At 35.0% G+C, this 141,891-nt stretch overlaps 5 protein-coding genes and 2 long non-coding RNA genes across 29 annotated transcripts; 4 read left to right on the top strand and 3 right to left on the bottom strand.

The window, feature by feature from the left end:
* Window positions 1-8,888: 8,888 nt before the first annotated feature.
* LOC18443176 (protein NARROW LEAF 1) lies at window positions 8,889-16,664 on the top strand. 10 transcript variants are annotated; one of them, XM_088857670.1, is made up of 6 exons: window positions 8,889-8,987; window positions 10,790-11,329; window positions 11,667-11,810; window positions 13,456-13,696; window positions 14,381-14,881; window positions 15,673-16,664. In XM_088857670.1, the coding sequence occupies exons 2-6, from the start codon at window positions 10,859-10,861 to the stop codon at window positions 16,203-16,205; spliced, it is 1,890 nt and encodes a 629-aa protein (XP_088713796.1). In that variant the 5' UTR covers window positions 8,889-8,987; window positions 10,790-10,858; the 3' UTR covers window positions 16,206-16,664. The 10 variants fall into 10 exon arrangements, with proteins under 10 accessions (XP_088713796.1, XP_088713803.1, XP_020528456.1 ...); XM_088857677.1 differs by having other exon boundaries at window positions 8,937-9,149; window positions 10,855-11,329; XM_020672797.2 differs by having other exon boundaries at window positions 8,938-9,149.
* A 408-nt stretch (window positions 16,665-17,072) lies between these two features.
* Window positions 17,073-23,018, bottom strand: LOC18443175 (putative protein phosphatase 2C 43). Of its 3 annotated transcripts, none has more exons than XM_020672730.2 (4): window positions 22,480-23,018; window positions 19,574-19,941; window positions 18,141-18,377; window positions 17,073-17,873 (listed from the first exon to the last, which is right to left on the bottom strand). In XM_020672730.2, the coding sequence occupies exons 1-4, from the start codon at window positions 22,751-22,753 to the stop codon at window positions 17,571-17,573; spliced, it is 1,182 nt and encodes a 393-aa protein (XP_020528389.1). In that variant the 5' UTR covers window positions 22,754-23,018; the 3' UTR covers window positions 17,073-17,570. The 3 variants fall into 3 exon arrangements, with proteins under 3 accessions (XP_020528389.1, XP_088713805.1, XP_088713804.1); XM_088857679.1 differs by lacking the exon at window positions 22,480-23,018 and adding an exon at window positions 18,866-19,039 and having other exon boundaries at window positions 19,574-19,673; XM_088857678.1 differs by lacking the exons at window positions 17,073-17,873; window positions 18,141-18,377 and adding an exon at window positions 18,919-19,039 and having other exon boundaries at window positions 22,480-22,919.
* A 14,257-nt stretch (window positions 23,019-37,275) lies between these two features.
* On the top strand, window positions 37,276-49,458 carry LOC148783064 (uncharacterized). Of its 4 annotated transcripts, none has more exons than XR_016049001.1 (3): window positions 37,276-37,572; window positions 38,121-38,267; window positions 48,812-49,458. It is a non-coding gene; the product is annotated as an uncharacterized LOC148783064 (long non-coding RNA). The 4 variants fall into 4 exon arrangements; XR_016048999.1 differs by lacking the exon at window positions 48,812-49,458 and adding an exon at window positions 47,003-48,158; XR_016049000.1 differs by lacking the exon at window positions 48,812-49,458 and adding an exon at window positions 41,700-42,067.
* A 6,602-nt stretch (window positions 49,459-56,060) lies between these two features.
* Window positions 56,061-57,586, top strand: EXL7 (EXORDIUM like 7). The gene has a single exon (XM_006853366.3). It carries the CDS (start codon window positions 56,344-56,346, stop codon window positions 57,349-57,351), a length of 1,008 nt encoding a protein of 335 aa, XP_006853428.1. The 5' UTR covers window positions 56,061-56,343; the 3' UTR covers window positions 57,352-57,586.
* Window positions 57,587-60,910: 3,324 nt separating this feature from the next.
* LOC18443172 (alpha 1,4-glycosyltransferase family protein) lies at window positions 60,911-71,762 on the bottom strand. 5 transcript variants are annotated; one of them, XR_016048997.1, is made up of 7 exons: window positions 69,521-71,762; window positions 66,157-67,380; window positions 64,781-64,930; window positions 62,960-63,097; window positions 61,825-62,007; window positions 61,410-61,444; window positions 60,911-61,248 (listed from the first exon to the last, which is right to left on the bottom strand). XR_016048997.1 is itself a non-coding variant. In XM_011628332.3 (6 exons), the coding sequence occupies exons 1-6, from the start codon at window positions 71,242-71,244 to the stop codon at window positions 61,139-61,141; spliced, it is 2,340 nt and encodes a 779-aa protein (XP_011626634.1). In that variant the 5' UTR covers window positions 71,245-71,762; the 3' UTR covers window positions 60,911-61,138. The 5 variants fall into 5 exon arrangements, 2 of the variants coding, with proteins under 2 accessions (XP_011626634.1, XP_006853427.1); XM_011628332.3 differs by lacking the exon at window positions 66,157-67,380; XR_016048996.1 differs by having other exon boundaries at window positions 61,246-61,444.
* Window positions 71,763-78,644: 6,882 nt separating this feature from the next.
* On the bottom strand, window positions 78,645-97,365 carry LOC18443171 (uncharacterized). Of its 2 annotated transcripts, none has more exons than XM_020672886.2 (4): window positions 96,396-97,365; window positions 82,033-82,338; window positions 81,542-81,652; window positions 78,645-81,431 (listed from the first exon to the last, which is right to left on the bottom strand). In XM_020672886.2, the coding sequence occupies exons 2-4, from the start codon at window positions 82,318-82,320 to the stop codon at window positions 79,398-79,400; spliced, it is 2,433 nt and encodes an 810-aa protein (XP_020528545.2). In that variant the 5' UTR covers window positions 82,321-82,338; window positions 96,396-97,365; the 3' UTR covers window positions 78,645-79,397. The 2 variants fall into 2 exon arrangements, with proteins under 2 accessions (XP_020528545.2, XP_020528544.2); XM_020672885.2 differs by having other exon boundaries at window positions 82,033-82,394; window positions 96,396-97,336.
* A 16,923-nt stretch (window positions 97,366-114,288) lies between these two features.
* On the top strand, window positions 114,289-120,256 carry LOC110008008 (uncharacterized). 4 transcript variants are annotated; one of them, XR_016048992.1, is made up of 3 exons: window positions 114,292-115,658; window positions 117,714-117,819; window positions 119,858-120,256. It is a non-coding gene; the product is annotated as an uncharacterized LOC110008008 (long non-coding RNA). The 4 variants fall into 4 exon arrangements; XR_016048993.1 differs by lacking the exon at window positions 119,858-120,256 and adding an exon at window positions 118,883-118,951 and having other exon boundaries at window positions 114,293-115,658; XR_016048994.1 differs by lacking the exon at window positions 119,858-120,256 and adding an exon at window positions 118,684-118,951 and having other exon boundaries at window positions 114,293-115,658.
* The last annotated feature ends 21,635 nt before the right edge of the window (window positions 120,257-141,891 follow it).

Here is a 141,891-nt window from a genome sequence, read left to right as displayed (position 1 = left end):
GGTCAGTGTGAGAAAGCATACGTGGTCTGTACTTCATAGTTGAAAGTGGAGTGCCCCAGTGTGCATTTATTCTTAGATCATATGGATCATTTTCCCATCAAAGTATTTCATTTTGTTTATTTTAATAATATATGATTTTTAGAATTGTTATTTAAGTTTTTCTAAATCTTTGGATATTTTTATCAAATTTGGATTTATAAAAATGGAGGTATTGATTTAAATATTCAAATAGTGATTTTATGATTTTCTAAAAATAATATAATTGCATAGGAGGCCCATTAGGACCTTTAGGCCCACCATAGAAAATTAAGTGGAGCCCATTATGTGTCACAAAGGGTGTCACGCCCCACTTAGGTAACTTGCCATTTTTTTTAAGAGCACAAGCTCTTGTATTGTGGGATAAGAAATAAGTGTTCGGAAAGCTTGAGCCTTGTAGAGATTCTGAATCGAATTTTTAGTATGTGTGGGAAGACTTGAGCAACAAATAAGAAAGAATGAATCTATATTAATTTCTTATTTAAATTAATTGATGGGAAAATGGTTTAGAAAGTGGGAGATAATAGTTCTAACACCTTCCATATGTTGTTGATGGCCCATCTATGAAAGTGATAGCTCATATCTCTCACCTTACAAGTCACCTAAGATCAATGTTGCATATTCAATCTCACATGAGAAGCAAGCTAAAAAAAACTCTAAAAAACCCTAATCTTGTTCAAGCACTATAAAAATGGACTAATCCTTACCCAAATCTCTACGTCTTATCTTTTACCATAACTTTTCATCTCTCTCTCATCCATCTAAGAGGGGCACACCCCACTCTAGGGAAAACTCTCTCGCTCTCTCTCAAGACAATTTCTCTCTCTCCCTCAAGAGACTAAAAGGGGCAAGCCCCACTCTCTAATCTTTGCTCTCTCATCTCATGGTGCTTCTCATCTTCTCTCATGATCTCTCATCTTTCTTTGGGGTTTTAAACTATATGGTTGTGGTAAAAAAGAGAAACATCTCTCTCAAATAAGGTTGCTGAGGGAATTTACTTAAAATTTGAGTTTGTGATCAAAATGGTTCATGTTCTATTAATGTGGTTTCTCCAAACTTATTTTCTTGGTTGAGATTGAAGGTTGACCATTAGATTCTTCATCTTCGGAAGGTAGTGACTCGGTGTGGGGTGTAAGTAGCCTGGTTGAGGTAATCTCTGGCACCCTCTTTTGTTTCTTCCATATTTATTTTTTATATTTTTTATTTCCAAGCATAGGTTGTGTCTTTTCTTTGTTAATAAAAAATGTGGTTTTGAATGGCTTCAAGTCCTTGAGATCTTATTGTATTCTTTTCTTTATTTTATTTGAAGTTGTTATATTGTAAAAGACTTCTTGTGAGTGATCTAGACTGTAAAGAACATAAAAAGAATTGAAAAAGAAAGAAAAAAAATTATTGTATAGTCTGGCTAAATCACACGGGTCCTTCTTTTATCGCCATCATGAGTGATGATTGGTGGGACAAAGTCAATGAGAAAAGTTATCTAAACTTTCTAGTTTATTACCATGTGGGAGCGTCTTCTTGTCCAACAGAGAGGTTAGGGGTAAGGAAACAGCTTTCCTGGCATGATAAATGAACCAGATAGTCGAGGAGGTGGGAAAAAAACATGTGGTCCAAATTATTACAAATAATACTAAGTCATGTGTTTATGTAGGGTTGAAGTTGATGGGCAATACGAAACATCTAGTATAGACACTATGTGGTGCCCACTACATTAATCTCATGTTGGAGGAGATTTGCGAGATCATGATTGTGAAGAAGAATATAAGTTGGCAAGGTCAGTACAAAATTCATATATAATCGCTCGAAAATCCTTCAATTGATGAGTTAACACTTTGAAAATAAGGAGCTAATTAGATCCACTATCTCTTGCATTGCGAAGCTCTATTATACAATCCCAAGTTGCATTGATGAAGTTGTTCACCTATAAAGAGTGGGCAAAACTGTCTCTCAAAGTCTCGTGAGGGACCAAAACTGGAGGGTATAATCACTAACAAGAAGTTCTAGTCCAGATGTGCCTGCATTGTGGAGGTTACTACTCCTTCAGTCACACTGTTAAAAATGGTAGCTAATGGCAAGAAAGCCACTGTAGGGCTCTTCTATGAAAGGATGGAAAGGGCGAAGGCAACAATTAAGGAGATGTACAATTTTGCCCCTAAAGTGGTGGAGATCATAGAGAGAAGGTAGAAATATCAATTGGACCGTCCAATTTACTATATAGGTAAATATTTATTTATATGCTTAGGAGGTTAAATATTAAAATATTTTATTAATATGAATTTTAATAATCTTTCTGTCTTTATAGTCTAGGTTTCTACTTCAACCCCAATTATTCCTATTTGTTGCTTATTATTTTCAATAAAGTAATAGAGGGGGTGAGATATATTATTAGAAGACTAGAGAGAGAGCATAAAAGCCAATTAGTAGCACTGAGGGAGGTGGGAGTTAACCTTTGGTACAAAATTTTTATTGACTTGGTGCATTTGTGATGCCTGATAAAGAGTACTATAATACAATGTCTTTCCTTGGATTTCTATATATAGGGATGAGAAAAACTCATTCACAACTAAACTTGTTAGGATTTCTCGCGGTTTTATGGATCTAAGTTATATTATTTAATTACATGTTCTTTCACATCATCATCTTATGAAATATTTTGGCTCGTTCTTACAACACCTTTTGTATTTCATTTCGGTTGAATGGTGAAAGTGTCATGTTTGTGACACGCCTCACTTAAAAAGGATATTAAGTAAGTTGTTCTCTCAAACATATTCAGTTATTCCGTATAAGTGCAATTGGAGTACCTTTTAGCATATGTATACTCCTAAGAGGGATCAACTGACCTCTGAGAAACTTTAGAAGCTTGTTTATATTTATTACACTTTCAAAGTCTCAAAGCAACAAATAAGGAAAAAGTTTAAGGACAATAACCTAATCGATCTAGATGCAATATTTGTTGTAAATACAGTTGAACAATGAGTGGTGGAGGAAGATGATACATTGTTACACAATAGATGATTCCTTTAGGCAATTTGTGAGGAAGATGAAGAAGAAGGTGTTGAGGAACTGTTATGAGGATGTGACCTGCTAATATATAAGCAATTCGTTAGAGATGTAAGTGGTGTTGGGGTGATAAAAGAAACGATGAAGATTTTAAGTGAGGATTAGGAGTGCAACAATTCACCAATCCTAAGGGGATTCAAATATAATCAGCAAGCTACTAATGAAGTTGACTCGTACATTAACCGGCTCAATAATTTGTTTCACCAATTCAACGAGTGGAAACAACATGATTAACAGGAATAACATCGGTTTTTGTTTTGATATTAAGCTATATTGTTATCATTGTATGCTTCATTTTGGACCATGTATTCATATCCACAATAATTGTAAACTTCTTTTTATGTGATGTGAATGCAATTGTCAATTGACATTAAAACAAGAAAATACATCTTAATATTTGCATAGTTTTTCAAATAATGACAATTCATAATACACTATCCCCCTGTTTTTTTCTTTGGGAAAAACCCAAAAACACTATTTATACCATTCTTCATAATGTTTTAATCTTTGAAGGCTGGATCTGGTTGATCAGGCCAATCCATTAATGCGGATCGTTGATTTGCCGATTCAAACCAAATTTGTGGACGACCAATCCACCCTGCCTATCTGGGTTGCCAAATATTGCCGTAATGAATTGAACAAGTGAAAGGATAATGTGGTCCCTTGGACTGTCATCGCCATGCAATCTATAGATGGACGGTCATTGTAAGAGGATCTTACCCACCCCGTCATGCTCTCGCAGCCTCTCTCCATCACCTTTCCTTACATTTTGTGGATGGTGATGCCTAACATAAATGGTATTTTCATGGGCGTGGTTTATATAAAGCGTCAACCATGACAATTCAAAGGAAGGGGCACCTCTAAACCATACTAGAAGATTTTGTTGCAGTGCTAGAAACCCTTACGATGAGTTGAAAACCAAATTTCACTCCCATTTATGAAATTTGAATTCCAAAAAGAATGCATATCGAATAGATCTATAAAAACTTGAAAACCTTAAAAATAAACAGTTTAGATAAAATGTTACAGAATACACTGTTTTTAGAACTAAAAATCCTTTTTTTTTTCCTATTCATATGTCTCGAGGTCAAATGGAGAGTTTTTCAGCATCAAAACAACAATTTCTGCTTCATTTTGAGGTGTGTGATGCCTATATAACATTTTCCTCTCTTCACACTTTGCAATAATATAATATACTACGGTGTATTATAGTACAATACAATATAATTCTCCCTCATGTAAACCAAAATTAGAGAAAGGAAGGCCTCTCTTATATGGTTTTTTACTAATTTCACTTAGGGTACATTTGTTTGGCATGAAAATATTTCTCAATAAATATTTTAATGTGAAAGAATTGCTTTATATGGTTGGGTGTAAGAATATTTTCATACAAATTGATCTCAATACATCTTTTCAGATCAATTGGAAGCTAATTGGTGTAAAAATATTTTACACCTAACCATATGAAGGAGTTTTTTCACGTAAAAGTATTATATTTTATACAAACCAAAAGTACCGTTAAATATAAAGAGTGACGGAAGCCATATATAGATAGACAAATAGATGGATATATTAATATATCAAAGAATTTAATGAGAAAATCGACCCATCATTGTATAAGGTGAGAATGGCAAGAACGGTTACAGCTATGAAGCAAGGAGCCCCTCCTCAATTTGAGTACTCATGGAGAGACATAGAGAGAGGGGGGTCCTCAACTGGGTTAATTATTGAGATGGATTAATTATTGAGAGAGAGAAAGTGAGAGAACCATAAGGGCTAACGATGGCACGCTCAGCGACAAGGGAAATGAAAAGTGAATTAATTGGTGAGCACAATAGTATGCTCCCTTGGGAGCATACTGCAAAACAACTCCCTCAGGCAAATAGCTATTTGGGAGTATTTTTTGATTCCAACTTCTAGAATTCATCCGAATATTACTAGATAATTATTTTAAAAAATGGATTTTGAGTTTTTGAGTATCTAGTTCTTTCTGCCCAAATATTCTTAATTTTTTTATTTTTTATTATGTATAGTGAAATTTTCTTTTTTTCCTTTGAGGCTAGTCGCTAGGCTCTAGAGACTACATTTCTAAAATTTGAGATCTAAAAAATATTCCTAACGTAAATTTTATAGGAGTATATAGGATAGTACATTCTTGCAGGGGTGTAACATCTTTTGGCATATTTGGTTATCCAAGATTTTTCTGCAACTTTAGGGGAACAAATCACAGGAGGCCACCATTTAGTGATTAAAGAAGGGACCCATAGGCAATCGTCTCATGTTTGATGATTGAAACCTGAAAGGTAAATAAACATGAAAAAAAACATAAAAAAAGGGAAAATATTATTTAAGGGTCTAAAATCCTTTATAGGATCATAAGATTACGTTTGGTTCACGTGAAAATATTTTCTTCATGCATTTAGGTATATGAATATTTTCACATCAATTAGCGATCGGTTGGTATGAAAAGATGCATTGGGATCAATTGGTGTGAAAATATTCATACATCTATTATGAAATTTCAAGCACAAAAATATGATATCGATCTTGTAGATCTATGAATATTGCAAAATGAACGGTCGAGGTAATATGTTACAATATATATTATTTTTAGGGCTTGAAATCATATTTTTTTTCATAACTAGAATGATTAAGGTGAAGATGATCTATTTGAACATTTTCGATACCATAACTATAATTTTTAATAACAAGAAGTTAGGGGAGGAAGAAGGAACTTCTCCTACAAGTTTCGTGTTTGATACACGGAACTTATACAGCAAAGAAGTTCTACCTAGAACTTCCTTATGCCCTAATGCTTATGAAAAAAAGTTCCAGCTAAAATGATGGAACTTAAAATAAGAACTTGATTCCTCAAGCCCCATTATGCGTCCCTCTTTATATTTATATTTATATTTATATTGTTAATTTATATTTACATTTGTATTATATTATATTATTTTATATGCATTATATAATACAAATAAATATTAATACGATAATTTATTATATTATATATAATGCAAATATATATTAATAAAATAAATATAAAATATACTATATTATATTATGTTATATATGATATATGTTTTGTATGATATATAATATATTTATTATGTAATAATAGATATTTATAATATTATATAAAACAAAATTATATATTAATAGAATAAATATAAATTACTATAGATAATATAATATATTATGTTATACATATATTACATTTATATTTAAATTATTGATATATTTATATTATGAGTAATGACACTATGAGACCCTCCCACACCCATGTGAGTAAGAACCTAAATGATCACTATTAAATTTTGACACATATCTCTAGAAAAGATATCAATAAACCCATTCACCCAAGTCACACACTTTTAAAGAGATCAATGTCAAAATTTAATGATGATCCTTAGGGACCTACTCACATGAGTGAGGGAGGGTCTCATAGTGTCATTACTCATACATTATATAGTGTATATATTTATGTAATATGATATATTTTATTATATATTTATATAATAAAATAAATATAAATACACTTTGTTATATATTATATTATGTTATATATATTATAATATATATATATATATATATATTTATGTATATGGTATACATTTATGTAATATATTATATATTATATATTATATATTTTATTATATATTATATATAATCGGTATTTAATATAACATATTATATTATAAAATATATATATTTTGTTGTATAATATATTTTATGTATGTAACAAATATTTACAATACAATATGTATTATATAATGTTTTATGTCAAATATAAAAATAGTATTTAACATGTAATATTTAAATAAACACGACGTTATATTTCAACAGGTTGTCAAACATAGCTATTTAGAACTTTTAACACTCCAGCAAGTTATCAAAACATATACACTCAGAACTTCTTTAAATAACATCTTTCTTCCAGCAAAGAAGAACTTTTAATTTTCAAAAAATATTTACCTTCCAGTTATCAAACATCCCTTAAGCTAAGTTTTATTTTTTTCATAATGCCTCAACCTTATTTTAACATTTTCCTTTAGGGGTCTACTTTGAAAACAAACGGTTTTAGCATTTTAACTCTCCCTAGTATTGCTTTTCATACCCATTTTTATTTTAAAAAGTTTACATGTGTATCTCCCAATTTACTATTATTCAATAGTTATGCTAAAGTTTTATGTTATTACCTTCATGTTTTTTTTGTAATTTTTAAAATGACTAGATTACCCATATTTTGGATCTTCAATATCCAAATTTTAGTTAGGTGGAAGTTTATAAAATTTTTGATCAAAATTTCGGATCTTTCTGAAACTTAAAAGTTTGAAATTTCCAAAATTTATTTTACCCAGAAGAAGTTCCAGGTTTTCAAAATCCAAATTTTCCATAGTTATAGAATTTGAGAATCCTAAATTTGATGTTTCAGATTTTTAAAATGTCAAATTTTCACCTGCTAATTTTCAAAATCTAGAATTTCTATAATTGCATATTTTGAAAACATGAAAATTTCAGGTTTTGAAAGTCTGAAATTCCCTTGTTCCCATAGCACACGTGTAATGGGTGCCCTAGGAGCTAGAAGAAATTTTTTATTTTCAAAATCTAAAATTTTTATAAAATTTTTGGATCTTGAAGATCCAGTATAGAGGCATTTTGGGCAAAAACAAAAATATATGAATAAAAAAAAAAGCATGAACACAAATTTAAAAATTCTAAAATTTCTTTTTAATAGGAAATGCATGTATAAATTCATTCTCTATTTTTCATGAAAAACTAAGTATAATAAGGAAGAGGGGTAGATTTTCATTTATGTGGTTAATCAAGCCCATGAGTTCCCCTTAAACTTGAAAAGGAAAAGTAGTTTATGGGTAAGGTTATTCATTTCCACATCTGCGTTCCCCCGAAGCATAAACCATCCATCTAAATATTATAATGTAAATGATGTCCCTTCAAGAAAAAGTCAAAATCGATGGCTCAATATTTCCTTTTAAAACATATTAATTGTAGCGGAAAAGTTTATATGGAGTCCAGGCTGAGCTCACCTCAAAATTTTCACTAGAAAATGTTAGTTCGATGTCTAAATATCTTCAAATTGATCATCTTGACATCAAGATGCATGGACATGAGAAAAAAAATGGGTTTCAAGTTTTGAAAATAGTGCATCTTGTAACACATTTTTTGACCATTAATTTTCAAGAATTTTTAAGTTTTTATAGATCTGCTCAATATATATTATTTTTTTAAGTTTTAAATTTTATAATTAAAAATAAAATTATATTTTAAGGCTATCACAAAGATTTTCAGTATTGAAACCATATTTATCGATACTATTTGGATGTAGGGTCTAATTTAATTGTTTAGAGCCTTGGCTCTATACAAATCGCACTCTTAACTTTAGTTTTAACTTTTTATTACAGCCTCGGAGGCCCTAACAATGAAATTAAAGCGCACATTGAAATAATGTTAAAAGAGATTTCAATAATGTAAATCTTTGCGATGGCTTAAATTTTTTTTATCTGTAATTATAAAATTTAAAGTTTTAAAAAAATATCGATTGAACAAATCTATAAACACTTGATAATCTTGAAAATTGACCGTCCAAAAAAATACATTGCAAGATGCACTATTTTTAATTTCATGTTCATACATGTTGAGATTGATTTGTGGATTTTTTAACATCAACACAACCTCTTCGAGTGTATTTTTGAGATATGCGTTAATTTGATTGTTTAGAGCCCCACGCTTATATAAATTCTTTTCGCATTGATAATCTCCGATTTATTTAGGGCAAAATTTGTTTTAAAAATAGATTACTAAGGGGGGCCTGCATTTGTACTGAGTCCGAAGACTCATAGAAACCATGTCCATTTGAAAATTCGTAGGTATAATTCTGAGAACGCCTCTCTCTCTCTCCCTCTCCCTCTTAACATGTTTCTCTCTCCGCAACATCGTTCCTGGTGTTAGCGTTAAAATACTCTTCTTTCTCTCTCCACTGAGGTGCTGGCGCTCCAGTGAATATACTGTACTGGTTTTGCCTTTTACTGGTGCGGCCTCTCCTCACTCTTTGTCTTGCTTCTATTGACTAGATTCTTCCTTTACTCACCACATGGAGCCATTCTTCAGTACCCACCTCCAAATCTTTGGTTCCTATCACTGCCACCACCCACTCCCTCTCTCTACACACCAAGTTTTTTGTGGTTGCTTTTGAGAGTATAGTAGAAAGATATTAACTATAGAAAGAGAAAGCCTCTCTCTCTCATAGGTGGTTTATCATTTTTGAGAATGCATTGAGGGAGGCAATACTACTAAGTTCTAACAGTAAGACAGAGAAAAATCCTCATTTCAAAGTTTTCATTGAGGCTTGTGTGTGTTGTGGGTTGCATTGTTTTTAAGTATTAACTGTGATGTAATCCAAGGAGCTTTTGATTTGGAAGGAAGGGAGTAAATATCGTTGCTTTTATTTTTGTGGGGCTTTGTAGAGAAGTTGCAGGTTTGTGTTACTGTGTTCCTTGTTTCTTTTGTAGAGTTTTATGAGACTTTATTTGTTAGGGGGACCGCTTTGTTTTGTTCAGTTTATTGTATTTTATTTGGATCGTTTTGAATATAATTCTTATTTTCTGGTGTCTTTCTAATAAATAACTTATAGCCATGAAAACTATGCCAGTGTTTTGTTTTAGGTCTTGTCTTTTCCCTTTCCCCCTTCCTTTTTTTTTTAATATTGGAGAAGCTCATATTGTGATGTTTTTTAGTATTTCCTGTAACTGCAGAGTTTTTTATTGGCTCTTTGCTGTGGAACCTTCACCAAGTCCTACTATTAGATTTCACCGAGTCTTATTTTATATTTCTTTAATTTCAATTGGAGAATATGTAACTAGCTTTATTTATTTATTTCCTTTTTTTTCACTAAAATGTGAGTTTTTCTTATTTGGGAAGATTTTCTGGATTTCAGGTTGGTTGTTTTCGACTTTAGAGAATTGCAATTATGGATCATATATTTTGGGTCTTGCACCAATTCCTTGATGTTGGTTAATCTGTATTTCTTATAAATTGGGCAGTCTTAACATTGCAACCCCATGCTTTCATGGTCTAAATTCTGTTAAAAGACTCACCTCTTTGAGAGTCTGTGTTTGGGTTTTCCCTGCGAAATTATTATATGGTTTTCCCTCTTCTCCAGGCCTATCCCTCTGAATTCCTGATTCATTATTGTCAATTCTATTAAGGAGTCTGCAAATAAACGGAGTTTATAATTATTATTATTTTATTGCAGTGAAGAAAGTATTCATAAATATTGGGGAAGCTCAAAAATATTATTCCCATAAACTAGATGAAAACAAGACAATCTCATGCTTTATCGTTCTAAATTCTATCAAAATGTACCTGTTTCATGCTGAGACTGTGAATTGTTTCGTTGTGAATATCAAAATCATGATATGAAATTTATTTGTTTCTGATGTTGGTTTGTAGATCTTAGATTATTGTTCAGATAATGTCCCAAATTTATAATGTAAGCTTGTTACTTATCTGATTTTGGATTGTAGTTTCTTTTAGATATTCTTCAGATACAATTTTAGATATTATGATGTGAAACTCATCTTTTGTAATAATGTGTTATTGCGTCTTTTCAGATATTGTATCAAGTTCATATTACGAAATTTGCATCTTTTCTGATCTCAAGTTTTTGTAGGCTCTTTTCAAAAAGATTAGGGATCATTTTTTTCTAAGTTTCGGAAAAGATTTGGATACCTATAGGTCAATGGAATTGGGGAGGCACCATTCGGGGTCAATGCAATCTGAAGAATCAGCACTCGATTTAGAACGCAACCTTTGCCATCATAATTCGAGGAGCCCAACACACCTCGAGGCCTTTGCTTCAGGGGGGCCTCACTCTGAGAGCAATGCAGCCTACTTCTTATGGCCTGCATCAACTCGGTTGAATGACTCAGCTGAGGATCGAGCAAATTATTTCATAAACCTTCGAAAGGATGCCTTCCATGAAACTGTTGACCACCTTCCAAGTGGACAACGAGCTACCACATTGCTTGAGTTGATGACAATTAGAGCTTTTCATAGCAAGATTTTGAGGCGTTACAGCCTTGGAACAGCAGTTGGGTTTCGCATCAGGAGGGGGTTATTGACTGATATACCAGCTATCATTGTCTTTGTTGCTCGAAAGGTGCATCACCAGTGGCTAAGCCATGTTCAATGCTTGCCTTTGGCTCTCGAGGTTACAAACAGAAGCGCCTTCCTTTTATTAAATTAGTTTCACTTCTTTTATTTGTTTTCTTTTTGCTCATTAACAAACTCAACCATTATGCAACACATGCAATGCATGTCGCCAATGCTACATACCAAGAGAGGTGCTGCAATATCGGAAAGACATATAGAGAAAGCGATTTGAATTTGTATGTCTTCCATGTTGCATCATTTCTATCTGTTTTCTCTTTTTTTGACTGTCTTTGTTATTGAGTAGAATCTCTAGATGTTCTGTTGATATCTTTTCTTCTTTAGTGTAGAGGCTTCATTGGAGAAGTTGTGATATTTTCTTGGCTTTCCATAAATAGGGACCAGGAGGTGTATGGTGTGATGTGGATGTTGTGGAGTTCTCCTATTACGGTGCACCCGCTGCACTACCCAAAGAGCAAATATACTCTGAGCTTGTGGATGGTTTGAGAGGAAGTGACCCTTGCATTGGTTCTGGTTCCCAGGTACAACCTATTTCCACTTCGCAACTCTCTTTCATGAAGTGGAAGTCCCTAGCTGGTAACTGATGAATTTCAAATGGTGAAATCCCAAGTTATGTCAAGGCTTGATCTAAAAAGCATAAATATAGCCTTAATATGATATGCAACTAGTTGACCTTTCTAATTAAAAGCCAAATGAACTCAGTTCAGTTTAGTCGCAAGGGAAACTGAGTTGACTTGTCCTTCTCTCTTTTTTTTTGCTTCAAAAGAATCTAAAAATGTCAAAAATATGGGGAAAAAGAGCTATATACATGTGTTTGCATGTGTTCATGTAAAATGTTGGTATCACATGTAATGCATGTGACATAGATAACTATATTACACACATGAATGGTGCACGGAGGATAATATAGAAAATTCATGGCTGTAGCCCGTGTTTGGCTGCTGGGAAGAATTCTGACAACCAAGCCAAGTTGTTGTTGTGAAAAGTGTAAGTGTTCGATCTGATGTGGCTGGTGATGGATTAAAAGGATGGCAGCTCTTAATATAGAAAGATTGTTTACTGTATGATTCTTTAAGACAGTCATTGTCCAAGGGATAACAGACACATTTGGCTGGCCACTGTCATAAAGTTAAAGGAAAAATAGCCAGATTTTTCTGACAAAGCTCATAAAGTCTGAGTGCAAGCTATATATATGTCATTTAGTCTGAAACATGTACCAAGTGTGTGGCTAGGGTTGTTCTTGGACGATAGACAAGGGGAATTGCTAGAGTTGTTCTTGGACACTAGACAAGGAGGAATGGCTGGAGTTGTTCTTGGACATTAGACAAGGGAGAATTGCTATAGTTGTTCTTGGACACTAGACAAGGGGGAAATGAAGGGATCCTCAGCTGATGATTTGTTTTTTGGAAAGAAGAAAACCAGCTATTATTGTCTCTTGCATGTAATTGATATTGCTCAGTTGAATGACATGTAAGACCGTGTGCTAGAATTTCTGGTTCACTGGCCTCTACTCAAAATTTTCATTTTGTTCATGCATTAATGATGGTAAATTCTATTTCAGTTAATGTTTAACACTGGCATTCATTGATTGTGGCCTCTAGAAGGTACTCTCTTTGCATGGGAACTTATAAATCAACCTTGAGGACTATAATATTGGAGAGATATAGAAATGCGCTTGTTGAGTTCAACAGTTCAAATAACAAATGGAAATCGAACAATTCAAATATTAATCAGTAGAATAATGTTGAAGTCCACAACTCCATATTGTATTTACTGGTGACTTCCATCTAGTTTGGCTTTCTGATATTTTGGTTTCTTATGATGTTGAAGCTCATAACAACTAATTTTGAAACTTGTTAAAAAAAAAATTATTTTGGAAACATCCTTTTTCATAGACTGACTTTTGGCTGCTTTCTCGAATGGTTCCCACTGATCCAGAGGTTTAGCAGGTCCTTGTCTGACCAGAATAACAAGAAAGAAAACGGTTTGAACACTAAAAAGACTAACCATTGACAAAGACATTCCAAACGAGGGGCACTGGTTATACATTTCTGTTTGCTTGTCAAATTCTCTTGCCCAATGTCATTCTTCTTCTGAAATGTTAATTATGACCATACTGATGTTGTCAGTTTCTCATGTAAAGACCATATACCCTTAACTTTGTAGGTCGCAAGTCAAGAGACATATGGTACTTTGGGTGCCATCGTCAAAAGCCGAACAGGAAGTCAACAAGTTGGTTTCCTCACAAATCGACACGTCGCAGTGGACTTAGACTATCCTAACCAGAAGATGTTTCACCCTTTACCACCCAACCTTGGGCCAGGGATTTATTTAGGTGCAGTGGAGAGGGCAACTTCATTCATCACAGATGATGTTTGGTATGATATCTTTGCAGGAACCAACCCAGGTAACCCAATTTCAACACCTTTTGAGATAAGCCTATACTTAAAATGGGGAAAGTATACTCTAATCCAATTGGTCTTGAATAAACCATATTCTGTTGGGTCATCACCATCCATTGAATCTATTGAGTGTGATGGAGAGTGGGATCCAACGGGGTTATCTACCCATATTTCCTCTGAATTTTAAGATTAATTTCTATTTCTACCCTTATTTCCTAAGAATTTAAAATTTAAATCTTTTGTTCTGGATGATCCTGGCCTCTTTGCATTACCACCCATTAATACAGTAGACAGTAATGACCAAATTGACTAGTATCTCGTCATTGTCCATTGGGTTATGCTATATTTTCCCTCGAAAAGTTCAGAGTACAAGAAGTTCAGTCAGGCGATACAATACTTGAAAATAGAGGCCTGATTCTTTTGTGGAATTTCACTAGTTTCTGCTCTCTCTTTTGTATCTCAATTATGTCTAAAACCATATCGACAATGCAGAATCCATTGAAATAGATTGTATGATTTTATTATTGTTTCCTATCTTGGATTCCCTTTTTCTTTTTATTACAAAAATGCTGACTTGATTTGCCAACTGCCTTCATATTTTTCACAAAGTCAGACCTCTGACTACAGTTTGATTTTTTAACATTTTTACTCTAAATGAACACACTACTTATTGCTCAATGCACTTGCAGAGACATTCGTTAGGGCCGACGGGGCATTCATTCCTTTTGCTGATAGTTTTGATATAACCAACGTGACCACTTCAGTGAAAGGCGTAGGAACCATTGGGGATGTAATGGTGGTGGACTTACAGGCTCATGTTGACACCCTTGTGGGGAAGCATGTGGTGAAGGTGGGGAGGAGCTCTGGTTTGACAACTGGTACAATAATGGCCTATGCCCTTGAATACAATGATGAGAGAGGAATTTGCTTCTTTACTGATTTTCTTGTTGTTGGAGAGAATAAACAAGCTTTTGATTTGGAAGGGGATAGTGGAAGTCTAATTCTCATGACCATGGATAACGACGAGAAGCCAAGACCCATAGGAATCATATGGGGTGGGACTGCTAATCGAGGGAGGTTAAAGCTGAAACATGGCTCGGATCCCGAGAATTGGACAAGTGGGGTTGACCTTGGGCGCCTTCTTGATCAACTAGAACTCGATCTAATAACAACCAGTGAAGGACTCCAAGGTTAGTTCTTTAAACTCCTTAGGCACATGTAGTCAGTAACATAATGGGTATTAAATGGAGTTCATTATTTTGAGACTTTGATCCCCGGATCCCTGGCCGGTGCATATCGAAATGGGTCTAATAAAAAACGTGTTGAGAGTTTCTTCATTTTATGGAGGGAGGCTTGGATTATATTCTCAAAGTTAAAGCCAAAGATTGAGTCCTTGCAGTCCATGTACCTCGCAAGATTATATACCAGCTCTGTTGCCTGGACATTCCTAAAAGGCAAAAACAGTACTTTAGCCCAATATTGAGGCTTACTAAATGACCTAACATATTTTCACGATCAGACTACCTTGGGTATTTGAGGAACCACCAAAATCTTAGCCCCTGCGCTCCCCCTCCAACATCCCACCCCCCTCCAACATCCCACCCCCCTTCTTTTTTCCTCTCTCTCTCTCTCTCTCTCTCTTCGACCATCATCATTCCTCATCATATTCTACTTCTAATTGGTTATGCACTTATATAACTCAATTAGTTAAAGCGCAATACCCTACCCTACAGAAACATCCTCATTATATGTTGACACTTAAGTTTCCTTTGTGTCTAAGCAGTTTCCATCTAAACATCCTCATGATACATGTGTACTTCAGTTTTCTTGTCTCTGCTATTTTCTTCATAGTTTAACAGTTATATTCTTGTATTTCTAAAGCTTTCCAATATCTCCATGTTTTTCTATGAAGTCATTGATCCTTTTAAGGTCCTTAGCATCCACTATTGGTTCTGAAGTCTTACCATGTTGTGAATAACAGAAGCCATCCATGAGCATCGACGAAGTGCATCAGCTGTGGCCGGTGGCTCCACTGTAGGGGAGTCCTCACCACGAGCACACACCACAGAAGGCATATTGCCAAAGGAAAAAACAGAAGGCCAATATGAACCCTTGGGCATAACTATTCAAAATTTCCCTTATGGAGGTGGGTCAACACCTGAACCAGACTCCTTGTTCAAGAATCCAGACCATGTAGGGCCACATAACCCTGTGACCAGTGTGGAGCATCAGTTCATCCCAAGCTTCCAGAGCCTGTCACCAAAGCTTCTAAATGATGAGAGAAACAAGGAAATAGAGAATCTTTCTGCATTGAAGGATTTGTCGAGTGAAGACATAAGCATTGGGCTACACTTGGGAGAGAGAGGGCTCAAGAGTAAAGACAAAAGAATAGGGTTGCACACGGGAGAGAGAGAACTCCAGTGTGAAGACATGGGCATTGGGTTACAGCTAGGAGAGAGAGAAACAAAGAGAGTGCGTTCTGATTTAGCTGTTCATTCTGAAGAATCCAAGTGAGCTGCACAGTTGGATGAAAAGCATACAAAGTAACTGATTCTCTGGGTTTTCAACAGATCTAAGGTAGAGGGAATCATTGGAGTGGAAGTCCATGTGTGCGTGTGTGTGTGAGAGAGAGCGAGAGAGAGAGAAGGCAGCAGGCCATTGTGAACCCCACTCCTATTTGAAGTTTTGAGCTATGCCGAGAGTTTGAAAAGTGAAATTCACTGTGCATTGAGGCTATGTCTTGAAACCTTCAATCAGTTCAGAATTGCATATCAGGTTTAGATGATTTTAGGCGCATATATTGCGTCATTTGATAATGTCTGTTGGCCGTTGTATGAAAGGGAAGGTACGTTTGTGGGAGGGCCTTTTTGGGAGGGCACAAAGGCCTTTGTGGAGGGCCCTTTATGTACTCTCCAGTGCAGAAGAATGTGTTCATTTGTTTTAAATTCTATGAAGGATACAGCCTTCTTAAAAGTTGAAAGGTTCTATTATATATGAGCAAGTGCCAATAAATACCACAGGTCGTCCAGTGTCTTTTCTAACCTTCACTTCTTTTCTTTTATTTATTTATTTATTTTTTAATTTATTTATTTTTTTAATATTTTTTTTTTAATTTTTTTTTTTTTTTTTAATTGTGGGATGTCCAGCATCTTCATTGTGTGAAATTTTCAGAAACCATGAAGAAGCATGTAATGAAATGCTTATTCGTCTGGCCCCTTTGGTTATTCCAAACATCATAGCATTCTAACCCTAACCCTAGAAGAAGCACACACATGCATGCTCTGTGTGTGTGTGTGAAAAGTCACATGGTAATCCAGAGACAAAATTGCAAGAATAAAACTCACCTACTGTGTCTGTATTCATCATGATGACTCCCCCACATGTTATTCAAAACAATATCATTCCATGGTTTCTGGTAAGTACAAGCCCGCAAGAAGTTCATGAAGCAAATCTTCAATCAGGTGAGATGGCTCATGACAATACAACTTTCTTGGAATCCATGGATAAAATGAAGAAGATGAATTAGAGAATCAGATGATTCAGATGAATGAGATCAAAGTTGTAAAGAATAAAAGAAGGTAAAAGAAAAAACGGGGAAAAAGAATGCCTCTTTACAATGAATTCGCACTCCAAAAAGCAGACCTGAGCTAATTACGCCTCCTTAGCATTGCCATTAGTAGAACTGTTTCCTGCCAAAAGCCTCTCTTTTACCAGCTAAGGTCTCTCTGCAAAAAATCAAGTCTGAACCTTGATAAGAATTGCAACATGTGTGCAGCCAATGCCATCCAATTTGGACGATACTGAAGTGAAGGGGGAGAAAACAGAGAGAAAAAATTCTCGAATGATTCTTCTCAAGTGCTGCAACTGCCACATTGATGTTCAGGAGCTGCTTCCTGCACCCTCAATCGAGATGCCTGTGCGCACGTCCTCTGTTTCATTTTCCAAGAGAGAGAAGAGTGAAGGCCATTCATTATTGACAAAACCCCTTATTGAGACTGCCCTGGTTGACTGGTTGGGAAGCCTATCAACCAGTTCATGATCCACAAATACAACTACAACACTGATGTCATCGTGGAAATGACGCCTGGAGCCAGGTTGAATTGTTTTCAGGTTGGAGTAGTCTGTCGCCCTCTTCCTAGCTGCCACCTCGATAGCTTGCATGACAAGCCTCTTTGCTATTCCCTGCACAAATAGGAAAATTAGAAGTTAATTCTGCACAAAAATCAGAGTTGGGTCTTCTTTTTTTGAAGTTCAGATTTGGGATGGTTTAGATTGAACCAAAGTCCATTGCTCACAGATGGGTCAAAATGATAGGCCAATTTCAAGATTTTTTTTTCTTCAAATTTTTTATTATTAATGGACCTGGTTATTATTTCTCAAGAATGTAAATAACACAATTCCAAATAATTGTGCATGTCAGTTGTGAAAAAATAGTTGGGAAATACACACCTGCCTTGGATTGTTGAACACAAGTTCAGCAGCTTCTTCATTGGAGAGTTGCTCCCATAGACCATCAGATGCAAAAATAAAGAACCTGTCTTCAGGCTTTAAGGGCCTTGTTAGAATTGTAGGCTCAGCTGATAATGCAGCCTTGCTGAGGGGTTCAGCAAGGTGGAATCGTGGGTAAGAAGGGCCCATGGCAAATTCGTGACTCTTCAGATATAGATCACCAATGGATCTTGTGACCTACCAAAAATCAGCAAATCCTATCAGTACTAGATCCAACCAATATGCTTGTATTGCGCTAACTTAAAGACTGTGAAACCAAGAGAGGAACTTGATCGCATATTAATATATGAGATTATATGAGGATAAAAACACTGATATCACTATTCTAAAAACACATTTTGTATTTTGCTCTCACAGGTCCAAACAAGAGGATGGCTTAGGCACATTTACCATGTTAAGAAGAAACATAGCTTACTTAACCAAAAAAAAAAGAAGAAACACAGCTTCAGTATGCGGGGAGAGAGAGAGAGAAAGAGAGAGAGAGAGAGAGAGAGAGAGAGAGAGAGAGAGAGAGAGAGAGAGTTGTTCTTAAAACTGCTCATATCCATAACAAGAACAGAAAAAACAAAATTTCAGAAATTAAGCACTTGTATCCAATCATCCTGGAGTCAACTGTGAGAAGACAATCTAGTTATATTTCCATGGTAGACAAGTATATTAACTACCTTGTTGTCAAGGCCTGGTTCTAGAGGTTGAAGGATGGGGCAAGTTATAATGCCAATGGTGTGTTTATGGAACTCCATCAAGATGAGAACCCCAAGAAGGAAAAACTGGAATTATCAGCCCCTGGAAAGTAGTACATTGCCTCATAACCTTCTAGGATTGGGCAGTTTCTAATACTACAAAAGTACAAGAGATGAATAAATTTGATACCATAAAAATCAGTAAACTACCACAAGGAGTGCAAAAATGGCCCCTATCAATTAGCCCAAAGAATCAAAGTGATAAGCCATAGCAAGAATTGAGCACCACTGTTTAACATTAAGTCAGATCATCCCAAGATTGTCACCAACCAATGCAATGCAGGGCCTGCAATGGGTTTTGTATCAAACTTTAAAAAATTATTGAGTTTCTCATCGCTAATAAGTATAACTCAAGAGGAACTGATAACAGCTCCAATACTTTCTTAACATAAAGCTCTTTCTATTAAGTAATAGTCTACATGAAGTTACTTGGATGCTGTTATAGGCTATTAACAACATAGTACAAGCACTCTGAAGGTAACTTTGATTTCACACATAATGAAGGATCATTAGTTCGGTACTGGAAAAATAAACAAAAGCAATTACATTGGATTTATATAAAACAAAGTAAGAACGATGTAACTATATGAATGAGTAAACTATTACCATAAGCATAACGTTAAAACTTACCTGAGCAATTCCTTTGACTCGCCATGCCCCATTCTTATAAATAACAATTTGGCTATCATCAGGATGGAGTTGGAACATCTCTCTCCTTATGTCCTCATATTTTGCATTATGCTCCTGAGTCAATTGCTCCGTGATGAATTTGTTTGGTCCGCTTGAAAACGCAACAATTGCTCTTGAATCCCCGGCATTAGCAACATATAACATCCCATCCCAGAATATTCCAACCAGACAACATGATCCATTTGCTGAAATCGTTGGATTTGCATCCCGTGTATTTCGCGCATGTGTAAAATAACCGTCATCAGTGGCCATAAAGGCTCTCGTTATTATATCTTCGCATATTGTTCCTCCTCTTTCCTTTACAAACCCTGAGAATAAGAATATTCTCACCTATTAAATCCTCTGATACAAATAAACCTTAACATTCCTTATGTAATAGGCATGAATGCAAGAAACAGGGAAAACAGAACCCAATTGTTGAAACATGCAGATAAATGAATGCAAGAAACAGCGACTGCTAAGTAGCAATAGAAATCTAGCTCGATAGCATCTAGAAAAATCATTTAGTACAACCTTACAAAATGGTAATATGGATCACACAAGTGACTGACGACTGTGCATGACTCAGAGAATGTGTTGCAGGTGTTTTTATGCTAGTTAGCCAAGCCATTACAGATGCTGACCTAACTCTCTATCAAGTTAAAGGATTATCCAATAAGGATCATATCCAGTTATGACTACAGAAAAAATCACATTTCTAAATTAAAAAATAGACTAACCGTGCAATCGAATATAATGAAAAGTTTCCTTTTAAACTAGCAAAAGCGTAAAATGGAAACCAAAACAAAAAAGACTAGCAACAAAGTGGTCCAGAAAATTGCTTGGCATGCCTTGCATTTTGAAAACTAGTAAAAAAATCAAATATTTCAAACTGTAAATCTAAACATTTCAGAGACTTATAAGACTCCATTCATGAGAAATGTCTTTTAAAATACATCTTGTCTTCTTTTAGAGAAGGTGCACCCACCTTTTTCTAATATAAATTTCCTCCTGTAAAGGAACGCCCTACTATAAAAGCCATCTTAAGAAAAAGAAAATATTCAAACAGAAACCACCAAAAGACAGACTGTATAAAGATAATAATCACTTGGTATAATCTCTCACTGCAAGTACTGAAGAAAAAGAAATAACAGTACAAATAAATATAAAAATGACAAATACAAAAAGTATCAAAAGACAGCTAGAACAATAATCACCACCCACAAGTTCTAAAAAAGGCCACCATAACTGCGAGGGAAATATGCGATAGTTAATAGCCAACATCAGGATCCTAATCTAGATTTTGACCATTCAAAAGATATTATTAGAAACTGATAAGAAGATAAAGAACAGGAAGTTGTAAAGACCAATAGTTATCGTGATTATGCAACCGGTCATCAACATCAAGAAACTAATGAGCTTCAAGAAACAAGTGAAACGATAAATACATATTAATAGTAACCAAATTCATAAAAGAGCTGTAAAAGAATGAGCTCGTTTAAAAAAATGGAACAGAAAAACCAGACAAGTGAGTAACGCATGCCCCATAATCTCACAGCGTCATCACCAGAAAGGCAATGCCACCATCAAAGAATGACTGGACAAAAAGGAACATATGCACCATCATCACCAAGAGAGAGAGTATTAAAAACTGCCACAAAGTGAAGAAAAGATAATGCAGAGAACTAAATAAAGCACTGTGAGTCCAAAGGACCACAAGAACCATCACTAAGAGATGGAAAGCAGAGCCATCACAAAATCAATCAATAAAATATGGAAATAAAAAGCATAAAATCATATAATTAAAAGATGGGTAACAATTATCAAAATGAAAACAAAAGCACTAAAAATTAAATGACATGCAAGTAGTCCAAAATATAAGACACTAATTTCAACAAATAAGGAAAATTCCAAAAGAAAATGATCAGGTACAGAAGTGAAGATGCCTACAACAACCGCAGTTGCAAATGATGATTTTCCATGATTCGCTATACCTCTCAAAATCCAGGAAAAAAAAATGATCCATATCAAGGTAAGCAATGATGCCAAAAGTCAAGAACATAAAAAATACACACACGAGAGAGAGAGAGAGAGAGAGAGAGAGAGAGAGAGAGAGAGAGAGAGAGAGAGAGAGAGAGAGAGAGAGAGAGAGAGAGAGAGAGAGAGAGAGAGTTTTCATAATTCAAAGAGTCACAAAGGAGACAAAATAATCAAAGAATTACAAGTTCCCCCCATTAAAGCAAGATAATTCCCAGCAACAAGGCCATTTCATAAAGAGATTATCAGAAAAGAACTGCAGTGGGTGCATTAGCAGTATCATAACAGAAGAGCATACAAAATGACTAAACACATAGATTAGCTATCAATCTAGAACAAAGTTACCAATACTGTATCAGCCGAGAAGCGAAATTGAGAAAACTCAGAGAACGAGAGAGAGAGAGAGAGAGAGAGAGAGAGAGAGAATAAAGACTTCCCTCCAATCAAGCAAAGCCACTTTCAACAGCAAGAAAACATGTCAAAGTCCACAGAAGTCAAAGTCCAAAGAAAAGATCAGAATTACTGCATTCACAATGTCACATTACATGACAGTGATTGTAAATAAAAATTCACAAAGTCCAAGATAATTAATTAAACAAGAGAGAGGAAGACACGCAATCTCACAAACAGAAACACAAACAACTGTGAAAAAAAGAGAAAAAAAGAAAAAAAGCAATATACCAAAAATCAAGAACATACAATTCTCCACCAATTAAGAAAAAACATATTAAACTATAAAACCCAATTGGAATTCCATCAAGAAACACCAGCAACAAATGTTAGAAAGAAAAACAGAGATAGAAAGAGAAAGAGAGAGAGAAATGTCATACTAATGAGGTGGAGCAAAAGATTATCAGCAACGAAATGAGCCGCTACATCACCACCGTGACCATCGAAAACACCGACAAAGAGAGCATTCTTCCAGGTATCAACCAGTACCTGGTCTTCTAAGTACTGGTTCGCTTGAACAATACCAATGGAGAACTCCCCAATTGAATGGGAACAGAGCTCTTTCTGCCATAGAAGAGGGTCTGGAATCTCTGGTTGGCTACTCTCCCCTCTATTGGAGGTGCCCTGTTTCCTGAACTTGAAGCAGGAAAACATCTCTCAGCCCCTCAATTGACAGTTTTACAGAGAGAGAAACCACTTCACAAGAGAGAAGCGGTTTTGTGGGGGCGAACCAGGACTACCCAAATGCAGAAAAGCGGTTTCTAGAGAGAGAAGGGGTGCTCTGATGAGAGAGAAAGCGGGGAAAATGGAAGGTGGGTTTGAGAGAGAGACAGAGAAGAGGGTTATATAGAGAGAGAAAGAGAGGGGAGGGGGAGAGGAGTGACAGTTTTTTGAACTTGGAGTTTGACAAAAGCCGTCCTGACATTTTGTTGTTATGACGAATATGGCCTGTGTCTTGAAAATGCGAACCATAAGGAGCGGGTGGGGGAGGGCAATATCGTCAAATGTGGGATTTTGGAGAGGGAAGGGAAGGGAAGGGTGGTTTAGGCATCTAATCGAAGTGATTAGGGTCACAGTCCCTTGTTCGAATACTGCACTGCACTGCACTGCACTGCACTGCACTGTTTAACGATCTGTGTCTTTGCTTAGGTTACGAATTTATTACTTAATTAATTGAAGGAATTAAGGTCGCTTAACAAATTGTTTAGAATCACGTACGCTCATTCTCTCTCTACAATCTTGGTTGTGGGGCCACCTCTCTCTCTCTCTTGATCAATCGTGACTTCGAGTTATGCTCTCTCTCTCTAGAGTTAACAACCCCTCTTTCTCTCTCTCTTAATCCATTTTAAGTTGTCTTTCTCTCTCTCTTAATCCATTTTAAGTTCTCTCGCTCTCTCTTAATCCATTTTAAGTTGTATTTCTCTATCTTAATCCATTTTAAGTTGCTTTCTCTCTCTCTCTCCTTAAGCTCTCTAAAGTCAACAACCTGGCTCTCTCTTTTGGCTTCTCGTAATCAATAATCTTCAATGACTCTCTCTCTCTTTTTGATTCATTTTAAGTTATTCTCTCTCCTCTTAATCAATCTTTAGTTTTATACTCTCTCTCTCTCTCTGAAAAACTAACACCTGTTGCGTCTTGTGAGAGAAGAAAAACAATCGTAACCTTATGCACTCAAGCCTACTTAGAGAGAGAGAGAGAGAGAGAAGCATTTGGCAACCGCTTGAATGGTGAATAGTGATGGACTCCAACTTGCTTTACCAAACATTTATTAAGGTAGTGTTTGGCTTGAAACTTAATCACGAGTTTGGACTCTTATATGAGCTCTATCGTGATTGGTGTTACTACTGTTAAATTAATCTCAAGCCAAGCCAAGCCAAGCCACTGCAAGTTTTTCTCGAGGTTAAATAGATTTAGCCCCGCGAGGTAAAAAAAACAGGGATTGGGCGCACATTTTTCAAATGTTATAGAATGAATGGACAAAGGGTTGTGTTCGTTCTAAACACAAATCAAGGTTAATTAGAGACTTGTCCTTCCTTGATGGGACCTAGCATGATCAATGCCAACTTAATATAATCGACTTAACCCTTTTTCCAAGTTGAAATGTCAGGTACGGGCCGAACGCCCCACTCAGCCTCGCCCTCAAAAACTAGGCTCTGCGCCACAAAATGTGGCCATGGGACCGAGCCCAAGCTGAGGTGGGTTGGTCACGGGCTTCGGGCATGAGACGGCCGGCTCAAACGGGCCGGCTAGGCCCTTTTTTTTTAGGACCCAAAAAATTGTACCGGACCCGGACCCAAATATTGTTCGGATTAAGATTTGGACTTGGACCCGATCCGCCATGTCTAATTTTTGAACCCATACCCGGACTCTGATTGGGTCTACCTCTTGGGTTTGGTTGGATCAGGATCCATTGCCAACTTTACCATTTATATTAGAAAGGGAAATTATCGTTAATATACTCATATTTTTAAGAAATTGGAAAAAAGAACCCCAACTTCTCAAAACCTCACCCACACCTTTTTTCCCCATTTTTGTGAAATTTTGGCCGAAACTACCATTTACGATAGTCTTTGTACCATAATAAGAATTACGATATTAAAAACATCGTAATTTTAATTTACATTACTATGAATACTATATTGTTCTTGCAATATATTAAGGTACTACTAGTACCGTAATTCTTCAAAAGGCCTTTACAATACTGCGGGTACCGTAATATACCTTATAGAAACTTTTAAAATGTATTACGGTACTCATAGTACCGTAAAACTTCCCCTTTTCAGCCGTATAAACCCTAACACAAAAGAACCCAAGATTACAGTCTTCATCCATAACAACACAAGATTACGGTCTTCATTCTACCGTTAGAAAGTTGTTGCGGTGTTCGCCATCTTATCTTTCCCTCATTATTTCAAGTAAGAATTGTTGGATTTATAAACCCTAATCGTACAATATTAATTTCAGAGCACGTAGAAATGCAACATTTTTGTTCTCTCTTTTCAATTCAACAGATCTGTGATTTGTTCCAATATCTATGATTTGCTCCATTATTCCAATATCTATGATTTGCTCCATTATCTGTGATCTGTGATTAATTTTTTGGATTGAAATGGTGTAGTATTTAGGTTTTTGATAATTTCTGCCATTCTTTCAATAATTTTTCACCCCCTAATGTTTCTTAAAGAAATTTGGTGAATTTGATAGATAATCGAAGTAGTTATCAAATTCATGTTTCAATTTGTTCAAAAAACGAAATATTTTGAGTTGATATTCACCCAAAAAGCTGTTGCTCAAACAACCTGTGCTCGATCCAAAAACAAAGATTTTGAAATTAAATATTGTTCCAGCTTGTTCAAGCTTATATGATGGTATCTTCTGATATTTGATTTGAAAGTAAATATTGTTCAAGCTTGTGTGATGATATCCTGTATTTTGGATGAAAAAAGAGTTCATTACCTTATTTGATAATCCATCCTTGCATTTTGTGCAACCTAAGTTTGCATATGTCAATGACAATAAGAGAAAATAAAAATAAAATTGGATCATATGAATCTTTCTCGAAATATTCAGAAATCTTTGCCGACTTATATTTGTAAGGAGTGAAAAACATCAATGTCTAAATCTCAATGTAGTAGGGTTTCTAATATTAATTATATTTGGAGAATCAGCTCTCAACACGAACCTGGGCTTTATTATCAAGAAAAGTGTAACATTTGATTTGAAACTAAATATTGTTCAAGCTTGTTTAAGCTAGTGTGATGGCATATTCTGATATTTATTTTGAAACTAAATATTGTTCAAGCTTGTGTGATGGTATCATAGGCGTTGGATGAAAAAACTTATTAGCTAATCTTTCCCGGCATTTTGTGCAACTTAAGCTAGCATATCTCAATGACACCAAGTTAGGCATTTTTTAAGTAGAATTGGTATAAATATACACCAAATTTCAAGACAATTTGGTTAAGAGATCAGGATTGTATCTTGACCGCGGCACATTATCTACAATCATTGAGAGGTGGCGCGTTAAGACGACCACAGGGCACTTCAATGTAGACATCAGAGAGATGATGCCTACACTTGAAGATACATGAAAAATTCTTCGGTTAAAGGTGACTGGTGTAGCTGTAACCGTGAAGAGAGTGGAGAACTACAAGGAACATATAGTCTGCATGATAGGACAACTGCCACCTGGTCATAACCATTCCTTTATCCGACTGACATGGTTGAGGAACATGTTTAGGTAGATACCATAGAACCATAACCGTACTACCCTTCTACGTTACACTCATGCCTACCTCTTATATCTAGTCGGGTATACAATATTTACGGATTCCACAGATGGTATTGTTCCTACAATCTACTTACAACTTTTTTAGGATATCGACGAAGCTGACAAATCAGGCCTCTCGCAAAACTGCTCATTTAGAAGCTCTAGAAACCAAGTCCAACTTAGTGTATTTTTACTCTCAACCATTGTATATGCTATAACAAAAATATTTTCCTTCGCATCTACCCTAACTACAGCCAATAATATCCTTTTGTATCTTCCCTTAGAAAATGGTCCCATCTAGTCTTATTAACAGCCTACAACCAAACAAAAATCCATACAAACATGGACGATTGCCTATAAATACACCCTCAAACCTATCATAATCATTTGTTTGAATGATGGTTAAGGTTACAAGGTTAGTGACTCGGATTTTATGAATATATTTAGCAAGATCCTCGTATGACTTCACATGGGAACCCTCATTTATCTGTTGTACAACCTCTTTGCCCCGCCATGCTTGTTGGTACGATAACATGACATCGTGATCATGTTGTATATCATTAACCACATCCCTAGGTATAAGATTGGGCATATCACTCAATCAGTCTTTGATCTTGCTTGCCACCCAGTCGCTCCGAGCAAATGGCAGATGAACTCTACCTATTCCCCCAACACATGAGTGCACGTTTATCAATTTCTTCACCCTGATGAAGTTTGTTGTATTAACCATCCAACAACACACTTGCTATGAACAACCATTTGCAGCATACTTTGCCCCTATACGTCTCCTCTAGCTTTTTATGAACTTCATATTGAAGTTTTGTGATATGACAATCAATAAGATGATTACGACATGCATGTACGTCATCAAAATTCTGACCATCTTGAAGTACAACTTCGTAACCGTTAATCCTCTGGGGGCTTTCTATAGGATCAATGTCATCCATATACCGCTTGATTTCTGATTCATGCTCATCTTGTACACCTATGCCAACAACGCATTCACTGTGACCTACTTGCTCTGGTCGGGATGTGCTGTAGAAAAAAAAAAAAGACAAGTCCGAATTATCTCGACTCATAACAAAAAATTGACAAATAAGAAAATTTATGATTTCCATTGCAAACTTCTTACATGACCAATCTTGATGGATCATTATCGGGCATTGTTGGTGGTCGATATTCAGTGCAATTAGATGGACCAATATCGGGCATTATTGGTGGTTGATATTCAACATAATCAAACTCAATAGGTCTGTTTGACACGTACATAGCATTGGGAGAAGCCCCTTCCATCATATTGGCAATGTTGTCATCATCATCAATACATATCATATTACTTGATAACCCTGGGTCAATATACCTAATAGTCATAGGACTTGGGGCATAATTTGATACTCTTTACAAGTGATCTTTGACTTGTTCAATAACGGGATCCCCTTAAAAAATTTAACATTTATGTCCCCACCGTCATAAAAATTACTTCCATTAGGTTTCCTTCTAAAAAATCCACCAAAGTGTAAAAAGATTTTCACTTTGTTCTCACCTATTATTGATGCATACAAGTTGAATCACTGCATAGAAATTTTAAATGGAAACATAAAAAAAAATACTTATAAGAAGTTTAAAATACTACACAAAGTGAGGAGGTTGCATGAAGAACATTAGATTGCAATACAATTGTCATAATATAAAAAAAAAATTACAATGGCCATCTAAACTACATCAAGTATTTTTTTTATGGCTAAACTACAATTGTCATAATATAAAATACAAATTGGAAAACATTATTGTGATGACCAACCATTAAATAAAGCTAAAATTTATTTATGCAACAATATAAATAAATTTCAAACTTATTTATGCAACGTAATATATTTTTTTATGCTAAAAACAACATAATATTTTGATGACATACTTAAAAATCAGTTGGTTTGTAAAATTGATCTTCTGTTGGACCTCCTTCAAAGATTGATAAATATTGATGATATGATACAAAATAGATGAGAGAATGGATGAGAGAGATAAAAAAGTCTAGAAGTGTTTAACAATTCGTCAAAATAGGGTTTTATGAAAAATTTGAAAAAACAAAAAAAGCGGAAAACAAATTACGGTACTAAGAGTACCGTAATTTCTTTAGTAAAATACCCTACCTTTATTACGGTACCCATAGTACCATAAAAAACTTTTGAAGAATTACGGTACTAGTAGTACTGTAATATATTGTAAGAACAATACGGTACTCATAGTACCGTAAATTAAACATTGCGGTGTTTTTAATATTGTAATTCTTATTATGGTACAAAGACTACTTTAAATGGTAGTTTTGTTCAAAATTTCGCGAAAATAGAAAAAAAGAGTGTGGGCGAGGTTTTAGGAAGTTTGAGTTTTTTTTTTCTAATTTCCTAAAAATATAGGTATATTAGCGATAATTTTCCTATTAGAAATGAGACAATATTGCACCTCAAATATAAAAAGAAAATATATGTCGGCTTTGATAATTATAGATAAAATTGTTTTATCTGGTTAGATTGTCTTTTGGACGGACAAATCTACTACATCTGCTCCACTTTTGAGTTTCAAATCTTATAGTCAGGGACCTTAACAGAACTGTGGGCCATCACTAGGGTTTCTGATACCTGCATATTTAAGTTATTTAAGTGGAGCTTTCAAATGAAACTATCATAAAACCTTAGTCCTTCAAACCATGACCTTAAAAATTGCAAAAATAAAAATAAAAATTTAGGGAACCTACTTAATGTTTAGGAAATACCTATTTTTCATGGGGTGCAGTTTGTATAGAGCTGAGGCTCTAAACAATCAAATTAGAGCCGACTTTTAAATAGTATCGAGAAAAGTCGTTTCAATATTGAAAAAATCGTTGTGATAGCCTTAAAATATATTATTAATTTTAATTATAAAATTCAAAGCTTCAAAATTGTGTAGATTGAGCATATCTATGAAAACTTGAAAAACTTGAAAATTGACGGTCCAAAAATGCATTACAAGATGTAGTATTTCTAAAATTTGAAATCCATTTTTTTTCTCATGTCCATGTATCTTGATGTCAAGATGATCCTCTCATACTGAAAGTTTTGCGCTGGGCTGTAATTTGATTGTTTAGAGCCTCAGCTCTATATAGACTTTTCCTTTTTTTCATATTATTGTTTATTTTCTTGTTGGATTTTCGGAAAAGGGGATGCTTAACAAGGAAACGAAAAAATGAAGTCCTCAAATTGGAAATTCAAGTTAGGAAAGGTTACATCCAAAATTTTCATATTGTTTGTGCACCTAATGAGAAATTTTAGAGGTTAGGAATTGGTTCATGAAGCCACCACGGCCTTAATATTGTTGCACGTTGTGTAAACCCTATATCTGTGTGTGTGTGAGAGAGAGCAATTGATCTTGCGGGAATAAATTCCGGTGCTCGTGAGCATATTGTGCTGTTATTCGAGCGAAAGAACTACCGAGGAAGTTTCTTTCAATTTTAAAATTTGAGATCCACCAAAGAATTGATTACTTTTAAAGGAAAAGAATGGAGCTTTTGAACTCCAAAGTTGGATGGTCTCTATTCAATCTTATGACATAATTTCTTTTAGGTATATAAATTAAAATTTTATATTTTCTCACGCTGGTTGCTAAGTTGGATAGTATCCCCAAAATTGGTCATCCTAAAATTACACCAAGATTAGATTTTTTTTTTCCCCTTGAGGAAACGAATGGAAGAAATGCTCCTGCAGGAGCATAAAATCTTTTGCACTTCAAAATGCTCCGGCCAAACTCAAGGAGTTTTGATCTTTGAAAAGGCCACCGTACTCTTTCCCTGAAGTGGAAAAGATTCAGTGGACCCACATTCCAATTTCTTGACTTTGGAGAGTTTGATAGACCCCAAAACTCCCAAAACATATTAATCAACTTACATCAAATTTACAAAGAAATGCGATTTAAAGCTCAAAAGAAAGCACAAAATCAAAAGCTCCTCTAGGTCTCTTTGAAGGTCAAAATCTTTATCTATCAAAAGGCAAGGTAGCCCAAATGGCATATAATTTAGAAAGAGAGGAGAAAAGTTTATACAAGTTGTAGGCCTTGGGGAAGAAGTTTGTATCAAGCATAAATCTTACTATAAAAGTAAAAATTCACCTTAAGAAGCTACTGAAAGTTATGGTTTCAACGTTAAAAAAACCTTTCAATCGGTCATTTTGATCTTGAGATGTATATGAAAAATATATTTCAAGGCCTAAGAATGATGCATCATGTGACACATTATCTGAATCATCTATTTTCAAATACTAATATATCTGCTCAATTTACATTATTTTTGAAGTTTTAAATTTCGTAATTAGGAATGGTAATTGTTTTTCAGGTTACCATAAGGGTTTATAACCAGAACTACATTGTCCAATGGGGTTTGGAGGTGTGCCTTACTTTGATGTTTAAGGTTGGCTCCTTATAGGAACCACATGCTTCCTTTAATTAATGGGTGTGGTTTGTATAGAGCCTAGGCTTTAAACAATCAAATTAGAGCGTACTTTCTAATAGTGTCGAGAAATGTCGTTTCAATAGTGGAAATCTTTGTGATGGCTTTAAAATAAATTTTCGTCTTTATTTATAAAGTTTAAAGCTTCAGAAATAGTATAAATCGACAGATCTATGAAAACTTGAAAATCTTGAAAATTGACAGTCAAAAAATGTCTTACAAAATACATTATTTTCAAAACTTGAAATCTATTTTTTTTTTTTTTTTCTCATGGCCAGGCTTCTTGATGTCGAGATGATCAATTTTAGGATATTTGAGCATCAAAACGACCTCTTCTAGTGAAATTTTTGAGGTAGGCTCTAATTTGATTGTTTCGAGCCTCGGCTCTAGATATACTTTTCTTTTAATTAATATATTCAATTACTTGTGTTGTTTTGCTATGTGGATGGAAATCTTGCAATCTTCGGTTATATTTTTTTATTTTTTTGGGTAATTCATTAGAGAAGACAGGCCCTATTTCAAGTAGATAATCCCACCTTATCTTGCCTTTGCGAAAATTGATTAAGGATCACAAGATATCTGGAAAGAACCTCAATAGTGATTTGAATGTAATTAGTGCATGTTTCACATTCTGTTGACACTTCATCATTCATTTCATAAAAGTCATGATAGGTTTAAAGTGTTTTCTAGAGTAGATAATACAAGTTTGATTTGAGAAAAGGCTTTCAATCCTCAGCAACCTTTTGTAACAATCATGATCACAAAGATTATCTTCAAAAAGGAGGTTGGTTTTAAAACCTAGATTCTTACGTGTTTCAGTGAATTGGTGATTTCAAAAGCATACCTTTAACATTATGAATTAGAGGTCAAAATTTGTTATCTAGTTGAGGAGGTCATTTGACATTTAAATGTTAAGGAGGTCTCTTGCACTTTCATGGCATTCATTTTTGTGTAAACATGTTGGCAAGCATGGTGGTAGCACACCGACCTATATCAATTTACATTTTATGCAAGGATGTAAATTTTATAAGGTCGTGGCTTTATGGAAACAAAGTAAAACCTCATCTGGAAAGCACTTTGGGCATCGGAAATGTCCATAATACTCTAAAACCAAAGTTTTAACACCAACTATAAAAATTTTAAGTTAAAAAATGGTACAGATCTTGCGGATCCATGAACACCTATTTTTTAAGGAGAAATGGATGGTTTAGATAATAATTTACAATATACACTATTTAGGGCTTGAAATCTTAATTTTTTTCACAACTCATATGGTTAAGGCCAAGATGATTAATTTGAAGGTTTTCTAATGCCAGGATAACATTTTTTAATAAATTTTAAGGTGAGGCTTTACTTATTTTGACAAGGGTGCAACCCTATCAAAACATTTTGTTTTATGTAAAGTGGTAAAAACACCGTAGCATGTAAATTTTTTAGTAAATTACGCACGTCACCTATAATTTCTATTATTATAGAAGTCCTCCCTTCTAAGGTTGAAATTTACGGGCACACCCAATCTCTTGTTTTTTTTCTTTTTTGCTCCGCAATTGCCATTTTTATTAAATCTTCAAAGTCCAATAGTTATATGGAATTTTTGGATCTTCAAAATCCGAAAATTCTTCAAAGTCCTAAAATTCATATGCCTCATTTGTTTGCAATTTTTCCCTGCCAACAGCATTTTCAAAATTTTTGAAATATATATATTTTTTATTCAGTTTTTAGATTTGAAAATCCACAAACTCTCGTGGAAAAACATTTTCCCCAAGAATTTTTGGATTTTTAAAATGGCCACGAGCATTTTAAGATTTTTGAAATCTGATTTTTTTCAATCTCAAAGCCTATGAAGGTACTTTTTACATTCTATGGTATTTGAGATTAAAAAATATCAGATTTTGATCTATCAGAATTCATGCAATTTTACACTCTAGGGTATCTCCATCTTAGCTCATAAATGTTAGGGTTAAGCCACAAGATCAAGGAACTTTTTTAATTACTTACAAAAGATTTTTGGAGGATGGAAATCTTCTAGAAATATTAAAGAATTACATGGTTCTTTTCACTTGAATGCCATATGAATCATATGCAGTTTGCATCTCAAAAGCATTACTGCATTTTGAATAAATTCAGTATGATTCGTGGGAGTAGCAAATTTCTGGAACAGGCCTGTTTTTTGGACAGTAATGATAACCAATTAAGCTGAAATTTGGGTAATGTCTGAAAATAGTATTAATAGTAATTGTTCAAATTTTATGGCGTTTGGTTAAGGTCTGCAACCTTATATATAGTATGCATTAAATTTTGCGTTGCACTTTCGAATTAGGCTTTAGAGCTGTCCAATTGAGCTAAAATTCTATGGATTACTGTAAAAGGTTTATTTGATACTACTGTTAAAATTTTATTGCATTTGGATATAATTTGGTATGGTTTCTAAACTTCGCCATGAACTTACATGGTGTGCATGAAATGTCAGGGCAAACTTTCGAATATGGCTACAATGGCCATGGATTAGATTGAGATTTCATGGCTACGTTTGTTAACACCTAAAAAGACTATGGTATAATTTTCCGACGATTCGATTGGGTATTCTTATGCTTTCCAAATATTCCCGCAAGCTTTAAACTTAGACCCCATGCCTAGAACCTTCATATTGGATGATTTGAGAGTTGAGTTTGTGAGTGTTGGTTACAAAATGTTTCAGTAGCTGTGACGAATAATTTTGAAAACTTGTTTGACAGGATTCAGCGAGATTTAAGTATTGATGGAATTAGAGTCATATGAGAAATTTTCTAGCTTTACTTTCTAAATTAAAGATTAGTGTTAAGGACATTTAAGAAAGAACACAACTAGTCACCCTTCGATTCTAAACAAGGTATAAAGAATTTTTGTAAAGTAGCGTCAAATGTCTATAATTTTTTTTCTTTGAATCAATCTATGACAGTATAATTCATGGATCAATCTATGACCGTGTAATTTTTTTACTTTGGAAAGCACTACGCAACGTCTATAAGCGAATATGAACTGTGATTTCGCCTACCCCATCACCGTCTAAAGTTCATCGCGCGATCACAATTGTCCAGTAGTATTTCCTTTTTCATTTTTTTTTTACAAATCGGAATGACCTGAAATTTATAATGTGTATTCATAAAAAATAGATGAATTTTTAAAAAATATAATAAAAGTATTTTACATGGAAAAAATTGACCAAAATACCTCCGAAAAATTTCGGAGGTATTTTGGTCAATTTTTTTTCAGATAATATTGTTTATATTTTTATTAGATGCGCCCTAGTAAGATATACATACTTTCTAAATTTCAAGTTATTATGATTTGTAGAAAAAAAATGAAAAAATAAAACACTAGCGGACAATCATGACGGCGTGATGAAATTTGGATTGTGATAAGGATAAGTGAAATCACTATTTATTTTCACCTATAAGTGTTGGGAAGACTTTTTCATGTTGGGAAGACTTCCCCGTGTGTGTATATATATATATATATATATATATATATATATATATATATATATATATATATTGATTAGATGTAAATGAAACATGTTGTTCGTAAGCACTCGAAATTTTTCCTTTCCCAGTTAATGAAATAAAATCTTTAGATCTTAATATGATCTTAGGTGAATTTGAGTTCCCGTTTTACGATTTGCTCCGGTTTTGGAATCTATTTTCTATTTTTCTTCTTTGGAACACCTTTGGGTGAATCATCCCTTTGGTCGGTCAGCTCTGGAATGACGCGAAGACGCCTGAAAAGCATTCATAGCCTCAAGAAAGAAAAACATTTGATTAACAAATAGGCCCCTTTAATTTAGTCCTTAATACACTTAACTTTTTTGGTTATCCAAATGGGCTGTAATGTATAGTGTTTTCTAATAGGATAGTTCAAGACTAATTGGCATATGAAAACTTCCGGAAGACAATCCCTTTAAAATCAGGAAATTTGATAGTTTTAGCATGTGATTGGTAAGTCCATGAGCATTATGGACAAAAGTGAGAGTTTTTTTTTTTTGTTTTGGCCCAATTCTACTTCTTTTGAATCCGTGAATTTCCTTTCTCCTCTGTAATGTTACTCTGACTTTGGAGATGGTTCGTTTTGAGTAAGCTCATGTCCTAGTTGAAACAAACAATAGTAGAGATGGTCACTCCCATTATCATCCTTGAGTTAAGGGTGTGGAATGGTGGTTGGTGTATGTGTCAACCTGGGACTGATCTAACTGGTCCTAGTTCGAACTAAATCCGACCTAGACCCAAGTCCAATTGTTGAACCCGGGCCCATCCTACTAAGTCGAGTTTTATTGTAAATAAAAAAAAGGATTTATATCATAAATATTTTAACATATACAAAACTAATAGTTATCTATATTTTTTTTATATATAAATATTGGGTTGGATAGGGGCAGGTTGACCATCTAATCCTCACCCGACGTGATAAGGTCTTGTATGGACCCGAAGCGGGACCTCGACATGATCTAGAGTGGGTCAAGGTGAAATAGACCCAGATCCAACCTGCCACATCCAATGTTCAGGTCCAAACCCAAACCCGGGTCAGTGGGTCGGCAGGTCGATCCCACCTGATCACCATCCGTAGAGAAAGTACCCAAATGAGAGAAGCAAGGGTGGAATGGGCTGGTTGGCTTGGACTGGCCTGGTCATACCAGCCCCAAAATATTGGGGCTTGGGCCACAAAATGTGGCCTAAAGGCTGGGCTAGTCCTATAGGGAATGGGGCCGTGCTAGGGCCCAGCCTGGCCTATTGCCAACGCAAGAAACCATAAATCAGAAATGCAGACTTAAACTTCAAAAGATATGCAAAACTTCAAAAGAAATGCACTTATATTTGGAAAAAGTTCTCTAAACAATCAAACTAGAGTGCACCTCAAATATTTCACTAGCATATGTTGTTTTGATGCCCAAATATATTCAAATTGATCATCTCAACCTTAAGATGCATGGACATGAGAAAACAATGTATTTCAAGTTTTGGAAATAATTTATCTTGTAATGCATTTTTGGAACATCAATTTTTAATATTTTCAAGTTTTTATAGATCTGTTTGATATACACTATTTTTGAAGCTTTAAATTTTATAATTAGAGATGAAAACTATTTTTGAAGCTTTAAATTTTATAATTAGAGATGAAAATATATTTTCAGACTATCACAAATATTTTCAGTAATAAAATCACATTTTTCGATACTATTTGAAGGTGCGCTCTACTTTGATTGTTTAGAGCCTCGGCTCTATACAAACCGCACCCCTTATATTTTGTTGTGGTGTCTAAACTCCGAGTTATTGCGAGGTATTTGTTATTGAGAGTCATTTTGTCCACGAGAGGGCAGTTAGATACGTAAAGCAAACTTGAAAAAAGAAAAAAGAAAAGAACGAAAGAATGCATAATTGTCTTTCTTTTTATGTATGCCAAGCAAGATTGCCTCAAATCAATTTAAAATGGAAACTAACATGAGCGGGTAGAAAAAATTGAATTGGAACGGTTAACTAGACAATTGGGTTGGAAGCGGGGTTGGAAGCGGGGTTGGAAGTATTAATCGATAAACCAAGCGATTCAACCACCCTAATCAAGTAAGTTTTGGGCAGTCAAAAAAATATTAAAAATATAAAATACAAGAAGTTAATAAAATATAAAAATATATTTAAAGATGACAAAATGTAATATTTTTTAAAAAATAAAAAAATAAATATTAACAAAAATAATAATTTCTAATATTTATGAAAAATATTCGAAATACATTACAAACAAAATTTAATATTTTTTAAAATCTTATATAATATTTTCTTTAAATAGTAATGATCCTCTGAAACCTCCCACATGCACGTCCCGTTCACCAAAACCGCTAAACTTTTCCTATAGCTGCCAGAAGTCCAGAACTATTTATTTGGTAACAAAATAGACACGTGAAAGTCTCTGTGTCAACCGACGTGTTTAATTCAATTCTAGAGAGAGAAACCTCTCTCTTTCTCTCCTGGAATCTAATTAAGTTTCTCTGTACGACACTCGACAGTTTAGAGGGAATCCAATTCTTCCCTCTGTTTGCCTCTAACCTTGAGAGAGAACCCGCCATCTTTCTCTCTCCGCACTGTACTGAGTTAATATCTCTCTCTCTCGCTTCTGAAGTCACAATGGGGTCTTCTTCTTCGTGCCAGAAGATGGAGGAGGCTTTTAGGGAGTGCAGGCGGCGGTTGCATGCGGGTGCCTGCGATCACATTGGACGCGCCCTCGCCATATGCCTGCTCTCTGAGGCGTGCCCCTCCGAGTCTGAGGCTGTCCGAGCCTTGTGCTCCAGCGCAGGAACTTCCCTCAAACGATCACAATGCCAACAGGCCCAAATCTCCCTCTCCCTCTGTATCTCCAATCACCAAAACCCCACTCCTTAACATTCCTCTCTCTCTCTCTCTCTCTCTCGAGAGAGAGAGAATCTCTCACCAAATAAGTATCCCTCCTCTATTACCAAAGAAACCCATCTCCCCATTTGTTCTCTCTTTCTAAAATCGCTCACCAAAATACGTATCCCTCCTCTATAACCAAGGAAACCCATCTCCCCTTTTGCTCTCTCTCTCTCTCTCTCTGTAAATTCTCACCCAATAGATATCCCTCCTGTATTAACAAAGAAACCCATATCCCCTTTTACTCTCTTTGAACTCACAAGCCTATTACTCTCTCTATTTCTCCGAGGAACCCCATTTTGGGATCCAGAAACTGGTAAAGCTCTTTCCATGTGCGAGATTATTCGCCTTTGACGTGAATTTCATCATTTAATTGACGTCCAAAACCAACCACCTTCTGGTGAACCATCTGTTTTATGGCCAGAATTCACTAATTATAGCTGAGTCTGGCTCATTGATCTCTTTGATTGCTTGTAATTGCTAACAACCAGCTGAATTTTAGGCTGCATTTGGTATTCAGATAAAGGGTTTATCAGCCAGATATCATGAAATTCAATCCCGTAATCTTCGTAAACATTGAGCCCAGTTATGACCTTCTTGTTTTAACAAAATCTTTCATTATATACTTAATTTGGGCTGAAATTTCAATTGAAATGCAAGAGAACGTTGGGTCTCTGATTAGGTCGTTAGTCCTGTTTTTAGTATTTTAATTGTTGAGCTATTCATCTTTCTCCTCTTTTGATCTCTCTCATAACGACAGTAGTATAAATCTCAAGAAGTGTCTAGTCTGTGATTCGATAGACATTCTGCATTGGACTGTGAAGTTTTGAATTTTTTTGTTGTTTTGTACTTTTTTCTTTTCAGGTATCATGTTTTGGCTCTGATGTGTTTGATTCCTTCGATACATTGGTTTACTATCTAGAGAGAGAACCAAACAAGTTAACAACTAAGAGGAACTGACCACGGACCGAAAAGTCGTCACATTTGTAGACAAAGGGGACAACCAAAAAGGTTTCTCTTAATCAATTTGTATGTATTGGATAACTTTTTGCCTCTTGATGCTTGCTTTAGTGAATTGTAAATTATTCCGGCAACCAGGTATATATTGATTTTCAGTTGCAGAATGATGAGCTCCCATTTGCTTGCTTCTTGTTATAGGCATGGTTTTCTGTATTAACATCTAGTTATTGGTTTGTGTATTGGAACTAATGCCTACACCATTTTTAATGGATCGTGCACTCTGTTTTTTTTTTTTTGAGAAATGGATCATGCACTCTGTTAATCTATTCAGTTCAATGTCAATTTCCTTTTTCTGTTGCAAAGTTTATTTTGTCCTCATGCTATTGGTTTGGCATGCACTAATTCTTATTTAGTCCACTTTATTCACCCAAACTAATTTAAAAGATTGACTTTTTAGAGATCTGCATAAAAACATTTGTTCTTAGTGAGACAACTGAATATTATTGGCAAAAAGTAAAATAAAAATGAAGGATCCCATATTGAAATTGATAGCGTTTCTCCTTAGTGACTGTCATACTGTACTCTGTGAGACTAGGCCAAGACATCCAATATTCCATGGTGTGAGTTTCAACTCGAAGTAATCCATTAATTAAAGTATTGGCTGCTGCTTCAAACTCTTCATCTTAAAAAGTAATCATCCTTCTTGTTACTATACCGTACTTCGACTATTGTTACATTTTCTCGTGTATACTAAATTTTGGTAGCCTTGTTTCTTATCTGTTGCGTAGATTTCAGAACTTATTGAAGTTCAATAACTCAATCGCTCCAACAATGTCCCTTCATTGCATCTCTTGCATTTTTTCTCTTTTGGTGCGGCGGGTGTTAGATTAGCGATGTGGTTCAAATCCGGGATATCATGCTGCAATGTCAACACTGTAATCATCACGCTAGTACTCAATTTCCAGAAAGTTTTAGTCAGCTTGGTTTTTTGGGGGACAAACTTCAAGGGTTACACCCAACCATTCTAGGGTGTAGGTAGCTAACCTGAATTGTCACTGAGGCAGCAAGGGGAGTTTGGGATTTACTGGTTTTGAGGGTGAAGTTTTTTTTGTTTTTTGGGCAAATTAGTGAGGGAGAAGGCCCTCTACCTAATTTTCATTAGTACAAAATAGGAAAATAATTGCATCATACTATTTTACAACCCTACAATTGGGTAATTACACCACATCATGAAGTAAAGGAAGGTTAAGAAAATCTGGAAGCCTGGAGTAGTGGCCTCCGCAAAACTGTAGCTTTTTTGGCAAGAACATCGGCCACCATATTAGCCTCACGATAAACATGACAAATAGACCATGAATGATTCTCAAGTCTAAACTTGCAGTTAGCATATATGGTATGAAGAGCCCATGGAGCTTTACACTTGCCCTGTATGACTTGGACAAGTAGGGTAGAATCGCTCTCAATTTATAGGGGAATGTAATCCAATTGCATAGCTAAATCGACACCCTTTTGTACACCTCGAAATTCTGCATAATTATTGGAAGCAATCCCAAGCGGAACTAAAAAAGCAGCAACAAAGGATCCATCATCCCGTCTTAAGACGCCCCCACAACCAGCTCGACTTGGGTTCTAAATAGAAGACCCATCAACCTTTAGCTTACAATGATGTGAATGTGGAAAAGCCAATGCCACTGTTATGGGTAACTTGATCCTTTGATGCCACCACGTAAGTCGCAAGTTTTCAGTAATTGCCTTTTCTGACATGTGGTAAGTCCATGCCTTAGCATCTGCCAACTCATGAACGTGACAAGCGATCCTTCGAATCAACTTCTCACGAGTGGTTTCTTTTGGTGATTTATTTGTTGTTGGAATAACTAATAATATTTTTGGGGATTGTATACTATGAGACCATTTACTCTAAGTACAAGAAGGTCAAAATCATTATTAGCCATTGGATATGATATTTAATGGATTGAAATGTGTCCCAATATTCGAGAAATTTTGTTCTGGACATTGTGCCTAGCCAATGTCACATTCCCAACCACCTGATGTTGCATCTAACGATCAATAGTAGTTGTGACCTCCTTGTACTAAAAGTAAATGGTCTCATTGTACACATTTCCATATTTTTAACATGTGTTTGTTCGATAGATATATAAGTGATACTATATGAAAGTAAGAGAAGAAGATAAGAATTCAACAAGCCACAAGATCAACTAATCCCATGATATAATTTGTCCATTCTTCTGCAAGTTCCTATGAGCTTTAGAGAATCATGCATAGTTGTTGGGATCGGGAGAGGGAGCAGAATCGAGAGATTGGGATTGTGATAGGTTAGAAGCTCCTGATGGTCGGGATCATTGTTGGTGCACTCTAAATTTGAGGGATCCCGATCCTAACATGATGGGAAGCTGGATCTCAACTTTTTGGAATTGCACGATAAATCCTTAAGTCCTAGACCCATCTTGTTAAAGCAACTCTTTTTTCTTTAAAAAATATACATAACATGATTTTGCAACATAAATTACTTTCTTTTTTTAATGGATGCACGTAAGACTTGTTTCCTTATAAAAAATCAATCTAACATGAGTGTGATTTATATCGACCAATCCCTAAGGAATGGAGACCATGTGCCTCCATACGGGAGTGAGATCCACCCAAGGTCCAGCTTCGGGAGCGTGGGATCACGACCAAGTTGGGAGATCCCGGAGACTATGAAATCATGTCACTGATTTTTTATCTGAATATTCTGTAGTAGTTACTTGTAAATAAAAAGCATAAAGCCTATAGGTCAAACTAGAAGGCTCTCAGTTTTGAAATGTAAAGGCTGGGAGTTCAAACATAGCACATGTTTCTTTTTTCTTTTCTTTTTTTTTAAAAGCAGTGGATAAACATGATAGAGAGAATTCTAGTGGTAGGAGCTATAAACATTGCATTTGTTAGCAGTTTTGAAATGTAAAGGCTGGGAGTTCAAACATAGCACATGTTTCTTTTTTCTTTTCTTTTTTTTTTTAAAGCAGTGGATAAACATGATAGAGAGAATTCTAGTGGTAGGAGCTATAAACATTGCATTTGTTAGCAGGTGCTGAAATTTGATTTCTTTATGGCTTTTGGCCAAGTCCCAATCAAGTATAATTTTATAATATACAAACACCTTGGAAGTGTGTCTTGGATCCTAGCTTGAAATGAATCATAATAGCTTGTTATTGTTCTTTCTTTCTGTCACTAATTGAAGTGCACTCAGTCGATGGTTGTTATCATTTAGGAACACTGATGAGCCCTGCACTTTGACCTTTTTATGTATCTCATGCGGATTCATTTTCTTTATAATTATTTGGGCTTGAATCTATTTAATTTTGAGGCATACGACCTCACAAAATTGAGCCAATTGCATTGGTAACTTCTAAAAGCATTGGTAGTTACTGTTAGGTGGAATAGCATTCTTTTGATTATTTTCTAACATTTGTCCTGATAACACTAAAGGGAAGTTAAATTACACACATAAGCACCTTCATGATGCTGCTTCATCAAAGGAAAAACAGCTTTTTAAAGCTCTGTCCCCGGGCTCCTGTAAGTCCCTTTCACATACAAGCAGCCCGTTTGTTAGCAATTAACGGTGCCCCAAATGCCGATTGGAGGAGCTTAGCATCTGTTAATTAGCCACTGTTTAAGATGAGCCAGGTACTACAGATTTCATTTACTGTATAATCAGCTAATAACCTGAGTTAAGAAAATCTCTTTTCCGTCCTGTCTTCTTCAATTCTCCAAGGTTACATACCTGTCTCTGTCAATTTAAAAGTCCGTAAACGAGGGGCCACAGTCTTCAAATAAAATGTTTGTGAATTTTTACAGTGGATTGTTTACTGCAGCAACTGAGATCATCTCATTTAATTGCAATCAGGACTCTCATTCTAATCGCACTACTGATGCTTTACATTCTGTAACTCCAATTTGCTGTCATTGTTTCTATAATCACCAAGTAGTATTATGTTCCCATATAATTAGTTCTTAGGGTTTTTGGCTGATACATGGGAAGCTTAGAAAAGTGTCATATTGTCTCCAGAACATGCACAATAGCTCAAATTAGTTATTCGGGTCTCGCATGAGCTCGAGTTTCACAAATGCACTGTAAATAGCCAGTCAAGGTCATGATAACTGGAGTATTTAATGCAGTAATTGGTGTGCTCTAAGAAGAACCATAGAGCAAAAGTTTGCCAGCTTTTAGTGCCCTCTGTTGGTGAACCTAGGATATTTCCCTTGCATTCAGTTGGGGAAGAAATACTGTATTGCGCCGCGCCCATCTAGCAAACAGACCCTAAAATTTTAGTTATTCAGCTTCCAAACATTGTGACCCGGTTTGGACAGACCATTTAATAGGGACTAGGACCATTTCTTTAGGAATGAAGGATTGCCTAGCTTGGTTTTCTCAACTATTCATGGCTTATGGGGGTAAAAAGCAGAGAGGGGAGTATATGTCCTGTTTTCCTGTTTGGAGGGTCTACGGGCTTTCCACAGAACCGAGGGTTTATTTAGGAGCACATGGGCTAGGAGGGGGGTTTAGATTTTCACTAGAGGATTGGAGGGTGAGGATGATTATCAGCAATAAACCCAAAAAACCCTAAACCCTACCCTTCTTGAAGTTTCCTATCCTTCTAAGTTCTTTCTTAACTTCCCTCGCCATGCGTAAATATTGGAATGAGATATAATTTTAGCCCGAGTTTGTTTGGTCAATATGTTTATTGCTTGGATCCCTGATATATTTATTTGAACTAAGAGAAGATAACAGTAGGTTCATGTAGTAGAGAAATGGCATGAGATCCCATGAGGTTAAGGAGTTAGTCATGTAACTGAATTTTTGTCTTATTATCATATAATACCTGCATGTATGGTGGACAGATTTTTTGTGGGCAAATACTATGATGGACAGATTTGATGGAGAGATTCAAGTTCTGTTGCTCCAAATAGGAAGGCAAATTAATAATGCAACCCAAAAGATGGGGCTTCTATTTACAAAGAAAAGAGTGTGTTTACATAGGTTTACATAAGGCGTCAACTTTAAACAATCAAAGCAAGGTAGACCTCTAAGCCTAAGCGTCAACTTTAAACAATCAAAGTAAGGTAGACCTCTAAGCCTAACTTTAAACAATCGAAGTAAGGTAGACCTCTAAGCCTTGAAGACATAGTTCTATTGGCGGAAATTCCTAGAGAAATCTATTTCCACTTTTAATTATGAAATTTAAGCTTCATTTGAGGAGGAGAAATTATCAAGCTTAAATATATTCAAAATCTATCTGTTTATATGGATTTGAATTTCAAAGATTCCTATCTAGAATTTCTCAAACACTTGTTTGGATAGCACTTGTATGTTGGGAACCGAGGTTATCTTGATTACCCCTTATTTACGTGAAACTCCCACTAGAATAAATCTAACACGTTGAAACCAACTTGCTTTTCACCAACAAATCGATTCCAAGAAATCCATATGCCCAAGAATCAAATATGGTGTAGTAAATTTGATAAATGATGAAATCAAGAGAAAGTAAAATAAGAACTCTAATAACAACCATACACTACAAACCATATTCAAACCACCACCAACACACAATATATGTGGTTCACCCAAAATCGGGCAACATCTACAGGCAACCGGTTAGGAAATGATTTACTATTGATGGCAGAATTACAAGTTTTGGGGTATAGTAGAGATTACCTCATACAATGGTAAATAAAGCTCAAATTGATATTTCCAATCACAATAACATCATCGATCTACTCATTGCTTTGCTTTTATTGTCTAATACCGTCTACGAAAGTAAATCCTGATGAAATTTGCTTCAATACAAAGCCACAAAGAAGCTAGTGTTTGCCAAAACCCCCAATCTCTATTCTTCCCCTAATCTCGTCCTTTTTCTCTTCACAAAGAGTTCCCTCACAAAAAACTTACATTTATCTCTCTACACAATGATTTTATGGGCCTCCATAAAAGTCGTATCTTTTGTGACGAAAATAGCCTTTAGCATTGAGGGAAATGCCATGAGACAAATGAGATGTGACTTTGAATCATCATCCCAACAATCTATACTTTGATGCAAAATCACATCCTTGCCTTGGCATTCATATCCGGTTGTTCTTTTCTTGAAGAACCTAGAGAACTAAGCGAATGCCTTAAACTCTCTAGCCCAATAACCTTCATGAGCACACCTTGTTCATCTTCCTTTGTGCTTGTTTTTCTTATGGAGATGCCACCTTCTTCAACAGTCTCATCCTTGAATTCTTGAGGCCATGGCACCACTTCACATGTTTTGGGTGTAATCCCTTCTTGCACTACCTACAAGTACAAGCGGTGCATGATCTCATATTTTCGAGACCCTTTGCACAAGTCTCTTTTGCATATGCTCAGATCCTTGGCAGTACGTGCCCATACTTCTTAAAGTTCGAACTGAAATGACTTCTGTACTAATCATGGCAATTATCAAAATTAACACTAGAGTAGTATGCAATAATCCAATCACATCGGCCTTTCCTATTTGGGATGGTGATGTAAAATCACCTTTGTGATGGAGTTCTTTGTGAAGAAAAAAATGAGAAGAGAATAGAGATTGGGGGTTTTAGCAAATCCTAGCTTCTTAGTGGCTTTGTATTAGGCTGGATTTCATCGGGATTTCATTGCGGCGATTGTGTTAGTTGACAGAGGCAAAGTAAGGAGTCAATCAATGGTGCTATTGTAGTAGAAAATATCAATTTGAGCTTTCTTTACCATTGTATGAGGTAATCTCTAGAACTTGTAATTCTTCCATTGATAATGAATCATTTTCTTACCGGTTGACCGTGGATGTGGCCCGCTTTTGGGTGAACGATGTATATTGTGTGTTGCTTATGGTTTGTAGTGTATGGTTGTGCCATTAAAGTTCCTATTTAACTTTCTCTTAATTTCATCATATTTTGACCAAATTTACTACATCATATTTGATTATGGAGTGTATAGATTTATTGGAACCATTTAACCTGTGAAAGCAAGTTGGTATCCAGGTGTTAAATTTGTTGTAATGGGGAGTTCACCGCAACAAGGAGCAATCGAGATAGCTTGGGTTCCCAGTGGTATCAGAGAGTTTACTTGCAATTATTTGCATTTCTAGTCGTATGGTTCTACTTAATCTCTTTTGGGTATTTCGTTTAACATTTTATTTATATGACTAATGTTTGCTTTTCCACTTCGGTTGTAATCTCTTACAAACACTTTCTTGTTGGTTTTGGTGACATCAAAAAATCACCTCCTTAAGAAAATTTTATATTATTGGTAGTGGTATTAATATTGATGAGTTTCCATATTTATTAGGTTTTCTAATTAGGAAGTTATTTTCTGAGCAAGTTCTATATGGTTTAGGATAAACTTGAGAACCTAAAAAAGATAAAGTTAAAGCTTCCGATAAAGATGGGAGGAACCTCTCACATACCACTTTATAGGCTTGTGTTTGTCTTTATAAGTGGGTTATTGAAGAGAGAGAAAAAGTGTATTATATTTGGGTCACCTTATGGGAAAGTTAGACTTTTATTTAAAGAGAGGTTATGGCCTCTTGCACAAAGAAAGAGGAGCCTCTGAATAATCCTCTACAGAGAGAAATGAGTTTTTAGTGAACTAAACGATGTACTCATGCCTCGTGTGGAGCGAGAGGTATATTTATTGTAGAGAAGAGGTTCCTATAAAAAATTTTGGTGGTATCTTTTTTGCAGTGAGAAAGTCGGTTTTTCCTATCTCTATCTAGTATTGTCGATAATGGTTGTTGGATGTTAAGAGAAGGAAGAACAATATGTTGTGTCAATTGGGAGAGTGGTTCAAAGGGTTGTTCGATTGAGTTTTGTCGATGGTTATTATGATACATTTCGTATTCCAAAATATGTGATGTAACTCTTATCGGTGTCGTGGATTTCAGTTTTTCATGCTCGTTGATGTAGTCAAATCTTTGACGAACTACATCAATTCTTGTGTTCTTTTGCATTGTTTATTTCCTTTTTTATTTTTGCGTGTTTGTTGCCGATTTTATTTTTCTCACACTTTATTTGCCAAAAATCAACCTACAGGTTTTAGAGTTTCCGCACACAACAAATGGTATTAGAGCCCTAATTTGGGATGTAAGTGTGGCAGTAAAGGTTTCGAATGCAAAATTTGAAGTGGAGAAATTTAATGACAAATAATATTTATTCAGCAAGAATTATGAAGGAATTTATTTGGCAAAAAATGAAGATTTTTTTAAGTTGTTTGATGCATGTTAGAATGACGAGCAAGTGATTTTTTATATCAAGGTGGAGATTGTGGGATTGAGTAATATCCAAAATCACCTCCTTAATGAAATCCTATATTATTGAGATTGATATTAATAATGACGAGTTTCTATATTTATTTGGTTTTTTATTTAATTTGATAATTCTAATCATGTAGAAAGTTATATTTTGGTTGAGTCTATATGGTTTAAGATAGATTACAATAATAATAAAAAAACAAAAAGTTTTCCATAAAGTTGAATAAAAGATGAGAGGAATCTCTCGCATACCACTTTATGGGTTTGTGCTTTTCTTTATAAATGAGTTATTATAGAAAGAAAAAAGGTGCCCGTGCCCCTATTTGGGTCACTTTAAAGGAAAGTTGGACTTTCATCTTGAGAGGTTGTTGCCTCTTGTGTAGATATGGAGCCTCTAGAGAGAAGTGAGCTTTTAGTGAGAAAAACGGTGAGTCACTTTATGGGAAAGTTGGACTTTCATCTTGAAAGAGATTGTGGCCTCCTGTGCAGGTAAGGAGGAGCCTCTTAAGGAGCTCTTAGAAAGAGAAGTTAGCTTCTAGTAAGAGAAACGGTTTGCCCATGTCTTGTGTCGAGAGGTATGTTTGTTTCTTGTAGAGAAGCAGTTCCCATAAAGTCTTTGAGTGGTATCCCTTTGTAGAGAAAAGTTGGTTTCTCATTGCTCTCCCATCTTTATATGTTGTTGTCGATAATGGTTGCCAAAAGTAAATAGTAAATAGTAATGGTTGCCAAAAGTAAATAGTGGATTTCAGTTTACCATGTCCATCGATATAGTCACATTTGTGACGAACCATGTTAATTTTGACGTTTTTTTTATATTATTTATCTTTTACTTTGTTTTTTGTGTTTATTGTTTGCTTGTTACTAGTTTCATTTTTCTTGCACTTTGTTTGTGAAAAATCAACCAAACGGTTCTAGAGCTTACTTGTATAACATTCTTATCTATTGAGTTTAGAAAGAGAAAAATATAAGTGAATATCTATTCCTTTAAATTAAAATAAACCATGCCTAGAAAAACAAACTGCCTCCTCAGTAATTGTCAATACTAAGTAGAACCCATCACGGAAGTAGGGAAAGATGAAATGGACAGAGATAAAGGAATGAGAAGAGATGAAGTGGGGAAATCAAGAGAGAAGGGATAGGGAAATAGGGATAGGAAGAGATAGAAATGGGGAAATGGGGGAGAACAAAGAGGAGAGATAGCCAGAGAGAGACGTGAAACAGGTACTGATTGAGAGAGATGAAATGGGGAAATGAGACGGGAAGATAAAATGGGCAAGTGTGCAGTCTCTATATGGCCTGGGCTCTAAGGGAAAAAGTAAAACCTTATCTTGAAACTTCGTCTTTGGGTATCATAATTTTTTATGATGGCTTTAAAATCAATTTCTACCGTTGACTAAAAAAATGGTACAAATCTTGCAAATAAATTCTTGAAAATAGATGGTCTAGATGATGTGCCTTTTTCTTTTTTTCACAACTATAATGGTTAAGGTCGAGATAATTGATTTGAAGGTTTTTTGATGTTAGAACTACAATTTTCGATAAGTTTTAAGATAAGGCTTTATTTTTCGCATAAGGCATAGGCCTTTTTTTTAACCTTTTTTCAACAGGTAAAGGAAAGAGAGACTAAACAAGGAAATGAGAGAGAGGGGCAGAAATGGGGTAGAGGGAGAGAAAATGAAATGAGGAACATGAATGGGAAAATGGGCTAGAGAGAAAAGAATTGGAGAAGAGAGAGAGAGAGGGGAAAATGAGAGATAGGGAGAGATGAAAATGGAAATAGAGGGGGCAGAGAGCGAAAAGACAGGAAAAATTTGAGACAGAGGAGTGGAGGAGAGAGAAATAGATGAAATCGAAAACAAGGGGGGTGGGTAGAGAGAAGATGGAGGAGAGAGGGGATGGGCTTATAGCTTATGGGTTTTAGATGACTTGGCAATATCCAAAACCCTCTCTCTAAAGATTAAGAAATTGCGCGTGTTTCTTAAAGTGTAGTTAAGATAAATTAGCAACTGTTGACAATTTGAGAAAGAGGAGATTTATTATTACTAATGTACGTATCATGTGCAAAGCCAGTGATGAAATTTCGCAGCATCTTTTTCTATCGTACCCTTTTGTTACTTTTCTTTGGGATTGGGCTGGCCAGTACTTTAATATGTCATTACCTTTGTTCCAAAATGTCAAAGTGCTTCTTGACTTATGGATCATACCCGATATTTCAAAGATGGGAATTATCTTTTGGAGATCTATTTGGGTTAGCCTTAAGTGCAGATCTGTCTACATTAAAATCAAATGTTTTGGCAGTTGCAGCTGATTGGTTCCTTGCACACAAGGATAATGGCTTCATTCTTAAAAGTCTTAATCATCAGCAATCCTTCGGCAATGACAATTATGGGTGTTACCATCAACATTTGTAGTGAGGTTGTTTGGATACCACCGCCAGTGAATTCCTTCAAACTTAATTTTGATTGAAGTTCACTTGGCAATATAGGGCCAGGCGGCTATGTTGGACTCATCCGAAATAATTGGGGTCACATTATTTTTCCTTACTTGGGTCCTTGTGGCATCACAATAGCAAATGAGGTGGAAGCACGAGGTTTATTAGAAGGTTTGAAATTACTATGCATTTTGGAAGGAGACAAGATTATCGAAAGAGACTCGGCAAATGCTATTGCCTGGAGTAAGAGAACGAGAAAGGCCAAAATCCTTTGGAGATTAAGGATTATTTTTCATCAAATTTGGAATATTTTGTCAACTTCTATGGCAACGGTCCAACATTGTTATAGAGAGGCGAATGAAGATGCCGATGTTCTTGCTAAAGGAGGAGTCCATACTCCCACTCTGTTGATTACTTCTTTTATGTGATATTGTGACATTGCTCGAGCATCTTGTATTTTTACATAATAAGACGTACGTTACTGTTCAAAAAAAAAAAAAAACCCTCTCTAAAGTCTCTCTATGTGATCTTCTGGAGCTCGACCTTTGATGGCACACTAAAAATGGTTGTGATTTCTTCTGTTGCAAAATTTTAAACTACAAAAGTGGTTCAAATTTATAAACGCATAAAAATCTTGAAAATAGACGGTCTAGATAATGTGTTGCAAGATGAGTTTTTAAGACTTGAAATCTCATTAAAATAGTCTTTTTGGGACAATTTCATAGGTACACCTTAATTCTACATTTTAAAGTTTCAATCTTATATAAACTTTTTCCTACTTAAAAATCTTGTGATGAACATTTGGAAATATGTTACGAGATGAATATTGTGATGAACATTTGGATAATATGTTACGAGATGAATTTTTTTAAAGATTTGAAGTCTTTTTGTAATATCCATAAACTCGAGATGACCAATTAGAGGGTTTCGAAACAATATTTTCTAGTGGATTTTTGAGGTGTCCCTACTACCTAATCATGATTTCCTATTTTTTTCATCTCCCAGCAAGTAAAATTTCATTTTGAGATATTACCTTCACGTGCACCTTGGATCCTAACCGGAAATGATTCATAATTGATTGTTATTGGCCATTCTTCTTATTAATTAAAGTCTACTTGGTCAATGGTCCTCATTTTAGGAACACTAATGAGCTCTGCACTTTGGCTGTTTGTAGATTCTATATATCTACTTACCCTTTTTTTTTAAGATTCTATATCTCTCTTAAGCTTCCTAAGTTGTGTTTTTTTTTTTTAATGATTTGATAGGACTGCTGCCCTATCAAAATAAGTAAACCCTCACCGGATAACTCATCAAAAATTGTAATTCATGTGTTGAAAATCATCTCAGCTTCAACATTATGGTCGTACAAGAAAATTAGGATTTTTTAGTTGTAAAAATAGTGTATGATGCAACAAATCATCTAGACCATCTATTTCTTTTTAAAAATAAATGTTCACAGATCCACAAGATCTGTGCCAGTTTTTGAGTTTCATATTTTATTGTAGGTGTTGGAAATTAATTATTGTAGGTGTTGGAAATTAATTGTGAACCCATCATGAAGATTTTCGATGCCGAATGTGCTTTCGGGATGAAGATTTACTATAAGGCTTCATTTTGCTTTCAAGGCCCTATAGAAACTTCATCCTTTATTAAAGTTTACTTGGTCAATAGTCGTCATTGAGGAACACTAATGAGCTCTGCACTGTCTTTTCATAGATTCTATACACCTCTTAAGCTTCCTGTGATTTTTGTTTTTGTTTTTCCTTTCATGATAATTATGTGGACTTTGAATTTATAAGAAGTCAAGCATAAAATTTGGCCGATTCCATCAATATCTCATATAGGTAAGTCTATTGTTATAGATCCTTGAAGCAATAATAGAATTCATTTGGTTATCTTATAATGCTTGCTTGCAATGAGAACTGTAATTATAGCATCTTAAATTTATTGGCGTGTGGATCCTCTATAAGATATGTCGCATAGAACTTGAAGGTTCGAAATTATCTGAAACCTCAACTGCATATCTCATTCGAAGTATTGTTAACATAGTTTAGACCTTGAAGGTATGATGTTGGCAATGTCAAACTGAAACTTGAAACTCAAAGATCCGAAGTACAAAGCATTGGTAATTTGAAGGGCAAAAAAGAAAAGAAAAAGTGGGTATGGACGCAAAATTCAGAGGAGGATTTTTTAAAACATCCTTTTTGGGTAGATCAAGGAGAATTGAGTCCTTTCCCATGTGGTAGTAATGGAACTCAAACTGTCATGTTGTGGATTATGTCTTATCTCAAGAATGGACTTAGGGCATAAGTGATAAGAGGATTTTCTAAAAGGTGCAGTTTGTATAGAGCCTAGGCTCTATCAAATTAGAGCCTACCTTCAAATAGTATCGAGAAATGTGGTTTCAACGCTGGAAATTTTTGTGATAGCTTTAAAATATATTTTTATCTTTATTTATAAAGTTTAAAGCTTAAAAAATGGTGTAGATCGACATATCTATGAAAACTTGAAAATCTTGAAAATTGACGGTTAAAAAATGCATTACAAAATACACTATTTCAAAAACTTGAAATCAACTTTTTCTCATGTCCATGCATCTTGATGTCGAGATGATTAATTTGAGGATATTTGGGCATTAAGGATATTTGGGCATCAAAACAATCTTGTCTAGTGAAATTTTTGAGGTAGGCTCGAATGTGATTGTTTAGAGCCTCAGCTCTATATAAACTTTTCCCTTTTCTAAAACATCTTTATATCTTACCAAATGAGAGTTTTTACTTAAAATTATAAATCGAGCATTTTCTTCTTATTTGTGTGGATTATCTACTGCAGGGGTTGAAAACACACCAACGAAGTACAATCATATCTCATGTCTATAATCATACTGTTTACATTTTCTATATTTAGCTTTTTGTTGTCACTCTATTGTGGTGTGTATCCTATGCCCTAGAAAATATCTCCTTTAATCATGGCCAATAGGCTCATTCCTTGCAAAAATATTTGATTTTTGTATATTTTGAGCTTTTGAAATGGGTCCTTAGTATGTGTATACAAAAACAGATTGGATACTTATCATCATCATCAAAGTTTTTTTCCAACTATTTGGGGCGGGTTGTACGAATCTTAATCCAGTATTATGCCTTATCAAGAGTCATACTTTTAGTTCTTCAATGAGGTTATAAGTCCCCGTATTTTTGTTCAATACTTCCAACCTTGTCATTTTGGACGCATGTTATGCTTTTTTTTAGCCTTCCAATTGAAAAAAAAATTTTGGATATTATTTTTCAAAATTTTATGAAGTTTTCGTGCTCCTAAATAAAGTGAAATAGTTTTTTTTTTTTCATCTTCTGAAATATTTTGAAGTAAAATAAAAACCACTTACAAAAACAATTTAGTTAGTTAGTAAAAGAGAGCAAGAGAAATTGATCACTCCAATCCGATTTACCAATGTGAACTACCTTAATTTGTTTTGACTTTCAATGAAGAAGTCGTAAGGATCGTAAATAGGATTGTATACGGCAGGAGGTTGGACAGGCATGTCCTTTTAATGTTGGATGTCCCATTAGTAAATTGGATTGTATATGGCACGAGCTTGAGAGCTTTATCCTCCCATTATACTCGCATAGGGATTTTCTTATATGGATTCATTCCGGGAGTGGATTGTTCTCAACTAAAGAGGTTTGGGAGTTTCTCCAAGACAAGGATACCTTGCAGCCAATTTTCAGAACTTTGTAGTCATCAAAATGTCATCCTTGAGAAAACTGGTTCTCTTTGTTGGCTCTCCAAAAGCGGCTACCCACTCTCTCTCTCCTATAACAGCATGAGATAGCTATAGCTCCTTCTGTATGTCCCTTTTGCAAAAATAGTGATGATAGTCCTTGTCATCTACTATTCCTTTATGATTTTTCATTGACTATATGGAGATCTCTTGCATGACGGTACGGTAAGCGATTCATACCAGGCCCTTTTGCCCTGATTATGTTGAGAAGTTGGTTTTTTCAGATTCCAATCCAATGAATTATGTAATATTTGGATTTCTTTACTCTTCACAACTATCTGGTTTTTAAGGGCTGAGCGCAATCGAAGAGTTTCTCAATCAAGATCAATCATGAGGGAACAATTGCGTCGATAGATTGTTTCTCATGTTCAGGAGTTGTTGATGTTAAATCCTGAGTATATCATGTGTCAGAAAAAACGATCATTGATAATCTAGTATTCACTTGGCGTCAACAGAAAGACCAGTTTGCTATCCCAATGGCGTGATCACTTCAAGCTAAACATTGATGGGGCTTTCTTGCATAACCTAGGTCCAGCAGGTGGGAGTGGTGTTATCAGGAACTGTGATGGTGACTTTATTGCAGCGTTCTCCAAACCTTTTGGAATTGCTTCCAATTATTATTTGGAATTCTCTACTAGTGAAGAAGGCTTGATCCTAGCCGTTCAGTTAAAATGTTTTTCTCGTCAGATTGAAAGTGACTCAGCCTTGCTCGTTAATGTTATTCATGAACATTCTCAATCTCCTTGGAAGTTATATACGATTGCAATAAATTGCAGACAATGTCTTTCTAATCATTGGTGGTCTATTACCTATGTTTTTAATGAGGCCAATATGGTGGCTAATATTCTCGCAAAGAGGGCCACATCTCATTCACAAGCCATTGTTCGGCGTTCTCGTCCGCCGGACTTTATTTCTCTTGCTTTACTTCATGATTTGTCACAAGTGCCCTATTCCAGGGTTGTTAAGAAATGAGTTGTAATCTTTTATATTTTTAAGTATTAATGAAAAACGGGTAGAGAGCCTTCTCCCCCAATGACTTACCCAAAAAAAAGAAAAAAAAAGATTGTATGCTATGGGATCATTTACCTTTGTTATAAAGGGGTCACAAGTACTCCTAGCCATTAGATGTCAAATTACATGACAGGGGGTATGTTATGAAGTTTGAAAAAAAAAAAAAAATTGACTTGTCTAGTCAATAACAATCCTACAGTCATTCGATTTGAAATCTGATGGACAATAGTGTTTATGATGTCCTTGACAAAAAGTAAAAATTCTCTTTTGTATATATTTCCTTAATAGATATAAGGAATGATCATATAGGACCCTCTCCCACCTATGTGTGTAGGACCCTCAAAAGATCACTATTAAAGTTGGTACGGATCTCTAGAAAAGTCAAGTATCACACCCATGTGATAACTTTTTTAAAGATATGTGTCAACTTTAATGGTGATCCTTGAGGGTCCTACACACATGGGTGGGGGAAGGTCCTATAGGATCATTACTTAATAGATATATACATATCTAAAGAATAAATTTATGAGAAGTTTTTTCAATATACTTAAAATTTGAATTACATGTATTTTGATAAATCTCTAAACCCATTTACATCTCATTTGATGGGCAATTTGAAGTTTGATTAAAAGAACGATTGGCTATTTGGAATAGGTTAAAAGAATATGGAATAAGTTTCTCTAAAATTATCATAAATTTGAAAGCATGGACTCATATTTTTAACCATCATGAGTGCAGTGGGGAGTATAAAATTTTAGTTATAAGGGACACATTTGATTCTCTTTAAGAGCATAGATTGATATAAGTGTGATGTTCTTATGAGGCCGCGGCTTTACAAATCTTAGTAAAGCTGCACTTCAAAACATCCCAGAAAATGTAGCATTGGCACTGAAAATCTTTGAGACAACCTGCTATTTTCCATCTAAATGCATAATTTAAAAGCTTCAAAAATAGTGCGAATCTCGTATAATTGTAGAGACTTAAAATTAACCATCCAAAAAACATGGTACATAATGGATCTTATAAGAGATAAAATCCATTTTTCTGTATCCATGATGGTTTAAGGGGAGACAATTGACTGGTAAATTTTCCGGCACTTGAACTATATTTTCCCGACTTGAGGTGCCTGATAATTTTTTTCCTTTAATATATCTCGGAAAGTTGTGTCTTTTGACATTGGAGAGTATAAAATGGTTGTTTTACGACTGAGAAAGTAGGCTAAAAGTCCATATCAATCAATGGACAAATCAAAAGCAAAAGGAAAATGAAATGAATCACAAGGGAACCAAAAGATTAGCAATAATGCTAATTGACCATTGTCATGGTCCCAAGTCTTCCTGATTATAGAAAGGTTAGTGATGTGTATTGGGCAGACATATCATCACATGCACCTCTCCTCAACGACTGGTTCCACCAAACCATAGGACCATAGAAGAAGATATTTATAGAGAGAGAGGGGTCTCCAAATTTTGTTGGGCGTTAGAGAGAGAGAGAGAGAGAGATGTCTCCAAATTCATTTGCTTGGGGTTTGTGCCTTGGCCAAGTTCATTTAGAACCATGTGCACCGAAAGCACATGCAAGTTCAACCATGTATGGGCAAAATCAAACACTAGGGGACCTAAACAATGTCAATTCAAAATCAGACAAAAATTAAACCTTGAATAATCAAATGTAAACATATCACATCAATGAAAAGAAAGAAACTTAGTTCATCCCCAAAACTCCATTAATATTCACTACAAATAGAAGGAAAATGGTTTGATAGGGCTGCAGCCCCTATCAAAATAAGTAAAGCCTCACCTGATAACCCATCGAAAATTAAAATTCAAGCATTGGAAAACCTTTACATTGATCATCTTGGTTTGAACATTATGGTTGTGAAAAAAAATTAGGATTTCAGGCTCTAAAAATAGTGTCATTGTAACAAATTATCTAGACCGTCCAAAATAAGTGGTCAAAGATCTGCAAGATCTGTTCCATTTTTTTAAGTTTCAAATTTTGTTGTCGGTACTTAAAATTGATTTTAGAGCCATCATTGAGATTTCCGTTACCGGAAGTGTTTTTCGAACTAAAATTTGACGCGACGCTTTATTTTGTTTTTATAAAGCCTCAGCCTTATAGAAACTTCATCCCAAATAGAATCCCTATACCCAACACTTACTTAAATAAAAGTTTAAATAAAAAATTAGAAATGGGGCCACCCACCCCCCTATCTAAACGGGATTGAAGCCAACACACCTAAGGTTATATCATCAACTCCATTAAAATATCTAAGAGATATTAGCCCCCATCAAAATAGAGAAATACTAGCTGAAATAACCATATTATATGACCTGATTTCAAAAGCCTCTTTTTGGGAAGCCAATCAAAAATTTCAAGTGCTTCCATGTGAAGACCAATTCCTATTAATATTAAAATTTCAACCAAGCACCCCCCACTCTCCCAAGCCTCTGCCATTAAAAGGTCCCCTCCCTCTCCCTTTCCCTCCAACCCTTCTTGACTACCACCACCCCAAACACTAATACTAATTGTTTAGCCTCACAACCACCATATGTGCCATCACCAGCACCAAGACTCCGGTGTGTAGCCACACCATCACTAGCACCAGCAATGCTAGGTGCCTGGTGCCACTCTCTTTTCCTTCTTCTTCTTTTCTTCTTCTCTTTCAATTTCAAGCAAGAGGCTGATGCCCAGCGGCATTCGGAAAGTCACCACTTTGGTGACGCAAAGGCCCTCGAGCAACCATCGGAGCTTTTGAACCTGGAGTACCACATGGGACCGGTACTAAGCTCCCCGATCAAACTCTATATCATATGGTATGGCTTTTGGAACCCCTCTCACCAGTCAATCATTCGCGACTTCCTCCTCTCCCTCTCATTCTCTGGCGCCCCCTCCCCCTCAGTGTCGGAGTGGTGGAGAACCATCTCCCTCTATACCGACCAAACCGGAGCCAGCGTAACTCGAGACATAACCCTAGCAGGTGAGATCTCAGGCTCCTCGTACTCCCATGGGACCTCCTTAACTCGCCTAATGATACAATCGGTGATCGAGGCCGCTACTTCAAGGTCGACAATCGACACTAAAGGCGGCCTCTATCTAGTCCTAACGTCTGCCGACGTTGAAGTCCAAGATTTTTGCCGTGCGGTATGTGGGTTCCACTACTTCACCTTCCCGGCCATAGTGGGCAGCACCGTGCCTTATGCATGGGTTGGCTATAGTGGGGCTCAGTGTCCCACAATGTGTGCCTACCCCTTTGCATTGCCTAGCTATATGGATCCTCCTAGTCCTAGAAAAGGGAATGTCATGGGGCCTCCTAATGGGGATGTAGGGGTGGATGGGATGGTTAGTGTTATAGGGCATGAATTAGCTGAAATGGCCTCAAATCCATTGATCAATGCTTGGTATGCTGGGGATGACCCTACAGCCCCAACTGAGATAGCTGATGTGTGTGTAGGGGTTTTTGGATCTGGGGGAGGGGGTGGGTATGTGGGAGTGGTGTCATTTGATTCACTTGGAAGGGCTTATAATGTCAATGGTGTGAAGGGGAGGAGGTTCCTAGTGCAATGGATATGGAACCGTGAGAAGAGCTCTTGCTATGGTCCCAATGCCATTAACTAGAGCTCCACCATTTTCCCTTCAAATTAGTGAGAATGGATGGTGAGGATTCATCCATTTAGATGGACCATCTGAACCCTCCATTTGCCACTAGTATGGTTTTGTGTAGTAGAATAGACAGATATTGGAGGAGTTTGTATGGTACCCCCATTTCCTTGAGATGCACTATGAAGATCCCAAGCTTGGATATATTTTGTTCATTTGTATGTGTAATCTATTATAAGTTGGTTCTTTCTAATTTATGGATTTCTCAACCATGAATTTTAATCTCTCTTTCAAATGCTCATGTGAGAAGGTTCTCCTTCTGGTATTAATTTATCTGGAGTGACATGTGTTCCTCCTCCGGGAAGGTATCCTCCCAACCAAACCATTTCTAAACTTTGCTGATTTGTTTATTCTTGTTCCCAAAATGGTTCCACTTCTATTTGTCCTGGCTACTAAAATGAATGGTGGAACCAACTGTTCCGGCCGAGTCCGAGTACTCGGGTCAAGTCAGAGTAACTCGGCTCGAGTAGTGGAATAAAAAAATCTAAAAAAATTCAAGAAATAGGAAATATATATTTAAAGTAACATGAAGCAAAACACATCAAAATGAGATTAAAAGATGTAGCTTAGAAAAAAAGATCTTAAACATCAACTTCTGGGTGGGGTATTTTTGAAATAATCTAAAAAAGATGGGAAAATATAAAAGTAATTATTTATGGCCAAAACACTAACAAATCTTTGCCAAAATGATAGGAAACACTAAAAAAAAAAATCTCAAATAAATTCTTTTTTTTTTAGGATTTTTTTATGGTTTTTCTATTTTTTTAAATATCCCTGAGTTGGACCCCTAACCCGGGATAATTTGAGCTCGGCAGGGACCCCAACCAGAGTAACTCAGCTGAGTAGACACTACTTGGCTGAGTTTGCGAACATTGCTTCGAGTCCTAGCCTTTGTGTGGACTGGTAAGTTGGGATTGGAGCCATAACATACTATTTTGTGGGCTTTGAGGATTAATAGAAGGATGAGGTTTTAGCGACCACAGCAGCATGCGACACATCTTAGAGATTAAATGAAAATAAAGAATTCTCCACAATCATGGATTGGACTTCTTTTTAGAGCAAAATGGATGGTATAGATAACTTGTTACAATATACACTATTTTGAAAGCTTAAAATCCTAATTTGTTTTTTTACCAACCATAGCATTCAAGCCGAGATGATCGATGCAAAGGTTTTTCAATGTTTGAATTGTAATATTTGATGAGTTATGAGGTGAGTCTTTACTTATTTTAATAGAACTGCAGCTGTATCAAACCATTTTCCTTCTTAGATTATTTCAAGGTAGTGTTTCTGACATTTGATCAATTAGGCCAACCAGCCATCTAGGAATTCAAGCCAGATCGGAAAATTGGACCTTTTCTCGAGTGTGAGAATCTCTTGAATAATTTAAATAATAATTTGAATTTTCAAAAAAATTAAAAACAAAAAGGAAACCAAACAATCCAGATTGCACAATTCTCTAGTAAGCCAAAGATAGACCGATCCCTAGTTCCAACTACAAATCGGGTTAATCCACACCGATTCCCAATCCTGATAGGCGATTTTTTATCAAGCTAATTTTGAAACGATCCAAGCAGATGAGCCCACTTTAAGTTTTTCTTCAGAAGGGGGAGCATAACTGCTTGCTGGTACCATAAAATCTCAACCTTGGAATCTAGTTCCAGAGAAAGAGAGAGAGGTCAAAGAGAGTTGCATGAAAAAATAAAATAATGGATGAGTCAAAGTTTGAGAGAGAGGTAAAAGCTGTTTGAGTCTGAAAATTGGTTTGGTCATGTTCCTCTGAGTCATTGAGTCCATATATATTTATATTATAATGGGAACCAATAAAGAGCATGCCATTAAGGCAACGAAAAAGTTTGTACGAGGTTGCAACTTTTGTTCGACAGATGCATCTCAAAACTCTATTGGAAGAGGCTGTTTTAATATTGGGACTATGAAAATAAGAATACTTTGAGTCTAAAAAATAGTATTTTTTACATGATATTATCTAGATCGTCCATTTTCAAGATTTTCATATATTTATAGATCTACTTGATTTTAACTATTTTTAAAATTTAAAATTTTATAATTAAATATAAAAATAGATTTTGAAAGAATCCTAATAATATTTTACGTCAAAATTATATCTTACCATAAAATTTGAAAGTGCGCCCTTAATTGGATTGTTTTTAGATTGCAACCTTATGGAAACCACGCCTTAAAAGCAAACATGCGCCCCACATGACCTAAAATTCATGGTATTCTTACAAGTAAGATTTCATGCTCGTAAGAGTATGCTGTTCATGTGCTCCTCAAAACTCAATCCAAATATAATTTTTTGGACTCCTAAAATTTTGGGAATATAATCTTTAGAAGCCAGTCATCAATCTCAAGAGGAAAATAAGAAAAATAATTAATTTGCACTCTTTATATGGTTAAAAGAAGTGATGTCCCAAGATTGAACAATAACCATTAAATTTTTTGAGGGAAAGATTAACTCAAAATTCAATTTGTTTTAGGATGAGGTTTCTATAAGGACTAGGGTATATAAAAATTCAATTTGTTTTAGGATGAGGTTTCTATAAGGACTAGGGTATATAAAAATAAATTACAGCTTCACCTCAAATCCACGATCGGAAAGCACTTTTGGCAACAAAAATCTCCACGATGGCGCAAAAATCAATTTTTAATATTGACAATGAAATTCGAAACTCAAAAAGTGGTATAGATCTTACGCATCTATGAATAATTATTTTTAGGGTAAAATAAATGGTCTAGATAATTTACCGCAATATACACTATTTTTAGAACTTGAAATCCTATATTTTTTTACGAACATAATGTTCAAGCTACAATGATCGATGTAAAGGTTTGCCCTTCCCATGTGTCGAAGAACCTTGTGTAGAAATCCATGCTCCGTATTTCAAAATCCATGTTCGTTCTGCAAAAATATAGGCATTTACTTCGCCCCTAGCTATTAATGTGAAATCGAATTGTTGTTATAGGAAGGTCACCTCTAGCCCTAAGATGCTAGCAAATGTGAACTCGCTCAAATTATGAAAGAACTTCTATTGAACTTCGTGAAGAAAAATGATACACTTCTATCTCCCAGATATAAGTTAGTGGCCAAGAGCAGTGATAGCACTGGCCACCAAATCACAAGGGATTCAATCCAATCAAAACTACCCCAACCATTGGTCGAGCAGATAGGACAAGATTCTTGAAAAAGACAAATAAAGATATAAATATATAGTTTAAAATATAAAATGTATTAAAAATTTAACCCAATTTCTTTAGCTAGTTGATTAAAACCAACTGGTATGATTGGCCAATACTATCAAATATTGATTTATTTTCAACCAAACCCAAACACTAAACCTGACAAAACCCCAATCAATAGTCCAACCGGTCAGATCACAAATTCAATCTAAATCTTAATAAATAATTATAGCCAAGAATGATTATAACTTGACTTTTCGATGCTCGTCACGGTTTCTCCTGCAAGTAATTACTAGGTAGGATCATTCAACGTACCATCTAAGTAGAAAACTTTCTTGTGGGACCACTATGGTAGAGAACTTCATTGTAAATACACATTATTATTACATTCTTGTGGAGCACATACAGCTTGCTCCAGTACAAAACTCCCTCAAACAATAGGGCCATTGGGGAAGATTTTATATCTGAAATTTTGATATCCATCTTATGATTATTTTCAAGAAAGAGATTTGGATTTTTCAATATTGAGTATCTTGATCTTGCCCTCCTATAGCCCAGCTGACTTGTATCCTAACTTTGGTAATGACTCGTTAAGCTCAGATTTGCAACTTATGAGCTGAGATTTCTCACTTTCCCTAAACGATAACACCAAACTCACTGCAAAATTCACAATATATCAAGACAATGTAGACAATGGTAATTGATAAGCCTCTCAACAAGGCTTCCGGGTTCTGGCACCAGACTTGAAGTAAAACTGTTCCAAAAATGAAAGGCAATTGATTCATCGATGATCCTCTGAAACAATGATTCTTGCTCACCTTTCTCAGCCTCATCAGATGCTGCTCGGAAATATCTGTGACAGAAAATAAAAGAATGAATCTTGGTTTCCAGTTTTTCAAAAGGTTATACAAATATTTGATGAATACAATTATAAAAACACCTATTATACATGTCATAACCCTTTCTATTATGTTTTGAGTGTTCCTTATACAGTTATTTCAAAACTTAATTTTTGTTAAAGTTCTCCCATTTTGCATCCAATTTAACGCCAATTGAACCATATGATCCTGCATAACAGATTTTTGAAAGTTGACACCCAGCACAAATACAGAACTAAGGGAAATCATCAAAGGAGCAAATCTCAGAAATATGGGTGGTACTAGTACCATTTGATACTTTTTGTTCTCCATCAGAAATCAAACTAACAAAATCATCAGAAGAATGGCAGTATACCTAGTGATATTCGCAGGACTAAGAGGAAAGAATCTAACAGGTGATACTGTCTTTAGCTCGTTATTGTTCCTTTCGCCGATAAATCGACCTGCAACCCTTGTAATGAGTTCTGCTCCATTCCACCTCACGGAGGTATCATCGTATGTTGAATAGAATTCCTTGAGGCACTTCATAATGAAAGGACTGTAACAATTTCAATAAAGGCGTCTTCATTGCTCTATTTGATGGATTTAACCAAATATTAACGTCATTATAATTTATAAGAAGATACATGAAATGATGCAAGGAGGGTTTGTGCACAAACCATAGTTTGCTAAAGTAACAAAAGTGTAGAATTTGCTTAGCAAGTTATAATTTGACCATGCCAACACTTGATTTTCATTTTTAAGGAGGGAAATCCAACACTGGTTAGTCAGTCAATGCCAAGAAGATAGTGATCAATTCCATGCTTGAATAGTTCTTACAAACAACCAAGAGAAGAAAGACCGCTAACCACAAAAGAAAGTACATTTTACCTACAAACTAAAAAACTGACAAGTTCCCTCTATATGGATCAAATTCCCTTAAATCGTGGGGTGCCACTCAGATTTCATATCCATGAAAAAGAAAGTCACAATAAATAAGTACTGCATCCTTATTACCAAACACTAAGATTGTTAAACCCCTTAAACACTGAGATTGTTAAACTCCATCTGGATGTACAAATATGTAACAACCCCAGCAATAAATGTTCCTTTTTTAAGATAATGGCATATATAAGTGATATTTTGGAATGTTGACTAAAAACATTGCATAACCACAATGACAATAGATCCATAAGACAATAATTATAGACATGTATTATTGCTCCATAGATTGAACTTCTACTAAGCATACCTTATCCAAGCAATAGGCCTGAACAACTTTCTTAATACACAAAAGAAGATGACCGACAAAAACAACATAGATCCATACAACGATAATGTGACTGATCACTAAAACCCGAAGGAGATAAATTTATAATAAAGTCAAATGCAAAAGCCCAAGATCTGATTAAGCGACCAAGTATGGATAATATTTTATATACTCTAGTTTCAACCTAAAAACATAATTTCAAAATGAGAAGACATTCTTGGTCATGGCATTCCAACCATACCTATGTCGTTTAAAAGCCATTACAGCACCATTGAGAGAAACACCACCATTAGGTTGATCCTCCACACCAACGGAATTGTTAAGTGAATGTAGAGGCTTCAACACTACAACATCTGAGTCAAGATAAATTCCCCCATACCTGCATTAAAAGAAGGGTCATGAAGTTTCAAGTGCAAAAATTAGCCTAAAGTATTGAATGCAGACAACTAATTCCCAACAATTTCTTCTGTTATGCATGAAACTAATGGTGAGATTAGTAACCCAAGCACTCATGATCCAAAAAAGGGTTAAAACAAATAAAATAAACGTCATATTTTCACTTGGAACAATGACAGCAACAAAACTAGGCACAAAATTATGTACAATTTAACTACACGACAATGATGAAAACCTTTCGGGATCACGTGAATCTGATAGAGTTCTAAGGGAGGAGTAACAAATACTTCAGGATACCATAGCAAAAAGAGACAAAACCTAGATAGTTGCAAAAATGTTCCCGGTTTCCATCTGTCTGCCAAGTGGATTGAGAATCAATCAAATGAGAACACTCCCTTGTGAAATGCATATGATGACAAATGCTGAAGTATAACAAGAGACTAAAGGAATGAGCCAAAAAAATTGTCATCATACGAGAAGAACTGCCATCATACTACAAGAACCAAAACAATACCAACCAATGAACCTTAAGCTAATTAGCCCAGGATTCACAATCTAAGATCAAGACCAGGGAAGATCCATCCTAGTTCTCCAAACTTCCATGAATCACCAAAGGGCCACGAGAAAAGGAGGTTGGCAGAGAAAAAGCATTGACAAGCAACCCCCAATTATCTGTTTAATTCAGAGTATCGGAAGCAACCCCAAATGCACCTCTTTCCCATTGTAGACATCAGGGTTATCTCATAGTAGTAAGTAAGAATTTTGAAGTTAAACTTCAAAGAAACTTGGAAGAGAAAAGGTACAGTCACACAATTGCTGCAACTACTACTAGATAACTGAAACTGATCAGCTAAAAATGCCGCTCAAAACACTTCATAATTTTACTACATGTAGGTTTAAAGACAAAACTACTTTTTAAATATACAGGCATGATTTCATTAACATTAATCGCGAAGAGAAGACAAATAACAGTAACTATTATAACTACATCATTGTTTAAATCTTCAAGTACCAATTCAAGATGCACAAGGCGTTACGAATTGCAAGCAAAACCAAGTCGGACAACATAAGCTTTTTTTTTTTTTTTTTTGGAAATTTTTTTTATAAGATTGCAACCTTAAAATGTAGAATTAAAGTGCACATCAAATATCCATCATAAAAGGTTGTTTTGATGTTGGAAAACCCTCTAATTGATCATCTCGACATCGAGATGTATGAATATGAAAAGAAAAAAATATTTCGAGTTCTAGAAATAGTATACCTTGTAACACATTATTTGGACCATCCATTTTCAAGATTTTCAAGTGTTTATAGATCTACTTGACTTGAACCATTTTTGGAGTTTAAGATTTTATAATTAGAGATGAAAATTGATTCTTAAGTCATCCTAAGAATTTTTTGACACCAAAATTATATTTATGGTAAATTTTGGAGGTGCAGCTTAATTTGATTGTTTAAGGTTGCAACCTTATACAAACCACACCCTTTTTTTTCCCTAAACCAGAATGAAAGAGATACTCTTAAATAAGGAATAATAATCAGCATTCTTTGATGATCATCAAACTACTGAGTGCAAAGTGATCCAGGAAAGTCAAAGAACCCAGTTCAGATTTCGAGCCTAATATTATTCAATGGAAAAAAAACACTTAAAGAAGCAAAAACTCACTTGTAGAGTGCAGCAAGGCGTAGAAGCTCGCTATAATGAATGTGATAAAGAGGAACCTTTTTCCATTCATGCCAAACATATGCAAACACACGGGTTGGAGTATCTTTCAAAAGTTCATCAAGGTTTGGCATGACCACAGCAATTTTATAGCTGAGAAAACAAGCAAGAATCAAACTATTAATCAATGTGGATATGATTCACCACAAAACAAATCTTTGGATGGATTCATAACTAAAGACAAGGAGACAAAAACAAAGATCAAGACAAAACAACATAAATAGCAGCAGATATCTGCATAAAAACACTCAGCTCTTGAATTCAGGGTACAAATGAACAATTGATGCAAAAGTATCCCGGATATTAAATCCGACCTTCTTTCGATTTTGAAGCAAGCAAAATTCAACAAGTATGGTGAAAGTAATATGGTTGTAAATCAAGCCCAAAGAGAAGAGGTAAACTCTCTCTTTTTTTCATAAAAAAAACTCTAAAAAAAATTACCAAGTCTCCCCCTCTAAGAGGCACGTATCACCTTTTCACATACCAACTAAAACCCACCAAAAAAAATCTCCCCCTCTTTCTATCTCTCTAACAAACATTAGTCCATCTCTCTCTCTCTAAGTCACATAGACCCCACAAATCTCTCTCTCTTAAGTCACATGGACCCCACAAATCTCTCTCTCTACTTATCTTATGTCATCAACTTTATCTACTTTCCTCCTTTGACCCCCTTTAACATATCCATCTTCCCATAAGAGAATCACGTCAACCCCCTTACATAGCAACTTACTCACTACCCTAAATTCTAAACTAAATATCCCTTCTACTCCTCATGCCTTCGGTCACAATTCAACCAACAAAATAAAAAAAATTATATCCGTGCCCCTAAAAGAACAAAAAGCTAAAATAAAGTTTCAAATAAACTCTTTTTTTTGTCTTTTCTAAATTCAATTTGCATATCCTTCCCAGTTTGGAGAAGACTCGACTGCATCGTGTCAGCATCACCACGGAATACAAATAGATCTCGAACATTGAAGACTAGAGAGATTTTCCATCCGCTGAGCAGCCCCACTTCAGAAGCATTGTCATTAATCTTCTTTTTGATCTGGCAAGGTCCAATCTTCCTGGCTTTGAGTTTTCCATAGGTGCCAACATGAAACCTTTCAAGTCTCAAATATGCCATCACAAGATCTCCAACATCGAATAATTGCGCACGAGAATGACGATTCACAGCATCATGGTGCCTGTCATAGCTCTCTTCTAGCTTCTTCAAACATTCTTGTGTAACTCCATATATTCAGGCATGCTCACAGGATCTATATCGACAGTCTCATGTGCAGATAAATGAATCAAATCATGAAAATGTAAAGGAGACATACCATAAACCACTGTAAAAGGAATCTTCCCAGTTGACCTATTTGGAGAATTATTATAAGCAAAATCAGCTTTTGGTAACACGAAATCCCACACTTTCACATTTTCTGCAACCAAACTCCTTAGCATGTTGCCCACACTTCTATTGATCACCTCGGCATGGCCATCTATCTGTGGGTGATAAGCCCTACTGAACTGTGACCTAGTACCCATTTTCCCCATAAAGTCCACCAAAAATGACTAAGAAAACGAGTATCACGATCAAAAGTAATGGTCTTAGGAAGCCCATGCAATCGCACTATTTCCTTAAAGAAGAGAATATCAACCATCGTAGCATTTGTGGTCCTCTTACACAGTATAAAATGTGCCATCTTAGAAAATCAATCCACCACGACCATAATTGAATCATACCCTTGTGCTATCCTAAGCAATCCCACAACGAAATCCATGGATAAGTCAACCCACGGCCTAGTTGGGGTAGTAATGGTGTGTAATGGACCGTGTTCTAAGAATGTCCCTTAGCCACTTGACATACTTTACACCAGTCAACAAAATGATACACATCCTTCCTCATGTGTGGCAAAAAATACTGCTCCTCCACCACGGCATACATCTTATCTTTGCCAAAATGACCACCAAGGCCTCCTCCATGGAGGTTCGATATAAGATGCTCTCGTAACCAAGTATCAGGAATACATAACTGTGTACTATAAAATAAATATCCATAAGATAAAATGAACCAGTAGTAAGAGGAATGATCACCTGAACTGCACTTTGAAACAATGGGGCTGAAATATGGATCCTCCAAATATGCTTCTTGAAAAGCTTCAAGACTCACCACATTCACAGCCAAAGTGCGCAAGAGATATAAATATCAGCTCAACACATCGGCCATTCGTTTCTGATCCCCTGTTGGTGCCAAATAGTGAATGTGAAGTCTTGCAAGTACACCCACTTTGCACGTCGTGCACTAAGCTTCTTCTGACTATTGATGTGCTTCAATGCATCATCATTAGTACATAGGAAAAACTTTCATTACACCAAATAATGTTCTCAATGTATTAGGGCTTGGACAATTACATAGAACTCAACATCATATGTGGAATATTTTCTTCTTGCCTCATTGAGTTTTTCACTAAAGAAAGGAATAGGCTTCTTTTCTTGACTAAGCACTGCACCAATCCCCATGTGAGAAGAATCACAATCTACCTTGAAAACCTGATTGAAATCTGGCAATGCAAGCATTGGACCACTCATCATTTTCTATTTAATGGTGTGAAAAGCTTTATTTGTAGCTGAACTATAGATATGTTTCACCCAAAAAAATAAGAACAAATAAGTTATGAGCCAATATGTCATCCATTTCAAAGCCGCGAAGAAATCAAGCTCCATTGTTTTCAGAAAATATCATAATACAGATATCTGGATGATGGTCTAGCAAACTTTGATATGTGGGCTCATTCATAAAGTGAATAGAGTACATTCAAATAGACATGGTGAAAAACACAAAGACATTAAAGGCCTGGAAATGCTTAGGGAGAATATACAAGACCAAAGGGGAAAGTTATCCAAATAAAAGTGACGTGACAAATATCCATCCTAGTCAAACAATAAGCTGCCTCATTATAACCCCTGCCATTCATGGGTGAATGACATATAACAGCACACAGATCATGCCAACAAACCCGCCACATGCCAAGATTTCAGGATTATCGGGGTCAACAGTCACAGAATGATATTCAAGAAATCCCACTTCCACACAAAGCTTTAAATACAGAAGGCCTTATCCAGGCAAGCCAAGATCTATACTCCTCCTTAAACTCATGATATTCACTCAAAGGATCTGGAGGCCTTAAGCATCATTGCATCCCATGCAAATAAGCTTGCATTCAAACTTCAATCTCACTAATCCCACTGGTGGGGTCTTCTGTTGCACCTTAAGTCAATCCTTAGCCGCATAACTCACTCAAAGCAACATTTGCCCATTTCCTAAGGAGGTATCTTGCCCTAGCAACCCGAACCATCTTCCTCACTCGCATCTAGACAATAATGAGTCTCTAATATGATATTACGAACCGATATGTAGGTCTCAATACTTATAAAGGTCTCGTTATTATCCCTCCAGATTCATCAGAAACCATTCACATTGGCATTCTATTTCCATCTCTAATTATAAATTATTAAACTCCAAAAAATGGTTCAAATCAAGCAGATCTGAAAATCTTGAAAATGGACGGTCTAGATAATGTGTTGCAAGATGTATTAGGTTTGGAACTTGAAATCTTTCTTTTCTCCATATCTATGCATCTCAACGTCGAGGTGATCCATTAGATGTTTTTCCAACATCAAAACATTCTTTTTCAAGGGATTTTTGAGGTGCACCTTAATTCTATATTTTAAGGTGCCAACCTTATATAAATTTTTTCCTATATAATATATATATATATATATATAGACACACACACATACTTCTCAAGTGAAACTTTTTTATATTTTGGCTACTCAAACACCAATGTTTGCGCGAAAACACAAACATCACTTAAAAGATCAAGCTAGACATGTTCCATAGAAATTCATCACCAAGTAGAGCAAGAACAAATAAGACATAGACAGTCTCCATCCTTTCAGGAAGTTATTGAAGAATTCAAAGCTCCAGCATTTCCAAAAACATCACAACGCAAGCATCAGGATGATAGTGCAGCAAACATTCAAGAACGCGATGGTAGCAGACTTTGTATGACCATCGTGGACTACTCCACACCATGGTGTCTCCTCAACTTTGTTAATTTCCTCCACTTGTTCATCTTCTCCATTTTTGTGCCCACGGTTTCATCAACCAGCTAACCGTCTGAACTGAATGAAATTTTGCTCTTATCGTCCCAAAATCCAAGTCAAATCCAAATCAAAAGACTCAACCAGTTGATTCAACAAACCATGGATTTCTCATCAGAGGGATCGACCTCTCGCTTAGTGTTTGGGACACAAGGACCACAAAAGGAAAATGATTTTAAATTTGGTTGCCAGATTACCTTGATCTGCAGTCAAATATTCTACCACTGAGCTTAAAACTGAAAACATTGGGAATATGATTCAGTGACCTAAATGTTTCAATGAAGTTTCCAGGAATGTCAGAACTATTCTTAAGGGATCCCAAATTTGGGTGATGCCTAATTAGAAAAAGGTGTTCAGACTTCAGTCAATGCTTCACTTTTAAACGTTTCTATTTTTCTCATTAGCCATTCACAAAACTTATTTAACATTTTTAATATGTTCTTCTGATTTTTCCATATTTGAAAATAAATTTATAGACATGTAACCATAAATATTCATAACCAATAAAATAAGAACAAATAAGTTATAAGCCAATACCCATCCTTCACAAAGTCCTTAAAGAAATCAAGCTCCATTGTCTCAGAAAACATCACAACACAAGCATCTGGATGCAGGTGCAGCAAACTTTCTAGACCTCGCTGGTAGCGAACTGTGTAAGACCACGGTGGACTATTCCACACCATGAAAACTTGCAGGGAACACTTTCCATATCTGAAAAACCGATCCATGAAATCCGAATATGAAAGAGAAGGCTCTAGACCAGGATAGTAGCCCCATATCCGACCATTAACATGATGAGAATGCTCCAAGGTTTTAATTTCTTGCTTACCTTGAGACTCCACATTGGTTATCACTGTATTCGATTCTCTAGACTCATTTTTCTCATAATTAAGCATGTCTGTGTCAACCATGCCCCTTTTCTTGATAATTATGTCATCTGTACTATTTTCTCCCTTCTTGCTCAAGCTCAAATGCCTAAAACTCTCAGCATTGTTCTCCCCATTCATTTCAGTAGTATTGCCAACACTATTATTCAAGGGTTTTCTTCTCACCTTTTGAGCCTCACTCATCTGAAATCTCCCCGCCTGATTTTCAAAACTCTTAACCTCAGGTGTCTTCTCAACACCAAAAGGAGTTTTTTCGAGCTTGCTCCTCATGGCTTTCTGAATTAGCTTATCGCTCTTTGTGAGCCCTGTTACACCAGGACTATCTGGGTCTTGAAGAAGTGGATTGTTCATAGGATTCAACACTTCTAGTGTAGACCTTACAGCCCTATCTCTCTTCATAAAATCCCCCTTCGAAGACCTCTTTTGAATGCTCTCAAACCAAGGAGCCCACCCATCCCTTAAGGTTGAAGACCCACCACTAGTTTTCAAAAGCAGTGCATCTTCTACCTTGTTAATCTCCTGCATTTTAGAGCGAACAGTGTCATCAACTGGTTGATCATCTGAACTGAATGCCATTTTGCTTTTATCATCCAAATTCAGACCCAAATCCAAACCAAGAGAATCATCCCATTGATTCAATAAACCATCAATTTCTTCATCAGACGGCGTCTTAGTAAAAGCTCGTCTACTTACCCCCATTACATGGTCCCAAACAAAACCAGAATTCCCTTTTCTATCAGTCCTCAAACTGCCCTTTGCAATTTCATTGAAACCAATCCTCTCATCCAAATTCTCATCAAATCCCCCAAGCTTCATTGATTTCCCATAGTTAACCCCCTCAATTCCCTGCATATTATCACCATTAATCCCATCAGAATGTATAGAAGTTTTGTCATTAATCCTTTCTGAATCAGACGAATTTTTTGCATTAACCCCATCGAGACCAGGATCCCCTTCATCATCACCCCCATCATCACTCTCATCAATCCGATCATTGTTTTCATCACCAAAACCATCAAAGTCCTCCATTTCATCAGATGGGTCCCTTCGATCCTCAACACCTAAATCTTCATCTTCTAACCCTGAATCCCCCTCACCATTAACAGCACTGGAATTTCTCTCTGATTTTTCACCATTAATTTCAAAATCAGACTCAAAATTAGGGTTTGGAGGGGACTCTGAATCTATAGAGGTTTGATCACGAGAGGTAGACAGAAGCTGTACCTGAGGAGCAGAGGAGAGGCGGGCATGTAGAAGTAAGAGAGAGTATAGGAGGAGAAGAGAAGTAACCAAGATACAGAGAGCAGGGGTCGCCCAGCCATGGCTAGAATAACGTTTGGCTAATCGAGGTCGCAGTGAGCCTCTGGCCTGCATCTTCTCAAGTTTCCGGCTCTGAAAATTGAGGTGATTCAGCAGATGCTACGGTTCAAACCTAAAAGAAACCCAGAGTTTCGAGAGAGAGAGATTTAAAATGCCCTGCTATGAAGATGGAAATGCTTTAGCCACAAAGAAAGGAAAAAAAGAAATCAGAGACAGAGATGAATCTAGGATTTTTTGCTCGACTACGGGATGCCAGATTGAGCCAAAAAGCCTCCATTTTCTAAAGGTCCAAGCTCTGGAAGTGGAGGTGCTTTAGCAGCTACAACTGGTTCAAAGAAAGAAATGTAGGGTTTAGAGAGAGAGAGAGAGAGAGAGAGAGGAAAATAAATTTGGGGTTTTGCGACGGAGAATTGCCATTAAATGCCAGGAGGCGAACAGATGGAGAGTGTCAGTAGACAATGCATTTAATAAAATTAAAACTGAGGGCGCCAAACATTGAAGAGCGAAAGAGAGCGTTTGGCAATTGGAAGCTTAGAGTAGAGAAGACGAGCGTTCGAAAAATCGAACAGCCCACGGAAACCCGCAGATGGTCGGGTCCGAGTAACCAGTAAACCGATCGACCTCTTAAGAAACCAAAATTACAAAAAAGTATTTTTAGAAAAGGAAAATTGTTTCATGCGGACTCGACTGTATTTCCACCTATGCGGTCTAGAGGTACAGAGCATCCTTACACGTAGGTGATATATTTAAAAATAATTAAAATTAATTATTTAAATATATTTTTTAATAAAATTATTATTTTTAATTTTTAAAATTTATTTATTTTTTCATATTCACCATCTTCATGTTAGAAATTACATATTCTTAAAAATTAAATTTAAAAATCCATCTCAAAAATAGATTTTTAAGACGTGACTCATTTCTTCGTGGACTCCTAAAAACCGTGGCCCTTTTAAGAAAATGATTACATACTAAAAATTAAATCCAAAAGTCCATCTCAAAAACAGGTTTTTAAATAGTGACTCAGTTTTTCATGGACTCCTAGAAACCGTGCCCTTTAAGAAATTTGGGTTAAAACCAGGGGTATTTTCATCCTAATGGACTCCACTTCGTAAGTTAGGGGGTGGTTGCAAAGCTAAAAAGTTTAAGGTTAGGAGTATGATTTATAGAGCATGGGAGGGGGGGCGTTGGGCTGAAAAACTAAAAGTTCTAAGGTTAGCAGTAAGATTTGGAAATCGTAGGTCATATAGATAGAGGCCTAAAAAAATTGTATGGTCTAGATCACATAAAATAAAATAAATATGTTATAGCACACCATATTAGTTCACTTAACACACAAACTATCAATTTCTAGTATTATCATATTAAGCTAAACTTTTGGGAGGTTATACTTCTCATACTCACACCACCTGTATAAATTATGAAAAATTAAACCTAAATACCTATGTAAACTCCACATTATAGTAATGTTCTACATTACTTAGTATTTCAATTTTATATTTAGGTTTTATTTTTTGATATGTATTAAATTGAGCTAAATTTTTGGGTGTCTATACTTCTCACCCTCACACAAGTAAAACATATATAAAAATGTTATATCAAAAGAAATAAAATAACCAAAACACTCACGAAACTATAAGAGGTTGATAAATTTATTTCATGGGTGTGGTTTGAATAAGGTTGAAACCTTATACAATCAAAGTAAGGTGTACCAAAAGAAGTAATTTTGAAGTCAAAAATTCTTAGGATGGCCTGATAATCTATTTTTATTTCTAATTATAAAATTTAAGATTTAAAAAATAGTTCAAATCAAGTAGATCTATGGAATCTTGAAAATGAGCTGTCAAGATAGTGTTTTAAGATTAATATTTTTGGAACTCAAAATCTTCTTCTTTTTTTTTTTTAATAGGAAAAATTACATATATATTGATTGTAGTTTCCGTTATAACCAAAATACCACATAGTTTCTATTATTACTGAAATGTTCATTTTTTTCACTTTATAATGAAAATTTTTAAAAAGACTATTTTATCCTTTTTTCGGTTTTTGAACAACCGAAAATGGCTGGATTTTCGGTTGTTCAAAATCGAAAATAAGCTAATTTCGGTTCTTGAACAACCGAAAATAGTAGGGCTCGTTTAAACTTCTAGAATACGCAGTTCTGTTTTCGGTTATTCAACATCCGAAAATATCATATTTTCGATTGTTTAACATCCGTAATGTCCTATTTCTGGTTGTTGAACAACCAAAAGTAAGAATGCAAATTCCAAGCTTCTGTCCTATTTCCAGTTGTTCAACAACAAAAAATATGGTATTTTCGGATGCTGAACAACCGAAAATATGACATTTTCGGATGTTGAACAACAAAAATAGGACTGCATATTCCGACAAGCTTCTGGAATATGCAGTCCTATTTTTTTCGGTTGTTCAACAACTGAAAATAAAAAAGTAAATTCCAAGCTTCTGCCTATTTTCGATTGTTTAAAACCCGAAAAAGGGTAAAAAAATATTTTTTTAAAAAAAAATTGTTATGAAGTGAAAAAAATGGACATTCCAGTAATAACAGAAAGTATTAGGTATTTTGGTAATAACGGAAACTACAACAGATATATACGTAATTTTCCATTTTTAATATTCATATATCTCAACGTTGAGATGATCAATTAGAGGGTTTTCCAATGGAACTAAAATAGTTCCACCATGATTCCACATTTAATGTTTCCTCATTTTATTAGAATTATTTTATTTATTATTACTTAAAGGAAAAAGTTTATATAGAGCTGAGGCTCTAAACAATCAAATTAGAGCCCACCTCAAAAATTTCACTAGAAGATGTTGTTTTGATGCAAAATATCCTCAAATTGATTATCTCGACATCAAGATGCATGAACATGAGAAAAAAATGGATTTTTAAGTTTTGAAATAATGCATCTTGTAATGCATTTTGGGACCGTTAATTTTCAAGATTTTCAAGTTTTCATATATCTGCTTGATCTACACTTTTTTTTAAGCTTTAAATTTTATAATTAACAATGAAAATATATTGTAAGGCTATTACAAAGAATTTCCATTATTGAAACTACATTTCTCGATACTATTTGAAAGTGTATTTTTACTTTGATTGTTTAGAGCCTCTGCTTTATACAAACCACTCATACAAAAAGATATGGAAAATATTTTCAAAACAATAAAATAATGTAAAAAAAATAAATCCACCATTCTCATTTTTCTGGACATTAGGTGCTTCACGGCTTGCGGAACTCCGCATTTCACAAAACTGAGAAGTATGGCTTTCCAATTCTGATTTTTAATTATAGAAATCCTGAGATTTACTATAAGTTTTTGAACTTTCTAGTTCTGACAAATAACTTTTTGGTTGTCAAACAACCCTATTTTCAAGTAATAAACAAAATTTACAATAGTAGGATACAATTTCTCAAACAAATTATCAAATAAACGAAACTAAATTTACAAAACTTCATGATATACTGCTAAACATGGGGGGACTTGAAAAATCCGATGCCTATTTTATAGGTATTCCACTCCCCAAAAAAGAAGGCTTTTTGTGAGCCAAATGTGCCCTAAAGTGAGAGACTTTTTTTTTTTTTTGTACCTTATTGAGCTCCTTTAAGTTTTGTTATGGATTTCTTTCCAAAGATAAAATGTTGGAAAAATTATAAAAAGCCCCTCGGTATATACTTCTTATGTAACTTACCCCCATCCAAACATTTTCTCACTTTTTTCCCCACAACAACCTTTTTTCGCAAAAAGCCCCTCAAGGTAAAAAGTTGTTATATTTTGGATGGAAATGCACTTCCCGTACAAAAAAAATCAATTGACGCTGACTATCGGTCCCAAGTAGCGTATTGTCGGAGCGTAGTATACAACTGCCGGAGCGAATTGTCTAAAACATACTGCCGGAGCGCGTATGTATCGAGCGCCGAAGTGCTTTGTAAGGATTGTCGGATCGTTGTGCACACTGCCAGAGCACATTCATATACTGCTGGAGCGTTGAATACACTGCCGGAGTGCCTATAGACTGCCAGAGCGAAATGTCTTCAGAAGGTGTACCAGAGCGCGTTCATATACTACCGGAGCGTTGAACATACTGTTGGTGCGCCCTATTACACCGCCAGAGCGTTGTGGCTCCAACACACTATCAACGCGCCCTATTACACTGCTAGAGCGTTGTGGCTCCAGAGCATATATTGCCGGAGCGTTTTTGGGACTGCTGGAGCACGTCGTCTCCATAAACTGTACTGCCGGAGCACGTCTTTGTACTGTCGGAACGCGTCTTTGTACTACCGGAGCGCATTGGGTAAATTAAAAAATGGGAAACAGGAAAGAGAAGGGCATGTGAAAAAAATGGTAGTTTAGCTTTTTTCTTATTCCTTTTGGGTTAGGGGGTTTTTTGCTAAGGAAGGTTGTTGTGGGGAAAAAAAATGGGAGAAAAACGTTGAATGGGGGAAGTTGCATAGATAGTGTATATTGGGGGATTTTTTATAGTTTTCCCTAAAATGTACTCTTGTGAGATCTTACCGTAAACTTACTCCCTTAGGCAAAAGAGCAACTTAGAAGGGTTTTTTTTGGTCTATAATTTTGTGATACACTATAAAATCATGAGATGAGTATCTTGAAAAAAGAATTATTTATATCTTGAGTTCCCAACTAATTCTTTCTTTCTTTAGGTACGTATAAGTGTGTCTGAGTTAACCATCCATCAGGGTTCATTGTTGAGCCCATATTTCTTTGTTTTGGTTATAAACGAGTTAACGAGACACCTATAAAATGAGGTGCTGCATTGTATATTTTTTGCTGATAACATAGTTTTGATCGATCAGACTAGAAGCAACGTCAACATAAAGTTAGAACATTGGATGGATGCTCTAGATTATAAAAATTTTAAAATTAATCAGACTAAAACAGAATATATGAAACACAAGTCTAATAAACCACCTCATTGGTATAAGCGTAAGACCTCCGTTGGTGTGGTTCGTAGCATGGCTCATGTGTGCAAGACTTGTAATGAGTGAGGCCTTTGTGTAATGTGAGTAGCGGTTGGGTTTTAGTCTTAAGTGTGACGCAAGTGTACGTTAGTATCCTTGTCAAAAAAAAGAAGAAGAAGAAGGGCACGTTAGTATAATGCGTTGATAATCCAAAGCGATAAAAATAAAGAGCATTTGTCTAAGTCTGATTCGTTGCCCTTGTGTTTTCTAAAACTAGTAACAGAGCCCTAGAAAATTCTAACAATTGGTATCAGAGTGAGTTTGATCAGGCTATTGTAATTTATAGCGAGACACTGGAAGCCAGTCAATCAGGGACTGAGCTTCTTGGTGTTGAGATCAACATGCAATCGCACCAATTACAGTGTACATAAGCAATGAGATGCTATGAAACCATTTGGTCAGGGACCGAACTTCTTCGTGGAAGAGATCGACAAACCAATTATGGTGTATATAGTAAGCAGTGAGATGCTTTGAAGCCGATCAATTGGAAATTGAGCTTCTTAGTAGAAAAATCGATATACAATCACACTAATCACGATGGCAGATCTTGTAGGATGCCGAGGAAGATAAAGAACATAAACATAGAGATAAATGATGCACAACTAGCGTCGCATGACAATGATGTCCCAAATGCCTAGATTTGGAGGTCGAAGATACACTAATTTGATTTCTATTAATCAATTATTAATCATTTGACTTAAATATATGGTACCTTTTAGGGAATTAAAAAAAATCATTTTTTTATTTTTTGCAATTTCAAAATTATCCTCATATATTTAATATTTTACACTTGTAGCCCATTTTTTATAGTAAATGATGTATTTTAATTTTATTCTTTTTTTATATAACCGATTAAGCTCAAATGTTGGGCATTTATCATAGCACAATTATAAAATATATTTAAAATTCAAATAAAAATTATCAAAATGCCCCTATAATTTTAAAAAAATTAGAGGCATTTTGGTCATTTTATTAAAACAAAAGTTTATAAAGAGCCAAATCTAAAAACAATCAAATTAGAACCCATCACATAAATTTCACTATAAGAGGTTGTTTTGATGCCCAAATATCTTCAAATTTATCATCTCGATATCAAGATGCATAGATATGAGAAAAAAAACAGATTTCAAGTTTTGAAAATAGTGCGTCTCATCGATTTTCAAGTTTTCATAGATATACTCGACCTACACTATTTTTTAAGCTTTAGAGTTTTATAATTAAAATTGAAAATATATTTTAAAGCTATCACAAAAATTTCCAATATTGAAACCACATTTCTCAATATTATTTGAAAGTGCGCTTTACTTTGATTGTTTAAAACCTCGGCTCTATACAAACCGCACCTTTTTATTAATGGGAAAAGTTTACATAGAGCCGAGGCTCCAAACAATCACATTTGAGCCTACCTCAAAAATTTTGCTAGACAAGATTGTTCTGAAGCCCAAAAGTCCTCAAATTGATCATCTTGACATCAATATGCATGGACAAGAGAAAACAAGTGATTTTAATTCTTGGAAATAATGTATTTTATAATGCATTTTTTGACCGACAATTTTCAAGATTTTCAAGTTTTCATAGATCTGTCGATCTACACTATTTTCGAAGCTTTAAACTTTATAAATAAAGATGAAAATATATTTTAAAGCTATTACAAAGATTTCTAATGTTGAAACAACATTTCTCGACACTATTTAAAGGTAGGCTCCAATTTGATTGTTTAGAGCCTAAGCTCTATACAAAATGCACCATTTATTAATTCTAGAATATTTTTTACAAATGTAAGATGACAAGTATAAACTTCTGGGCTTTATTCTGATGTATAGAAAAGAAACTAAAATTAAAATGTAATCACACGTTCAGAATGTGGGACTTGAATCTAAAATATACAAATGACTTTAATTTTGATAATAAAATGGGGAATTTTTTAGAAGAATGGATTCTTCTCAAAAATTCATCTTCATTGGACAGACAGATAGCAACAAAATTTGGTATGAATGGGTAACCTGTGTGAGCATGAAACCCATGAATCTAGGTTTTACAAACAGATAGTCCAACCTGGGGAATTGCAATATCCTAGGTTGCATACAAGAGCTATCCAAACAGCATTGTCTCAACATCCAGGATTTGCATATCTCATTATCTGCATACCAAGGATATGAATCAAATTGAACATTCAATTATCTACGGGGCCAAACAACTCGTAAAAGAGTTTGCCCAGTTTGAACAGCTTAGCATCTCTTAAAAACTAACACTACGTTTCAATTTGATGCAAAACAATAACAAGATACAAGAGACAAAATTAGCCATAACCATACCCGGAAAAAGCTATTTTCTAGCCCCGATAACAGCCTCCAAAAAACCTGTTCGAGCTTATCAAAAAAATACGAATGTAGCATACCACCTATTTTGTTCAGAATAGAGAATATCATAAATATCCCTCAAGTAAACTTGGCACCTAACTTCAAACATGCTTTCTTATTCAGCCATCAAAAACTAGAATTACATTATCAACTATTAACATTCCTTGAAACAAAATCACAATGAGTTTTATGAAGCATCACATCCAAAGTTGAACATGCCTCTACTATCAGCCAGTCAAAGCTTCATATTTTTAGCTATGCTGGCCATTCAAAGCTTAATAAAGCGAACAAATGGAATACATGAGCCTATAGACACCACAAAACGGATACATACGCTTGGCCTCTTGGCCTTCTGTTTTGGGCTTAAAGGCCTCAGTGCTAAAATTCAAGACTCGAATCCATGCTACCCATACCAAAAAACTTCTAAAAAAAAAAGAACGATACTGAAAGTACACAATGAAAAAATTTACAGCCAAAATTACAGGCTATGTTCACCTAAAGCTTTCAAGATTTAGATGCATCTTTCTAGCCTTCTTTGACCTCACACTGAAAATGCTGATGAAATAACTCTCTATGCATATCTCCATAACTCTTGCTCTGCCTTAACTTCCTAAACTTCTTGAACCATCTTATCTGACTTTATGGCTTTAACTTCTTCATGCTCAACTTCACCATGAGTAACTTCAGAAACTGTTTTCTTTGCTTTACTCTCCTCAACTTCTTGAATCATCTCATCTGATTTTATCGCTTCAACGTCTACACATCCAATGTCACCATGAGCAACTTCAGAAACTGTTCCCACAACTCTTAAGTTCCTTAATCACAGCTATCTCATCTGCTTTTATTGCTTTAGCTTTTCAACCATATTGTCTGCTGTGCTACCAACTAACCCTTGACTAACTGAAACGATTGCACTATCCACCTTAATGTCTAGACTCATCCCATCAACCTTTTCTTCAGTGGAACCTTCTTCTACTGTGCATTTGAAACTGTTGCTGTTGCCCAAATCCTGCGCAATATCCCCAAGGAATGGCCTGACCAGTTTCCTTCGCTTGTTCTTTGAAGTGGTACCCTTAATTTCTCTCTCTATGGCTTCTTGATCCTCAGCAAACGCATTGGATCCATTCTTCTTCTTCTCCTGGACTTTGCTCCTGCGTTTGAAATTTGGATATGATTTAACAATGTTCTCTTGGACTTCTTCCATAACAAATTCAATTCCATCATCAACTAACTGGATTTCATCCCCATAATCAGTTCCGACATTAGACCATTGGGTTTCACCCTCATAGTCAGTTCCAACATTAGTTGATTGGGTTTTATACCCATCGTCTAGTTGGACTCGCAAGTTTAAGGACGGGTGTTTTTCATTACGCTTTTCACAATATCTCATTCTTGTCACTCTCCTCCTAGCAATCATTTCCAAGAGCTCACTCTCAGACAAATCAACATCTGGTGTATCAGCCCTCACATGCCTAGGCGGAGCATTGGATAAGCGAGAAAACACACTCTCTCTCCTAACACGGTTGGAAGGTGAAATTGACAGTGGAAAATATTCTTCATCAGATATCAAATGAGGAATCTCCAAATGAGAGTGCCTCAATTCATTATATCCATCACTCTGAAGTGATTTTAGAGTGGCACCACATGTGGCCACATGCACTTCACACTCACCAGAGCGTCCAAGCACACATGAGCCATTTAAATCAACAGTTTTCGCCTTAAGACTATGTGAAAGTGAACCTGTTAAGGTGTGATGACCAAAACACTGGTGTCCTGCTCGTCCATGGATTAAGCATGACCCATACATACATTCACGACCAGTAGAGATGCCATCCCCATACTTTGAGGGGAAATAACCAAAGCAATCTCCATCCATAGACGAAACTCTTGAATAGTGCAAGTCATCAGTACTTGGTATATCACAGCCCCAGGGTTTGCTGTTAAAGGCATCTCCATCCCTAGTGGAAATGCATGAATAGGGTACATTACCAATTCCTGGAATCTCAACACCCCATGATGTCCTTTGATATTCTTTTGCTAAAGCACTGTCATGATCCATATCAGAGTTAGTGGACTGACTAATGTAATCAGGGTTCAATTGGTCAGGGATACACCCATGAACAGGAGTAACCCGCCGAGTAGAATCTATTTGAGTTGTAGAAGGAACCTCACCAGGAAGAAATGGGACTTCATATTCATGCTCAAGCCTGGAGCCCTCAGCCTGAAGAAATGGTTGGGTGATATACCTCGGATCAAAGAGATATGACCTAGAGGAATCAGGGTAATGGCTAAGACAATAGTGTTCTTTTCCATCCTGAACAGTGGATAAATGTTCAGCACAATGGGCAGTTAAATGCCTACTTTCCCTAGACTCACTAACTAAAACCGACTCATATCCATCACTGCGGTTCCTTGGCTCATTGCTTAGGCCAATTTCCTGTCGTTGAAGGAGATTAGAGTTTATGACATTTGAACTTGTTAGAAATCTCCTTTCACTACAAGCATTAACTAGTACTGGACTCTCATTGAATCGGTTTCTCAAGTCAACATTCCCAAGATAGTTTGGTAATTGGAGATTAGGGTCCTCAACATCACGAGCTGTTACAGACCTTCCTCCTCCGGAAACACTAACTATAATTGGATTATTTGGATCATATGCATCCGTATTATTTCCCTCATCATCATTCAGCTCAAGATCCTCTGATAACAGGGGACAAGGCTCATTGGCACTACCTGCTATTGCAGGCCTTCCTTTCCTAGAAACCCTAACTTTTACCGGATGAGTTTCTTTGAAGCTATTCTTTCTTAGCTTGGGATCCGACATTGGTAGACAATCAGCCTTCTTTTCATAAAAGAGATGAATAAGCTCTTTAACCTGCAAGTCCAAAGCAACTCACTACATTTTGAATGCATTCTTTCAATTTACAGGAAATTGTACAGTTGTATAGTTAATTGGCCCAGAAGACATGGAGTCCAGAAAAGGACCTGTTCTTCAGACAAATACAGGAGGAACTTTTTGTCCGCATAATAACTCATTGCAGTTCGGAATTCATGTTCCTCAAGTACAAGGTGTGGCGAAAGCTTCTGAAAACGAATCTGGAAATATGCAGGTAAGGATAAAGCAAATGAAAATACAATGTAGAACTTCCCTGACCTTGTTAGAAAGATTTACTTCACGGAGAAGTGCATCATTATCCAACAACAATGAAAACACCATAACCTATTGTGACATCACCATCCACTGAAATGGGAAAGGAGAGAGAGACCCACCTCTGTGGTCATTTCAAAGATTAATGGGTCCTATTCCCTCTTCATCACTGCCCATAATTTCTGAGTAGGGCGATGACCCAATGGTTATTGAGTGTTCCATAGTCCATAGAAGTGGAATAGTATAGTATACTTTACCGAATTATGGAGTGGCCTAAAGAGGCTAGAAAATATCAGGATAGACAAGAGAGGGAGCCCAGTGCCCCTACCTGTGCTGAGAACTGTTTCCCTGATGATCTGAATGCATGGGGTACAATATCAACAGCGCCATCAGAAGACGCCCTAAATATCCCATACATCTTTCGTTGCTCGTGTTCAAAAAGAAACAAGAACATGCCAACTTTAATTTTTGAGACAAAAGATGCGTAGGCAGCGGGAAGGCCAAACAGGTTCCGTTTCAAACATTCTTTCATCGTCCATCGGTTGCACATGAAAATTGCACCCTCAAAATCAGAATCAATGCATTTGCCTTGGTAGAGCTCATCTTCAAAGCCCATGGGTGACCTCACTAGCAGCTGCCAAAAGTGTACAATCGTCAATTACGAAATCAGAGTCTCCCGACCCATGCCTCCTGTACCAAAAAAAAAAAGGCCGGAGATAAAGCCAGAACTATCGTTTCCTCATGCATCTGTACATGAAAATCGACTCCATACTGAACGTTCAGACTTTCAACCATCCATAACCGGGTAGAGACCAACTTTCACTCCAATGGTTTATCATTAAAAGCATTGCCACAAAATTCAAAGCAGAAATCTCTTCAGCAAAAAATTCACATGGATGTAAGACTTCCAAACCACAAACCCAAGATGTCAAAAAAGGGGATCACCGATCATATCAATTGCAAATTAACTAGTAAAAAGAATCTACATCGACTGTTCGACAAGTATAGAAATTAGGTATGATACCACTGGATCCAAATGATAATACTTCAGCATATGTGTCACACCCCAAGAATTTATGATACTGATATTCCTGAGATGTGACTGACAAAACATATATACATTGCTTGATAGGAAAAATATACAGTGGCGAATTCTTACAAAGTAACAAAAGAAAGTTTAAGCAAAACTACAATATCTTCCCAAAGTTGATCTTGACGAGGACTCAAATGAAACCGCAGTTATCCTGAAAAATGTTTACCATAGTTTGATGAGTTTGGCTACTCAGTAAGTGATCATCATAATCCTAAAAATAATCATGGTTGAAAGATATCAATATTTCCAAAAAAAAGATCTATTAACAAAAATGCATCAACAGTTTTACTTTCAATAAATGCATAATTAAGTATAATCTGAATAATTGAAATGCACATAACACTTTAACGCGTCAATGCATAATTCAAAGGATTTCACAAAATACCCTACTGGCGTCCCAAGTAGGTCACCTATATACCCCATCAGCGTCCTGATAGGTCCACTTAATCCCTATCGGCGTCCCAGATAGATCCACTTAATCCCTGCAGGTCCACTTATACTTCACCGGCGTACCGGATGAGTCCACTTAATCCCTACCGGCATCCCGGATAGGTTCACTTATACCTCACCGGCGAACCGGATGAGTCGACTTAATCCCTACTGACGTCCCAAATAGATCCACTTATACCTCACCGGCGAACCGGATGAGTCCACTTGCATACTTAAATTATTTCAAAATCTCTTTAAACATTCGAAAGCAGCAATATCATGTACTCAACATATCACTGAAATCATTAATATGAATTTCACTTAAACCATTAATAATGGTCACTCTCTATAACATTTCAAAAATAACCAATCAAATATTTTGGGCTCAAATTTAGAAAGGTAGCAGTTTGTAAAGGCATTCTAGCATAATTGCCAATTTAATATGTATAGAAAAACTCTTATAGAAATTCAAGAATACGGAATTATCACAATTTATGGGATATCAATCCCCAAATAAACATTTCACAACAAAACTATAATCAATTGCAAAAATGTCAATTTTTAAATAATAAGGCAGTCATTTGCACATGAATTTTACAATGTCTAAATATTCAAAACAGTAGAAAGAAATATCACAATTTTACTAAAAGCAAAAATATCACATTTATTTCTAACAATAGACAAGAAAAATAAATAAATTTATTTTTCTAAGAATTTACAGCATTCAAAATTTCTAACATAGATAAAATATCACAATTTTTATTAAAAAAATTATTTTTCAAGATAATGAGGTCACGTGCGCATAAAATTTATCGCGCCTAAAATTCATGATAAGAAGTAGAAATAATTATTTCATTTCATTTTTAAAAAGAATGGATTATTTTTCGAGACAATGGGGTCACTTACATACAAAACTTATAAAATAAAGATCCTGGACGGAAATATCACTATTTATTAAAAACAGACTATTTTTCAGGAAGATGATGTCACTTACACACAAAACTTATAAAATAAAAATCCTGGACGGAAATATCACTATTTATTAAAAACAGACTATTTTTCAAGAAGATGATGTCACTTACACACAAAACTTATAAAATAAAGATCCTGGACGGAAATATCACTATTTATTAAAAACAGACTATTTTTCAGGAAGATGATGTCACTTACACACAAAACTTATTAAATAAAGATCCTGGACGGAAATATCACTATTTATTAAAAACAGACTATTTTTCAGAAAGATGATGTCACTTACACACAAAACTTATAAAATAAAGATCCTGGACGGAAATATCACTATTTATTAAAAACAGACTATTTTTCAAGAAGATGATGTCACTTACACACAAAACTTATAAAATAAAGATCCTGGACGGAAATATCACTATTTATTAAAAACAGACTATTTTTCAAGAAGATGATGTCACTTACACACAAATATTTGAGAGGGAGCTTCCGATAAAAATTCGGCTCAAGAGAGGAGTTCACTGTGTTTCGACCAGAGAGAAAAATCTCATAAGTTTTCTAAAATAGGAGTCTTCACCTCTCTGAATTTAAATTCTACTAACATATTATTTTATTCTTTTATTACGTCACATGTGTGAGCGTTAGTTTACGCTTTAAACACCTAAAGCCCACGTCCTTTAGTGGACGTAGCAAGAGCAAGGAAACACAAAGCTTTTAAACGAAAAGCTTTGAAAAGTAGAGATGGTCCCTAAGGACCATCATGTTCAAATGAATCATCATGTATTAAAAGTTTATTTTCTTCTTTTCTTTTCTTTTCTTTTTTTTTTTTTTTTTTTTAAAAAAAAAAAAGAGTTTAGGATTGTTACAATATGATTTCAATGTAGTGACAATTATCATTTAAGATTTGTTTACGCCATTTAGGTGACAAAAGCAATTGGAGTTTGTCATTATTTTATGGCTATTGTTTAATCTACAACGAATCAATGACTCACATATGAAAGTGAGTTGCTAATGATCAAACCACAGTATTAAACTTTGCTGCGAGAAATGGCATGAAGAGAAAATCTATGTCCCCATTCACACCGACTGAACAATTAAGAACAGCAATCCAAAAATGAAATTTTGTTGGAACTTCAAATGCATGATTTCACATTGCAGACTGCTAGGCCACATACAGTCCTGCACCAGCTGATCTTACGAACTCGATATGACTCCAATAAAGTACAAAATTTGTATAAATATCAAGATGCCTCTTCTGCACGCCAACCCCATCTATACCTAAAATGTCTGGAACAGTGACAAGGTAGACAGATCAGTAGCAAAAACATCGGACAAACTTGCCAGTGAAGTGTTAATAGAACTTCTACATCGAATTCCTTGTCATGATATGACTGTTTATGACTAAAACACCCACCATAGAACAATAAAGACCCATAAAGAATACACACAATCGATCTAAAGTAGCCTCATTCCTTGAGGCATGGCTACAAAAATAATGTGCCTTTCCAGGAAACTTCACTGGACAATTTAGTTATTCACAATTTCACTTTTACGATCAGTAAGCTAGGATAAAAACCTAATACTGCAGTATCATCTCTTACACCCTATTCAGATGCTAAAGTTATTATAAGTCATCAACTTTGAACATAAAAAAATCTTCACCCCGAGTGCAAAAGAAATACTTAAATTTTAGATAAAAGACTATATTTCCAGGGAATTGCAGGAACTCTCCAATCACAAGAGAGACCTATTAAAGCATTGCCGTAAGAATCTGCATGAAGCACAAAAGAAGCCACAACATGGATCATCTTAGATTAGTCGGAAAGCCTCTCCATATAAACCTCAACGTTGGTCCAACATTATCAACCAAATTCTACCAGATGGAATGATTGAGAAGTCAAGAGCTCATGCTACACAAAGCTAATTCTCAATGGAACCCAGATATTGGTAATGGATGTTACCCATAACAACATCGAAGGGGATATGGAAAAAAATGCATGAGCTTCAATTCCAGAATAACATTATCTACACTGCTTATGCCCAACACTAGAAATCCCCAACCATATGGGAAGCTCTAGTCACTAGCAGCTTCTAACTTCTCATAGTTTCAAAGATGTAGTTGACCATGAAAACAGCTTAAAGAGCAGCACCTCTTGGATCATTTGGTCTCCTACGTCCTTGTGAGTTCATTCAGCTCTTAGAAAATGAAGCAACTCCCTCCTTCAATATCGCCAATCCATCATTCCAACACAGAACATTGACATGGGGCGAATGAGTCCCTTTAGGAATACCCAAACAAAAGGAATTTGTAGTTTCCAACCAAAGAACATTAACAACATGGATGAAGATATGGGCATTAAGCACAATTAAAAGCGACACGAGAATCAATAAGGAGAACAATAAGAGTACAAAAAATTAGGGGCATACCAAAAATACAAAGAAAGAAAATGAAACACATATAGAAAACAGAAATACGGGAACCATGAGGTTCCCTAAGCAAAGTAGGTCCCAAGTTCATAAGGTCAGAAAACTATCAACCCATATGAATACTAACAATAATGTAGCTTTCTAGATCAATTTATACAAAAAGGACAATCACAGGGGATGTATATCAAACAAAATCTCTACACATTCTTACAAACACGCCTGAAGAGAGTGGTCAGATATAGCCCATAAAAATTGGGCACTTAAGCCCCCAGGGCAACAATAACAATGGCATAATTACCCCTTCATTACAAAAAGAAAAGACAGAAAAAAGAAGATATGAACTACACCGCCATAGCACAAACATTACCACGGTTTGAGTAAATCAAATATCTTTATAGGGAACAAGCAATTTGGATAAAATAATCAACAATTCACTCCAGATGTTTTCTAACCTATGCAACCATAGAGATAATTGTCCACGGTTTTACGCACATATTGACACACCAAGGACACAACACCCATGCCAAAACTTCAAATACTACACTTCTTCTTAACCTTTCTTTCTTGAAACCTCACTATAGAAGTACTTAACACCACCTCACTAAACGTCACCTTAGATCCCACCTCCCCCATTCTTTTAATGGTGGACAGTCATGCCAGGTCTAAAAGGACTTAGACCATGTTGGTGATTCAGACACTCATACCATGTCAGACAGTGACATGCTTATTCGCATCCTCGAAACATAAACTCTAACACATTGATCAAATGGGATGAATCCCCAATCCACAAGACCTAAAAGGACTTAAACCATATAGAGGAACAATGTGGGAAATGCAACCACAGACTCAGGAAATGTCCAAAGTGAACTAGAATAGCTACCTGATGATCACTCTAACAAATGTTAACCAAAATTCAAGTTTGGTCATTAACCACAATTCAACAAACTTATAAAAAAAAAGAAACTTCTAAAATGATTACGTTCAAATGTAACGCCCAGTAATTGACAGAACAAAAAGCATGCTTGTTTACGCATTTGAATTCATCATCCAAATCAGATAATGGAATAATTACTTAAGCTTCCCCCTCTTCAAAAGGAAAAACACATGCATGAACTACATTTAAGAAGGCACCCGCTCTGTATGTAGAGCCTTGAGGGAAGCCAAGGCCCTAGCGCCTCGCCTACTGATAGGCAAGGGGCTATCTAGGAGCCCGCCATGTGTTTTGTCATTGGTTTGTACTTGTTCTCCAGTTTGTTTGTGGGTGTAAGCATTGCGTGTATAATGCAGTTTGTATAAGGCTCGAAATTTAAACTATCGAAGCAAGGTGTACCTCCAAATCATGATGAAACAAATATTTTAGTTAATGGAAACTCATGAGATGTCTATTTTCAGACAATCTTATGAAATTAAAGTTCTAAAAATGGTGCAAATCAAGCCAATCTACAAAAACTCGAAAATCTCGAAATGGGATAATGCATTACCAGATGAATTATTGTTGGGAATTGAATTCCTTTACTTTTTAAATGAACAATCGAGATGAACTGTCAAGGTATAAACTTGTGTGCCACACTTTGAAGCTATGGGAGAGAGCGATTAAGCAGTAACTAACACATGAAATAAGTGTATCAAAGAATCAGTTCAGCTCTATGCTAGGGAGGTCAACAATTGAGGTTATTTTCCTACTTAGGCAGATGATTGAGAATTTCCGGGAGAAGGGAAAAGACATCCACACAGTGTTTCAAAAAGCGTTAGGCGGCACCTAAGCGATCGGGGGGGTCCAGGCTGCCCAAAGCCTAGGGGGCGCCCAAAACCTGGGCAGCCCAGTAGAAAAAAAAATTTGGGTTTTCTCTCTCTAAAATAGCCTCTAATGGGTTTTAGATTTCAAATGAACCTAAAACCCACAATTTTGCCCCTTTAGCATTAAAAATGACCCAAAAATACCCTTTAGGAGCCACATTTCCGCCCCTAGGTGGGGCGCAGGCCCTGGGCGGCCGCCTAGGCAGGTTCAGGCGGGCGCTCGGGGATATCCGCCTAGGCGGCCGCCCAGACGCTGGGCAGCTGCTTTTTGAAACAGTGCCTCCACGGGGTCTTTATTAATTTAGAAAAAACATACAGAAGGATACCTAGAGAGTAAATGTGGTAGGTGTTGAGAAAGAAAGGAGTCTCTAAAGGATATATTAACATGGTGAGAGATATGTGAAATGGAGTGCTAATTAGTGTGAGGACAATTAGTGGAGCGACAAATGAGTTTTCAATGACAATAGCCTTACATCAAGGGTTAGCATTGAACCCATATCTCTTTGTTTTGGTTATGGATGAGTTAACTAAGCTTCTACAGGATGAGGCACCATGATGCATGTTATTCACATATGACATAGTTTTGATTGACAAGATTGGAGGCAGTGTCAATGCAAAGTTAGAACTTTGGAGATTTCTCCATAATCAAAATGTTATCAAATTAGTTGGACTATGACAAAATATAAGGAATACAAGTTTAGTAATAATACGAGTAGAAACCAAGAAGTCGTTAAGATTGATGGCCAAGAAATGCCTAAAATAGATTATTTTTGATATCTTAGGTCCATAATCCAAGAGAATGGAGAGATTTAGAGAACGAATTGGAGATGTGTATCCAACACTTTATGTGATCGTTGTACATTAATGAAACTGATGGGGAAGTTCTATAAAATGTTTGTAAAACCAGCCATACTTTATGAGACGGAATGTTAGGCGGTCAAAAAACAATATATCCATAGGAAGAACATAGTTGAGATGAGGATGTTGAGATTGATGAGTGGCAAAACAAGGATAAAATTCGAAATGAATACATCTGACGTAACTTAGGGGTGGCTCCAATAGGTGATAAGAAGAGACGAACTAAACTAGATGTGGGCTAGCCATGTGCAGCGTAAACCTAATAAAGCATTGATTAGGAAGGGCGATTTGGTTCTAGGGGAAAGCCAAAATGGCAAAGATGGAAGTAGTGGGAAAAGAGATGGTGACTTATCGTTTGACATAGGGTATGACTCTTGATAAAGCAGAATGGCGGAAAATGATTTATCTAGCTGATCCCAAATTGTTGGGATAAGACTCAGATGATGATGATGACGATCCACACATCTCAAGGTCGAGGTGATCGATCAAATAGTTTTCCAGCGTCGAAACAATCTTTCCTGGTGGGTTGTTGCCCTTACTTCTATAGCATAAGGTTGAGAACTTATATAAACTATTTCATATATATACAGAGATTTGTGTGTATGTGTGTGCATATATGTATGTTGCATGCATAGAGAGAGAGAGAGAGGACATTTTGAAGGAACCTCCATAAGGTTATATAATCTCAAATCCAAACCCTAAAGCAAAAAAGCAATGAAATTTGATTTGAATACTCCCTTCTCCACACACGCGCGTGAAAATACACATGCACGCATGCACACACCCATGCCTACATACATGCACGCACATGCATGCACAAACGAATGTGGTCATTGGGACAACTCAACCATGAGGCACCCACCTAGGCAGCCAAGGCGGCGCGTTCCTCTATCTAGAACACAATACCTAAGCACAAGCATGTGAATGCACATATACATACAAATAGATCCATGACAAAGGATCCTACAAGCTAATGGACTTTTTATTGTAACACAAGCCCGTTGAAGCCAAAGGGGGTTGTTGGATGCTAAATATCTCATTCTATTGAGCCAAAAAAAAATACCAAAGAAATGGTCCATAACGAGTCCACCTTATTCAAATAGCGCAGGTCGTCCATTTTATGGATGGTGGATCTAGGCATTCAAGGACCCAAAACGTATTTCCTTAAATTGTTCATTTAATGAATTAAAGATGCATTGCAAAATTTCAACCAGAAAACCCTAAGCAATGTATAAGCCAACGGGCTTAAACTTCCAGCATCCGAAGATATTACACTTTTTGTTGGTTGGACACATAGCATAGTCCTTTCCAACATTTTCAAAGATCAAGATTCCACCAACGCTTACTGGATTATGTGGAAAAACAACAAAATGTGGCAAGTATTGTCCCCACCATATTGTTGACACAACCCTTGCAATAAGTGTTGAAGACTCTGGTTATGACTTTAATTTGATAAATTTGAATAAAAAAAGTTAAAAAATAAATAAATAAAGAAATAGATTACCATGAAAGATATATATGACCTGAGGTCACTGATGTGTTGACTTTTGATACAAGTATTGTTGTTGAAATCTCAACAGCACTTTATTTACAAAATATGGAACAACAATTTATTTACAAAATATGGATTATTCTTTTTAAAATTATTAAATATTTTTTTGCAACTACGATGTTTTTGTATGTTTTATTTTTATTTTATTTTTTTGAAAGTGTGTTTTTGTATGTTTTATTCTTTATAATAAAATAACTCATGACCCAATGTCAACTATCCTAAAGCTGACCAAATCTAGAGTCCGTGGGAAAGAAGCAAGTGACACTAGAAAATAGATATTTGATAGAAAATCAAGGCTAGGTAATTCAATATATTGCTAGGTGGTTTTATCATACCCGCATTTCTCTTAATAGTGCTCGATTATACAGCTTCCATACAATGTTGGAGGCAATTAGCCCATTTGGGCCAAGGTTGAAAGGCCCCTTTCTTATAAGCTTTCAGAGCCACGGCTGAAGAAAGAGGTAGAACACACTAAGGAGTACCGCAAGACCCATAAGGATGGGTGAGCTCAACTCGGGTTTTCCATAATGATACATAGGGTGATAGGAGCATGTTGATTAATACGTAATCAATAGAACACTACTTGAAAACGGTTCTTTTGTTCAAAAACAAAAGATTCCAAATGTCATTGGAAATTCTTTCTCCCATAGGACTATTCGATCTATATGCATTAGGATCCCCATTCATAGATTTCTCGGATCAAGAAATAAGAGGTTCGAACCATTTCTTCTTACTCTTTTTCAAATTCTATAAATGTTTCATCATAAGTATAATCATAAACAAGCAAATTCCCATTGAAATGAAAAAGTGTTGGTGAATTGTCCCTTTCATACAATATTTTTGAGATCCATAGATGCTTATGAAGATGTTCATGATGCATAATATATATTCTCTTTTATTGATAAGGCTATTGAGGAGGTTGGGGATGAGCATGTAATTCAAGTGGTTACAAATAATGCTGCTCCTAATTTAGCTGGTACTTCACAAAAGGTGAGGGAGATAAAGGAGGAGGTCGATTTAGAGGAAACTGAGGACGATGAGCAATGTTGAAGAGGGTGATGATTCTGATGATGGCCTCGATTCAGATGGGGGCCGATATGCAAGTGATTATGAAGATTGTGACTAGTGACAATTGAAGAAAGAAAGATATCCTCTCTCTTCTTTGTATTTCATCTTGTGTTGTCATTTCATCCTCTTGGATTGGACATTAGGGGTATTGGTTTTATACTTCTCTTTTGTATTTCATTTAGTCTGGTTGCGATCGTGTTCATGTGCCAATACGGCGTATGCAATACCCAATTTGTATTTAATAGTTGGAGGTTAATACACCATGGACTTCTTTATGTTTTTGTCCTTCTTCACTAAATTTTGTAGTTTTGAATGTGTTCCAATATTCATGCATAAATATTTGCATGGAAAAATTAGTTAGAATACATATAAATCCAAAAAAGATAAAAAATAAAATTAACATATATGCAATTTTTCACCTCAAATGCGACCCTCTAATGCATTATGCCCCCGCCTAATGTGTTATGAGGCCATAGGCCCATCGACCCACCCTGCATATGCAAAACTTTACGATGTGCCCATATATATGGCACGTCGACTGGAAAGGCAGGAGCATAGTTGTTGGGAGCACAAGAGTGTGGGGGTGAGGGAGCCTTCGATCAACCCTTGGCTGAAGTTACCTACCATTAGAGCGCTTGGGAGCGCTGCTTAGGTAGTGACCTAAAAGTGGTCTCCTATATATGCACTATATTTTATATGGGAACATAAGGGGAATGCCCAATATTTTATATTTGTATATGTTCGTGTGTAGATATGTACATATTGCATATCCGTCTTCCACCCTCGAAATATTTGAGGGTTCTTTCTTATTACTTTGGGCATCGTTTTTAAGGTTTTAGAGTGAAGATGGCCCAGTATTAGAGGATTCAAAGCCGAGGAGATCAAAACTAGAAATCAAAATGTCTTCGAATCTTGGTTTTCGTATCAAAAGTTCAGAACCTAGGATCAAATCTTTTTGTAAATTTTCATTTCCAACTACCATTTTTTTTTTTGGAGCAATGCCTTCTTCTTCATCAGGTAATAATGATCCAGCATGGAAATATCATAGCCTCAACAATCCAAAAATTTGAAATAGTATTTTTTGTATCCTATGTGAGAAAAAATATTCAACAGGTATTTTCCAACAAAAAAAAACATGCTGTCAAAATTACTAGGCATGTTTACCAAGATTGCAAGTGCCTTAGGGAGAGGTTCTTGAAGTGCATGGATGTGGACCCAATTGTATTGGATGAACCTAAGGGAGCGGGTGTTCGAGTGTGAGGACGTTACTTGGTTGGATGTCAAGCAAGCTACAAGGACTGGAGAAAAAGTAAGGCCTGGCACTAGCTCAGAAAGGAAGAGTGTCAAGTCCACATCAGCATCAATTCTGGAGATCGAGGAGGTTGAATCACATAAGACAGAGGTAGAAGTGTATGTGGAGAAGGGTGATGATACTGATGATGACGGCTCCTCAACCTCGAGAACAGATGGGGAGATGCACGTGATAAAATCATCACATGACTTCTACGATTAAGAGTTGAGAGTTGGCATGACTAATTGAGCATGAATCTATTTATTACCTTTTACATGTTATGAACTTTTGGTCTATGGAGTTTGAAAATTATGTTTAGGTTGTGGCTGTGAGGTTGTGGTCGTTAGCTTATAATTATGGAGTACATGTAGTCTTTGGATGTTATGTTAAATTGCTAATTGATGATACTAAATTGTTAATTACCATAGCTATTGGGATGGAAAGGATTGCTTTGTTTAATGGAAGACAATAAACTCTGTTATTCTTTATCGGACTATGAGGTTATCGAGCAACTCGGTCTAATATTTTCGACAAAAGTACTAAATAAAAATTTCTACTCACATAAATCATACATTTATGTTTTTCTACGTGTTATTATATTTTATAATTTTTCACCATTTCTTTAAATTCATTGACTCGATGAGCCACCTCTGTATCGCATCGAGCCACATCTCTGCATCGAGTCTGCATCCCACATTTGATGACATTGGCCAGTACAAATATCCCTAATAACTAAGAACATTAGGACACCAAATTCCAAGCCACTAAATAGAATGACATCTAAGCACATCTTCACAAACACAAAACTCAACCAGCAAATTAATCGAAGAATCCCTTCAATGCAAGGTTAGAAATTACAGCAGAAGTTCTTAATAAACACCCTTTCATCCATTTTATCAATATAACATGGCATAAAATAGTAAGTTGCTAGTCTTAAATCAAGTTATCAAAATGGAAAACAAAACCCCAACATTTGCAAAATCTTTCAATTTTTAATTAGTAACAAAAACTTAACAAAGAGAAATGTATTTCTACATAAGTTGGGAGAAAAGGATGCATAATGTCGCTGCGACATATTCCTATTATTGAAAGTGTGCAATTGAATATTCTTGCAAATGACAGAGCCAAATGTGAAGAAAGGTCAGCAAGTATTATCTTATGAGCCAGAATGCCAATCTCATTAACATGGCACCACATATGAATCGCATAATATATGTATATAAAGTAGTAGAAGCCCCAAGACTAAAATAGAAATCAGATGAACAATACCAAAAGTTGCATACAGTAAAAGGAAATAATATGTTTAATGATGGCAAAGCAAGAAGCCTTAACAAGATAGGGACTTGCCTTTGACAATTTCAATAAGGTTTTGAGTTCGTAAATTAAACTGCCAAAAGATTGTGATGCTTGGGAAACAAAAATGTTTAAACAGATCTCCAAAGAACAAAACTAAACACTTTAGAATAACATCAATCAAAGAAAGTTAACCCATGTTTGCATAACATAGTCTCTAACTGATCTCACTAGAAAGGTGAAAACTCGCCAATCCAAAAGTGTAGACAAATCACATACAAGCAGAGTAGCACCACTGCATCAGATACATTCCAAATACCAGTTTTATATCGACGCTGATGCTCATCTGGTGTCTAACACATATTGAAGAGTGCCTAGTAGTTCATCTAAAAAGACCAATACAGCCAGACACATCCACATAAAGTTTTTAATTAAAAATATGTTATTTTGAAAAATTTACACATTTCTTTATACAAACTTCTTGTCTTCGTATTGGTAAAGCGCACCGACCCTTGAGAAGGAGACTCAGCATTGAGCCTCAAGGGGTGAGTTTTACCTACTTTTGTGTAGTATAATTAATTATTGGCACACTATGTGATCATAAGCACTCCCCATGCAATTGTACGCTTTAGCATTCCCTGCAACATGTCATGGATTCCAAACCTAGCCCTGATGTTCATTTTCTTAAAATGCAATTTCATATAAAAATATTTTAAAAAAGTCACTCGTAGTGGGATTCAATCTCAAGCCCGTTGACATAACAATGTCCACTCTACCATGAGGCCTATGGGCCTTTTAATGTAAAAGAAATGATGATACTTCCATATAAGGTGTCGATACATACTATAAATAAATAAAATAGCCTAGGATGAATGGTCAACATGCAGGGTCCGTGTCTACTTGTGTCAACACACAACACGGTTTAAAAACTGCAGTACTAGGGTGACACTTCCAAATGCATTCCAAAGCCAAGAGTACAAAGAGATAACAAAATTGATGTACCACAACCTTCCCTTGCATATCTAGGCAAATAGCAGATATAAGAGACATGTAAACTTCAAATCTACATCAAGATTCCCCTCCTAACCAAGCATGATAGAAATAAGATTACGATAAACAGGAAGTGATTCTACGACCCCAAGAGAGACCTCCCTTAATACTTATTTCAAAAGCATGAGGATCACATAGCATGTCCACACAAGGTATGCCGAGATTTTTTAAAAAGGCTAGTAAATGGCTGGAGAAGCCACATCTTGTTACAGTGCACTCCTCGCCTAGATTGGTAGTTGCTGCAAATACTGTAATGCCACACTAGGTTTACTCAGCAAGCATCAGGCAATGCATCAGAACATTAACGAGATTCTAAACCACTCCTACAAACTTCTAGCAGATCACCGGTACACTACATCATGCTTCATATATAATCTAGATTTAAAGTTATCAATCCTTCACATGAACTGCGCAATCCCTATGTTCCCATAAAAGATGATCTTAAACAGCCCGAGGAAGTTCTCATAAAGAAAGAAGACACCCCAAAGAAATATTTGCTTCACACGTTTGTTACTAACATTTGCAAATCCCTTCACTATAGTGCATCTAGACATCTGACGCGCATCACTAGAATAGGCAAAAGAAGCGCATTCCTTTTATATGTAAAGCAAACAATATCCATACTGCGAATATTGCCTAAACACCAAGTATACAGGACAGACCAGAAAACAAAATACTTCAGACGAAAATCAAACAAATGAAGTAACGTTTGACAAAAGCCAAGCTAAACAGAAAACCCATAATAATGAAATCCAGAAAGGAAACAAGAAAATCACCAACGAACACATTGATATCCATAAACCAACCAATGTAGTCCAAATTCAAGCAAAAATAAAATAAAAAATTTCCAGCAAAAACACTTACACTAGCACAAGACTTGAAGCACAATTTTGATCATGCAACGCTCGCCCTAACTCGGCATCTCAGAGCATGGTCAGACCACAACTATAGCCAAGCACAATCAGGCAGATAAAAGCGCCAATGTAACACGTTTTCTAAAACAACAAAACTCCCAAAAACCGGTTAGAAACAACAAACAAATAGAATCAACAGCAAATAAATAAAAAAACTTAAAAAATGCAGAGATAGAGAAACAATAACAAATAGGTAAACAACTTTAAATTCCCGTTCGGGGGAGATCCGACGCTGCAATTAAGGTTTATCCTCTCGGTTTTGCAGTTAGGGCACCAGATCCAATGTTCCTGGACTCTAATCCCAGCAAGCCAATGGAAAATAAAAGAAAAATGAAGAGGGAAATTGGAGAAGAAGAACAGCCAGAAGAGGGGACAGAAGAAAAATCAAAAGAAGATGCGGAAGAAGAAATGGTCCACAAACAATAAGCCCAATCAATCTATCAAAAAACCTAACCCTAACCCTAAATCGAAACGAAGCAATTTACCGATATCTAACAATGTCAGGGACCCTAAGCCAATAATAGTAAAACCCAAGAAAAGAAAAAGGAAACGCCAGGAGATGGCCGCCACAAACTCGAAAAACCAGTCTGAACTTTGAGAAATGGCAGCTCTACGAGATCGTACAAACGAATTCTCACAGGCGATTAATACCCTGCAAAGGATCGAACCCTAATTTTAGGTAGGAAGAGGAGAGAGAAAGACTTTGGAGAGAATTTTAAAGGGAACAAAGGAAGAAAGCCGTGTGTTGAGGGGAAAAGAGAAAGGTGGAGAGAGAAATATCCTAGAGAGAGAATTTGAAAGGCCACAGAAGAGAGAGAAACGGAAAGGTTTCTAGAGAGAGAATTTGAAACTCGGAGCGAGTGGTGGAGTACGTCCCGCTTCAAACCCAACTTACCCAGTCCCTGTTCGGTTACAATAATGGAAAAAATTTCTCTGCGGTTAGGTTCGTTCAAGGGAAAGTTGTTTCATGCGGGCCGGACCGCATTTCTACAATATGCGGTCCAAAGGTATAAAGCATTCATCTATCGGTTATAATCGTATAATGCGACCACACTTCTAGAAAACTATATTTTTGGCATTTGTATGACCCCAAATTTTGCACACACATTCTCTTCATCCTCATAATCAATCCTATAAAGAAAATTTTCAATTTGTAATCTAGAAATGGTCAAAAGTAGTACCCATCCAACAATGAATCTCGACTATCCATTTGGTGAATTTCATGATCTAGGCTTTGAAAAATTCAAAATCATTTTTTTCTTTTTTTGAATTATTAATCTAATGATGATAACACTATATAAAAAATGTAGAAATAAAAAAAAATGCTTTTGAAGCCTATGTCTAACCATCTTAATAAAATGGATGGCTTATATTAATTGGGCTGGAATGAAAACTTTCTAGAGAATTTTTTTCAAAATTTTTTTTTTTGTGATTGTTCTTCAGAATGAAAAGAGTGTATATTTAAAAATTCATATCAAACAAATATCTTTAACATAGTTTTTGAAGATGGTTGCATTATACTACCATTCAACCGTTGCATGAAATCATCCCCCCATCTTAAATATGGATGCAAATAGGTGGTCTATCTGAAAACAAGTGTAACTGACGGTCCAAATATTTTCTTAACATAATAACTATTATTTATAGTTTTCAATCTTTTTTTTTTCCATATTTATGATCTCCATGTTAAAGATTATACATTCTCTAAAAAATAGTATCAGATTATATTTAAACAATATATTTATTGTCAAGCCGGCATTCCTACAATATACGGTGTCTTTTTTAAAGGGAAAATTGTTTCATGCGGGCTAGACTGTATTTCTACAATATGCAGTCCAAAGGTACAAAGCATCCATCTTAAAGATGGATGCAAATAGGTAGTCCATCTAAAAATAAGTGTAACTAATGGGTCCAAATGTTTTTTTAATATAATTATTATTTCTACTTTTCAATTTTGCTTTTTTTCCATATTCATGATCTCCATGTTAAAGATTATACATTATCTAAAAATTGGTATCAAATTATATTTAAAAAATATATTTATTGCCAAGCCCATATTTCTACAATATTCTGGCTGGCCACATAGAAACCGTGTCCTTTTTAAAGATGGATGCAAATAGATAGTCCATCTAAAACCAAGTGTAAATAATGGTCCAAATGTTTTTTTTAATATAAAGATTATTTCTAGCTTTTTACCTTTTTTTTATATATATTCATGATTTTCATGTTAAAGATTATACATTCTCTAAAAATTAGTATCAAATTATATTTAAAAAATATATTTATTGCCAAACCTGCATTTCTACAATATGCGGGCTGGCCGCATAAAAACCGTGTCCTTTTTCAAGGGTAAATTGTTTCATGCGGGTTGGACCGCATTTCTACAATATGAGGTCCAAATGTATAAAGCATCCATCTTATTCATCTTAAAGATGGATGCAAATAGGTGCTCCAACTAAAAACAAATGTAACGAACGGTTCAAATGTTTTCTTAATATAACTATTATTTCTAGTTTTTAATCTTTTTTATTTTTTTTTTCATATTCATGATCTCCATTAAAGATTATACATTCTCTACAAATTAGTATCAAATTATATTTAAAATATATATATATATATTGCTAAGCCCGCATTTCTACAATATCAAGTAAGGCGCGACTCTAAATTTGGCAGGATGCTGTAGGTCACGGGGTGAGTGACATCTTGCGATGGCCTCATAATACGTTACAATACATAAGGTAATTTCTCTTAAATGTATTTTCTAGAGCCAACCCTGTAATTTCTTTTAAAATTATGAAGGGTGCGCTTTGTATAGAACCGAGGCTCTAAACTATCAAAATAAAACCTACCGTCAAATAGTGTCAAGAAAAATGGTTTCAATACTGGAAATCTTTGTGATAGCCTTAAAATATATTTTCATCATTAATTATAAAAATTAAAGCTTCAAAAAAAGTGTAAATCGAGCAGATCTATGAAAACTTGAAAATCTTGAAAATTAACTGTCCAAAAATGCGTTACAAGATGCACTATTTCCAAAACTTGAAATCCATTTTTTTCTCATGTCCATACATCTTGATATCGAGATGATCAATTTGATGATATTTAGGCATCAAAACAACATGTTCTAATGAAATTTTCGAGGTGGGCTTTAATTTGATTGTTTAGAGCCTTGGTTTTATATAAACTTTTTCCAATTATGAATAATCTCTTAAATATATTTTATAAACTTCCAACTCCTTAATATTTTTAATATCATAGACTCTGTTTTTTCTTTTGTTTTTACCCCTAGTTAAAAAGTTATAATAAGTTAAAAACTAAACTACCATTTCAATCTTCCCTTATCCATCAAAACCACAGTTAGCAAGTCACTGTTTTAAATGCGATTTTTTCAAAAAATCAGAGATTTGTAGGAAAATATTTTAAATTACACATTTTTCAATAGATCATCAAAAAAACTTTTTTTTTTCATGAAAAATTTTAAAACGTGATTTTTTAAAGCTTTATAAAAAAGTCGGTTCAAAAAAACTTTTTCTTTTTGCCTGTATACTTTTTCTTTTTTGAAAGATGAATATCTTTTTTCTATTTTATGTAACTTCTATTTTCATTTTTTTTTCCTATTTTATGGAACTTCTAGTTCCATACCTTTTTCTTTTATGAAAGATGAATACATTTTTCTTATTTTATGTAACTTCAATTTTCATACATTTTTTTTATTTTATGTTACTTCTATTTTCATATTTTTTCCTATTTTATGTAACTTCCATTTTCATACATTTTCTTGTTTCATGTAACTTCTATTTTCATCACCTCTCTCTCCCACTAAAATGCAACATCTCTTGCCCTTCGTGTTCTCTGTCTAAACTCTAAACTCTCTAAATTTGGTGCTTTTTTTTTTGGCTATAGTTAGCTTAAAGCATTTAATGAGAAATTTATGGTACTTTTTTTGAACCATGCATTATTTTTTATTTTGAATCTTTCTAATGAATTTTATATTTAATTTTGGATGATGGGATGAAAGTTACGACTCATGAGACTATTAGTTTAGGAAAGTTTTTATGGATGAATTAGTTATTGATGGTTTAAGCATATTTTTATTTTTAGAATTTTAAATTTCATTTTTTTTTTTAACTTATCCCTTTGTTTCACTCCGATATTTTTAGCCTAATCTGATATATTAGCGATTTAAAGAGAGTATTTTTGCTGATCCATATTTTTTGCTCAATTTCTTCATCCAACTTTTTGAAATAAAATCGATTTACTTTTAATTTTATGGTTAGTCGATATATTGATACTCCTCGACTTGCTAACTATGGTTAAAACTCTCTCTCTCCCTACCTGAAATGAAAAAGTGCAGTCAGACGGTAGTGAGGCTTATGAAATTTGAAGCTAGAATGCGATCCGACACACTTTTGTTCTAAACAAGTAGATACTCTTGGTCGGGCACAAAAGTGTGTCGGATTGCCTTCAGGCTTCAAATTCTAAAAGCCTCACTATTAGGCCACATTTTTTCATTGATTTTGCTACGGTTAGGTAAGAAATGTGCCAAACCGGAAAGACATGGCAAAAAATACCGTCCAACAGAAAATGTGTCGAACTAGCTTGTAGCTTCTAATGACCGGTTTGACATACGTTTATGTCGAACCGAATTTTTTGTCTATGTTTTTGTCAACCCGCACTTTTGAGCAAATTCGGTTGGTCTAACAAATTTTGTGTCAAACCAATTCCCAATTTTTGCTTTAAGCGGCATGCCACGTGAGCTGATGAACACGTGAGGGTATGTGTACTAGGTTTGTCATAAAATTTACAACTTTTTTACTCGGGGTAAAAGCAAGAAAAAACAACAATTGAGGCAAAAGAAACAACAATTGAGTTAAGTGTGTGATTAATATGAAAAGTATTTGGGGGTTTAACATGTCTATAGAGTGCATTTCAGGGGGTATCTATAATTTTTTCCAAATACTCTTTTTTATTGGACTTTTGGGGTACAATGTATTTTTATATTATAAATTTGCAATCTTATATAAACTCTTTCCTTTTTCAAAACAAGAAAAAATATTAGTGTAAAATTTATTTTTTACACTTTTTTGGGTATTTTAAAAGAAAAAATGTTCTATGAGTAATTGGTGAAAGAGCCTGCGGACTCTTTAATGTCCATCTTCAAGATGGATGGACGTTGTGTAAAGCACACATGGTCAATTCAAATATGGATGATGCCACAAATATCCCAAAAAAAATACATTTTAAATTTTTTTTAAAATCATATTTAATGTCAGTTTGGCTTAGATGATGAATCTCTAAAATTTTGGATAAAAAATCCATCTTAAAGATGAATTTTAGAGGAAGCCTGCATATATACATACGAGTTGGTTGTCTCATATTGTCACGACCCCACCATTTTTTTGTAACAGACTCCTACCGCCATGCGTGATACTGTGGCTAGAAAACTTTGGTCCTTACGCATATAAACCCCATCTATTTTAAAAAGGGATTGTTAGTATTTATCACCTCTAATTACATGGGTTAATATAATAGATTGTCTATATTTATCAATCCCTTTTAATTACATGGGATGTCATAACATATTGTTATTTATTTATTGAAACTATACATGGGTTAATATAATAGATCGTCTATATTTATCAATCCCTTTTAATTACATGGGATGTCATAACATATTGTTATTTATTTATTGAAACTATATTATTTTTGGTGGAATATTATTTTATATGGCAAAAGGGTATTTGTTTAAAAAACATTACCATGGCATTTGGAAAGGAAGTGTCGTTGAAGTTGACGAGTTTATGGCTATTGTCTTTCAGCAAAAATTTTGAATATGTCAAGATATCAAAAATAGCCACTCTATTTACAAAAGGTGTTCTAATCTCGACCCATTCAAGTTAAGGGAGGCAATGGGTCCGGTGGGACCCGGACCTGAAAAAATGATATGAGACTTGGACTCGAACCCGGACCCGGACCTGGACGTGGATTTGGACTTGAATTTACCAAACCTAGATCCGGATCTGACCCATAAATTAAAGTATCTATATATTTAACTATATTTAAATATATTGAGACCTGAAAAATATTACCGGACCCAACCTGCATGAGTCCTATTTTTGGACCCATACCCAAACCAGAATTGGGTCCATCCCTCAGGTCCCGGGTTGAGTCCAGGTCGATTGTCACCCCTAATTCAAGTAATAATGAGAGAAATAACTTGGAAATTCGAAATAATATTTTGGATATTCCAAAACCACTCTCAATAATGAGAGGGAGAGCCTCATCTACGGGATGTCACAACTCCGCTATTTGTCGTTCCCATTGACCAATCAAAAAGTTCAAAAGAAATTTTTCTCGAACTTTATGACGCACTCAACCTATCAAATTTCATATTAGATGGTTATAAGCAATTATAACCTCTATATACAAAGGATAAATAGTATCTTTAATTTGCTGATTTTTTACTTATCAGCAAGTGTCCGCTAACTCCCAAGAGGTAACCTAAATCCATTATAAGCTAAACACATAGCCATAATCTATGCGAAAAAAATAATGATATGTGAAAGTTTATATCTTATCGATTAAATATAATGTAATTAAATTTTACATCAATGTAAAACACATGTGCTTTTAAGGGATTAACTTGGATGAAATTAAATCAAATTTTGGCATGGCGAGCCAGGAACTTGGTCCTTCTCCAAGCCATGCCAAAATACGATTTAATTTCATCCAAGTTAGTCCAACAAAATATAGATTTCATATTTTTAGTGTAGATTCTGATTTTTCTTTTCATTTTCATTTAAATATAAAATAATCGAAAAAGCAAACATTAAACAAAAAAAAAGAAAGTCAGAGGGTATTTAGGCCCTACCCTTTGGTGAAAATGGAGTTAAAAACTTATTAATAGGGTTCATTGATGCTACCACCAAGGCCCCAACCCATTCTCATAAACAAGATGCATTAGAGCATACACATTGCTCATGTGACTATCATCCTTTTAATGAAAAAAGGTTAATGAGCACACAATTTTTACAAGAGGGCCACAAATTATTCACGTGATCATCTTATTGGCGCATGTGCATTAGTCTTCAAAAAATCGGCATTGCGCTCTGACTCACGAATAAATTGTGTCCTTGCCAAGTTGGGTTCGAGCTAGATATGGGCTAGGTTATCATCATGAGAGCCTTATACCAAATAAATGGAATAAATTACATTTAACAAAAAGATATTCAACATATTAAGAATAAAAAGTTTATATAGAGCCGAGGCTCTAAACAAGCAAATTAGAGCCCAACTAAAAAATTTCACTACAAGAGGTTGTTTTGATGCTCAAATATCCTCAAATTGATCATCTCGACACCAAGATACATGGACATGAGAAAAAACAATAGATTTCAATATTTGAAAATAGTACATCTTGTAATGCATTTTGGGACTGTCAATATTCAAGATTTTCAAGCTTTCATAAATCTGCTCGATTAACACTATTTTTGAAGTTTTAAATTTTATAATTAAATATACAAATATATTTTAAGTCTATCACAAAGATTTCCAGTATTGAAACTACATTTCTCGATACTATTTAAAGATGCGCTTTACTTGATTGTTTAGAGCCTCAGCTCTATACAAACCCCACCCTATTAAAAAAACAAAAGTTATGTGATTGATGGTTTTCTAGACCCACAATCCTATGTGGCTTTGGAAAAAGTTGGACAAACATATCTATTATATATTAAACAAGAGCAGCACTCTCCTTATTTTTAAGTCACCTATCTTACCATATTAATAAGTTTCTCTCCTCCACATCTCTCTCATGTCATGCATGTCATCACAAGCCCATTCTCTCATTTTATTTAATCATCCATCTTTCTTAATAAATCCCCTCTCCCGCCGTATTTTTCTCTCATGCCCATGCATGTCATCTCATGTCTATCCCTCATCTCTCTCATCCCATTGTCTCACTTCCTTTAATTATCTATATTTCTTGATACTTATTTTTTTTATTCTTTTTATTGTTGATCTAACTTCATGGAGACATGTATTATCTTTTTTGAGTGCATGTTATCAAAATATGTATGTGGGTGGGATGGTTTTTTTAAGGCTATGGTTCTTTTTTTTTAATGCTAGAAATTGTTGATAATTGTTTTTTTAATTCCTATTTTTTCATGCTTTTTTGCAATTTCTATTATAGGAGTGATATCATCTATTTCGGATGATGTGGCTTCAATGTTTGAGATAGAGAAAGTTTTCAAAGAAAGACAATTTTAGTAGAGATGGAATGTCACCATGAGAGAGACGGATGATGTGGCTTCAATGTTTGAGATAGAGAAAGTTTTCAAAGAAAGACAATTTTAGTAGAGATGGAATGTCACCATGAGAGAGACGGATGATGTGGCTTCAATGTTTGAGATAGAGAAAGTTTTCAAAGAAAAGACAATTTTAGTAGAGATGGAATGTCACCATGAGAGAGACGAATGATGTGGCTTCAATGTTTGAAATAGAGAAAGTTTTCAAAGAAAGACAATTTTAGTAGAGATGGAATGTCACCATGAGAGAGAGAGAGAGGGAGGGAGGGAGGGAGGGAGAGAGAGAGAGAGAGAGAATTAATTAATTTATAATTTTAATAAAAAAATACTTGAGATATTATGATAATATATTAAACTAAAAAGGAATCTAAAATTATAATTTATAGATAATATTATAAAAGTATAAATTACAAACAATATTTTTATTTCATAATTGTTGATATTTCAATAAGGTGTACGTGCTTCACAAATATAGGCATTGTTTATCCTTTATCCATGCAATATTTTTAAATAGTTGAGCTATCTATTGTCTTTAAGTTATTGCATATCCATTTATTGTCAAACTTTTTGTATTATGGGGTTATGGTTTCAAGCTTGTCAAGTTTAGCATCAGAAATGCCAATGCAATCTCTCAAATATCTACAATAAATCAAGAGTTATTCATTTTAATCATCCAAAAAGAGAGGAATTGGAACGAGGCTTTCCCATCACAATTTAGATATTGGTGATTAGTAGCATCATAGGTTTTTTCTCCTTTTCTGAAATAAATAGTTTTAACCTTTACATGGGTTTCATAGTTTATATCATAAAAAAGGGGCGAAACACTGTCTTCATTTGGATGGCTTATGTTCAAGACTAAACCATGTATGAAGTTATGCAAATAATGCAGTTGATTTAATCATATGACAAGAACAACTTATCTACTTCTATTAGAAATCATTTGAGCGTTCTACTTTCAAAATCAAAAGCAAATTTATTGAGGAAGAAAAATAAATAATTTTGAAAAAAAGTTAAATTAAAAGTAAATTTATGATTTTCTTTATTCAATTATGTTTTCTTTTTCTGTTTGCATTTCTTTATAATTTTGAAAATCCAAAATAAAATTGAAGAGAAAAGGAAAAAAGAAAAATTTTCCTACCATTATGATTAGTTTTGATTGCAATATATACATGTTTATTATGAATATTTTCTAAATCAAAAGCAAATTTCTGATTTTATTTAATCAATTATATTTTCTTTTTGTATTTCTTTCATTTTTTGTCTGTATTTCTTTATAATTTTGAAAATTCAAATTAAAATTAAAAAGAAAAGGAGAAAAGAAAAATTTCCCTACCATTATGATTAGTTTTGATTGCAATAAATACATGTTTATTATGAGTTTATTATAAGTTTCATGTGAGATATTTTTTGTATTTTCATACTATTTAATTTTATAATATTTATTTACTTATGTACTTAAAATTAATTTTAATTATGTCTCTCTTTCTCTCTATAATAAATCGTCATTTTAAAATATAATTTCATGATAAATAATTATTTATGTAATTAACAAGTAATTTCACTTGCCGGTGCATGTCACTAGTCTAAATTCAGCACCTGACGGCTGGTCAAATGAAAGCCATGATATATTTTCATTTTATAGTCCTGAGGGATCACACTATGCACTTACTCCCTTGGGTTCTCAAAATTTCAAGATATATCTTCAACCCATAGATTAACCTCAAAAAGGAGAAATTCCAAACTATCTATGCACTTAAGGGGTTGTTTGGATACCTGGAAATATATTGTTTGTAAAATATATTAGCGTAATACATTACCTGCAAATGGATGGTTACTGTTTGAATAATATTTAGATGCAACTTGGATAGTTACTGTATGGGTAATATTTAGATGCAACCTGGATGGTTACTGTTTGGGTAATATTTAGATGCAACTTGAAAAATACATTATTACTATTTGGCAATGTAGGGAACAAATATGGGAAATACATCACCAACATTTTAGCAGCACTTGCCTATAAACTATCATTTCTTTCTTTTTTGTCACAAAATTCCATTGAAATGTGGAATTAAAGTCATCATCACACCATTTCAAAAAGATTTTCTAATAATAACATCATCACCATTCCAATTTTTTTTTCTAATAATAACTTGTACCATTCTAAAGTCATCATGACATCATTTTTTACTTATTTTGCAAGCTTTGATATTTATATGCAATCACATGTCTTCTAACATAATTGGGCTTTGGTTTCAACATGATAAGACATTGGAATAATATGATTGGAATAACATGATTTTATTGCAATAAAACCTTATTTTTATTTATTTTTTATAGAATTCTTTCAAATGACTATTTATATAATTTCAAATAAATGATAAATTTATGATACCAAATTCAAAATATTTATAGCACAGGTTAAAAATGGGAAGAAATTTGATTAGTAAACTAGAACTTTTGATAATTGTAGTAGAAAATTTTGAGGTATTGGAGGAGATTAAAGAGATATGTTATTTCAATTGAGCTTTTACTAATGTAACGAGAGAATGCATAGGCACAAAAGGAGAATGGCGGGACATAATGGATTATTTTTATAAGAGACACACGTAGTTAGATTAAGTGTTAAGCGTGTCACTCATTAAGTACGTTATCGTTAAGTGTGTAATGAATTTCACAGCCATTCTACGCGTAATAAGTACGTTACCGTTAAGTGTGTAATGAATTTCACAGCCATTCTACGCATAATAAGTACGTTACCGTTAAGTGTGTAATAAATTTCACAGCCATTCTATGCGTAATAAATTTCACACGCGTTAAACGCATTACCTGTTAAGCCCGTAGTGAATTTCACAACTATTTTGAGCGTGCGCGTAGTGAATTTCACAATTATTGTGAGCTTAATAAATTTCATGCGCCTTACTCGTTAAACGCCTAATGAATTTCACAGTTATTCTAGCTTAATAAATTTCAAGTTGGAAAAATCTTACATAATTTATTTTCATTTCGTATCCGAACACAATAAATTTCATATTTCCTTATAATATGTTTCTTTGTAATAGATTTTCAAGTACCCAAACGTATTTAAAAAACCTCGAATTTTTAGAGTCGCATGTCATGATTGCACGCGCGAGAGGATAGCACCCATGCTAAAGAAAAATTTGCATCACCGTTCATATTAATGTCGAAAGAGATGAGGCACCGTGACCACCGTCCAATAATTAAGTGGAAGAGATGAGGCGAGGGGGACATGACCCTAGGTCCCACCACACCATCTGTGACACTGATGGAGTCGACCACCCCAATATTTGATTTCAGGTCGAAGACGGAAAAAAAAAAGTAGCCCCTCCCATCCTTGCTGAAGTTCCAAAACAAAGCGCTTTAAAGTTCCAAAAAAGAATGAGAAACTTGAAATTTGCATAATTGAAATTTGAGAGAGAAACTTGGATTTCTAAAGACCTATGAAGTCTATCGAGTGTTTGATTCTTTGTGAGAGAAAAGACTATTTAGGTTATTTATAAAAAACTCCTATGCCTCTCTCTATTCTTTGTGAGAGAAAAGACTTATAAAAAACTCCTATGCCTCTCTCTCTGTACAGGAGCCCAACAGATCTGATGGTATGCCCTGTGTTGTAGGGGCATAATCATTAATCAGTATTACAAAAAAGATAATTAGAAGGTGGGTTTTAAGGAGGGAAAGGATATGTGTTTTGTGGCTATATCGGCACTGAAAAAAGTATGGAGATGGGGAAGTAGAGAGAGAAAATCAATAGTACCAATGAATTAGGTGCAAATTGTAATGATTTTTGAAGGAGATCATAGAGGGATCTAAAGGGGAGGGAGGCAAAGAGAGAACCAGTGAGGAGATCAGAGTGGAAAGGGAGAGCTCTTCAGTGGGAGGCCACAGTTTTAAGAACAAAAAGAAAAAAGATAAACTTTTAAAAAAGGGAAAATATATCGGTAGATTTTATTTTTAAGTTTCATTTTTCTATGAACCCAAAGTTTCAAAACCTATTTAACTGTGTAAAGATTTTATTTATTATATCTTCTAACCCTCTAGACCAACTTTATTTTATTTTTTAGACCAAATAAATTTTACAAATACATCATTTTTAAACCCCTCTCTCTATGTTTTTCTCTTTCTCTCTCCAATCTCTCAATCCTTCCCCGTGTCTTCTCCCTGTTCCTCAACTTTCTCTCTTTCCTTGTGAGAGAAGCAAGTGAAGATAGAAAAAATAGAAAAAAGTAGTTTTTTTTAGAGAGGTCTTTTTAAAATTTGTTTGGGTTAAAAAGTTAAGGTAAGAATATGTAGACTTAGTTTAGGGGGTAAGAAGATATAAAGATAAAATCTCTATGTTGTAAGATAGGTTTGGAAAGTTTGGATCTACAAAGAAATGAAATTTAAAAATTTGGTCTAGAGAGATATTTTTCCTTTAAAAAATGCAGTGGTAACTGGGGTTTTGGGTGACCGGGTTTCTCTCATTCATCTGTGTAAAAGACGTGAACCGTCCAAATTGATAGACAGCGTGCAAGCTACAGCCCTAGGTAAATTGGGTCTACAGCGGTATTTTCCCTTTAAAAAATGTAGTGGTAACTAGGGTTTTGGGTGCCCGAGTTTCTCGCATTCACCTGTGTAAAAGATGTGAACCTTCCAAATTGATAGACGGCATGCAAGCTGTAGCCCTAGGTATTGTAGAAGGGCTGCAGCCCTACCAAACCATTTTCCTTAAATTAGAGTCCATCTCAAAACTTTCACTAAAAGAGATTGTTTGGATGTCCAAATATCCTTAAATGATCATGTCCACATCAAGATGTATAGACACGAGAAAAAAAATAGATTTTAAGTTTTGAAAATAGTACAATTAGACTGTCAATATTCAAGATTTTCAAGCTTTCATATATCCGCTCGATTTACACTATTTTTTAAACTTTAAATTTAATAATTAAAAATAAAAATATATTTTAAACCTATCACAAAGATTTTTCAGTATTGAAACCACATTTTTTGATACTATTTAAAGATACGTTTAACTTGGACTGTTTAAAGCCTCAGCTCCATATAAACCCCATCCTATTAAAAAATCAAAAGTCATGTGATCGTGGGTTTTCTAGGTTTTCTAGGCCCACGTATGCCGGCCGCCATGGACGAGTTGGACAAGAACATCGAGCACCTAATTGCCTATATTGGTCAAATAAAAGCCAAAGGCTTTTATAGTCATGGGGGATCCCACTATCCATTTACTCCTTCGGGTTCCCCCCCCCACAAGATTAAGCTCAAAAAGGAGAAATTCCAAACTATCTAAGAACTTAAAAAAAGTTTAACATCCCAAGATTAGACTCTCCAATTTCGAAAGTGAGATCTAAGCACTAAAAAACTTCAAATTCAAATTTTGTGTTTTAAAAATGATTTAATTATTTTTTAGCAGTTCCTAAAATTTTAGATTAAATTTTTTTTTTTCCAAATAAGCTTTTTCCAAGAATTAGATGGACATGATTGCTCCTGCAGGAGTATAGGTGGAAGAGATAAGGCAGAGCGGGACCCTGAATGTGACATGACACTAAGTCCTACCCCACCATATATCCAACGTTGGACACTAATGGATACTTGTGAGAAGACTTTCCTCTTTGATCAATTTTTCTTTTGGGGGAGGCTCATTTGGTTATTCTTTTACGGTAAACAATTCATTGCGATGATAAACAATAAGAAGGCTTCGAATAATTGAGATAAAGCTTGGATGATAATAATATCGACAATTCATTGCGATGATAAACAATAAGAAGACCTCGAATAATTGAGATAAAACTTGGATGATAATAATATCGACAATTCATTGCGATGATAAACAATAAGAAGATCTCGAATAATTGAGATAAAGATTGGATGATAATAATATCGACGAGATATTCAAAAACCGAAAAATTGTGTCTCAATCTCATCTTGAACAAAAAATGTTTAACTTTATATTTAATAAAAAAGATAGATACTGGGGTTCAAGCAAACATAAATAAAGACACTATAAGTACAATCCAACTTAAATAACAGAACAATCAAACCAACAAATGATAGAGGGGACAATAAACTAGTCCAAGAAAATAAATATAAGCACGCAAATCTCCTCCCCTAGAAGCACGCATCCAGGACGCAACAGCAACACAACGCAGCACAGCTGTCAAGAAAAAAGAAAAAGGAAAAAAAGTAAATAAAAAAATGAGAAATGGAAAATATAATAACATTAAAAAAAATAAATCTAATTAAAATTTGAATTATTATGATACATTATCTTTGACAAAGCTATGATTAAGAAGGTGAATGGCCTTGATGATAATGTGATTGTATTGATGACAATGATAATGGTAGTGAATATGTTGATATATGTAACATGAATAAAATAAGAAAGGGCACTTAAAGACGTTATAATCACTTGATCTTTTTTTTTATTTTTTTGGGGGTAAGGACAACTACTTGTATCCAATGAGTTTCAATAAGAAAGGGCATTTATTGTAGTCTATTGAGTTTTTCTATTGAACTTCAATATAAAAAATTCCATTTTCTATTAAAACAGCTGCCTTAACTTTATTTCCGCATTAATCAACAGAGGCTTTACAGCTTAAAGAGAGGGGCTAGGCTGGTCATCAATTCTTCTAGTGGAAAACTCTGGAAACCTAGAGAGAGAGTGTGTTATTTTGCGGGGAGTGGGGGTGCTATGCATGTGGAGACCCATTGGCTTGGGGTTGAGAGGATTTAAATGTTGGATTAAAAAAAAAGAAAATTGTCAAAATATAACTTAATTTTTGATAAATTAGAAAAAAATTCGAACTTTCATAAACCTCTTTTGCAAGTTTTTTTTTTTTTTTTTTTCTTTCAGCATTTTAAGTAATCACGATTTTTAAAATGCAATATACAAATTAGGGATAGTCATTACTATACTTAAAGTATGGTAATACTAGGGCTTCACAATAATATAAGCAAACCACGCCAGCTTTGTTGCTTGCAATTATGGCCACTTGTGTGTATTGTATGATTTGCCCTACATTCTCCGAAGCATGTGCACATGAAGTTCCATTTAAGTAGCCTTCGAATGAAGTTGGTGTACATGTGCACTGCACGAGCTCAACGCAATGCGTGTGATTGACGCAACAATTCGATTTGTATGGCGCAACAATTCGATTTGTAGCGCCCGTGACGTGAAAGCTATTTTGATTAAAAATTACCAAAAGAAAAAGAAAAAAAAAAAGAATACGGACGCGAGTTATGAAAGATGAGGGTTTCGATGAGGCGAAAATAAAAGTATAGTTTTTATAATTTCTTTTATTCAGAAAAAAAAAGCAAAAGCGTATTCGGTTATGTACCCATGAAAGTGAGAGAATTCCAATACTTACCATCCTTTCCAAAAACCATCACCCTTCTGTTTTGTTTCTATGGGAACTTGTGGGTGCTGGGAGGGACCATCTTTGACAGGATACCCAGGTGGAGGGGGTGGGTAGGCTTGCACTGGAGGAGGGGGATAAGCTGCAAACCGTAATAAACATCAATAATTCATCTCTATTTTTTTACAGGACATTCATCAAAATATCTTCATCATCATAGTTTTTCCGAATTTTTTGAGGTCGATTAATATTCATAAATTTTTTTAAGGGGACCTTCGTCAAAATATCATCACCCTCACAGCTTTTTCTCGAACTGTTTGGGGTCGGTTAACATTCATCAAAACTATATCTCTGTATCTTATTTAATTATTTACGCAACCCCACAGAAAGAAAGAAAGAAATCAAATTTCAAGAGAAAAGCAAAAAATTCAGGGTCAACGAACCAGACAATTAAACATTAAAATATAAATAAATCAGAGTTAAATTTGAGCAAAAAAGCAGTGGATATGATCCCAAAAAGCTAAGCCAAATTCAAACAATGAGACCCCCCGATTCTATATGAAAAATTAAACACCAAATGAGCAAGGAAACAAGCAAATACATCCATACCCCAAAAGGGCAAAATACACACCCAGGAGAAAACCAGAGCATATATAGAGAGAAACTAACAGAAAAGACCCAATAAAAATTATGTAGAAACAGAGAGAGAATAAGAGTTGAGGGGATTACATTGGGGAGGAGCTTGGTGCTGATCGTACTGATTCATCTTGAGAGAAGAGATGGAAGGAAAAGAGAGCTTTGTGTTTGATTGCTTTGGAAGAGAAAATACGAGATGGGTTTGTGTCTAGAGAGAGAAAGTGATTTAAGAGAGAGAGAGAGGTTGTGGGTTAGGTGGGAAGAGGGGGGGGGGGGGGGGGGGGTATTTGTTGGGTGGGTTAAGGGAGTGGTTGCTTTGGGGACGGGTCTTTCAAAGGTGGCCGGCAACGCGTGAGAGAAACTTCCCTTAAATTTACATTGGTCGGTTTCACGTGTCATCGTCTCTACTACGTATTTGGTTTTCGCCCATGTCATCGTCCCTGTTCCAAGCATCTTCCTCCCTTTCTCTCTCTTATATTAAATGGGGAAAGCATCTCTAGACCATTAAATATGATTTTGGTTGACTTTATTATTTTCGATGGCTGAGCTTAAGGTTTAAAAGAAAATTTTTTAAATTTTATGACCTATCCAAGATATCAAATTTCACTGGATCTCCTTGCATATGGGTGCCGTTTGTATAGAGCCGTGGCTTTAAACAGTCAAAGTAAAGTGTACCTTCAATTAGGGTTGAGAAATGTGATTTTAATGCTGAAAATTTTTGTGACGTTAAAATCTATTTTTATATTTAATTATAAAATTTAAAGATTTATAAATAGATATTTAATTATAAAATTTGAAGTTTTATAAATAATATAGATTGAATAAATCTATGAAAATCTTAAAAATTGATGGTCCAAAAATACATTACAAGATACACTATTTTCAGAACTTGAAATCAATTTTCTTTTTATGTTCATACATCTTGATATCGAGATGATCAATTTGAGGATATTTGAGCATCAAAACAACCTATTTAATGAAAATTTTGAGGTGGGCTCTAATTATATTGTTTAGAGCTTGACTATATAATTTTTTCTCCTATATTAAATGGTGTCATTGTATAAAGGGAAAAGATTCTATAGAGTTGAGAATCTAAACAATGAAATCAGAGCCTATCTAAAAAATTTCATTAGAAGATGTTGTTTTGATACCCAAATATCCTCAAATTGATAATCTTGACATCAAGATACATGAACAAGAGAAAAAAAATGGATTTTAAGTTATGAAAGTTGTGTATTTTATAACACAATTTTGGACCATTAATTTTTAAAATTTTTGAATTTTTATAGATCTGTCGTAGGCTATACAAAAACGGCACCCTTGTATAAAACCTCATCAAATATTGTCTCTCTCTCTCTCTAAATTACTCTCTTTCTCTCTACTCTCGGAACGAGACACGGGAAAATTTGACGAAATTGGTGTCTTATCGACCACCATGTACGGCTTATATAAGGACAGCTTTGGGAACGTCAAAGGAGGGTCCACATTGGTGGCGTTGTTTTCCTCTCTTTTATTTCATGTTAAGTCCAACGTTGAACGTAGGGCAATCCGGATTGCCTGCTAAAGTTCCCTACAAATATGATGAACCAGCTGGTTCCCATGTTCCCATCACAAACCGCCTTGTTTTAGCCAATTTTCTGACCGAACCGTTACTTGGATTAGGTCCTGGATATAACTTTTTTTTAAATATTTTTTAAATTTTTTATTATATATTTTTTACGGTAAATTTCTCCGTGTCTCTTATTTTTTTGAGAGCATTTCTAAATGGACCCAAGAATTTATACTATTTCTAATAGCATTTTGTTTTTATCTTTTCTATCTGGCAACATTTTTGATTTTTTTGATTTTATATATTTTTTTTAAAAACTTTTGAAATGATCACCTCTTATCAAAACCTAAAGTCGTCTTAAGCATTCAGTCTCGCTCTCTAAACTCCGTCGAGGTCTCGTAGGATTTCTCTGCAACTTGTGATGAAAGCGGCTCTAAAACCAATCCCGCTTTGATAACAGGCCTCTGTGCTCCAGCTTTAGTTTTGAATGGAGCTTTTATTTTACAAGCTATTATTTGGAAGAGGAGACGCTCGAAAAGGAGAAGAATGGCTGAGATCTCAACCTTTGGTCTTAGGGTTTTCTCGTACAAAGAATTCGATAATGCAACTTGAGTATTTTCAGAGAAGCTTGGCCATGGCGGTTTTGGTGTGGTTTTCAGGGGTGTTTTTCCCGATTCTTCCAAAGTCGCTTAGAGAAACCATGCGTTTCAGGCGAGAAAGAGTTCATCAATGAAATCCTCACCATTAGAACCCTGCAACACGTTAACCTAGTTCGACTTTGAGGTTTGAGGTTTTTGCTCTGAAAACTTGAATCGCCCTCTTGCCTATGATTTCATGGCGAATGGTCCATTAATATCTTATTTCAATCAAGAATCGACCAAAACACTACACTAGGTAACTAGATTCAAAATAGCTTTAGGTTCAGTGAGGGGAATTGCCTATCTCCATGAAGAGGGCGTAGACTAAATAATTCACTGTGATATCAAATTCTGTTGAAAGTTGACCCTATCTCTATGGGTGGTTACAGCTAAAAAACAGAATCATCTATTTTTGAGGAGTCTCTCATGGTTACTTCACTATGTTGAGCTACTTTTATGGGATTATGATATGGTGTATCATTGTGTAAATAAATATGGTGCAACCCATGTAATGGAGATTTGAAAAACATAATAGTGACTTTCTTCTTCCGTGGATGTACACGTATATGCTCGTTACTAGTTCATTTGATTTATTTTGTCTTCATGGTATCATAGCAGATCAATTTCAGAGCTACTAACGGCTGTTCTTTGGGTCAGTGTTGATCTAGTCTCTATAAAATTTGAGAGAGACTTGTTCTAGCATCTTCCATTATTGAACCAGTAAGTTATTTTTACCATAGTTGTTTCTCTCTTTACACAAAGAATATTCAAAGCAAAAATTGGTGGATCATCTTGATCGTAAAAGAAAAAACTAGTCATCCTTATCTAAAGTTTACATCATTCTTTTTGCACCATCTTTGGTGTGCAAAACATGTGGAGCACAATTTATTCTCATCTTATGTGAAAAATTGGTGGAAAGTTTACATCATTCTTTTTGCACCATCTTTGGTGTGCAAAACATGTGGAGCACAATTTATTCTCATCTTATGTGAAAAATTGGTGGGCAAATTTATGCAAAATTGGTGGGCAAATTTATGCTCAAGAGCTTGTGGTGCACTTGCATATTTATCTCTTGTAAAAAAAAAAAAACTAGTCATCATTCTCTAAAGTTTACATTATATCTTTGGTGTGCAAAATGTGTGAAGCAAAATTTATTCTCATTCTTGTGTGCAAAATTGGTGGGCAAATTTATGCTCGAGCAGAACTTTTGGTGCACATGCATCTTTATCTCTTGCCAAGAGTTTTTTTTTTTAAACGGTGCAAAATTTCTTAATAGAAATTTACTTGGGAAAATAGTGCTGGAAACAGAGCACTTCTCGAATATATGTGCTCAGATTTTTTCCTCTAGTTTTATTTGGGTGTGCAGCTCATTGGTTGTTGATTCTTGGTGCTTTGGTGATCATTTACAGTTAAGTTTTTTTTTTTTAATATTGTGTTTTAAGATGGGAGATAAAGAAAAAACAGTTATTTGTGAAAAGGAGTATAGTATTAATGACAAACTCACTAGTACTCTATTGAATGGAAGCAACTACTTAACTTGGTCTAAGGCCGCTCTTATCCCATTATATGGAAGATCTAAGCAAGGTCACGTTGAAAGAAAAAAGAAGGCTCCATCTAAAGATCATTTGGCCTATGACGATTGGATATCTGAAGACAGAAAAGTTATGTCTTGGATACTCAATTCCATTGAGCCCAATATGACTGAAATCTTCACTGATGCTGAGAATGCTGAAGATTTATGGAGATCCATAAAAGAAATATATGGGAAACAAGATAATTTACCCTGTATTTTTGAATTGAAACAAGAAATACCTCGCATTAAGCAAGAAGAGAAAATTATTACAGAGTATCTTGCTTCATTCAAAAAACTTTGGGATGAATTGTCTACTTACTCACCTGCTACCACCGACCTAAAAGAAATTCAACAAAGGATTGCGCAAGATAAATTTTTTTTATTTTTAGTTGGGTTGAAACCGGATTATGAGAATATCAAAAGTCAAATATTGATGTCTAAAGAACTTCCTTCATTTATGTATGTTTGTGCATCAATCTGTCAAGAAGAAACTAGAAGGAAAGTCATGACTTTGGAAAATAAAGAGACTCTTGAAAATTCTGAAAGAACTGCCCTTACTGCCAACAAGTTTGAATCCTCCAAACGTATAAGTAATTCGAGTAGAAGGTTTGCTTTTCCTGGAAGGGGGAGAGGACATGGCTATGGGGGTAGATTCTCTAAGAGGTGTGATCATTGCGGAAATACTGGTCATACCAAGGATAGGTGCTAGGGTTTACATCCTCATCTTAGGCCGGCACGGGACAAAGGTTCCTCTGCTCAAGCTGCATCTCTAACTCTCAATTAGCCTAGAACAATTAGTACAACTTCTTTAACCATTGGGAAAGAATGACTTTACTTCAATATAAGAAACACCATTGGGTAATAAATCTTCTCAAGAAACAGGTAATTTTTTTGTTAACTCTTGTGCCTTGTTGCCTCGAAAAATATCCACATGGATTATTGACTCGGGGGCTAGTGACCATATGACAGGGAGTTTGGAATGTCTTTCCAACTTTAAAGAAATAACGAATAGCCAACCTGTGTCAATTGCCAATGGGGCGAAGATTCCTATATGGGGGATTGGAAAAACCAATTTTCTTTTCGATAACTAGCATGCTGTTTTTTATTTACCATTATTTCCTTCAAACTTGCTTTCGGTTAGCAAAATTACCAATGATTTGGATTGTAACGTCATATTCTTTCATCAATCTGTGATATTTCAGGACAGGGCCACGGGGAAGATGATTGGTGAGGGGCATACTTCACATGGCTTATATGTAGTTGATTTGCAGAATAAAGCCTTAACATCTAGACAAAATTTGAATGATGGTAATTTATGGCACTCTAGGATTGGCCATCCTTTAGACAATATTTTAAAGATTCTATTTCGACTTTATTCAGATTCAAGTTCATGTGATGTATGCAAATTTTCAAAACAAGTTCGATTACCTTTTCAAAGTTCTACAAGTTTTTCTGATGGGCCCCTCCATTTGATACATTCTGATGTTTAGGGACCTGCCCCGACAACTTATTATAATGGGTTTAAGTATTTTGTCACATTTATTGAGGATAAATCTTGGACCACTTGGATATATTTATTGAAATTGAAGAGTAAAGTTTTTCTTACTTTCAAAGAATTCCATCATATGGTTTCAAATCAATTTAATGCAAGAATCAAGATCCTTCATACCGACAATGGAATCAAATTAGTTAATAATAATTTTTCGGATTTTCTCACTCCTCGTGGCATTATACACCAAACCTCTTGTACAGGGACTCTTCAACAAAATGGTATTGCCAAAAAAAAAAAAAGGCACTTACTGGAGGTGACCAGATCCATCATGTTCCAAATGAATATACCAAAAGTTTATTGGTCTGATGATGTTGATATTTATTACTTGAAAGTTTTTGGGTGCACCTGTTATGTTCATAAACAAAATAGAGACAAACTTGAAAAACGGGCCACTAAATGTATCTTTCTTAGGTATTCTTTTACTAAAAAGGGGTACAAATGCAATACAGTCCAAAGAAAAAGAAATTATATGTGTCAAGGGATGTTGTTTTTACTGAAACTGAGCCTTATTTTCACAGTAATTTTGCTGAATCTTTCGAAAATATGATTCAGGGGGAGTGTACTAATATCTCACCACTACTTCTTGTTAATACTGATATTTTCAAGCAAAAAATTATTAGTGAAACTCCTCAAAATGGTAGTGCTGAAGAAAATTGTGAAAATCATCAAGTTGAAGACAGATCTGAAGTGATTTACGAAGAACACGTGGCCCAGTCTCATGAACTTACGATTCCTCTATGGCGATCCACTCGTGTTACTCATCTTCCATCTAATCTTAAGGATTTTTTCACTTATCATGTTGTTTCTCATCCTTTTCAGGAATACAAATGTTACAATAATGTGTCCCCTAATTATATTCCTTTTATAAGTGCCATCACTAGTAGTCCAGAACCTAGTTCTTTTTTTGAGGCCCAATCCCTGCCTGTGTGGAGGAGAGCCATGGAGGACGAACTTAGAGCTATTGACAAAAACCATACATGGGAGATTGTCAAACTACCTATAGGTAAAAGAATTGTTCGCTGCAAATGGTTTTTCAAAACTAATTTTAAAAGTGATGGAACTATTGAACGATATAAGGCCAGACTTGTGGCCAAGAGATTTACACAAACTTGTGGTCTTGATTATAAAGAGACATTTGCTCTAGTTGCAAAAATGAAACACGGTTCGTGTCCTATTATCTGTGGCTACTAATCTTGGATGGAAATTATCTCAAATGGATGTGAAAAATGCGTTTCTCCATGGAGATCTCGAAGAAGAGGTTTGCATGAATTTGCCTCCGGGGCATCCAAGGGAACTAGAAAATGGAATAGTGTGTAAATTAAAAAAGGTTTTATATGGATTGAAACAATCCCCCAGGGCATGGTATGCCAAATTGAGCTACGCTTTCACTCATGTGGGTGTTTAGAAAACTAGTGCCGATTCATCTATGTTTGTAAATAAAATAAGGGAACTATCGTTGTTCTCATTTATATTGATGACATTGTCATTACAGGAAATGATCAGGAGGGAATTTCAAAATTAAAGGCACATCTTCATAATAAATTTGACATTAAGGATCTTGGCCAATAAAAGTATTTTCTTGGAATAGAAGTGGCTTACTCGAAAAATAACTTTTCATTTCTCAAAGAAAATACGTTCTCGATTTACTTAAAGAAACTGAAAAATTAAGGGTCAAACCTATTTGTTCGCTGGTAGATAGCTGTTAGAAATTAAATTCTTTTGATGAGAAACCCGTTCAAGATGTTGGTCAATATCAAAGGCTTGTCGGGAAACTTATTTACCTAACCATAACAGGGCTTGATATTATATATGCGGTTAATATTGTCAGCCAATTTCTGCGAGCCTCGCTGACTTGTCATATGGAAGCAGTTGAAAGGATTTTGAAGTATCTCAAAGCTTCACCTGGAAGAGGAATATGGATGAAGCCAAATGGAAATGTGATATTGAGGGATACTTTGATGCATATTGGGCAGGTAGTCCTTCCGACAGAAGGTCTACCATAGGATATTGTACTACTGTTGGAGGTAATCTTGTCACATAGAAAAACCAAAAACAGAATGTTATGGCACGATCAAGTGCTGAGGCAGAATACAGGGCCATGGCATTAACAACAAGCAAATTAATTTGGCTTAAACATCTTCTTCAAGATATGGGGTTGAAAACTTGGTTTCCAATAAAAATGTTTTGTGACAATCAGGCAGCCATTCATATTGCCTCAGATCCTGTCTACTATGAACGAACTAAACACATAAATGTTGATTGTCATTTTGTTCGAGAAAAGGTTTAAGCAAATATCATTTGTATACCATTCATTAGAACTCGTGATCAGCTCATAGACATATTTACCAAAGCTCTTGCAAAGAAGCAATTTCGTCAAATTTTGAGCAAGTTGGGCTCAATAGACATATTCTCACCAACTTGAGCGGGAGTGTTGAAAGTTGACCCTATATTTATTGACCCTATATTTATGGATGGTTACAGCTAAAAAACAGAATCATCTATCTTTGTGGAGTTTCTCCCGGTTAGTTCACAGTGTTGGGCTACTTTTATGGGATTACGATATGGTGTATCATTGTGTAAATAAATATGGTGCAGCCCATGTAATCGAGATAAGAAAAACATTATAGTGACTTTCTTCTTCTGTGGATGTAGGCATCTTGCCGAACCAAGTATATGCTCGCTACTCATTCATTTGATTTATTTTTTCTTTAAACTCCTTTTGGACCGTGATTTTACTGCAACGGACTAAGATTTAGGGATGGCGAAGCTTTTAGGTCGAGAATTTAGTTGAGTGGCCACCACAACAAGAGGAACCATAGGCTATTTAGCACCGGAGTGGATAGGTGGTCTTCCCATTACTTCAAAGGCCAACGTTTACAACTACAACATGACACTTTAGGAGATAATTTCATGTCGCTGGAATTTGCAGGGTGATTTTTCAGTGACTTTGTTGGTGAAGAAGTGGTGTTTTCCGGCATGGGCATCGGAGAGGGTAGCTGAGGGGGAGGAGGGAGCGGTGGTGGATGGAAGGCTAGGGTTTGTGTATGGTAGGGCAGAGGCAAAGTGGTTGTGTAGGGTAGCGGTGTGGTGCCTACAAAAAGTGCTAGCTGTTGGGTAGAGAGAGAAAGAGGTGCTTAGTGTTGGAAGGGAGAGACTCATCCTAGAGAGAGAAAGAGGAGGAAGAGAGATTTTAGAGATAAAAAGAGTCGTGTGATTCCTAAAGAGAGAGAGAGGAAGGGAGAGAGATTCTAATCCTAGCGAGAGAGCCAAGTGTGATTGGTGGAGAGAGAGAGAGAGGGAGGGGATAACATGACTTTAGGTTTTGATAAAAAAATTGTCATTTAAAAAATTGTTTAGGTAAAAAAATATAAAGTCAAAGGAGTCTAGGGGGTTGGACGATACAAAAGATAGAGTCTTCATGTAGTTAGAAATATTATAAAATCTTGGATCCCTTGGGAAATCGGTTCAAAAAACTAGGGGGTATGGAGAAATTTTCCTTTTTTTTTATTTTTTTACTAGCCGATTCGCTCTGTTGCACGGTCGATTTAGACCAACTTCCATCAATCTAGACAATGGGTAGTACTGATCACCTATCCATTTTTTTAAACTTTGTGGAAAATATTAAAAATGAAAAGCATTTACTTTTTGTATAAGAAGGTGACAATGACTCTTGTCCCATTAATTTCAAAATGGGTGGATGTAAGAGTTTTACTGAATAGATACAAAACTTCAAGAAAAAATCTTGAACTTTGCATATACAAAACTCCAAAAAAAAAAGTTTTGACAAAATTTTGCATTGGTTGCCTACCTAGTACAACCCAATTCCTTTACCCGAGCATGGGACGGGTTAAAAAAACGTTTAAGGTCCTCACCCTTTTTACTAGCTAACTTGAAAAATCTAAAAATCATTGATTTAACCGTTAATGTCGAAACTCATCGATGATTTAACAACCTCCATAGGATGGAGCATCCCCACGACTCTTCATGGCAAGCCTTGGTTACAAGGCTCTCTCGATCGAAGGCAAGACATTAATAACTCATGTGTTGCCTCATACCCACCCCTCCCATTTTCATCTCCAATGTAGCCCACGTGAAAAATTGTGGACCTTGATAGCAAAATCTTACATCAGTGATTTAAAACTTGCCAATTTCGATGTGTCGTCGATTTGAATGTAGGATTAGTCGGGACCGAACTAGCTCTAGAATGGTATAGGTCCTAGCCCAATTCCCCTAAAGCCCCTTTTCATTTGTACTTTCTTTATTTTTTTAAGTTTAATTAATGTTTTCTATGATCCCCATCTAAATATCCACCCCGTAAACCTCTATTTTTATTTTATTTTATTTATTTTTTGAAATTTTTTAGGTCATCGATCCAGACGATTCGAGAATGATCTTGATCACCAATCTAGATTGAAATTGGGGGCGGACAATGCGCTTCACTGATTAGTTTGTTTAAACATCGTCTTATATAAGGGGGTGGTTTGTATAAGGCAAAAGCTCTAAACAATCAAAGTAAGGCACACCTTCAAATAGTGTTGAAAGATGCCGTTTTAATACTGAAAATCTTTGTGATGGCCTGAAAATTTATTTTTATCTCTAATTATAAATTTAAAACTTTAAAAGTATTTATGAACACTTGAAAATTGACTGTCCGAAAATGGATTACAAGATGTACTATTTCTAAGACTTGAAATCCATTTTTTCTCATGTTCATACATCTTAGGTCGAGATGATCAATTTGAGGATTTTTGGGCTTCAAAAAACCTCTTTTAGTGAATTTTTGAGGTGCGCCCGAAAAATTGATTGTTTGGAGCCTCGCCGTTATATAAACTTTGCCCTTATATAAAGCACCTCAATTCCTCTTGGCTAGGGGTGGCAATGGAGCCGGACCCAAACCCAACCTGCCGGGGATACTCGATACGAGTCCGGGTATGGGTTTTGCTACACCCGACCCAGCCGGTAACTTGGACCCAAATTTTTAGTTTACCCAAAGGCCATAGCCCCAACCCTAAAATCCTTTAAATACTTTCTTCTTCCCCTGGTTCCTCAAATGACCAAACCTCATCGCCATCCTCCCTCTATGCAATTCTCCCTCTCAGTTTTTTGGAGACATAGCTCTATCTCTGGATCTTGAATGTCTCTTTCTCTCTCTAATTGCCTACCCTTAAAAAAATCAGTTCTTTGTTGTTCACCATTGTAGGCTACAAAAAAAGAAGCTCATAGTGAGGGTGGCAATGGACCCGACCAAACCCAAGACCTGATGGGATGGACCTGGGACCTAACGGGTACGGGTATAGGTCCAACCTTTTGACCCGAGGGGTCGAGTCCGGGTAAAAAACTTGGACCCGAATACATTCAGGTCTGGGTCTGGTTTCAGCCGGACCCAACCATCGTCACCCTGACTCTTGGCTGACGACAAAATGGTGATATTTTTTACAACAAACAAGCCATAAAGGGTTGAGTAGTTGGAGTATATATTTCGTTTTCTGAGGCATGGTTAGGGATTGTCTGTGAAGGTAATATTTGGAAATAGATGAATCCTCAAGTTTATATTTTATGGGTAAGTTTATGTTTTAGGATTATGCAATTTGGACATGTTTTGTAGTTGTGGTTATTTAACGTGTGAACTCAATGACAAGAAGATGGTTACAGTTAATCGTTTTATTTCTTTGAGATAATTTACCTTTAATATAAGGAGGTCACAATTACTCTTGGCCATTAGGTGTTCAATTTGAAGGCTTGGTGTGTGTCACGAAGTTCAAGATAATTTTTTGAATGCTTTATCTAATCAATGACATGCTTACAATCACCTAATTTAAAATCTTAAAGACAAGAATGATGGTGACCTCTTGTGTTAAAAATACATGGTCTCTTGGCATACTTTTCAATTTGAGTTAAAAGTAATTCGAGAAAGTACAAAAGTTTTAAAAAGGAAAAAAGTTTATGTAAGTGCAAGGCTTTAAACAATCAAATTAGGGCACACCTCAAAAATTTCACTAGAAGAGGTTGTTTTGATGCCTAAATATCCTCAAATTGATCATCTCGACCTCAAGGTGCATTTACATGAGAAAAAATAAATTTCAAATTTTGGAAATAGTTTATCATGTAATGCATTTTTGAACCGTCAATTTTCATTTTTGGACCCATTCAAGTTTTCCTAGATCTGCTTGATAAAAAATAATGTAGATTGAGCAGATCTATGAAAACTCGAAAATCTTGAAAATTGACGCTCAATCTACATTATTTTTGATCGAACAGATCTATGAAAACTTGAATGGGTCCAAAAATGAAAATTGACGGTCCAAAAATGCATTACATGATGCACTATTTCCAAAATTTGAAATTTACTTTTTGTCATGTAAATGCACCTTGAGGTCGAGATGATCAATTTGAGGATATTTAGGCATCAAAACAACCTCTTCTAGTGAAAACTTTGAGGTGCGCCCTAATTTGATTCTTTAAAGCCTCGCACTTATATAAACTTTTTTCCTTTTAAAAACTTTTGCACTTTCTCGAATTACTTTTGACTCAAATTGAAAAATATGCAAAGAGACCATCTATTTTTAACACAAGAAGTCACAATCATTCTTGTCTTTAAGATTTTAAATTAGGTGGTTGTAAGCATGTCATTGACTAGATAGAGCATTCAAAAAATTATCTTGAACCTCGTGACACACACCATGCCCTCCAATTGAACACCTAATGGCCAAGAGTAATTGTGACCTCCTTATATGAAAGATAAATTATCTCAAAGAAATAATACAATTAACTGTAACCATCTTCTTGTCATTCAATTCACATGTAAAATAACCACAACTACAAAACATGTCCAAATTGCATAATCCTAAAACATAAACTTACCCATAAAATATGATCTTGAGGATTCATCCATTTCCAAATATTACCTTAACAGACAATCCCTAACTATGCTTTAGAAAACGAAATATATACTCCAACTACTCAACCATCTATGACTCATTTTGTTGAAGAGAATGTCGCCATTTTGTCGTCAGCCAAGAGTAAGGGTGACAATGGGTTGGGTATGTTATTAGGGAAGTTTGAAAGTTGGACTATGTGATTAAGCATGGTATATATAAATTAATTTTTTTTTACTTTTCTTATTCTTACATCAGCAAGACCACTCACAATGTCCAATTACAAATAAATAACTTGAATAAATAAAACTAAAGGGAAACACAGTTCTCACTTTGTTACCACTATTGAATATAACTCCTTAAATCAAAACCTTAACTCATGGCTTTATGGGAATAGAAGAGCTTAACAAAAAAAATAAAATTCAAAGAAATAAAATTACGGGAGATTATTTCAACCGGGTTTAGTACACCCCACGCCGAGTCTCCTCCTTCCGATGGTGCTCAGGATTTATTATCGGTCTCTTGATTCTCATATTTATGGCAAAACCCTCTCAAAAGCATATAGATATCGATTTAGAACCAACTACCTAAGGCCTCAATGCCTTAGTCTTGATCAATCCCTATTGGCTTGATCTTTAGAGAGATGAGAGATAGAAATTAAAAAGCTATTAGCTAGTGGATGCTCATCCCCTTTGCTACCCACAAATCAAGAACAAATCCCAAGCTAAGTTTTGCCCCTTTAGAACCCGCAAGAGAGATAAAGAGAAGATAGCTTGGGCGTGTCCCCTTGAGAATTCAAAGAGAGTAGTCTAGGTTGGGGCGTGACCCCTTAGGCTAACTTGGGAGAGAGAGATGTATGTTAGGTTGGGGTGTGCCCCCTTAGGGATCTTAGAGAATGAAATAACTCTTAGAAAGAGAAGAGAGAAGAGGTGCAGAGATTTGGTAAATGGGGAGACTCCTTTTTTATAGATGTTTTGTGACTTAGGGTTTGCCTCAATTCGTAGGATCAAATCTTGATTGTGGATCTAAAGAGACTTGTGAAGTAAGACATGTGAGCCATCCATTTCTTAGATCCACCATCAAGATCATAAAGAATGTGCTAGAACCTTATTCTCCATTTTCTAAACCCATTCTCATCATATCTTTAAATAAGTAAATATTATTCATACTTTCTCTTTTATAGATATTTATTCCTTATTTACATAATATTTGAATAATCAAAATTCCTTAAACCACAAAATATTTTATTCTTGTTTCAATCAAAATCTTTACAAAACACTCTCTATAAATTTTCAATTTAATTGATTGCCTTGATTCACAAGGTTAGAAAATAAGAAAGTACCCCCACTAAGTGGGGTGTGCCACCCATGGGCCACTATGTGGGCCCCACACACATCACAATGGTGGACTTGGTGGGCTCCCATAGGCCCTCACAAATATTTATGAATTAAAATGATTTTTAGAAATAAGAATCATAAAAAGTTAAAAAATCATTCTAAAAATCAAATAACATAAAATTAATTAGAACAAATTATTTTTGATGGGAATCAAATATGTAAAGGTCTAAGAATCATCATCATCAATATACTGGAGCACTCCACCTTCAATTGTAGACCACGATCCATACTAGCTTTCTCAAATTGATCCAATAGTTTCTAGGACCCACAGTTCACTGCAGGGGCTCATGATTGGACCACCAAAGTCAGTCAATAGACTAGGGATGTAATCCCAATATGTAGATTTCAAGTTCTCACCTAAAGACAAAAACCATGATCCCTTAGACCATGATGCAACCATGACTGAATGATGCATAAGAGTAATTTCTCGTACATGTACATGCTTCACCCTCAATGGTGGATCACTATCTCGATACAGATATTTATGTACATATTGTGTGGTGATATAATGATGAGGTTTTAACCCTGTCTCTAAAGGTTGTTCATCATACACAAGGTCACACAATCCCTCGGCTCTCATTCGGGTATACTCGGATCTCATCAAGGGCTAACCTTGGGTTTTTTCAACTTGATTGGCCTAGCAAGTCGAGCCTAGCCCGAATATTGGCAAATCACATTTAACTAGTATGGTTCACATGAGGAATACACTCCCATTGAGTTTATGTTTCACTAAATAAAATGCTCCTACAAGCTGCCATAAGGCCTTTAATGGTCATATAAACCCAACATCTCCCACTTGGCCTTTGAGGCCTTACAATATCTCTTCTTCACATTCTCATCTCCCAAATTACAATCTATCTTTCAAGTATTTTTTACTTATTCTTTCTTATCATATTAATCATAGCTTTTGCCATCAACCCATTCACAAAGGATTTATGGAGGCAGTGCCTTTTTCTCTTTAATGCTCAATTTTATCCCAAATGTGGTCGTAGTCTATCTTTCATGTCACATCGTGAATCATGGACCTGTTGTCGCAGAATATCATCACGTACCCTCATTGTATGAAGTCGTATCTTCATGGGCTTGAAACACTTATTCAATTAAGCTTCTCTCTTTTGTAGCCATACAACTATCGTCACACATTCAGGCTCCATGGATGAACAATAGTATGTTGTTTCAGCTGACCTGTCAAACACAAACATGCACTCCCATTGGAATATTGAGTTTATCTGGTCTTTCATAACATGATACATGTATATTTAAATATCCAAGCAATTAAAAATAATCATGTGATTGTTAACAGCTCACACTCAACCATAACACATAGAAATATTAACTCGACATTCTCATACTTGTATTATGAGGTAGTATAGCAAGTTTCATACCAAATAATAACTCAATGCTCATTTTATTTTAGAATATGCAAAACCTTCTTGAACCACAAAGGTTCAACCATACTAATATTTTTGGTAGTATACCCATACAAACCAAGTTATCTAATCTACACGATATATGTCAAAGAGACCTAACAAGATGGCCTTTCTGTGACATACGCTATGATTCATGGTCTTAGGTTATCGATGATTTTTAAAGAACTCAAAACCATGTCACATAATTGGTATTATGAAAACATGAGTCAATACATGCGGGTATTTAAAAACACTGCATACATTTTCACATGTATAAAAAGTACTTTCAAGACCAAATGTTTTTCTTTATGTAAAAAAAAACCCTTGACTTGGTATACTTTCACAAATAGTTAGAAAATAGAATGGTGGTTTAAAACGTTTTTTCTTAAATATTTTGTAGACCTCACAAGACTGTGGGCTTTTCTCAAAACCATATCCATAGATTTAGGTTTTCCACAAATGATCCAATTTAATTTTAAATACATGCTTAGTCTTCATAAATCAATTTTTTTAATTTTATTTTAACTGCATTCACCTTTAATTACTTACCAAGTCATGTTTATTCCCACAAAACAAATCATAAAGTCCATTTTATAATTTTATCCAAAATAGAGCATGATTAAAGAATGGTGTTATCAAAACCTGACAAAACACTTCATATTAGCAAATATGGAGACTTTATCATGAGATCATCTTCACATGCAACACATCATATTACTGGACATTATTGGGAAGATGATCACTAAGACCGAGTCTCATTAAAACACTCTCTTTGTGTTTATATATTTGAATGATCCATACCTATCTCTCATGTTTTATACTTAGGTTCATTGTCCTTGACTAAACCACATCTCCACGTGTATCACTTCTTTAAGTAATTCATACTCAAGCACAATGAGGCACAAAAAACACAGGGTATTCAAACAATTAGCTCTTTTAAATTTGTTAGCACCTATCACTTAATATCTTTACACTCCATATATATTCATAAAAAAATAGCCTAAATATAATCATAAAATAAAAGGTTATTGAATCTTCTTTCCCTATATGACCTTACCATGTAATATGGGATAAATTTCATATTTTACAACCATGTAGTGTGGTACCTGGGGTTTTTTGATTATTTGCTTTTACTTACTGATGAATTTTTGTGAACTTAGAAGAACACACAACTGATGAAGAAGCACTTGATCATCATCTTTTATACGTTGATGAAGCATCCACCTCTTCGGCTTTTGGATTTCCCCAAAATATAAAGAAATACTCTTCTTCATCCCATCATTCTAAAGATCACATATTTATCTCCACTGATCTTTAGAGTTTTTATGCTGCCACAAAGTCTCTCAACATATCCCTTCATTGTGAAGATACCGAGATGCTTTTACAGGTATTGTGTTTCTTCTTCTTTCTGCAATTCCTAGATTGAACATTCTTTACATAGAGTGTCTTATCTTGCCAACCTTGTATTACCTCTCTCTGACGTTTTACTGTTATAAGTCATACTCATGGCACATTATAAAAATTTTGAATGAACCCTAAAAAGAGCTTCCATTATGAGGAGTACAAAGATGTGCCTTAACAACATGCCACATCTTTTAATTTATTGTAGAATAGAAGATGAACATCCCATGATAAAAATATGACATCTCTCAACTCGTGTGGAGTTTATCTCTGAAACATTTGAGAATTGAAATAGACTAAAAATACAAAATATTGCTCAGTTCCATCCCTAAATCACAATACAGTTTCCACAGTAGAAAATTAAGTTGCGCACCTCTCAATGAAATAATTGTTCCTCTCAATCCATAAAGGATTTCTTCCTGAAATGTTTTTTTATTAAAAAATAGATTCAAAATTAAAGCATAGAATCATAATATTACTCCCAAATAATATTTTTCTTCACGTCACAAAATATATCATGCTGCAAAATTCCAGGATGTATATGCTCTAGTAAAATTACTTTTCCTCTCCACCCTTAGAGAGTTTCCCTTTCAAACCAATATTGTTTGAAAGTTGACACAAAATGGTAACACATATGTTTTTATAGGCCTCATATTACTATGTCAAGTAGGCTTGATAAATATAGTTATTCACATCTCAATAAGAATATACCAAACTGCAGAAAATTCAAGATGACATATCTCCAATATAAAATTTTTATTCCACATTTTCCACGGATATATCTCTCTTAAATAATTTTTATTAGAAACTGGACTCAAAATGAAAATTAAAAACTTAGTGTGGGCTTTAAAATATTTTATTAAGAATACAAATAAAATCATGACTTCCAAGTCATTGAAACAATTTTTATTGCAGAAAACAACTCTTGCGCACGCTTCAATAAAACGACAATATCTTTTAAACCAAATAGTTTTCTTCATAAAACTTTTTTTTTTTCAAGTAGACATAATTTTATGAGTTATAGTTAAATTTGAGCTAAAAAAAAAATCATATGATTGGTGAAAAAATTCACGGAACTCAATGTATAGTTCCTGAATTTAGCAGGGTCAGAACTGACACCCTTCATTGAAGAGTCGAACTCTCAATTCCCTGATGATCTCTCAGGTAAATTTTGCTAGTAGATCAGACTCTAAAAAAAACAAAATATCACTGGAGTATGCATCAAATAAATACTTCATTATCTTCTTCATATCAGTGCGTTAAAAACGATTAGAATACTTGGTTCTGCATAGTGTCTTCTTGGTGTTTGAACGTACCAATAATTCTTCTGGAGGTGTATCATTTGGTAATTGACTTTCTTATATCTCATTCCCAACTCACCAGAAATAGTAAAATAAAAAAATATAGCAACAAGTAGATCTAGATCTGATATCAATAAAAGTTGGACTATGTGATCAAGCACGGTGTATATAAATTAATTTTTTTTTATTCATACGCTGGCAAGACCACTCACTATGTCCAATTACAAATAAATAATTTGAATAAATAAAACAAAAGGGAAATACGGTTCTCACTTTGCTATCGCTATTGAATACAACTCTTTAAATCAAAACCTTAACTCATGGCTTTATGGGAATAGAAGAGCAAAACACAAAAATAAAATTTAAAGAAGTAAAATTGCAGGAGATTACCCCAACCAGACTTAGTATACTACACACCGAGTCTCATCCTTCCGATGGTGCTAGGGATCTATAATCGATCTCTTGATTCTCTTACTTCTGACAAAATCCTTATCTTTTTTATTGTGCTAAAGATCGATGATAAGTCTCTAGATTCTCTTACTTCAGGCGAAACCCTCTCAAATTCATATAAATCTCCATCTAAAACTAACTACCTAAGACCTCAATACCTTAATCTTGCTTAAGCCCCTTGGCTTGATCTTTAGAGAGATGAGAGATAGAAATTAAAAAGAGAGGGAGAGATCTATTAGCTAAGGGATGCTCCCCTTTGCTACTCACAAATCAAGAACTAATCCCAAGCTAGGTTGTGCCCTTTTAGAATCCACAAGAAAGATAGAGAGAAGATAACTTGGGCGTGCCCCCTTTGGGAATCCAAAGAGAGTAGTCTAGGTTGGGGCATGGCCCCTTAGGCTAACTTGGGAGAGAGAGATGTTTACTAGGTTGGGGTGTGGTTCCCTTAGGGATCTCAGAGAAAGAACTAACTCTTAGAAAGAGAAGAGAGAAGGGGTATGGAGATTTGGTAAGGGGGAGAATCCATTTTTATAGATTTTTTATGCCTTAGGGTTTGACTCAATTTGTAGAGTCAAATCTTGATCGTCGATCTAAAGAAACTTGTAGGGTGGGAGATGCTTAGATCCACTATCAAGATCCTAAAGAAAGTATTAAAATCTTATCTTCAATTTCCTAAATCCATTCCCATCAAATATTTAAATAAAAAAAATATTATTCATACTTTCTCTTTTATATATATTCATTCCTTATTTACATAATCTTTGAATAATCAAAATTCCTTACATCACAAAAAATTCCATTCTTTTTTCAATCAAAATCTCTACAAAACACTTCCCATAAATTTTTAATTTAATTGATTGCCTTGATTCACAAGGTTAGAAAATAAGAAAGTACCCCCACTAAGAGGGGTGTGCCACCCATGGGCCCCACACACATCACAATGGTGGACTTAGTGGGCCCCCACGGACACTCACAAATATTTAGGAATTAAAATGATTTTTAGTAATAAGTTTTTACTTCTCTTTGATTATTTAAAACATTGAAAAATGATTTTATCTTATTTTATAAATCCAAATGGTAAAAATAAAATAGCAAGAGAATCACAAAAATTCAAAGAATCATTCTAAAACTTATATAACATAAAATTAATTAAAATAGGTTTTGATAGGAATCAGATCTATAAAGGTCTAGGAATCATCATGATTAATATACTGAAGCACTCCACCTTCAACTGTGGACCATGATCGACATCAGCTTTCTCAAACTAACCCAGCAGTTCTCATGACCTATAGTCCACTGCAAGGGCTTATGATTGGACTACTAAAGTCAGCCAATAGAGAGGGACCCAATCCCAATATGTCGATTTCAGGTTCTCCCCTAAAGACAAAACCATGGTCCCCTAGGCCATGATGCAACCACGACTCAGTGGTACACATGAGTAATCTCTTACACATGTACACGCTTCACCCTCAATGGTAGATTACTATCTCGATACGACTATCTATGTATATGTTGTATGATGATACAACGATGAAGTCTTAACCAGGCCTCTAAAGGCTATTCATCACATATAAGGGTCACACAGTCAGTCGGCTCTCATCCGAGTATACTCTGACCTCATCAAGAGCTAAGCCACTGAACTCTTTTCGGTTTTATCTCTATGCACAGGTACCTTGGGTTTTTCCAACTCAGCTGGCCTAGTATGTCGGCCTAGTCTAAGTATCGGCAAATCGTATTTGCCTAGTATGGTCCACACGAGGACCAGCCTCCCACTAAGTTTTATGTTTCATTATATAAAATGCTTATACAAGCTCTCATAAGGCCTTTAAAGGCCACATAAACCCAACAAAGTTTACATAGAGAACAAGATATATTTATAAAAATATCTTTTAGTCCAACAAGGTCCTTATTTTTTCAATTTTGCTCTTTGTTTTATATTGCAAATGTCGAATTGCTTGATTTTGTATCTTTTCTTTTTTGGCATTTGTGGGGTGGTCTAATGTTTGAAACTTCGGATTGCCAGTGTTTTGTATGGGGTGCCCATACAACTTAAAAAAGGAAAAAGGTTTGATATATGGAACACGGGACTGCCCCATACAAAAGAATAGATTAGAACATAGGGCAGTCTAATGTTTGAAATACCAAACCACCCTAGAAATTGAGCGGTCTGCTATTTTATCCATCGGATTACGCCACAAAGCAGTATGAGTTTTGAAATATTAAATTTATGGAAAAATTGGAAAAAAAAAAAAAAAAAAAAAAAAAAACCTTGTTGTAAAATTTCTGAAAATGTGGACCATATGGTTATTCCAAAATTTTAACCGTGTCTATACATAAATTTCCCTTTTTAGTACTGTTTATTTGTTTTGCTTTAGTCTATTCGAATGTTAACTTAGGACGTGGTGAAAATGGAACTCTAGATCTCATGCTACGCGATATAGCGTATCCGCCTTTGCCTAAAGCCCGTTCTCTGTGTTGTTTCAGTTTATGTAATTATTATGGGAAAAATATTAATAAAAGGGTTGAAAGTTTGAAACCCTATAACATCATTAAAGTGGCCAAAAGATAACAAATTACATTAAAGGGTACATCATCAAAAAAATTGCTGAAAAATACTCTAGTTGCTCTTATTCGGTATTGGGAAGTCAGAATAATTAGGGCTATTTTGATAATTTACCCTCAAATGTCATTAGGTTAGCAGTTATTTGAGGGTAAAATTATCAAAGTAACCCTAAGTATTCTGGCTTCTCAATATCGAATAGGAAAAACTTGAATTTTTATTATTTTTTTGGTGGCACCTGATTGACATAAAAACTTAGAAGTATGAAAAAAGTTTATATAAGTGTGAGGCTCTAAACAATAAAATTAGGGTGCACATAAAAAATTTCATTAGAAGAGGTTGTTTTGATATCTAAATATCCTCAAATTGATTATCTCGACCTCAAGATGTATGAACATGGAAAAAAAAAAGGATTTCAAGTTTTGAAAATAGTGCATCTTGTAAGGCATATTTGGACCGTCAATTTTCAAGATTTTCAAATTTTCATAGATCTGTTTGATCAACACTATTTTTGAAGCTTTAAAATATATAATTAGAGATAAAAATATATTGTCAGGTTACCACAAAGATTTTCAGTACTAAAACCATATTTTACGACACTATGCGAAAGTGCGCGTCAATTTGATTGTCTAGAGACTAAGCTCTATACATACCAGACCCTAAAGTATATGCCCCCAATTGGAATTTAGAATCGTTTGACCCATTTAGTGACATCATAAGGATTTTCAACCCTTTTATTAATAATTTCCTAAGTATTGTTTGTTATGACTAGCCCAAAGGCATGATGGGCGAACGTATTTGGAAACCCACGAGTTTTGCTAATTTGGATTGCTGTCGTACAATTGATTTCAATTCTTATTAGGGGCCAGTTTTGATGCATCATTTAAAATTGTTCTCATAAAAAAAACTTACGGATTTTTTCATATTTAATTTAAAAATTAATACTATTTTATTTTGCACATAGCATGTTTGGTTGCATAGGAAGAGAGACCCAACAAGAGTTCTCTCTCCTCCTCCCAAAGACAAACCCCATTGAAACCTAGTGCCCATTAAAAAATGGGTCGTTTGAGACCTAATATATGCAAATCCTGTATATGCATCAAAACCTAGTTATGCTGATTCTACTATATGTAAAACTTGATTTTAAAAATAATGTTGTTTGTTATGCTGATTCTAGCATATGTAAAACTTGATTTTAAAAATAATATTGTTTGGCTTGCCGCTGGAAGAACTCAGTATATGAAAAATGCTTTATTTGGCTCCACTAAATTGAAAACCAAGTTTTGGCGAGTTGTTGTTAAACCAATTTAGCCGTTCATTTCATAAGTTGATGATTATATATCAATAGAAGTCCCATATAAGTGATTTATTGGAAATAAGACATCAATAATGTGATAAACAAATTACGCGGTTCAAATCTTTTCTTTAGATTACTTAAGGTCGAATTTCAAAACCCTGTCTCTCTCTCTCTCACCCCTGCAATCAATTCAGAAGTTCGGAAACCATTAATCAAATCTGTAGGTGTGAGATGAAACCACAAGTCCTTTGGTGGGGGCTTTACTTTTGAACTTTGGTCAAATTATAGAGTGTGCATTCTTCTCGCATCGGCATCTAATAAAGTTTTACAAACGAAGCCAATTTTACAGAGCCCCATATGCTCTTGCATGGACCAGTTTATCCAAACTAGGCACAAGAATTTACAAGAAAAGGAGTGAAACTTATATTTTATTTAGTATAAGGCCTTCAAATTACATACAAAGTGGATTATATTAAACATGGAAGAACAAAAAGAGTTTCTCCCTCCATGCTATTGATAAGGCCTACATCAGACTACAAATTATTCTATGAAGAGCTGCTTATGCCATGGTTTACAAAAGAATGAAGAATTTTACATAGAGAACTTAAGCAATCTTATATGAGTAATGATCCTATGGGATCCTGCCCCACTTTCTTGTATAGGACTCCTATGGATCATCTTAGATATACTTTTCAATCTTGGGATAAAAAAAAGTTTCACTGGCTAACCCTGCGGGTTATTTTTTTCTCAAAAACTCCCGCTTTGTTGCTGCTCTCGTCCTCGGCCCTTTTTCTCTCCCTCTCCCTATCCCACTGGTGTCCTCTCATCTTTTTGTGAAGAATCTCATCTCTTTGTGAAGAATAATGGGTCCACGAAAATAAAAAAGAGACATTACTGCCAAGAACACATCTTTCTCTCTCACAAGGTCACAAGGTCTTAGAGAAAGGTTGAAGAACAAAAATTAGGTATGCTATATCTATGTATTTCTCAATCTCTCTATCTGTGAATCTCTCTCTGTATTTCTCAATCTCTCTATATTTGTATCTTTATGTCTTATTTTTATTGGGGGTAGGTATTTCTGTAAGGCATTTCTCAATCTCTCTCTGTATCTCTTTTTTTTTGGGTTCGTATGTCTCAATCTCTCTCTATATTGTGATTTTTCTAGGTGAATCGCTACAACTCAAACAATTCAGATTAAACATTGCTGCGATTGTTTTTTTTGAGTGAGAAAATGGGTTGGCCCAAGACTCCACTCTATTTATTGGGGCAGTTGGTTTTTCTACCGTGATCTTTGATCCATTGAAAACCAAAAGTGGTGCCCTCTTTCACCTCCTCCATAACCATAGAGACCACAATCTTCTTCTCCAACCATCTCTAACCTTCTTCTGTGCATCAGGTGATGAAAACTCTACAGAAAAAGCCCTAAAATTCCCTACAAAGAGAGAGATTGAGAACTACAAAGAGAGATTGAGAACTACAAAGAGAGATTGAGAAACACTACTCCAATAAAAATGAGATACAAAGATACAATTTATAGAGAGAGATTGAGACATACGACCCCCCCCCCCCCCCCCCCCCCACCCCCGAAAAAAGAGAGAGAGAGAGAGATTGAGAGATGCCTTACAGAAATACCTACTCCCAATAAAAACAAAAAATAAAGATACAAATATAGAGAGATTGAGAAATACAAAGAGAGATTGAGAAATAACTACCCCCAATAAAAACAAGATATTGAGATACAAATTTAGTGAGAGATTGAGAAAAACAGAGAGAAATTCATAGATAGAGAGATTGAGAAATACAAAGATATAAAATACTTGATTTTTGTTCTTAACCTTTCTCTGAGACCTTATGACCTTACTAGAGAGAAAGATGTGTTCTTAGCAGTAACGTCTCTTTTTTATTTTGGCAGACTTAGTGTTTTTCGCAAAGAGATGAGAAGAAACCAGTGGGCTAGGAAGAGGGAGAGAAAAAGGGCGGAGCAGCAATAAAGGGGGCGTTTTTGAAAAAAAAATGACCCGTTGTGGCCAGTTGTAGGAAAGAGTTAGCTGGTGAAACTTTTTTTGATCCCAAGATTGAAAAGTATATCTAACGGTGATCCTTAAGGGTCAAGGTGGGGCAGAGTCCCATATGATCATTACTCATCTCTTATACATAAACAAAACAAAATATAAAAATAAAAGGAAATGATGAATAAACAAAAGCCTCAAAAGTATAAAAATAAAAGGAAATGATAAATAAACAGAAGTCTCAAAAGTTGGGACAATAAAATAGTTCACAAAACAAACAAAATTTAATGCGGAGAAGGGGAATTTAGGGAGAATTCATCGGCGAAAATAAAAAACTTGTAAATTTTTGCACAGTAGGTAAAAGCTTTGACTTTGAAATTAAAGATAAAACCTAAAAACCACGACTTTATTTACATCATCAAGCTTCCGAATGTTGACAACCACAATGTTATGTACTTGTGAAAACCAAAAATTGGCAACAGAGTAGGAGCCATCAACAGAGGAAAAAAATATATGGCGAACGAAAAAAATCGTATAGAATTTAGCTGCAATATAGAAAGGCCAAAATAAATCATGAGGTAAAAATGACATCAAGAATGCCTATTTCAAACTAGAGATAGATGACTTCACATCCTACTAAAAATTTGCAGGGAGTTAACAAGGTACTTTAAGAATGGAAACCTTTAAGAAAAATACTAATTATCTTAAAATATTTATATTTAACAAAAATACTAATTATCTTAAAATGGAAACACCACAAAAAAAAATTGTAACCTACGATCAATGAAAACCCAAAAGTTATCCATGAAAAAAAGAATACGATCAATGAAAACCCAAAAGTTATCCATGAAAAAAAGAATACGACCAATGAAAATCCTGAAAAAATTGTAACATTCGATCAATAAACCCCCCCCTCCCCCCAAAAAAAAAAAAAAAAAAAAAATGACTATCAAATATCCAAGATCAATGTAAGCTATGAGCAATAGACATCTGTAGATCGTTCGACCAATTACTTTTTAACAAACCATAGAGAAACCCAACCTAAAACCCTAGAAAGAAAAACAAAAAATTACATCAAAACCCGAAGACTCACACGTCTTCTCTTTCTCTACAACAAAAGTATAAAAACCCAAAAGAAAAAAAAAAAGAAAGAAAGAAAATTATGATACTCAAACCTGGTAATGCAAGCAAAACCGAGAGGAGTGATGGAAAGATAGGTCAATAATGGAGTTCAAAATGATAAACGAGAGATGGCGGATCCATTGAGGTGGTTTTGCAACTTCAATCGTATGGGAGAGGGTGAGCTTGTTGGGCTGCAGCAATGGCTGAAGCAAGAGGGGAAGAGAGCGAGAGGAAGCTATTTAAAAAAAAAATAATTTAAAAGTCAATAAAAGAGGGAGACGGAAAAAAGAGACGAGGGGGTGCCGTGAAATCTTTAAAGGTTTCTTTACGTGATTTGAAAGAAAAACGGAAGGAGGTGTATTATGAAAATAATATAAAGAATCAAAATTCTATATCAAATTTTCCCTTAAAAAAAAAGGATACGGTTTGTGTAGAGCCTAGGCTCAAAACAATCAAATTAGAGCCCCCTTCAAATAGTGTCAAGAAATGTTGTTTCAATACTAAAAATCTTTGTGATAGTTTTAAAATATATTTTCATCTTTATTTATCAAAATTAAGGTTAAAAAATAGTATAGATCAACAAATCTATGAAAACTTGAAAATCTTGAAAATTGATAGTAAAAAATAGCATTACAAAATATACTATTTCCAAAACTTAAAATTTATACATATATATTTTTTCATATCCATGTATCTTGATGTCGAGATGATCACTTTGAGGATATTTGGACATCAAAACAATCTCTTGTAATGAAATTTTTGAGGTAGGTTCTAATTTGATTGTTTAGAGCCTCGGCTCTATATGGGGCAATGGGAGGCTTCCCCAAATAAATGATGGTTTTAGGAAAACGGTCATGCGCAAAATATGATGGCTTTACCATTGATTTTCATCTTGAATTATAAAAATTTAAAGATTAAAAAACAATGTAGATATGCTTGATCTATGAACAATTGAAAATCTTGAAAATTGGAGGTATATATAATATATTACAAGATGCACTGCATCCAAAACTTGAAATCTATTTGTTTTGATGTCCATACATCTAGAGGCCGAGATGATGTGGTTTGTATAAAGATAAGGCCCTAAACAATAAAAAAAGGCGCACCTTTAAATAGTGTTGAAAGATGTTGTTTCATTATTAGAACTCTTTGTAATGGATTTAAAAATTATTTTCATATCTAATTATAAAATTTAAAGCTTAAAAAACAGTGTAGATCGAGCAGATTTATGAACACTTGAAAATTGACAGTAAAAAAATGTATTACAAGATGCACTATTTTCAATACTCGAAATTTCTTTTTTCTCATGTCCATCCATCTTGAGGTCGAAGATGATCAATTTGAGGATTTTTTGGGTATCAAAATGACCTCTTCTAGGTAATTTTTAAAAATGGATTATTAATGGGGAAATTTTTTTATTAAAAAAGGTCAAATCGCCTCTAAATATATTAAAGTAAGATCCTTTTTAACTGTACATTTAAGTATGGGTGCGGCTTGTATAAAGCCTAGGCTCTAAATAATCAAATTAGAGACTACCTTCAAATAGTGTTAAGAAATGTGGTTTTACTCCTGAAAATCTTTGTGATAGCCTTAAAATATATTTTTATATTTATTTATAAATTCAAAGCTTCAAAAATAGTATAGATCGATAGATCTATGAAAACTTGAAAATATTGAAAATTGACGGTCTAAAAATGCGTTATAAAATCACTATTTCAAAAAATTGAAATTCATTTTTTTTCTTATATCCATACATCTTGATGTCGAGATGATCAATTTGAAGATATTTGAGCATCAAAACAACCTCTTCTAGTGAACTTTTTGATGTAGGCTCAAATTTGATTGTTTAGAGCCTCGGCTCTACATAAACTTTTCCCTTTAAGTATTATATTAGAAATCTCCGAAATTATTTTGATGGCTTTACCATTGATTTTCATCTTGAATTATAAAAATTTAAAGATTAAAAAACAATGTAGATATGCTTGATCTATGAACAATTGAAAATCTTGAAAATTGGAGGTATATATAATATATTACAAGATGCACTGCATCTAAAACTTGAAATCTATTTGTTTTGATGTCCATACATCTAGAGGTCGAGATGATGTGGTTTGTATAAAGATAAGGCCCTAAACAATAAAAAAAGGCGCACCTTCAAATAGTATTGAAAGATGTTGTTTCATTATTATAACTCTTTGTAATGGATTTAAAAATTATTTTCATATCTAATTATAAAATTTAAAGCTTAAAAAACAGTGTAGATCGAGCAGATTTATGAACACTTGAAAATTGACGGTAAAAAAACGTATTACAAGATGCACTATTTTCAATACTCGAAATCTCCTTTTTCTCATGTCCATTCATCTTGAGGTCAAAGATGATCAATTTGAGGATTTTTTGGGTATCAAAATGACCTCTTCTAGGTAATTTTTAAAAATGGATTCTTAATGGGGAAATTTTTTTATTAAAAAAGGTCAAATCGCCTCTAGATATATTAAAGTAAGATCCTTTTTAACTGGACATTTAAGTATGGGTGCGGTTTGTATAAAGCCTAGGCTCTAAATAATCAAATTAGAGACTACCTTCAAATAGTGTTAAGAAATGTGGTTTTACTACTGAAAATCTTTGTGATAGCCTTAAAATATATTTTTATATTTATTTATAAATTCAAAGCTTCAAAAATAGTATAGATCTATAGATCTTTGAAAACTTGAAAATATTGAAAATTGACGGTCTAAAAATGCGTTATAAAATATACTATTTCAAAAAATTGAAATTCATTTGTTTTCTTATATCCATACATCTTGATGTCGAGATGATCAATTTGAAGATATTTGAGCATCAAAACAACCTCTTCTAGTAAACTTTTTGATGTAGGCTCAAATTTGATAGTTTAGAGCCTCGGCTCTACATAAACTTTTCCCTTTAAGTATTCTATTAGAAATCTCCGAAATTATTTTGATGGGTTAGCCCACAACACAATTAGGAACAATTTATATTATGTCATTAGTGATTCATTTAGCCTATATCAAAGTACGACTAACCTGGTTAAGATATTATTTTATCAACTCTCTAAATTTTTTTGCATTTATCTGCACTAATTTATAGCACATGTAAATAAGTGGTGTAAATACATGGATAACTGAGAACTCCTTGACAAATATTTGAGGCATCCTTTCGCACCAAGCAAAGATCGATGGATCAACCACTAAAATTTGGGTAAGTGGAATTTGGGTTTCATACTTTCTAATTAAATTTCAATAGAGGACATTTGAGGAATCTTCATAGCTTTAGTGACATTCATGATTTATATTTTTTTAAGTTTTCTAATTTTTGGACTTTTAAAGATATTTACAGATTTTATTGGGAATTTTTATGCGTAACTCACTCTTGACTCAACAAGTAATTTTTCTAGTTCACAAATACAGATTTTTGTAATGAAAAAATGTTCTAGAGTTGAAACCCATATTAAGAAAGGTTATTTAGGACGTTTGGCTCAAGTGACTTTAATGGGTAACGCCCTTTTTTGTCGAAGATTTCAAACCCAAAATAAGAGCTACTGGGGTAATTTTTAAATTTTTTACGATGAGGTTCCTAAATTAAAGGATTCGTAAAAGTAGCAACTTGTTGGAATAATTGTTAGCTTAACCTCCTCCTAATATTTTAAGGCGGTTCAACCATTTTAATTGTAGACTTGACCTAAGCCAGTATGGCAGTAGTGGACAAGTTTATGTGTCACCTTTGACAACAATAATGGGCTAATTGGGGAAATATTTATCGGTAGACATAACACATTTCTAGCATTTGGATTGAATTTGGGATAGAAAAGTATTTCTGTCGTAAATTATTTTCCTCATTTCAAGTCAAAAATAAAGAAATTTGTATTCTTGCCTTTACCCTCATAAATTGATTTCAAAACAGATTTCTCTATTACAAAAGCATCCATTTGAAAGTATAATTAATTCTACCAAAATACCAGCACGAATTAGAGAGAGAAACTATCTCAA

This window comes from Amborella trichopoda, chromosome 2 (assembly GCF_054954075.1).
Source record: "Amborella trichopoda isolate Santa Cruz 75 chromosome 2, AtrichopodaSantaCruz75HAP2 v2.0, whole genome shotgun sequence".
Classification (NCBI taxonomy): domain Eukaryota; kingdom Viridiplantae; phylum Streptophyta; class Magnoliopsida; order Amborellales; family Amborellaceae; genus Amborella; species Amborella trichopoda.
The sequence above is the reverse complement of the archived record's forward strand: the minus strand, read 5'-3'. Positions and strand labels throughout refer to the sequence as shown.

Excerpts from the sequence above, each read along its gene's own strand:
- LOC18443175 (XM_020672730.2), bottom strand. The coding sequence starts at position 22,753 with ATGTTTTCCTGCTTCAAGTTCAGGAAACAGGGCACCTCCAATAGAGGG. Across the intron at positions 19,942-22,479 it reads TCTTTTGCTCCACCTCATTA|GGTTTGTAAAGGAAAGAGGA; the intron begins GTATGACATTTC and ends TCTTATTCTCAG. Across the intron at positions 17,874-18,140 it reads TGTTCAACAATCCAAGGCAG|GGAATAGCAAAGAGGCTTGT; the intron begins GTGTGTATTTCC and ends CTATTTGTGCAG.
- LOC18443176 (XM_088857670.1), top strand. The coding sequence starts at position 10,859 with ATGGAATTGGGGAGGCACCATTCGGGGTCAATGCAATCTGAAGAATCA. Across the intron at positions 11,811-13,455 it reads GCATTGGTTCTGGTTCCCAG|GTCGCAAGTCAAGAGACATA; the intron begins GTACAACCTATT and ends TTAACTTTGTAG. Across the intron at positions 14,882-15,672 it reads AACCAGTGAAGGACTCCAAG|AAGCCATCCATGAGCATCGA; the intron begins GTTAGTTCTTTA and ends TGTGAATAACAG.
- EXL7 (XM_006853366.3), top strand. The coding sequence starts at position 56,344 with ATGCTAGGTGCCTGGTGCCACTCTCTTTTCCTTCTTCTTCTTTTCTTC.
- LOC18443172 (XM_006853365.4), bottom strand. The coding sequence starts at position 71,244 with ATGCAGGCCAGAGGCTCACTGCGACCTCGATTAGCCAAACGTTATTCT. Across the intron at positions 62,008-62,959 it reads ATGGCTTTTAAACGACATAG|TCCTTTCATTATGAAGTGCC; the intron begins GTATGGTTGGAA and ends AAATTGTTACAG. Across the intron at positions 61,445-61,824 it reads AGTCCTGCGAATATCACTAG|ATATTTCCGAGCAGCATCTG; the intron begins GTATACTGCCAT and ends TTTCTGTCACAG.
- LOC18443171 (XM_020672886.2), bottom strand. The coding sequence starts at position 82,320 with ATGGGCTTTGAAGATGAGCTCTACCAAGGCAAATGCATTGATTCTGAT. Across the intron at positions 81,653-82,032 it reads GGAAACAGTTCTCAGCACAG|ATTCGTTTTCAGAAGCTTTC; the intron begins GTAGGGGCACTG and ends GCATATTTCCAG. Across the intron at positions 81,432-81,541 it reads TGTATTTGTCTGAAGAACAG|GTTAAAGAGCTTATTCATCT; the intron begins GTCCTTTTCTGG and ends TTGGACTTGCAG.